Raw genomic sequence first — 109,454 nt, 5'->3', positions numbered from 1 at the left:
TTATTAGTGTTGGACAGCAGGCTAGTTTTCAAAGGGGTACTCTAGAATTGGGTTTACTGCAAACTTGCTTCAGTTTTGCACTTTGAAATCCATGCAAAGGTGAGCATTTGCTTCCTGGAACTCCCTGTTTGACAGGCCAGAATCCTCATTCTATGGGTGGCAATGTTTGCACAATGAGTATCCTTTGCTCCAGGTTGGGCAATTTAGTAGCTAAATGTCTCCCACAAGAGGCATTTATGGCGGTGGTGGCTCTTTTGTTTTCTTTTTTAAGGCTGCACTGACTGGACACCCTTTTTAAATCCAAATGTGTATTTCAACATTTTGAACCACTACTAACTCGATATGTCTCGAGCTAGGACTTGTTAACTTCTACTGTAGTTTTTTTCATGAAAGTCGAGAAGGCCTGGTTTCTGGCCTTTTGTTTCTTCATGAGAAGGTGTGACACTGCCTAAATGTTTCTTACTATGAAACACACAGAACGTGAGGCTGCAGTCAGGGTTGTTTCTGGTGTTTTGATAATGGCTTGCAAGCTGCTTTTGGGTTATTTGTTGATCCCAGTCTAAAAATACCCAAAGGAAACCCCAAGCCCTCTACTTGATTGATTGCACTAATCCTAAAATGGCTGCTGGCCCATTTCTATTTTGTGTTGAGTACACTTCAAGAGGGATGTGCTTGCATTAAGTTGGACAGCTCAACAGGTGGTAATAATTCTGTCACATGCTGATCCAGTCTGTTTGCCTACAACCACACAGGGTGCAGAGTGTTTGGGCTCAGCATGGGCCTGGCAGTGCCTATAGCAGCATGCAGCACAATGGTGGCGAAAGGATGGGCAAGCAAACTTTGCTAGCTTGTTGTGTTTCTGCTTGAGTGCAGAACTGATTACCCAATACTGTCTAAATGCAGTACAATATGAGGATATTGGTTTACCTACAGTATCTTTGTAATCTCAAAGTCCCCCGCCTTCACGATATCATACTCTGTTTTCAAAAAGTGGTGTTGAGTTCAAATGCTGAGCTCAAAGCGAGTAACAATAATCACAGTAGCATTAAAAAACATGAAACATTGCAATCTCTATTATATCAAATGCAGTAGCATACAGGTAAAGGAAACAACAAAATCAAACTAATTGAAACAATACTATTCAATAGTAATTCAAAATATCGGAAAAAGTGGCTGACCACCAGCCCTGTGCCAGATGGCATTCTTTGGGAAGGGGCTGCTGCTTCACTCAATGCAGGCAACACACTCCCGGGCATTTATTTTCAAGTGTTAGAATACCTGGGGGTCTAATGATGAAACCCAAAAGTTGCTGCTTTTTCCAGGTTGCTGCAGAAAATTGTTGCTGACGAAATGGTGGCAAACAGGTGGTTTGTCATGGTTGCAGGTTGGGTTTCAGCAGGAGGCTGAACTGCATTAGAACAGAATGGCACACACCATGTTGACTTGCGGTTATGTGGGCTGGTGTCCAGAGCATCAATTGTCCTCTCTCATCTTTTAAAAGCAAACAGCAGAAACGCAGATCAGCTCTGTGGCTTTAATCTGTGCACCAACACAAGCCTTACAGATACTTGCATTTAAATCTGGAAAACATCTTTTTTTAAAAAAAAAATTAAAAAAAATTGGCCAGCTTTTGTCAGAATGGGATTCCTTTATTGTTGCATTTATTTTATACTTCCTTCTCTTTTGTGGTGTAAAAGCAGCTGAGAGCAACGCCTCAAATATCCAGAAATGACCTTTTGTTTGTTGATACAAATTGTATCTTTCTTGATTGTATAAAAATATGTACAAAAGCCATCTCTAGATTAGCTTAAATATTGTATTTTCATCACTATGTTTGTGACACTGTGTGTCACAGGGGAGTAGCCCATCACAGATTATGAACCTTTTTATTTAAAATGGGCACTTAACAATTTATAGAAAAAACAAAGGTAACTTTTCAAATCCACTTTATTACTACGGTATAATGTGCACAGCTAGTGTGTGTGTTTAAGAGCACTACTCTGCATAAGTTATATTAAGTCTATTTATTAAATGAATGCATTCCTGCAATTGATATTTTTTGTAAAGCATCAGTGTTAATAATATTGATGTTAATATTTATACAGTTACAGTAAAATTGCTGTACATCCTGCTTTTGTTCTTAACAAAATAACTATTGTATGATTTAGGTTCAATAAGGAATTTTGTGTGCTCACAACTTCTTGCATGGAAATGAATTTCTGTATGTATAAAAATGGATATTCTCCATTTTATTCCTATGGTAAGGCAAACTCTTGTAGGGGATTTTGGAAGAGTCTTTTCAGCACACCTAATGTTGGGCTGAAATTACCTTGAGAGCTTTTATTGGGATCTAAAATATTTTACAGTTCCCGTCAGTAAATGTTTTTTGTTTGTTTGTGTGCGTGTGTCAGGGGGTTTATATATTGTTCTGTATTGAAAAAAATTCAAGCCTTTTTTTAATGCTTTCTTGGGAAGAAATATTGCTGTGAAGATTAAGTGGTTTACTGTAACACAGCTTTTGCTAAACAATGGTTCCCAATTTTTTCTGCTGTACGAGGAAGAGGTGAATGAAAATTTTGAAGCAGTATGCAAATCTTTTGCCTGTCAATTATCTTTCATCAGTGAAACTTATATATATATATATATGTTTCCTTTATGCCTTGATCCACTTCTCTTTTTCTCTTTCTCTCTTGGGAGACTTTTCCCATGCCAGTTCAAAACTGACATTTCACTGCCTTCATCTCTTATTGCAGAATTTCTTCTAAAAGTAGAAGGGATGGTATAAAAACAAGTCACAGTCGCCTACATTGTAAATATAAGACTTTACTTTAAAATGCTCTTTTTGAGAGTACAGTATTTAATTTTTTTAAATTGTGTACCAAATAACTACAGAATATGTATCTATATATAAATTTAAAATAACCCAGGTAACAGCAATCTTCCACTTGTAAAATATTTTAATTTGCTCTTAATTTATTATTGAAGAGTAGTTAATATTCAGTTAGGCAACTGAATTGTGTCTGAAAAACCCAAAAGGTAGGTTGGGAAGCAATCTTAAGTAATTTTGTAAATAGTAAATGTTGTTCTGTGTTTTTGCTTGTACACACATATTTGACTTCTATTAATCCTGTTGTACTATTGAGCTGCAGTATTTTGCTTTTCTTAATTTGTAGAACTAAACATAACTGTTTAATTGTTGTAAAAAAAATTATAAAATCTCTTTGGGTTTTTTTGTTGACCCAAATATAATGTAAGTCTCAATGACAAAGAGTGAAGATAGACTTTACAGCCCATTGCCCTGATCCAGCAAGAGCAATGCAAACAGGGAAGCTGGCTTCCACATGTGCAGCAGAGGCAGGTGATACATCATGATAGCAATCTAGACTCCATTGAATTAGCTGGATGTGCTGTTTTATGCCGAAGAGAATGCACATCCCCATGTCGGGGCAGTGCAGCTAGAGCTGGATTAGGGCCAGCATGTGGTGTCTGTAATCAGTGTAATATTTTGTGCAATGTTTTTATATACAGCTGCATGTTTCAGGCATCCACTGGCATGGGCATGTATGTAAGTTTTGTAAAAAGTTTTATATATATATATATATACATACTAAATGGCTGAGATAATCGCCAAAGCATCATCTTGCAGGGGACAGAAAACATATTTTCCCTTTAAAATGTGAAATTCAATGCTAACACGAAAGTGGCCCTGTTTGCATGTAATTGCAAGCCAAAACAAGAATGAGCAAGCGTGTGGGTACCCACAGTGAAAATCTGGTCTTTCTGCTGATGTGCTACCTGGAGCCAACCTTACCTGGAGCTAAGCCATAAGTCTGTTGGGTGTGGGTCTGAGCTTTGTGGCCTGTCTTCCCCCAACAAACCATGAGTGGTAAAGAAAGAACATACCTTATATGTTGGGAGCGAGACAAACCACATGTAACACTAAGCCAAACTGTGCCTTAGTTCTGGGTAATGCGGTAGCAGAAGAACAGGCAGAGCAAAACGGTTGCAATTTTCACTATGGGTATCTGCTGCTTTGCAGAGCCATAGTTTGGCTTAGTGTTAACTATGAACTGGGCCTCTTAATAATTATTTTTTTTGCAATTCAATTGTAGACATTTTTCTGCAATACTTAACCAATGAAGTACTGTAGTGACTCTCTACAGGGCCTGATGCCACTCAGTAGCTTCATAGTACCAATGAAAAAACAGCCTTTTTTCACCAGAGTGGATTCTTTAAGAGGTGTATGGTGTCAGTGCAAGACAAGACAGTGGCACAAATTTGAACCCATACTTGTAGGGTAGGATCACTACAGAGAAGTCATTAGTGCCAAGTTAGTCACTTGGATAAATAATCTGTGAAGTGTTGCTATGTTTTGATCTGCCAAATAATAGCTTACAAGCATCACACATGCAGGACTTCTGAATGTTTTAGTGTTCAGCGTTACAAAAAAATGTTAGAAGTCTTGCCAGAAAGTGTAGTCAACCAACCACTGCTGATGAGTCGCCATGTTAGCGTAATTTTGATTGGAGCTTTACACAGTCCACTGAAATAAGTGGATATTCAGCAACAGAACTGGTTGGGCATCACCAAGTTTGTGACTTTGAAGATCTTTTAATTTTCTATGACAAGGCTGCAATGTATATGCACATGTGCACACTAGTACAAATGTCACTGTCATTTCATGCTCAAAGAATGCAAGCACCCATTTATTTATGAAACAGCTTATAGTGGCTTCCAGCTTGCTTGGGTTTTGAACTTGAATTTTCTGGTGAGTGGTGTGGGCAGCAAATATTTCTGTTTAAATGCATCTCAAAGGTGGTTATGGCAGGGGTGGAAGGGATCCTTGTTTTCTCCACTCCACCCAGTTAGCAGGTTTTGTGTAGATGTTTTATATCTAGGCATTTATATTAATGTATTCAATAAACTGAGTCGCTTGGTCAGTACCTCTCAGGTCTCTTGTGCATTTCTTTTTGTGGCCAATACCTGCCAGTCTAAATATTTCAAATAGTTTTGTGTTGATTTTTTTAAAAAATATTCAATCTTACTAATTTTACAGCACAAACATGCAGATGAACATATACCTTCCAGATGCATACTTTTTGAAGTTGTATTGAAGCCTTAAACCAGTGGTTCAGGACCCACGTGGCAATCTCTCAGCTAGGCCTAGAGGATGCAACCTTTTATTCACTTTCCTTTTGTGAGCTCCCCCCACTTTTCTCCCAGCCTAGCCTTGCCTCCCCACCCACTGCTGGAAACATGCTGCCTGACCTTGGAAGATGATTTTCATCTGCCTCAGCTGCCTCACTGAACTTCACAAGACAGAGGGTTGTGGCAGGAGGCCTATAAACCATAGGAACGAAGAGCTTGAATCACTGCTGGTGGGGTAACCAATGAGTGAATCCAGTAGCATCCAATTCTAGAGAGCAAGCCTTATTCACTAGTAAAGGCTGCTACTCCACTGTAATAGAGTAGAGTAGAGTAGAGTAGAGTAGAGGGCTTGGGCCAGGAAGAAAAGGTGGAGGGAATCCCAGTTGAATTTAATGGGTTCATTCATGCATTAAGTCTACTGAGGGTCCAGTCCCCTTGAATGTTTTATATCTCCCTGTCTCGAATCCTCCAAGTGTGGATCGGATTTCTATTGCTTCTGCTGTATGGGTTAAATTATCTGAATAATAATAATAATAATAATAATAATAATAATAATAATTTGGGAATAAGAATTCATGGGTTCAGCTAGGCTAGGGTAAGGCTTATCTTTTCCCTTCCTTCCCAGGTAAATGTATGCTGATAAGATTGTGGGAAATTTCACAGCCTGATCTTCTGGGATATACCCGGGTTTAAACTTCCTGTGCTTCCTCGAGAGGTCCGGAGGGTGGTAACATAACAGGCCTCCTCTGCAATGTCTTCCTGTCTGTGGAATGCTCTCCCTAGGGAAATTCACCTGGTGCCTTAATTATACACCTTTAGGCACCAGGCAAAAACATTCCTTTTAACCAGGCCTTTGGTTGATCTAAAATAAAAAAATTCATTCAGTAGCACCTTAAAGACCAACTAAGTTTTTTATTTTGGTATGAGCTTTCGTGTGCATGCACACTTGGTTGATCTGACTGACATCCTACGCCTTTTTATTTTGATTATATATATTGTGGTTTCTATGTTGAGCTTTTCTGTGTACTGCCCTGAGACCTCCGGGTATGGAGTGGTATATAAATTAAATAAATAATAATAATAATAACCATGGATGGGGCTTAGGATTCCTATGGATTTCTTCAATAACACCTGAGGGTTATTGCAGTTTTTCACCCAATCTGAAGTGGCAATCCTAATCCAATTTACTTGGGAGCAAACCCCACTGAATAAGGATTTTCTTCTGAGTAGGCATGGTTAAGGATGCAGTGGAGTGCTTGCTTACAGAATGTTTAGCCGTCTTGCTCACTGCCTGAATAAATGCTTATTCAGAAGCAAGCACAGTGGTGCCTCGCTAGACAAATGCCCTGCTAGACGAAAATTCCGCTTAACGAAAGGATTTTCTGATCGGAGGTTGCCTCGCTATACGAGATTTTCTATGGCCACCGCTTCGTCTTATGACTTTCACATGTACTAAACAAAATAGCATGCCAACACCTTTGCACATGATATGTAGCAAGATGCTAACGTTAAATGTGAAAGTGGGTCTCATGTTCCTGTTTGGGAATCAGAGGTGGGTCTGGGGTCTGGACTGATTGAGGACCATTGCTTTAAGTGAACTTAGTAAGTGCTGCAACCTAGCACTGTTCATATCTCTGAACTGCATATTAAACTTCATGCTCAAAAATAAACAACAGGCAAGAAAAAGGACTGAATAGTGTTTTTATTAGAATGCAGAACATGCTTATAAAGAGTAAGTGACTCTGCTATGCATAGTCAGAGCTATTTTTCTAGAAGTGGCGTACATGGGAGGTGTCGCAACAGTTCTGGCTGGAAAAAAGCCCTGCAAAGTGTACACATCATTTATACACCGCCTACTTGATCTCAATGGGTAGGGAGTTCCGAAGTGTAGGTGCCACCACACTAAATGATTGAGTTCTTACAAATGTGGAACGGGTATGTATGTGACACTTGCAGTAATAACAACAATAACAATAACAAATTTTTATTTATACCCCGCCCGCCCCCCAGCCAAGGCCGGGCTCAGAGCGGCTAACGCCAAATATAAAACAACTACCGTAGTTAAAATACAATTCGACGAGACTAAATACATTTAAATTTACATTAAAAAATTAAAAATGCAGCCGCATACAAAAGGGAAAACGGGGGAGGGAATCAGGTTGTCTCCAGGCTAAATGCCAGGCGGAACAACTCTTGTCTTACAGGCCCTGTGGAAAAAAATCAGGTCCCGCAGGGCCCTGGTCTCAGGAGACAGAGCGTTCCACCAGGTTGGGGCCAGTGTTGAGAAGACCCTGGTTCTAGTTGAGGCTAATTGATTTCCTTAGGGCCCAGGACCTCTAAGGTGTTACTATTTATGGACCTTAAGGTCCTCTGCGGGGCGTATCGGGAGAGACGGTCCCGTAAGTACAAGGGTCCTAGGCCGCAAAGTAGTGACAATTCCACACACTGTATATTCTTCTGCACCACCAGCACATCATCCACTTGTTAGAAAAGTTGAAGGCCATTTTTGATCTTATGGAGATCGCTTTGGGTCCATAATAATCCCTCAGCAACAGAGCCACCCCATTCTGAAGAGCTGTTGGAGAAGATGGGAAAACAGCTTTAAAAACAAATTTTATAAGCAAAAGGGACACAAACACATAGCACACTTTTCAGTCTATAAAACGAGATTTTTTTTTAAATTGTAAAATAAGGTTTAAAAACTGGGGACGTCTTATGCACGGGTAGTGGGTACAACTCCCATCATCCGTAGCTAGCAGGACCAGTGGTCAGGGATGAGCTGGGGACCTAAGCTTGAGAAACACTGGACTAGTCTATTGAACTCAACTAGTGAAGAGTGTTTCACAACTATAATCACCTTTGCCCTATCCCAGGATTAAATAATGGTTACTTCTGAATGTAAATTCCACATTGCACCCACAGAAAATTGTGCCCAACAGCTGTTTTGTTCTCTAGAGGAAAGAAGAAATTCCCCTGAAAAAATGCAAATACAACCAGCAAGAGACCTGCCAGTGACAGAGCAGAAACTGTCAGAAACTGTCAGGTATTCCACACCCAATATGCTTAGAGCTGGTAAACCTGCTTAAGGCTATAGCCTTAAGACGCATGCCTGCTTCAACTCTGCTGTGGCTTCTAATTTATAACTCCATCAGGCCACATGTGTTTTCAACAAGTAGGAACCAGAAAAGGTTGAAAAGCACCTACAAATTCCCCTAAAGCCAGATATAGTAAATAATTCCCCTAATGCAAGAGTCAAGAGCCAATCTCATGTTCAAACTTTTGCATAATCATAGATAAATGAGAGCCTTGGAGAAAAGATGGAATATAAAAAAAAAGTAGCGAAATAAAACAGGCTTTTCCATGTTTCAACATGGCTTGCCAAGTAACGCAAATGATTTAATTGAAGATCTGCAGTGGGGCTGGTCTACATATGCAGCAGAGCAAGTCACCAGAATGCTGAGGTGGTAGAGTGGACTGCACCACTTCAGACAACTGATAAGGGATGCTGGTTTTGATACCCAATCACTCACAATAAAAAACACACAACTGCAAAATGGCCTGCAGTTAAACAAAAACAAAAACCAAGCATGCTGGGAAGTTGCTCCCTATTGTGCTAGCATTAGGATAGCATTAAAAATTGTGAAGCCTGAAGTCTGCAGTCCATTCTCCCACACCTGAGAACTCTACCACCTCACTCTGTCTTATGCATAGATCATTAGGCTGTGGTGCAAAACTGAGGAGTGAACACTACAAGCAGAATCATAGTAGAAACAGAGGACAGGCCGCATCTCCACTATAAGATGAAACAAGGTACAGTTGGAAATAGCGTACTGAGGCACAGGATGGCAGAATAAAATGCTTGTCACAGCTGGAGTGTTTCCACCTCATCACTTTCAGGGATGGGGCTGGACATTTTAGTTGAGGGCTGTAGACGTGGCAGCACGTCTGCTTTGCATGCAAAGCATCCCAGGTTCAATTCCTGGTATCTCCAGATAAGGTACGAATGTACCTTGTCTGAAAGTCTGGAGAGCCATGACTAGTAGCCTGACTCGGTATAAATACAGTTTCCTATGTTGTAAAATGCAGAGAGCTAATAATGCTAGACAGCAGATAAAGATGGATAGGCTCTGCACAAAGCAAACTATCTCAACCCCACAGGAGACCTCCATCTATGACAGAAAGGGAATGCTGCTGCCTAAATGCTAGAATGAAGGCTGCTTCCTGCTGCAAGGCTCACTTCCACCTGGCCTAGGGGTGGGTGGGGCCCACACTCACTTGAACAGCTAAAAGACACTCCTGGGAGGCGGAGGGACATTGCTGGAACTACTCTTGGATTGGGGAAACTGGCTAAAATGTTTTAAACGGTTCCACTTTTGGTTCCTCTGTTTCATTTTTGTCGGGTTGGTGTTGGTTACATGTTTAGTTGGAGTTGGTGCTTACTTTGAGTATAACTGCAAACTGTTTATTATTATTGTTGTTGTTATTGGTTTGTTGCTTGTATAGGATATTGTTTTCAATGTTTGATTTTATATATATACTAGCTGGCCTGGCCACGCGTTGCTGTGGCTCATCCCTGTGTTCCCCCCCACCCTGTCCCGATCTATGACGTATCCCGTCTCCTTCCCCCTCACCCCCCAGTTCACCCCTGTGATTCCCCCCCACCCTGTCCCGACCCATGACCTATTCAGTCCCCTCCCCCCCAACACCCACCCAGGTGAGTCCTCATCTCCATTCAGCCTAGTCTGTAAAGGTGAGCCGAGCTGTTGTGGAGAGGGAAGGTTTTCTAGCTGCAGTACCAGTGTAACCGCCGATAGAGGGTGCTGTTTTGCAACCTCTTCTGGCTTCTTTTTCCCAGCATGCACTTTTGGGTGACTTGTGTGTTCTGAAACACGGGGTTTGGGGTTTTTACTTTGCGCAGGTGTGACATCTGTCTATGGAAACAGTATATGCTTCCTCTCACAGAAGCATGGGACGTTGTGTGCAAATTTGAACGCTACCAGTCAAGCGGTTTCGGTGTGTGTGTGTGTGTGTGTGTGTGTGTGTGTGTGTGTGTGTGTGTATATATATATATATATATATATATATATATATATATATATATATATATATATGTAGTAAGCTACACAGAGTGGCTGGGGAAACCCAGCCAGATGAGTGGGATATAAATTTTATTATTATTGGCCTCAGTGAGCATTGCCACTGAGGTAGTCACTTGCAGTCCAGAGTCATTGGGAGAGGCACAGCACTGACTACACTTGTCATAAACTGGACACCATGCTCTTTGAAATTAAAGCACAAAGATTTTTGCTCCTTTCTATGGCCTGTGTGCCCTTTAAATCTGTTCTAGGGTTTTCCCCAACCCTCTGGAGTAGATGTGTGGAGACGAGGGATGTCCCCTTGCAGAAATCCTTGCACAGACACGTTAGTTAGACAGCACCTGGGGCTTCTGCGACATCTCTTTGAGCAAGTTATAGCTCAGGTAAAGCAAGGAGCTTTGTGGAAGTGAGGTTTCTGCCCATCTTTCAAGTTGCAGGCATCAACAGCTTCCTTCCACAGTGATTTATTTTGGAAATCAGCTGCATCCTGTACATCATTTGAGCCCTTCCTTTTTTGCCCGCAAAAGCAGTTGAGGGGAAGACAGAGGGGGTAAACCCCTCCTCCCCACCACACAGGGAGGTACAAGGTCTGTGAGAAAAAGAAACAGAGGACCCAAGGTCCTTAAATTTCCCACTCAGCCCACAGTGGCTTGGTTCTTAAAAGAGACCTCATAACCAGAGTAACCTCTTTCCTTTCCCTTCCTCAAATAGACACATGCCACCACAAAATTCACACCTCATTGCTAAAGCAAGACCTCATGCTTCTCTTTTGCACTCTTGCAGCAGCAGCAGCAGCCTCAAACAGTGACGTAAATCAAACCTCAAGGTGGGGGAAAAGAAAGGCAGAGAGACCAGCCTCTAAGAGGGAATGGTGTTTTGAAATGGACTCACGATAAAAACAAAGAACTCTTGTTAGTCAGTCTATGTTTAGAAAATGAATGGTGGAGGGGATTTCTGCTACTTATGCAATTGAGGGATGACTGGAAGACAGCAGAGAAGAATCTGTAGCTATGAAGAAAAAGGTCAGTGCTATTAACAAATGCATTTATGGTGGTTATGTCCAAACTGAAGCAGACTCACTACTGCTCTTATAATATCCCTGCAAAGCAGGTCACTCTCATTATCTTTATGTTGCTGATTGGGATGAAGGGACAGTGTGCTTTCATGGCAAAGGTGAAGTTCAAACCAGATGTTCTGCCACTCTTAGCTCCATTTCTTGGCAACTGTACTTAAGCCAACTCTGTGGTTATTATATCAATTGTGGCAACTACCACAGAAGTGAATGCTTGGGTGTTGAATATGCGGTCTGGTTGGAGATGTTCTGAGGCAGGGCCTTTTCAGGAGCGATTCCCTGTTTGTGGAATCGCCTTCCTGGTGAGGTGCACCTGTCTACCTTTTATTAATGGTCAGGAGGGATTTAAAAACATTTGCTTGTAACAAACCTCCCTTACCCGGCATTGGATGGCTGAAAGAGTTGTTCCCAGTAATCTTGAAATGATTAGCCATCATTTAAATATGTAACTGTTTTGATATGGTCTTAACCTTTTAAAATGTTCTAAGTGAGTTTTGGTTTAATTTTTAATTCTATTGTTTTGCTACTTCAATACTTGCAGCACTGGATGCCTTCTGGTAGAAGGATGGCATGAAAATTTAATTAAGAACCAAAGGCCCATCTAGTCCAGCAATCTGTTCTCAACTATAGCTACTCAATATGCCTCAACAGGAAGCAGAAAAGCAGGACTGGACCACAAGAACACCCGTTATCAATCATTAATGATAATAATTTGCCTGCTTCCCGATCATACATCCCCAGAGGTAAAGGTAAATAACCCCTGGACGGGCAAGTCCAGTCAAAGGCGACTATGGGGTGCGGCGGTCATCTTGCTTTCAGGCTGAGGGAGCCGGTGTTTATCCACAGACAGCTTTCTGGGTCATGTGGCCAGCATGACTAAACCACTTCTGGCACAACAGAACACCGTGATGAGTGCCAGAGCGCACAGAAACACCGTTTACCTTCCTGCCACAGTGGTACCTATTTATCTTTCAAACTGCTAGGTTGGCAGAATCTGGGACAGAGCAACAGGAGCTTACCCTGTTGTGTGGATTCAAACTGCCAACTTTCTGATTGGCAAACCCAAGAGGCTCAGTGGTTTAGGCCATAGCACTATCCACATCCCCAGAACAGCAAGGGGGAGTTTCAAGAGCAAGGCAGCATAAATAAAATAAAATAAATGCACACACTGAAGTGCCCCAGGGCTATCTGCTCCTCCATCCTTGCTCCTGGCAAAAAAATCTATTTGTTCCTGCTCACCATTCTTGACAAACAGGCAGCATCTTCATGCTCCTTCAGATGGATCTAGTAATGCATGAATATTGAACTAAAAATGAGGGCACGCAACCATTTCTGATCATCTAGAAAAGCTCAATTTGGATATCAACTATTTTCTCCACATCTCTGCCTTCAGTTGTGTGTAAAACAATTCTGCCCTCGCCACACACCGACAGGAAGAAATCAACACCACAGCAGGATCTGAGTTAGAACAGTTAATCAAGTGGGGCAGGAGTGGCTATAAATGGCTACAATTGGAGCAGCTGCTGTGGCAACTGACATTATTGCCCTGGTGACAAAATGATGGAAGTTTACAGCACTGGCTCAAATGGACGATTAGGAGCCACCCTGCTGGAAGCAACCAACTTTGGTGTAAAAACAAACAAACCATAAATTGAAGGCCTGCTGCAGAGACCTAAAATAGATGCTGGCCAATCTAGTGTTAAGAATGATTATGAGGTGTACAACCTCTGGAACAATTTTGTAGCAAAGACACTGTTTATTGTAACATACGCTATGGCCCAATCCTATCTGAGGTATTTAGGGCAAGAAAAATAGTTGTAACTTGGGCTGTTACTAGATTGCAGAAGTCTGAACCACACAAGTTTTTTTTTTAATCAATTTGCTTAATAAATAGGAGTGAACATGGATAGAAACAAATATTCAAATGTTGTTTATTTATGGTCTACCAACCACAGATAAAATAAAAAGTTACAGAATGTGAAGCATTTAAGATTGCTAAAAGCAGAAAAAGCTATCATAGATTGCTACATTTATGAATTTTTCAACTTGCTCCATCATTCAAAAAATTCAAGCCCTCCATGAAAGTGGTCAAGAGAAACTCTGAAGGGCATTCAATGAAGGACTGTGTAACGGGGCATATCAGTTTCTATGTACTTTTTTAAAAAATGCTTTTAAAAAAGAACAGGTAAAACAAAATATATGTCTGTTGTTGAAAGTGCACAATCTATTACTTATAGGAGCTTTGTAATATACACCCCCTTTAAAGAAAAGCAGAAAACCTGTAGGCCCCAATTCAAATAACACAGCATGCTAGCTAAGCCCAGTACAAGGGCTACTGCTTGCATAATGATGCTTTCTCTCCATTCCTCGCTTATAGTTGCTCTGGAGGGTTGGAGAAACCCCCTCAACAGTGCATAGGGAAAAAGCAGGGGGTCATTCTGTTTGGCAGAACTGCTAGCATGGACAGAATGATCAGATGAGTGTGGCACTGAATTGCTCTCATACTGTTTTTGTCTGTGAGGGAGGAAGGAGGAAAAAATGCTATTGGATGACAGGGAGAAGGTGGAACTGCTTTGCCTCTGTCTTCACCCAAAAGGAAAGCAATGCTCAACCTGATGATAACAGAATAAATGATGCACGGAGGGAGCTGAAGCCCAAGATAGGAAACAGGTCGTAAAGGAACATCTAGCTATGTTAAATGAATTCAAATCTCCAGGGCCTGGTCAGCTGCACCCAAGGGTACTAACGGAGCTCATGGATGTAATCTCAGAGCTTCTGCCTATAATATTTGAGAATTCTTGGAGAATAGGTCAGGTCCTTGTAGACTGGAGGTGGGCAGATGTTGTCCCTCTGGGACAGATGTGGAAGCATGCCTTCAGCGAGTGAATACCTCGGCGAGTGAACACCTCCGCGGAATGGATTGCGTTCACAAACTGAGGTACTACTATAATGCTTTTTGACAAAGTCTCCCACAGTACTCTTGCAAAGAAGCTGATAAAATGTGGGCTAGATGAGGTAACTGTTAGGTTGATTTGTAATTGGTTGGCTGACTGAACCAGACTGCTGTCCTGGGCCCACTGTTGTAATAGTACCAGTCTATTCTGCCTTGGTCAGACCCCACTGGGAGTACTGGGTCTAGTTCTGGGTGCCACAATTTAAGAAGGATATTGTCAAGCTGGAATGTGCCAAGCTGGAATGTGCAGAGGAGGGCATCCAAGATGAACAAGGGTCTGGAAACCAAGCCGTATGAAGAATGGTTGAGGGAGTTGGGTATGTTTAGCCAGGAAAAAAGGAGACTAAGAGCAGCCATGATAGCCATCTTCAAATATCTCAAGGGCTTTTGGGTGGTAAGAGCTGTTTGACAGTGGAATAGAATCGTCTCTCTTGGCAAGTGGTGGACTCTCCTTCATTGGAGGTTTTTAAGCAGAAGTTGGATAGCCAGTGGCTTTAAGTTACAAGAAAGGAGATTCTGACTAAACATCAGGAAGAACTTTTTAAGGTTGGATGGCCATCTGTCCTGGATGCTTTATTCCTGATTGCAGGAGATTGGATTAGATGATCCTCAGGGTCTCTTCCAACTCTACAATTCTAAGATTCTACAACATCTGCTAAAATGTCACTTGCAGTTTTTAGCAAATACTAGACTGCAGACAGGCTTTGATCTTCAGCTTCAGTTTAACTGCTGTAAAACACCCAAAGTCCAAGGTGCTGCATAAACAATGCTACACTCAGCATTGCATCCACAATTAGCCCTTGCCTTCCTCCTGCTACCTTTGGAGCTAGAGAGGTGGCCAGAGATCTTCCCTGTAGTCACAGTGTGATTCCTGTCTCTTCCCCAGCTCCAATGTTGGGAGAAAGGCTGGTAGAGGCTTTTTTAGTCACTGTGTTGCTAAAGTGCTTAGCAAAAGGATAGGCAGAAGCTAGATTTGAATCTACAGTAGATCTCTGGGTGGTTTATCAAATTTCTGTCCCACCCTTTGCACCAGTCTCCAGTTGGTGGATCTCAAAACTCTTGCAAAAACAAAAGTTGACCTCATAAGTCAACCCTAATCTAGAAAGCCTCAATCACACAGAGCCAAACAGGCAACCTCCCAACAAACATTTTCAGCACCAAACTTAACATAAAGAGTCCTGCCCATATTATAAAACATCCTGTATTCACAATGGCCAACCAGATGCCAAGCAGGACCTGAGTACCACTCTCCCCTCCTGCAGTTTTCAGCTGCTGTTAGGGTAGTTTATTTTAACGATTTTGGGGGGGACTGGAGGAAGGTTGGGGTATTAAAACATCTGTTAAAATGAACAAATATGCATAACATCCCTGAGTCTATCTTCACAGGCCAAGGACAAATAACATATGGTGCTGTTATACTCCTGGAAAGTTAAGCAAGTCAAGATGGGGAAGCTGTCTGGGTGACAGACATTTAAGGACATACACGTAAGCTACTCTAAGCTACTTGGAGTAAAGAGCAGTTCCTAAGGAATAAACCAAGTGAAAGGGAAAAGTAATAAAACCCAGTTTAGAGAGACGTAAAGAACAAAACATGACACATTATTACATTTCCTCTGATCCTCCCCAATATAGCATCCACAGTCCACAACCTCCACACCCTGTGATGTCTTAACAACCACCCTGTGAGGTATGTTTAGCTAAGAGAAAGACTGGCCTGTGCATTTCATGGTGGAGACAAGATCGAGCCTTTCATCTCTTTTATTTAGCATTGCAAGGGCCCATCTAGCCCTCCACATGTTACTCACGTGGCATTGGGGGTGCTATTCCTGCCTCCATCAATCAGCTGGTCGTGTGTCAGCATCACAGAGTAGTTCTCCACCAGCAGGTTGTCAGGGTCATCTGATTGGTCAGGCAATTTCCCCAAAGGATAATTTCCCCACTTCACCCTATCTGTGAGAGAAGACACAGATAATTCAGCAAGATCAAATGCCTTTCACCTGGGGTTAGTCTGTTTATACGGACTATGAACAAAATGTGGTACAATATTATTGCATCCTACGCGGGGGTTCAGTTTCAAGGGTTCTGAATATACATGAAAAGCATGTATACCCAAACCCCTGGAACAGCTCAGGACCACAATACCTCAAGGACTGCCTCTTCCCATATGAACTTACCTGGTCCCTGAGATCATCTTCTGAGGCCCTCCTTTGTGTGCCTCCTCGAGGTCCAGAGGGTGGCAACATGAGAACGGGCCTTCTCTGCAGTGCCTCCCCGTCTACGGAATGCTCTCCCCAGGGAAGTTCATTATATACCTTTGGGTTCATTATATACCTTTGGGCGCCAGGCAAAAACTTTCCTTTTTAACCAGGCCTTTAGTTGATCTTATTGACACCCAACACCCTTTTAGAATGTGGCTTGGGGGGGGGGGAGTAATTGCTTTTGGTTTGATTTTATATGTTGTGGTCTGGTTGTGAACCGCCCTGAGACCTCGGGTATAGGGCGGTGTAGAAGTTGAATAAATAAACAAACAAACCACCCAGCAGCTAGTGGGTGAGGGGAGGGGGCCTTGCCCAGCAAGCAAGGCAGAGAGGTTAAAAGCTCTTTATGTGTGGGGTAACTCAAGTGGAGCTTTTAAACTCTCTGCCCTGCTTGGATTTAACTTGCACAATTTCAACCAGCTTGCCTTCAACTGCATATGGCTGAAACTGGGCAAATTAAATGTGTAAGATGTGATCATGCTGTATTCCCAGCTTTTCCTCTTCCCAGAGATCAATGTGGGTTAGAATTGAGTTAAAATGTAAGTATGCTTTACAATGGATGGGAAACCTATTTCAGTCCGAAGGCCACAATCCCTCACAGGCATCCTTCTGGTGTCACATGCCAGTGATAGGTGGGTCTGGAGGCAAAATTGTGTGAAGGTACCCTGTTTCGGTACTTTTTGCATGGCTGGAATGTCTCCTACTCCACGAATTCAGAGGTTGCACACCCATTCCTCTCTATCCTCCATCCAGGCAAGCAATGAACATTGCAGCCAGGCAAAAGCAGAGCTGGTGTGGCCTGGGGAAGGTGCATGGCCTGCAGATACAGTGGTACCCCGGTTTAAGTACACGATTGGTTCCAGAAGTCTGTACTTAACCTGAAGCGAACTTTCCCATTGAAAGTAATGTAAAGTGGATTAATCCGTTCCAGATGGTCCGCAGAGTAACTTAACCTGAAGCGAACTTTCCCATTGAAAGTAATGTAAAGTGGATTAATCCGTTCCAGATGGGTCCGCGGAGTACTTAAACTGAAAGTACTCAAACCGAAGCGTACTTAAACAGAGGTCTTTCAAATAAGGCTGGGGGCCATATTTGCCCTTTGGGCTTGAAGTTCCTGATCTCTGTTTCAGGACATCAATAATCTTCAACCATTTCAAACAAGCATTGAGAGACCAACTTCTTAACATATACTGCCTATGCATGGAGATGATAATAGTAATAATAATAATAATAATAATAATAATAATAATAATAATAATAATAATACCCCACCCATCTGGCTGCATTGCAACCCACCTTATGGCAGGCTCCAACTCTGCACTGGGTCAGCTTCAGAGTGAGACTTGCATCACTCTAGCCTTGATCTAGCTTGTTTCATAGCCTGGAGCTCCCCAGAAGACGAAGAGACCAATTGGGCTCCACAACGTTGGAGAAGATGCTCAGGAACAATCGTGTCAACTGTTCATTTCATCTCGGCATTCCATTCTATGACAGGATTGTCAGCTTTCTTAGCTGGAAATCCCCCAGATCATTCAAGAAACACACATGGTTCCATTTGTTTCTAAAGATAGGTTACCCCATCTTTAGGTGGGAACTATCAGTGTCAGTCCAAAACGTACCCAATGATGGTCTGACCATGACAAGGGAGTTCATTGTACACACACACACACACACACCCTTGGGTCCTTCCCTCATATCATTTCAAGCAAAGACCATATCAAGGGTCCATGGTGTTGGACCAATGGTCTAGATGACAACTTTGACAATCTGTTTCTTCAGCAGAGCAGGGCAGTGAATGCAGAGCAGTGTGATTCTACTTGCCCCCCTCCACTTTGTCAGTTGAATACAAGCTTTTATGTTGAGTTGCCCACAAACACCTTATTGATGCAGTGAATGAGGTGCAGATCAGCTCTGAGCTGCAAACACACTTCAGAATGAGCCATGATTATTTCAGGATAAACCAGCTCAAAATATCCTCACCATCCCCCCCACAAAAGAAAACAAGTGTGTGTGTGTGTGTGTGTGTGTGTGTGTGTGTGTGTGTGAGAGAGAGAGAGAGAGAGAGAGAGAGAGAGAGAAAGAGAGATGGAGGAAGAATTTGGGTAATTTCTAAATGAGTGGAGCATTGAAAGCAGATTTTTAATATCACTTTGGGGCATGTCTAACACAACATTTACGGAAACTTATTGGGCAACACACTCGGGAATGGCTGCCATTCAACTGCCTGGGAAACTTAATGTGTACTACTTGAGCAATAAGGAAATTTAAAAAATTATTAGAGAGAGATGGAATTAATACTAAATCTAGTAACAGGTGCTAGAATGAGGTTGACTCAGCCTAGGGAAAAAACAAGCAACATTCATAGCTCAGAATGATTCTCACAAGCCTGGGCATTTTGCATTGAAGACTAGACTGACACAGAGAATACTATCTTTCTTTTTTATAACATTAGAACTCAGCATCATCCAATAAAATTGAATGGGCCACTTATTCATCACTCAACACACAAATTAACTTATAGGATTGCACCTGGGATCCTTCAGGCAAAGCAGATATTCTACCACTTATAACTTACAAGAGAGGGTCCTCTTTCTCTCTCTCCACCAACTCATCCCCCCCGATGTGATTTTATCACCTCAGAACATACTTAGGGAGGTGCCTTGTGCCAAATCAGACCATTAGTCCACTGGCTAAGGCAATAGCTCTCAATGGTTTCAGATGGGTATTTTCCAGGCCTACCTAGAGATGTCTGGGAATGAAAATGGGACATTTTGCATGCCCGGCTTCTGGGTCATGTGGCCAGCATGACTAAGCCGCTTCTGGTGAAACCAGAGCAGCGCACGGAAACGCCGTTTACCTTCCCGCCGGAGCGGTACCTATTTATCTACTTGCACTTTGATGCGCTTTCTAACTGCTAAGGTGGGCAGGAGCAGGGATCAAGCAGCGGGAGCTCACCCTGTTGCGGGGATTTGAACCGCTGACCTTCTGATCAGCAAGTCCTAGGCTCTGTGGTTTAACCCACGCCACCCGCAAATCCAATAATAATATTAACCAGGCATCCCCAAACTTCAGCACTCCAGATGTTTTGAACTACAATTCCCATCTTCCCCGACCACTGGTCCTTTTAGCTAGGGATCATGGGAGTTGCAGACCAAAACATCTGGAGGGCCGCAGTTTGGGGATGCCTGAATTAACAGTCTACCGCTGCCACTACCACCATTCCACATACTTGCAACTACTAATAATGATGTGTTCAGATAATCAAGACAATGCCAGATGTAAGGCTGGGGACACTCCAGGCTGTTTCTTGTTTCTCCCCTTCCCCAGCAAACCAAAAGGTAATTTTTACCTGGGCTGACCTGCCAGACCGACCCGAGCAGAACCATCTTTCTCTCATCAAGATATCCAGGGTAGAGATGTGCTGCCTGAACTTCTGCCTCTTCGTCCTCCATCTCTTCTTCTTCTTCAATATCTCCCAGTGGCCACTCATGCCTTGTAGCTCTTTTGGCAAGCCCTCTGGCCATATTGCTCTGTTTCACTTGCCACTGTAAGCTCTCCACAGTATAAATGGGCTGCTTGCGGAGTTCTGGGATTGAGCCTGGGCTGGGAACGGAGCAGTCCTCTTGGGTGTAAATAGAGGTGAGGTACAGAAGCAATTCCTTGGAATCTGGAGGCAAAGGCTGATCCAATTTTTCCAGAATCCTGAGCCCGGAGTGACATGTGGAGAGAATGTGAAGCAAGGTCAAAACAACTGCTTTCAGATGAGTTGGCCAAAGCAAGTTTGTGTTTAAGAAGCTAGCTGGGCATAATAGGTGCCAATAAATTCCATACCTATGAGTTTTATTTCCCCATCTCAGTGTGGAGCACACCAAACCACCTTGCAAGGAACTCTCTTGTGAACCCAAGCACAGCACTAAGCAAGATCAACTTTGGAAAGTGCAAGGGGCAGAGAAAGGGAGGCTTGGAAGGCTTCATTTGATACCCAAGCCTGAGGAACCCCATCTCTGCCCTAGGGTTTGTTAAGTGCCAAGGTATTTAGAGTAATTCAAGTAAAAAGTCCCATCTCTCACCTGTGTCCACAGGGCAATGAGGAGCCAGTTCAGAGGCTGAAGTATTGGCTGCAAATCATGTTGGTTTCCTGAACTGACTCTTCTGCACTAATACCCTGAAGCCCAGGTCTCCACCACCATGCATATTCCAGCGAATAGCTTACATACTTACATGTGCATGAGATGAAGACTCGCCCAGCAAGTAGCTTCTAGGCAACAATCAAGGAGTTTTTGCCACTGCAGTGAAACATGTTGAAGAAATGGCTCCGGGGAGCTTTCACTATTTGTGTGGGAATGCATTGACTTTTTCTCTTCATGCAGAACCATGGAAGAAAAAGAAAAGAGACACTTAGCTGGCAAAGAAAGAGTGTTTAATCAAATGAGTTGGATTTGAAAAAGGAAGGCCTGGGTCAAAATTCCATATTTGCCATAATGTGGCTTTGGGCAAGTGTCACTTTGTCTCTTATCTGTAAAATGGAACCAAGAGTAGCTGATTTAACAATATGTGTTTTAAAATAGAAAAACAAGTAGATGGAGAGCCAGTTTCAAGAAAACCTCAAGGAGCATGTGTGTCAAATTTTGCTAACAGAACAAGGCATTGGTGAGAGCCAGTCTGATCAGAACAACAGCAGTTCAATTGCCATCTAACAGATGGCTTTAAATGGAGATTAGACAAAATTCATGGGGGCCAGTTCTATCAAAGGCTATTTGTCAAGTGGAACCTCCATATTCAGAAGCAGCCACTTTGAATACCAGTTGTTGTGAAGGACAGCCATTACTTTCATGCTCTGCTCATGGACTCCTTAAGAAGTTAGTCCCTGCTAGAATAAGAATGTTAGACTAGATGCATCTTTGGTTCAGTGCAGGACTATCCTTGCGTTCCAATTCTTGAGGCTTAAGCAAAAGTTATCATTAAAAAGAAGAAAACGAGGGCGTAGAAAAGAGCCCTACAAGGAGAGCAACTCCTTCCAGATTTATAGTAAATGTGACATTACTAAGGTTTTCCCGTTTGCTAGTTCCCACGAAACTGCTAATGTGTTTCCCCAATCTTCAAGGCTGTGTACACAGAAAGTCATGGTCACCTGCATTCTACTTATTCTATTTGTATTTTTTGTATGTGGTATATAAACACATGAAATAAAGACCAAAAAATATTTTTTCATATTGGTTTGCATGTTTTAGATCAGCCTTCCTCAACCTGGTACCCTTCAGAAGTTCTGGCCTCCCACTCCCATGGCTGATGGAAACTATCATCAAAACCTCTGGTGGGCACCAGGCTGGGGATAGTTACCTTAAATGCTTATTATTTGTTTTATTACATTTATATCCCACCTTTACTCCAAGGAGGTCAAGGTGGCATACTTAAGTTCTCTCCTCCCCCCTCCCCCCATTTTATCCTATGTGGTAGGGTAGGCTGAGAGCAAGTGACTGGCCCAAGTGAGCTTCACTGCTGAGTGGGGACTAGAACTCTGGACTCTCAGGTCCTAGCTCAACTCTGTAGCCACTACACCACCCTGGCTCTCAAAAAATGTTTCTGTTGATGAAGAGGATTAAACAGCGCTTTCTGTTGCTTTTTATTCCTGCAAAGGGTACAATACTCACTCGATGGTGTGCTGGTCTCTATAATTTTTGTAAGCCACCTGACGAGATAGTCCGACCGGAGTTCGGTAATCGAGAAGAATTTCTTCAGCTCACGGAAGAGCATCTCAGCCAGAGTCTGTGTGAAGTCTCTAGAGTGCAGGCCCTTCAGGAGGGGGTACCAGAGGCAACTAAAAGACTGAGGGATTCTAAAATCCCAATCCACGGTTTCTACACCACCAACATGGGGGGGGGGGAGAGAAAAAGTTATTCAAACCACCACCACCACCACCACCACCAACAACAACAGGTAATACGGTATATTGAACACCACCACATTCCCTTAATTTTCCTCAAGTTTTGAAGTTATATTTCTGCATGATTATTGTTACTACTGTTATCAGCAGGAGGGTGTAGAACCACAATCATAAGGCTTTCTCCAATGCTAGCTCTACTTAAAGCAGAGTCACTGAAATTAATAGACATGATTAACTCAATTTCATTAATTTGAAAAGGCAAGGTGCAGGGCAGTTTACTACTTTCTCATTCTGCCTTTGCCCCCTCCCCACATTTTTTGGCTATGATGGCAACTGAAAGCTATTCATTTATATTACTTAAAAATGATAATACGGTTTCCAGTTTGCTAGGATATAGCACAGATTTGTTTTATTTATTTTGAGTGGTCAGCTGCTGAAACCATGTGCATACATTTGTCAGCCAAAAGAAAAGAGAAATCTAGAGCACTAACCTAGATGTTCAATATTCAAGATGTTCAGCTCTTCCGTGGTCGGGATGAGAAAGCCATCATCAAGCAACACTTCGATCACAGCCTCCCTAGAGTCATTTCAAATCCCAGTGAGTTTCCTTCCTTCCGCTCTACCACTCCATGAGCACCAGTCACCATTGATATAACCCAACCTTCTTCAATTGTGCTTATTTAATGCCAAACCATTAGAAAGAACAAGGCTTGAGTAGACTGCACACTTCCTCCTTCCTTTCTGATCTTGGTGGTAGCTATTAACCTTAGTTCATTGGTACATTCCAATGGCCAAATGACTGTTTGCACACGCCTACAAACTAGGATCCAATCTTGACTTGCAGGAAAATGCAGATCCTACTTTGTCTGCTTTGGACAATTATTTTAAAAATATTATTTATCATTCCATTTATATATATGCCACAAACCAGAATTTCTTCTAATCTCCATATGCTAGGGGAAATGGCTTGTTTTCCTTATGCCATTCCTGTGGGAGATTAACCTATCAAATGCATATACTTCCTACATAGCATGAGAAGGGGCTAAGTCAAAAGAGCTGTATTGCTGATAGGCAGATACTAAGACCATAGAAATACAAGTGGTAGAAATGGCCCTGTGTGATATCATTTCCCTTCCTCTCTTGGAGACAAAGCAGCATATGGTACTTCCTGTTCCTCTCTCTCATCCTTTGACCAGCCATGAGGGCAGACGGTCCCGCTGCTTGCTCCAGCTTCAGGCACATGCTATACCGCCTACAGGATATTTTTTTAATGCTGCCATTGCAGTGAACTAATGCATGATTACAAAGCAAGTAAATCTTATTTTTAAATATACTTTATAAGTTGTTGCCTGATTGCTTGTTAAGTGGGATAAGAAGTAAGAAAGTAGCTTATTTCATTAGCTGGACTTGCTCAAAATAAACATTTACAGCCTAATTTCTATGCTTTTACCATAGGAATTTTTGCTGCCAAGGGTGGAATTTAAAAACTGTTCAACCCACACATGTGGCCCAGAGGGATAAATTGCAATTAATATATCTTCTTCTTTCTATTAAAACCCATCCCACAATTTCATAGTTTGGTATTACATCTGAAGAATGTTTTTGCTTTTCTGTTCTGGTTTGGAGTGAAGCTACCGGTTGTGGAAACCAAAATTGAGGAAAGAAACACACACCTTACACTTTACTTCCAATTCTCCAAATTTGTATTGCTGAGAGGATCAGAACCAGCCCACTGATAAATCAACAATAATACAGTTTGAGTCCCTATATAAAAGTTCAATAAAGTTGTGGGGGTTTAAAAAAATAAATAAAGAGGGAGGAATCTGTTTCTAAAACAGGAATATACTACAGCTAATAAAAGAGGATGGGGAGACAAATCTCATTTCTGGAAGTGCCATATAATAGTGTTAGTTTCTAAAAGGAAACTTCTAGCTGGAAAGGGAACATGTCATTGTAGTCAGTGCATCAGTTCCAGTTGCTGTAAATAGACACAGCCTCTCCCCCAGGCTGTAAAAATAGCTGCTTGTACTATAATTCAAAAGGCATGTTTCTGCAAAAACTGGGAAATGAACACCAGATCAAAATGAACAGGGGGGAAGTAGACCTCTGGTCAATTGCTCAGGGACTGCTATGCTGCTGCTATGCTGGAGCAAATTCTAAAACAGCATTAATTCTATGTTCTCTGTTCCCTCCCACCTACCACCCCATCTCCTTACTATTACCATTCTGGCACCAAAACCTGGAAGCAGGTTGGAAAGGTGAATGCAAAAGATCCCAGGTTTTAGTCCCCAGCCGCAGCTCTCCAGATTTTCCCAGCACTGTCTGGGGATGCCACAGATTTAACCCGGGACCTTCAGCATGTAAAGCATATGCTCTACCACTTGAACCACAGCCCTTCTCAAAAGGTATCAATGAAGCTGGCTTTCACTTCTTCTATCAGAAGTATCCCTGAACAGTCCCAGCCCTGCCTCCATTGCCGCTGCCAGTTGTTTTTCTCCACTTGACCTGCAAACCTGTTGGCGGATAAGCAGCTCTGAAGTGGAAGACTTACAAAAGAGAAACAGCCGGCGGGCGGGGGGGGGGGGGGAGATAAGCACATGGACATAAACACAAACACTGCTTTTTGCAACTGTCTCTCATATATTTCATTTTTATCCTACCTCAAGCTCATGCTCAAGGACTTTCCATCCATCCCCACAAGGCCTGCTCTGGGGATGTGGTGGCACCTCATCAAAATGCCCTCAGGTGGGTCCCCCTCCCATTGCTGGGCCCCTGTGGCAATGGTAACAACACCATTTAAAGTCTCCACAAATGTTGTGGTGCAATGCCTTTGTCAGGGGGCATTGTGATGCACTGGCAGAAGCTGGTGCTTATTCAGAACTTCCATCTATGAAATAATAAGGGGGACTGCTAGAGCTGACATCCACAGCAGCCCAGTGGTGTGTGGTGATGCCAGCCAATGACCAGCCCCACGCCTCCTTACTTTCAGGGAAGTCACTGTACCATGTGTTCATGGACCATGCCCTGGGGTGTACAAACCCCATATTTAACAAACAGGCATTTATACCCTGATCTGGCAACAATGGAAGGCTTAGACTACTTCTTTAAAAGGGAGGGAAAGAAAGAAAGAAAGAAAGAAAGAAAGAAAGAAAGAAAGAAAGAAAGAAAGAAAGAGGGAGAAGTGCACTTGATTGTATTCCTGCACCCTTCATAAACATATTTTTCTTTACCCTGGTAATTTTAAGAAAGCAAAATCCAACCCCTCTTCACGAAGCCTGTTCAGAGCCTGGAGAAGCCCTGCAACAGAGAGAAAGTGCTCAACTTCTCGCCTCTTAAAAGCTGCAGGCTGTTTAAAACAGATGTTTTCAAGCTTGTGAAAGGTAATGGGCCCAGCCCTTAACAGATCTCTGAAACCAAGGAAATGGGGAACCAAAACTTGAGTTTCTTGCTCAGTCACAAACCTCAACCCTCAGTGGAACTAGCTCCGGTGATCCATGGAGAAACCCCCCTCCTGGTTTCCATGCCCATCCATGTCCAGAACAGGTGCACCTTCTCTCCAGATATATATATATATATATATATATATATATATATATATATATATACACACACACACACACACACACACACACACACACACACACACAAATACATACATATTTTTTAAAAAACACCTCCCACTAGCCCAGTTTCTGCTAGAAGACCAATGTGACTAAGAACCTTGACCATTAAACTATCAACATCTTGACCAATATGACCTCAGTGATTCTACGGTAGTAGCCTTGTACCCAATATTGCTAAGAAATTTTAAGAAAGTGGGGATGGTGTGAGTTTTGCAAGGTTCTGCCCACCATCTTGATTCAAATGGCATCCACTCATATCTAAATATAATTGAAAACCTGCTACTAGATCTCAGGAATGATCATGCAAAATTGGGTTATGATATCTTAAGACAGCATTTGCCAACCAGGTGTTCTCCAGGTGTTTTGGACTACAACTCCTTTCAGCCCCTGGAAAGCAACCAGGTTGGCAAAGGCTGTCTTAAGAGGTGTCCAAATGTACAGCAAACAGACAAACAACATTCCAAAATATATAGGAAATATATAGTAAAAGCTGGCTATCAATATGTGATGTCAATCTTACTATACCTAATTTAATTAAATTTTATACATGAATCACTTCCATTTGGAGGGCTGCATCCAGAAGTGGCCCTCTGTGGGCCACTCACCTACCAATTACCTAATGTAATAAGAAATCTGGTTATCAAAACTCCCAAGTCACAGCTGCAAAGGAAAATTCTACAAGTATGGGAAAGGTGGTCAGAGTTTGCCCAAAACTGATTAGTATGCTTGAGGGCAAGTAATTAGGCCCAACGGCCAGATGTTCTCCAACACCACTTAAAAGTTCTTGTGATATTACAGTATTCTATTCATTATATAAATTTATATATTGCTTCTCATATTTAAGTACCAAAGCAGCATACAACATACAAACACAATAGACCAGGCATCCCCAAACTTTGCCCCTCCAGATGTTTTAGACTACAATTCTCATCATCCTTGACCACTGGTCCTGTTAGCTAGGGATCATGGGAGTTGTAGGCCAAAACATCTGGAGGGCCGCAGTTTGGGGATGCCTGCAATAGACCATCAATTGGTGTTGGATAACAACTACCAGTAGCTCTTTTTTAATTTTTACACTGAGTACAAATGAATGCTGCGGACTAGAGATGCACTCTTGACCCCCATACATTTAAAAGGAACACCTGAATGAAGCCTACACATAAACTTCAACATGTGTAATCTGGTACCTGGGAAGTAGGAGGGTCCCAGATTGAGCATTCTGTTGCTTAGTGCTACCAAAAGACATTGTGCACTGGTGATTGCTTATTACATTATTTGTGATACTGAGAAGGAAATAGTACAAGAAAGTTCCAATTTGTTATTTTTTCGCTATCGTACTCTCACAAATAGCAAAAATGTCTCCGGAAGTTGCAAGTAGTTAGGATTACAATAAGATGCTGCTGCCTCTGTAATAGACATTGGCTTGAAACATTTCCAGACCTTTGACTAAATAAACAATCTATGGCCTTTTAAACAGTTGCGGGGTGGGTGGGGGAGTTGTTGTTTTGTTTGTTATATTGTTTGCTTTTACACTGTAAACTGTCCTGCAATCATCAGATGAAGGACAGCATATAAATTTGATAAACAAATAATAAACATCTCAAGGGAAAGACATTGGCTCCCCATGGTGCAGATAATACTTTAAATGCATGGAGGTCAAGGAACAGGTCACAGTGAAACCTCCCATCGCTCTCCCCACCCCTCTTCCCTTCATTTGTAACCAAATGTACGCATGAAAAAGGGTAAAAACCTAAAGGACTGAAGGGAAAGATAACTCTGACGTGGGCCTCTTTCCCCAAAGGTCACCTGAGGAACAGTCATTATGTCTCATCAAGAGGACGCAGATGCTTTAAGCGAGGGGATTGCACCAAGAAGTTGTTGCTTTCTGAATGCTATCCACTTCTTCAAAGCACTTCCCCACACCCTGGATGTTGGGAAATTTCCAGTTGCTATACAGCTGAAGTCACAATCAGGTGCCAATTTCTACTTAATAAAAGTATAATAAAAGAAACTGGGGGTGGGGACCACTCATATTCACATCCCTGAAGAGCTTGAGATCATCTGGTTTCAATTTCTCACCCTGAAGAACATCTACAACAGCTTTGGCTAACCTGGTGCCCTCTAGTCATTTCAGATCACAATTCCCATCAGCCCTAGCCAGCCCCTACAACCTAACTATTACCTAGTACGCTTCAAGCTAAGATGACTTGCACTAGCATTGATAATTAAAAAGAAGACTGTGCCTTAAGAACCATAACCCCCAAAAGCAGAAAAAAAAGACATTACTGAGCCTAGTCTTGACTTCTATACACCTCCAAATTTGTTGGCCACTTGGTACATATCAGAATAGCCAGTATTGAGGTATATGTGTTTCAGTGTTTATATATATGGATATAGATACTTTATGACTGCACAACAATTATTCTTAATAATCCTATTCATTAACTTTGCACCCTTCAATGCTTCATTCTAATTAATACCACCTCTGGTGTTGTTGTTTTTCTGGGGAGATACTATTGAGGCAGCACTGCCAGCATTTTGTTAGCATTTTTCTGAAAGAAAAAAAAATTCAGAACCCTTTTCACAGGTCATCATCGTCATAATTTATTATTTATATGCCGTCCATCTGACTGGGTTGGCCCAGCCATATAGACATTCCTGCTTGTACAGAGAGAACCAAATAGGAAAAGCAGCCTCTGAAATTAGCTCCATATACACCTGTCCATATACAGTGGTACCTCGCAAGACGAATGCCTTGCGCAACGAAAAACTCGCAAGATGAAAGCGCTTTGCGATCTTTTTGTTGACTCACAAGACAATTTTTTCTATGGCCGTGCTTCGCAAGACGAATATTTTTGCTTTTTTTTTTGCTTTGCTTTGTTTACATTGGAAAACTGCAAGACAAAATTTTCGCAATACAAAACGACTCGCGGAACGAATTAATTTTGTCTTGCGAGGCATCACTGTACACCAAATGCCTGGTCTACACATTCTCCAGAAATGAGGTGGTAGAATGCACTGCATCACCTTAGATTGCAGGTGATGCGTGCCATTTTCAAATGCCCACCCTATATAAAATATAAAATAAAAATTATGCAAATACGAATCTAGCATGAAATGAGTGTGGACTATTCAGAATTAAGACAAAATGACAGGAAGAATTCGAAACGGCGGGATCAGAGGTTCCTAGAAGATTGGAGTAAATACGCGAACTATTTGAAAATCAATTGTAAACAATTGAATATGCTAGTAGGACTGCAAGAAGTTTTGTAAGGAGGACTATATGAAATATTGCAGATAAAACTTATGAAAAGGACTAGTAGTTATGAAAAATGAAATGCAGGACTAAGTGAAAAGATCGAAAATCACTAGACGTAGTTAATGGAAGTCCAAAAAAATGTTGTATAAGATAAGATGTTAGGTGGAGTTTGGAAAATATATGTGTAAAAAAATCTCTCTCTCTCTCTCTCTATATATATATGAATGAAATGAGTGTGCTAGATTTTTACATGCAGAGATGCATTTGTTTTACATGGAACTGAGTCTAACCTGGGATTCCCCGTAAACTACATTCTGAAGCAAGACAGTCCAACTTTCAACTTACGTCTCTACCACGTCATACTCCTGCTGGGCAACACATCCCCTTTTGTGGCCTTTCAATGGGTCAAACCTACAAACAACCCCGCAGAAAGAGTAAATTCTAAACTCCATTCACTTGGGCCACCTGGGTGCTGGAGGTTGTTGGCAGACTCACAAGTTTGTGTCAGTAAATTCATATGAAGTTATCTATCAAACCACAGTATCATTCTCAAACGTTCAAGGTTTCAAGCAAAATAATTTACGACCTATTTCAAGATTCCTGACATACAGAACACAAAGTAACAGTTACTCCCATGTTTTAAATTTGTTGGCCTTGGAAGGATTTTTTATCAGCAGTTAAAGATATTTTTTCAAAGCAGAGGATATTGGGCTGCTTGAAGGTTCTCCAAGGCCCTCAATGGAGTGACCCACTGGGTGGGCTCCAGCTTGGAATCAGGGTTCGATCAACTGAGCACACATGGGGGTGGGAGAGGAAGGAAATGTGCCATTGGCAGCACTGTTTAGCTGTATTCCTCTGTTGCTCCGGTGGGAGAGGAGCTGACAGCAACATATGGCCTGGGCCGCTGCCAGGAATCTTCTGGAGCAATTGACCACAGCCCCACACCTCCTCCCCATCTCTCTGGCACTAACAGGATGCAACACAGTCTCATTAGGACTGCCTTTCCCCATCCTCACACATGGAAGAGGCGAACCCTGCGATGCAACACCACTCCCATCACACATTTCAGCTACCTAGACATTATCATGGGACAGAAGGAGACAAAGTGAAGGAAACTAATATCTAGTCCCAGTCACATTCAACAGACTACCTGTTATTGGGTCGCAGTAAGAAAGTGCCAACTACTGACACTCTTGGCAACACAGTAAACTATACTTTTTCTGCAGGAATCTCCAGACAGAAGTCAAAGCTCAGAAAAAATAAATAAAACAAACAAATACAATTAGTCACAGCAGTCTGATGCATGGGACGAGGACACAGCTCAGCAGCAGAGCACCTGCTTTCCATATACCGTGTTTCCCCCTTTTTAATACGTAGTCAGAAAGTAAGCCATAGCAGGCTTTTTAAGCATTTGTGCAGATTAAACACCCCCTGAAAATAAGCCATACCTCCGCACAGCAGCGCCGCTCGCCTCGAGGCAGCGGGACCCAGCAGCAGCGTCGTCCTTGTCCTCCCGCTGTTGCTGCTGCTGCTGCCGGGCCAGGCAGAGGTGAGGCCGCTGCTCGCCCCTGTGGGCTGCACCACTGGAGTGATGGACGGCGGCGGGAGCGCTGCTGGCTCCTTCCGCGACGCTGGAGTGTCATGGGCTGCATGGCCCAAGGCAGAGTGGTGACGGGAGGCCCGCAGGCCCTTCCGCACCACCGGGGCGACACACGGCGGGAGCGCTGCTGGCCCCTTCTGCGCCGCCAGAGCGCCCGGCGAGGAGGCCTGCCGCCCCGGCGCCCAGAACCAGCAGCGGCAGAGCGGAGCGCTCCGCAGCGCCGATCGGGCGGAGCGCCGATCGGGCGGAGCGCTCCACAGCGGCGATCGGGCGGAGCACTCCGCAGCCCCAATCGGGCGGAGTGCTCCACAGCGCCGATCGGGCGGAGCACCGAGCCAGCGACCTGGCCTCTTCCTGCCTGCCGCCCCGGCGCCCAGAACCAGCAGCGGCAGAGCGGAGCGCTCCGCAGCCCCGATCGGGCGGAGCGCTCCGCAGCCCCGATCGGGCGGAGCGCTCCGCAGCCCCGATCGGACGGAGCGCTCCGCAGCCCCGATCGGACGGAGCGCTCCGCAGCCCCGATCGGGCGGAGCGCTCCACAGTGCCGATCGGGCGGAGCACTCCACAGCGCCGATCGGGCGGAGCACCGAGCCAGCGACCTGGCCTCTTCCTGCCTGCCGCCCGCCGCCCAGAACCAGCAGCGGCAGAGCGGAGCGCTCCGCAGCGCCGATCGGACGGAGCGCTCCGCAGCCCCGATCGGACGGAGCGCTCCGCAGCCCCGATCGGGCGGAGCGCTCCGCAGCCCCGATCGGGCGGAGCACTCCACAGCGCCGATCGGGTGGAGCACCGAGCCAGCGACCTGGCCTCTTCCTGCCTGCCGCCCGCCGCCCAGAACCAGCAGCGGCAGAGCGGAGCGCTCCGCAGCCCCGATCGGACGGAGCGCTCCGCAGCCCCGATCGGGCGGAGCACTCCACAGCGCCGATCGGGTGGAGCACCGAGCCAGCGACCTGGCCTCTTCCTGCCTGCCGCCCGCCGCCCAGAACCAGCAGCGGCAGAGCGGAGCGCTCCGCAGCCCCGATCGGACGGAGCGCTCCACAGCCCCGATCGGACGGAGCGCTCCACAGCGCCGATCGGGCGGAGCACCGAGCCAGCGGCCTGGCCTCTTCATGGCCCGGCTGAGGAGGCCTGCCGCCCCACCGCCCGGAACCATAGATACCATAAAAACATAATAACAATAAGACATCCCCTGAAAATAAGACACCGTGTGTTTTTTTGAGGAAAAAAAGTTATAAGACGGTGTCTTAAAAAAGGGGAAACACGGTACGTAGAAGGTATCAGGCTCAATCCTTCTCATTATGGATGAGATTGAGGTTGAATCCTGACAAGACTGAAGTACTGTTTTGGGGGGACAGGGGGCAGGTGGGTGTGGGGGACTCCCTGGTCCTGAATGGGATAACTGTGCCCCTGAGGGACCAGGTGCGCAGCCTGGGAGTCATTTTGGACTCACAGCTGTCCATGGAGGCGCAGGTTAATTCTGTGTCCAGGGCGGCTGTCTACCAGCTCCATCTGGTACGCAGGCTGAGACCCTACCTGCCCACAGACTGTCTCACCAGAGTAGTGCATGCTCTGGTTATCTCCTGCTTGGACTACTGCAATGCGCTCTACGTGGAGCTACCTTTGAAGGTGACCCGGAAACTGCAATTAATCCAGAATGCGGCAGCCAGACTGGTGACTGGGAGCGGCCGCCAGGACCACATAACACCGGTCCTGAGAGATCTACATTGGCTCCCAATAAGTTTCCAAGCACAATTCAAAGTGTTGGTGCTGACCTTTAAAGCCCTAAACGGCCTCCACCCCCATCATTCTGCCCGGACACTGAGATCCAGCGCCGAGGCCCTTCTGGTGGTTCCCTCACTGTGAGAAGCAAAGCTACAGGGAACCAGGCAGAGGGCCTTCTCGGTTGTGGCCCCTGCCCTGTGGAACGCCCTCCCTCCCATCCGAGGTCAGAGAGATAAACCACTACCTGACATTTAGAAAATACCTAAAGGCAGTCCTGTTTAGGGAAGTTTTTAGTCTGTGATATTTTAATGTATTTTGATGTGTGTTGGAAGCCGCCCAGAGTGGCGGGGGAGACCTGGGCAGATGGGCGGGGTACGAATAATAATAATAATTATTTAATAGATGAGAAAGATCTTTTACCGAAGACCCTTGGGCCTGCAGACTCTCAGTCTCGGTCCAAAGCTGCTTCCTAGGTTCATACAGTCATACCTCGGTTGCGAATGTGATCTGTGTGGGAGGCACGTTTGCAACCCACAGCGCCGTGTCTGTGCATGCGCATGACGCGATTTGGCGCTTCTGCGCATGATGTCATTTTGCGTTTCTACACTAGCGCCGAAACCCAGAAGTAACCCGTTCTGGTACTTCCAGGTTCGGCGTGGAGCACAACCCGAAAACACGTAACCCGCAGTGTTCGCAACCCGAGGTATGACACTATACTTATTGGGAGGACAGGCTCTGTTTGAGCTGTTGTCCGAATAAAATCAGGCCTAGCATCATCTAGAAACAGACAAGGAGAGCACCTTTTTTGGCCTACAAATGCTCAGATTCAATCCTCAGCAACTGCAGACAATCAGGTAGTAAATGACGGAAAACCTCCACTTAACACTTTGAAGAAGCTCTTCCTGCCAGATTTGACCATACTGGGCTAGAAAAATAAGAATTTCTTCTTATACAAATTTGTGGAATAAAAAGCTACCGGTGGTTACTAGCAGTAATTATACTGAAATAAGGCAGCTTACTGCACTCCTTGGACAGTTTTTGTAGTCGGCACAGTTCTCTCTGTTATTGTTTACTGTTCAGACTAATTAATGCTTTAAAACAACTGGCCCAAATTCGACAGACTGTAATTTTTGCTAGTCAAATGCTAAACTAACACCTACTCTCTCTGCCCATAGCATGTAGTGCCCTGGACTGTGACAGCTGATCTCGGAAAGGGAGCTGGTGGGTGAATTGCCTTGTATTTGGGCAGGAGATAGACCCAGATGAACACCACAAATCACATGATATAGCAATTTAAAATGCTACTGCAGCCTTGTGGCTACTGATCCCTTTCCCTTCACTCTGAGCTGGACAAGTTTTTGCATGTGAAGAAAGCAGTCTCAACAGAAACACATTTCCCTTCACTTTTTTGTGAAATGCGTTAGAAGCATGCACTGTGGTGTATTCTCTCATCCAAGACTCCTAAGCAAGATAGAGGTGGGGTGGTTGTCTTGTGTTGCAGAGCCACCTCCTACCCTTCCTGTTGCCCATCACTAGAAAACAGGAGGCCCTGCTGAAATGCTAAGTGCCAAAATCAAATTCTGCTTTATCAAGAAACAGCAAGACATGCTTAAAAGGACACAGAAATGTAAATAACTGAGCTGAACACTGAAGCACATCTTCTGCGCTGTCAGGGAATAATGCAAACAGAACAGTTGCTATGAGAACTCCACAATCTGCAGAGACAAGAGGGCAAAAGTTCATTGTCTGCAGATGTTTAGGAGGTTGACACAACCTTCTCTCCTTCACAGCATGGTGGTCCTGATAATACTCTTCCCCCTACACATGGGAGCAAGACTGCACCTTTCACGCCCTCTCTGTGTTCACAAATGGGCAGTATCTAACTGGGAAATATCATACATCAAATGCTATGTACTTGCAGGCACGGTAGACACCTGCCACTCAGTCTCAACTAGGTTAAAGTCCTTCCTTACCTGTTCTCTAGGAACAACTCTTTCACCTGGGCCACAATCCACTGTATCTCTGAGGAAGAGTTGTACCACAATTTGCAGACCTGATTGATGTCCTGAAGTTGCTGGAGAACCTAACACAAAGAGGAAGACTCAATTAACAGGCTGGATTACTGTAATGCACTCTATGTGGGACTGCCTTTGGGTCTGGTTCAGAAGTTCCAGAATGTGGCAGCCAGATTGCTGATGAGGGCATCTGGCCAAGAATTACGTGACACCACTGTTAAAACAGCTGCCCCGGGTGTCCATCTGATACCAAGCAGATTCAACGTCCTTGCATTAATTTGCAAAGCCCTGAATAACTTAGGTTCAGGACACCTTGGGAATTGCCCAAACACTTATACCCCAGCTTGATATTTGAGATAATCTGCAGAAGCATCTTGGGTTGTTCCCTAAGTTGGTGAGGCTCATTTGCCAACAAGAAACTGAGCCTTTAGTTTCACTGGCCCAGTCCTGGGGAACACTCTGCCAACAGAGATTGAGCAGGTTCCTTCTGTGTCAACTTTTAAACAGGTAGGTAGCCGTGTTGGTCTGAGTCGAAGCAAAATAAAAAAATTCCTTCAGTAGCACCTTAAAGACCAACTAAGTTTATATTTTGGTATGAGCTTTCGTGTGCATGCACACTTCTTCAGATAAGTGTGCATGCACACGAAAGCTCATACCAAAATAAAAACTTAGTTGGTCTTTAAGGTGCTACTGAAGGAATTTTTTTATTTAACTTTTAAACAGCCACTGCTGAAACTTTTTATATTCTGTCAGGCCTATGTAGGCAATTAAAACATTAAATGTTCCACAACAGTTAATTGATATCCGTTTTTAACTTTTTAATATGATTTCTATTGTACTGTAACGTTTTGTTTTATTGCTGTAAACCACTTGGATACATTTTTATGATACAGCAGTATATATATTTACGGATATATAAATAAACAGGAGGAATTGTGCTGTACAACACCAACGGTAAAAAAGAACAACTCAGGAGTAAGAAGTCCAGTGAAAAATAGCCTCACTGGATCCATTCATCAGTGTTCAGGGATGGGTCATCCATTGCTACTCATCTATTGCCAGTGCAGAAGTGATCTGTACCAGTAAAAAAGGGTGGGGAATCAATCAATCTACCTCTTTATTATGTTCAATGATGAGAACTGGGGTGGGGCAACTTTCTGGCTCCACGGGCCAGATCCTTATTGGGATCAGCCTCACAGGCAAAACTGGACAGGCAGGTGGGCTGTCAAAATCCTTTGCATGGGGTTGCTGCCTAGGGACCACACCACAAGGGATACTGCATCAGCCATATGTTCCAGCACTTTTGGGAGCACTGAACGAGGCTGGCAAACTGCATGCTTCCCCACTCCATGCCACTGACAAGGACATGAGAAGCAAGGCTGGAGTTTACAAGTGACAGCAGCAAGTGGGAACTCTCCGCTTTGCTGCTTTAATTGGCAAAACATAGTTGTGTTTCTCCCCCCACTCCCAAAATCACTTTACAGGGATGGGAGAAACAGGGCTACTTAGTGCTGTGTTTGAGCATAAGAGAGTCCTCCATGAAGGCAGCACTTTTGTGAGCCTGAACCCAACACTATGCAGCCTTATTCCTTTTGACCCTCTCAAGTGGCATCAGCTGATAGGAGGGTAGGCATGGTTTGGGGAAAATGGCCTCTCGGGCTGAATTGGACCCCTACTGGGGAGGTTCCCCACCCCTCTAACATGACATTTAAATGATACATGGTATGTACATTTGGAGCACAATTCCCTATTTGAAATTTAGTCCTCAGTATGATTCTCTATATGCATTGTCAAAAGATCCAGGGAAAATATAATGTGGTATCTAGAGCAAAACTTCTTGAACTTTATATTATACTACTTCAAAAATGAATCAGGAAGAGGCGGCAAGAGTATTGCTACTCTTCCAAGAACTGGAAGACCCATGAATTACCAACAGTGGACGATTGGCAAATGAAATTGATGGAGTATATGGAACTGGCCGAGATGACCGGGAGAATCCGCGACCGGGGAGAACAAGCGACAGAAGAAGATTGGAAAGATTTTAAAATTTATTTTAAAAAAGATGGTAAAATTGTATATTGAGATAAGATTTAGAAGTTTATAGAAACTGCGGGTTTGGGAATTATGTGAAGTAAATTGAAGTATGAGAGATTTGAAATCATAAGGAGTTTTAAATAATGAATTGGAAATTGCTAAAGATAAAGGAGTATTGAACCACAGACGGAGGGAACTCGAGGAAGTCCCCCTCCCCATACAATGTTAAAAGAATAAGGATTTTGCATTTGGATTTCTGTATTTGTCTTTTTAATGTTGTTTTATTGTGCTTATTGTTATTTTTATATTGTGCTGTTTCTTTTTGTTGTAAAATCAATAAAAATTATTATTTAAAAAATGAATCAGGAAGACCTCTTTAGAGTACAAATCTGTGAAACTTACCTCAAATTGTAGATTTTTATAGGAAACCAGAATTTCCATGACTTTCTCTGGGAAGGCAAGTGAAGAAGAAAGACAGTAAATGTTTTGAAATCTATGAAACGCAAAACACCCTGAGCACCATTTCTTCAAACAGCAGGATGCTAATTTAACAAATAACTACATATTATTTCCATCAAAAGAACTCTTTCCATCATAAGACCCCTGAGGGTCATCTAGTCCAACCCCCTGTAAAATTACCCTTGAGGTCCCTTCCAACTCTACAATTCTATGGTTTTATGAGAGCTGATAAACTGAAGCTCAATTCAGTCCTTGCCTATGGCCTTGCTAACTGGGACTGATGGGAGTTGTAGCTCAAAACAAGTAGAGAGCACTCAAGCACCAGATTGGTGAAGGCTGATCTGGGTAATACACTGCATTGCATTTTTGTTGAGACATGCTTCTGAAGCTGAAGCCTTTTTCAGGCAGGGATGCCAAAAATCCCTGCAGTTAGTAGCCATGAGGACATGTACAATGAGGGTGAGAATGGTGAACTAACATCTAATATGCTCTCCACACCCTCATCTCCAGCAAGCCCCAACCCCAGGTTATCAGTGCTTCGGCATGACTCAATGCAGGGGTGGAGAACTGAAGGTGGACTAGTGGGCGATATCCTTACCCCCACCAACTCCTGCGGACCAAACCTGTCAAGCAAGTGGGGCTAGCAACAAGACAATAATCTGATGTCACAACAGCTTAAGGTGAACACTTTCCTTTCCCTATGTGCTTTGACTTGAGCGATGCAGGCAAACAGTGCTTTTAAGGTGCTGAAAATCAGCTGATTGCCAACTATGGCAAAGCCCCGTAGAGATTATCAGACCAGGTTAAGGTACAACTGGTGCCTGCAAACCCTGCTTTCAGCAGCAAGCAGGATCTTTTACCTGTGGACTTTTACCTGCCCACTGTGTGGCAATTGGGTGTGGCTTGGCCAAAACAGCTTGGAGAGCCAAATGGGGATGCCCAGTGGGCCTGATTAGGCTCTGTGGGTTGGAGGCTTCCCCACAGCAGCTCCAAAAGATGATGGAATATTTGGTGAAACCTCTGCCATCATGCAGAGAAAACTGCACACACATTAGAAACATTTTGTGGGATTTTTTTTGAAGGGTTACTTATTGGCTTTAGTTAACACAAAAGGGGATCCGTATATCAAAATGAGGGTTCCTGTTCAGGGATGACCAGCCACGTAGCACTGTTTGGGGCTCACATTTTCTTTCCCAGTGTGCCAGAGTGCTTAAGGCATTGGTACTACTTTCCAGCACTGAGCATGAAGGCTTAATTGCCATATAGATGGAGATTGGGTGGGGTGGCGGAGGAGAGGGTAAAACATTGGAGAAGTTTCTTTAAATCTAATGGCAACACCTTCCCAACCCTTCAGAGTATTATAAGCTTCTTAGGGGCCCAAAGTGTCTAGTTTCATCTCCCCAATTTCCATCTGAATTGACAATTCCATGCCTCAACTTCTCCCACAGATGCAGACTTGTTACTAGGTTCATACCATTGACCTCTAGCTCATTTCCTCTCCTCTCTGCCCCCAGCTTCCCACTTCAAGAGAACAATGCAGAAATCCAGGATTTTAGCATAGCTGTAACTGGGCGGCAGTGTGTACCCACATGGCGACTATACTTACCTTGAAACACCACATTTCTCTGACAGTCGAGGGACTCCAATTTTTCAGGCTCCATTATACTGCTGATGAACCCGGTACCTGCTAGTGGAGATTCCTCATCCTCATCACATCCTCTTACTAGGTTATTGGCCAACTGGCGGCTCCAATATGTTTGCCGGAGCCATTCCAGGACAACATCACAGCCTGGAGGTGACAACACATTATACAGTATAGAGAAGATAGTAAAACAAAGGTAGGCTGTAGTCAAGTGAAATATTTACAAGTAATTTCTCATAACTGCTCCATACAGGGAAACATGTGCAGAGGGCAGTAACACTGTCTTTTCAGTGGCTGCCCCTCTGTTATGGAATGCTCTCCCAAAGGAGGTTCACCTGGTGTCAACACTGTCAACTTTTAGGCACCAGGAAAATACATTGTTGTTCTTCCTGGAATATGGATCTTCACATGGTTTATTTGCTTAATACATCCATATACCGCCTTCCTACCAGTGCACTTATGGTGCTCTACAATGTAAAATAATGACTGTAACTAGCTTGGTGGATCACAACCTGGATGAGCCTGTTCTTAGACTATCTGGAATTAGAATCATACAGTTGGACAGGACCAAAATTTTGCCCAGCATGGGGCTCTGCTGGAGCAAAAAGACAGGCTAGCACTTCCTCTCTTCCATCTACAGTGATGCTCTACTGCCTTCTGTTCCCCTACAAATGAACACTATCTGCCCTATCTGCCCTATCTTCAGATCATCCAGTTTCTCTATTGGTGAAAGCATTTGCCAAGCCCTAAATGCGCAGCACCACCTGCTGGAAATAACAAAGTACTGCACATAGTGGTTAGGCGTTTGGTGAGACAGAGCAGCCCACTGGAGCAGAAGAGCAGCAGGTGAAGGTGGAATAAGAGTTAAATGTCTCTTTTGCCCCAATGTTATCTGATCAAAAAGGTCCTCAAAAGCACGAGACTTGCAATGGTTCCACATAAATCTCCAGTACTCTCGGAGCTACATGCTGAGTGGGTCATGCCCAGAAAGCAAGGCTAGAAGTAAACGAAAAATTACAAGAACTCGGGCCAGAAAGGATAATTTCAAAAGATCTTCACAAAGTTTTATTCAGGATAACTTCCAGTAAATATCAACATCAGGACAAGGCCCTGTTTCGATGATTCTTCATCAGCGAGGTTTCTCAGGTCTAAGTGTACCAAGTATGTTTGCTTTGGTAAGCAAGGCTGACGGGCTCTTTTCATGCCAGGTAATCCAATCTCATCAATTTTAAACTCTGTGGTTTGCATGGGGGGGGGGGATGCCCAACCAGTGGGCCAGCACTGGAAAGCTAGTAAAGGCTTGTAAGATCTCACAAGGGTATCCCAGAGCCAGCATGCTGAGCAGGCCTTGGCCCCCAAGCAAGGCAGAGAGCTTAAAAGCTCTTTCTATGCCAGGTAACTCTATGTCTTGCTTTGCTTTGCCCTGTACAATTTCAACCTGTCTGCCTTCAACTGTGTCAGTTAGTGAAAGTTAATCGCATGTAATGCGCAATCATACTGCACACAGATTGTCAACGAGACTGATATTCCATATTTATCACCTGCAGATCTACTCCTCCCTCAAAGGACACCGACCTTTGTCTCTTACTACCCCTTCTGCCTGGAAATACCTTTCCAGAATACCTCGCTTCCAACCCTTCCTCAAAACACACCTCTTCCATGAAGCCTTTAGCAAACCCGCTCCCCACTTACCCTCATACTTTATTCCAACTAAGCCTAAGTACAGATAACTATACCCCCTTTTATACCCAGTAGATGGCTGTAATCTATGGAAGAGTCTTTCTTGAAAGTTCCAAAGATCTCAGAAGCCCACTCTGTAGTAATTCAGCAGGGCTTTTAGTATGGCTGCTCCTGTTCTGTGGAACAGCATTCCTGTTGAGATATGACACCTGCACTTTCTGGAAGCAACTGAAGATATTTTTGTTCCCATAGGCTTCCCCAGCTGGATAAATGGGTCTTTACCATGAGTCTTTACTTGTTACAGGTTTTCAATTTTAAACTGATTTCAATTATTTGTAAATTGACTTGTCACCTATTCTTCCCATTCACCCCTGCTTCCATTTCTCTAGGTGGGAGCCTCTAGAGTCTGACCCATTCTCCCACACAATGGGCACAGATAGCACTATATAAAACTGCACTTACCTTTTTGGCAAGCATCCAGGTGAGGTAGGTTGCCATGGGTCAAATCATGACGAAGGTTCACAATCCAGACTGGGAGGTTTAGCTATGAAAGAGAACCAAATGGTCATTAACATCACAGGGGCAAGGAAGGGGTAAGACCTCTCTCACATTTGCTGGAGACGAATACTATCTGTGTCATCATTCTCCAACTGCCTGTGTGTGTGTGATGTCTGTAGCCTGCAGAGACTTAATTCTCTGTAACCTTCCTACCTCTTTTGCTAGACGTCTCAGTGGAATGACGACCGTTTTCTGCTTCCGCTCTGTGATGAGGTTCACAAACCTGCACATGAAAGAAAAAATTACCCAATACACAACTGATACACAACTGATTCTAGTTTTTCATGATACATTTGTCTGAAAAAATTGTTTCCAGGAATGCAGTCAAAATATAAAACTGGAATAAATCTTTATTTTGTTTTCCTGAACTAAACCTGAACTATTGTTTGAAAGTGTCCACTGAACGTGAATCCACAAAAAATGAATAAATAGAAGTTCAGTCAATAATATCTGATGTGGTATTGTCAAGGTGCTGTTGCGGCTACTCTTGAGTAACAACATCTGAGTCTGCTCTGTCTTTAAAAGTTTTACCGTGCATAGTATTTACAGTGCAAAGTTGGCAAAGAACATGACCTCTCAGTCACTCGCAGAATCCGGGAGCGGATGCCTCCTGTTACGTGTCCAGCATAAGAGCTTGGGAACCCCAAAACGCCGCCCCGACCTTATGTTTCAGCGCACGCCTTAAATCAGGCAACGGAAGCGGCTGCCTGCTCCCCTCCACCTGCTGCTCAGGGCGGTGCAAGGGCTCTCCTACATCGCTGAGCCTTAACTGCTCCATCCCACTAACTTCCTCATCTCCCCCACCTGACCCGCTAGTGCTGCTCTCACTGGTCGAGGTGCTGGTGTGGAGGATGGGCGGAGGTCCCCTGACAAGTATCATCAGATTTAATCAGCATGAGCACAATGTACATGTCTCTGACTGTAAGATTAAAATTAACATTTCAAATTTATTACATACTTAGAATTCTTTTAGACCTATCAGCTCGCTCTGCCCCACAACACTAATCAAAATATTACTTAAATACTTAAGTTTGATTTCAAACTACACCCACAGAATATCTGACTGGTAATTTCTTAATAGACTAATAAAGGACCATCTTCATATATGAGGATCAGACTGAATCAAAGGCATTGTGCATTGCCCTTTATACAATCACCTAGGAACATATTGCTCTATTTATTTCAGAATTTTCTAGAAGACCAGTCATATAATTCCAAAATTTGATGGTTGCTAGATGATGCAAACAGGTTTGTTGCCTATAGAGCAGCTTCATATGTGCTAGCACGAGAGAAAGTTGTGGGTGACTCCCCCCCCCAACAGTGTCAGCTGCCAAAAGAATTATTTAATCTAAATTAATTGGGAACCTTATATTTTACTTTTTTTCTAATCTGCAGTTCTAAAAATGTGAAATGCCTTAAATCAGGGGTGGCCAACTCCCAAGAGACTGCGATCTACTCACCCAGTTAAAAACTGGCAGTGATCTACCCCCTTTTGGGGGGGTTCAGGGCAAAGTTGTTGAGCTTTCCTTAGGAAGGAAAGCCCTGGTTTTTTTTTGGGGGGGGTGCAGGGCTTTTTTTTAGGGGAGCCAAAGTTGTTTAGCTTCTTTGGGGGGAGCCAGTGATCTACCACAGATGTCCAGTGATCTACTGGTAGATCACGATCTACCTGTTGGACGTGTCTGCCTTAAATCAATCATCTTGGATTGTCTGGTTTTGCTTTTATTATTTAAATCGAATTGAATGGCTGTATTCAAGTTCTCACATGCAAGCTAGAACTAAACCTGTTGGTTCCTATGTGTCAGCTCAGTTATTAAACCTTTATTCACCTTAACTGAAATCAAAACAGAATTTCAGTTGTGGGTAAACCTGAGCTGGAGTCAACACCCAAGAACTTAATGGTTGGAATTTTAGTGTATACTGCAACTATGAATTATATATAGACTGAAAAAGCTATAAAAGTATGACAGCTTTCTCCAAAAAGAGCCTAATCTCTTCCTGCTTGGCACTAGGGGTGTGGAATTATTGACTAGCACAAACACCCTTCCCAGCCTTCCAATCTTCCTTCCTCTGTCTACCCATTCTTACCTCACAAGAGCTAGACCATACGTAAGGACCAGTTCATGGGATTTCAGAACACCAGAGGCATCTAGAAGTTTACAACGAATCAGATCCGCAGTGCACTCCACAGCTAATGGCATCCTATGCCCATACCTTGGTTTAAAGAGTGAAACACAGTTGTTAGGATTGTCTCCATTCTGAAGACAAAAAGCATATACTTACCTCCTAGAGCAGTAGTTTTCAAACTTTGAGTTTAAGAGAACCCCTTCCTCAAGTAGACCTGTGAACTCCTTGAACCGTGGAAAAGTGGCATACAAATAAAATTATGTATGTTAAGTACAGTGGTACCTCGACTTACGAATTTAATCCATTCCGAATGCACATTTGTATGTAGAAAAATTTGTAAGTCGAATCGCGGTTTCTCATAGGAGTGCATTGGAAATGAATTAATTCGTTCCGGAGCCTAGAAAAAAGCCCCAAAGCAGCGGGAAAAACGGCCGCAGCGGTCTCGCACCACAGAGCAGGGAGCGCAGCGGTGGCGAGGGCAATGATCCGGCAGGAGGCCGGCAGGGCAGTGGCGGTGAAGAGGGCCGGATGAAAGGCTCCCTCGAAGAAACAGGAAGCGCGGTGGCGCGGCAGGCGAAAACCGGAGGGCTGAGATGCGACCGCTGATCAGCTGTTCTGCGGCTTTAAAGCGGTCTCCCTCAGCAAAGCCGGCAGAGCAGCGGCGGCAAGGGCAACGATCCTCTCGCCGCCCGGTTTCTTTTTGTTTTCCAATGCATTTCTTATCAATAAAAAATTTAGTGAGGTGCAACAATTTTTTATTCTGAAAGTGTGGCCCAGAGAAAATGTTTGAGAACCACTGATCTAAATTCAAGAGAAAAACCAAGAGCTTGGGACTGAGAAAAGAATAGGTTCTGCTAAGCAGAGAAGGAAAGGACAGAGGAGAGGACAGAGGTCTTCACCCCTAGCAATCATAGGATAGAGCAGAGCTTTCCAAACTGTGTGTCACGACACATTAGTGTGTCAGTTGCCGTTTGTAGATGTACCATGTGAATGCTCCCCGCACTTCTCCCGGGTCTGAAAGGGGATAGTTTAACCTTCAGTTTGCTGAATTACTGTGTGGCGAAATGATGCATGTCTAAAAAGTGTGTCACCAACATGTAAAGTTTGGAAAGCTCTGGGATAGAGTATCTATAACAGGCATCCCCAGACTTCGGCCCTCCAGATGCTTTGGACTACAATTCCCATCATCCCTGACCACTGGTCCTGTTAGCTAGGGATCATGGGAGTTGTAGGTCAAAACATCTGGAGGGCCGCAGTTTGGGGATGCCTGCTCTATAACCTTTTCACATTCCCTCTTACCTGCTTTTCCAAGCAGATATTCGGTCCAACGCATCCTGTTGTATCTCACGGTCCCCACAATATAGGCCCACCATCACTTGGTCCCATTCAGCTTTGCTCTCCCAAGCCACGACACTCTGCGGTCTCTTCCGCCAAGACACCTGCTTCCATCCTGGGGTTGTGCTACTGGGACCACTAGCCATGCTGCGGCTTCACTCTTCAACAACCTCCACAGATCCAACACTATAAAATCTAAGGATAAAACAAAACTTTTGTGAGCTGAAACACACCAAAGTCCATGTCTCATATGTGTTCTCAAACTGCCAAGTGCTGTCCCTACGTCCCACACAAGTTCAAAACTCAGCATGGACAAAACTGGCATTTACTCAACTTCCCAGTAGGCAGCTGTGCTGCTCTGTAGCAGCATAAACAAAAGAACATCTTGAAGCACCTTTAACACAATCAAATTCTTTAGCCTATACTTGATGCTGTTTTCCTGCATTTCTGTGGCGGTCCTATATCCATTTATCTATCTGTCTAACCATACACACATAAAGAAACATACAGTACCTTTTTGTGTGATGCATAAATATAAAAAGAGACATTTTAAAATATTCATACAGCTCTGGATCCTGGTAAGATCCTGTTAATAACTAAAATCATACACTGATGACAATTACTAACAGTTTTGCATGCGCTCTCTATAAATATATCACACGCACACTTACACTCAAGTCTCTGCTGCTTTTGCTGCTTTTACTCAGTAGCAATTCATACCTTCACATTATACATACATTACACAAAATATGTAATATTTCAGATGTATATACTTAAACATATACACTAACACACATAAAGTTTATAAATTAGGATCACTATATTTAGTAGCATTGTGATCCTAATTTATAAACATTATGTGTTAGTGTATATGTTTAAGTAGATAGTACCGTAGTACCGGTATTTATGTGATTCTATGTTGTTTTAAACTGTATTGAGTTGAACTACTGTAAGGCCGCCGCCAGCACATGGAACAATAATTCCTACGAATATATTCATATATTATATTTTCAGACGTACATACAACACACGCGCGCGCACGCACACTGTGTGACGAGCACGTGTAGGGAGGTATTCCATATACACATAGGATGCAAAACCACCACTTAAGTCCCCACCGACGTTCTCTGCGCCCTGTTTGAGAAGGGTGTGTGTGAGGCACCTGTAACCACTCCACCCGCCCCCCACGTCCACCTTATGCTGAGCAGACCCGCCGCACACTTATATCCTGCGCCGAGGGGACCTGCTGAAGAGAAGCGAGGCTCCCCAGCTCGTCCAAAGTCAAGAAGAGGATAGTAGGCCGACTGACGGGAAAAGAAAACGAGCGGGAGACAAAGCGAGACCAATTACAGCGGCAGGGGCGGGGCGAAGGAAGCGAGGGAGCAATCTGACTGGGTGCGCGTCGCCCCCTGCGACACGGAAGCGGATATGTGGGAGAAGGCATAGGCGGCAAGACTGTCCCCGGCGGCTGAGCTTCCGGGGCTTTCCAGGCTTGGTGTTTGTGGTTGCCGGTCTTCACCTGGGCGGAAGTGACGGTTGCCAATAGCAACGGCAAGGGATTCCAGGGTTTTAAGGGCAGCTGCGGTTGGGCGGAAGCCTCTATGCTTTCCTCAGGCGGGGGCGCAAGCGCACAAGCGTACCATGCTCGCGTGAAAGGCGTCAGTGAGGTGACTCAGGTTGGGAAGAGATATAAGCATCTTACGATTTTATTTAGGCTTCATCCATTTTTTCAGCCAGGCTGGTGTACCTGGCTCTCCCCGTTCCCGATTTATATCCCCACGACAACCCTGTAAGGTAAGTCAGGCCGAGAGGCAGTAGCTGAGTGTGGCAATATGAAACCCTGGTCTCCTCCAGGCCCAACCACTAGGCCAAACTGCCTCCCACAGCCCTGTTAAACATTCAGCAAAAGTTTTTGAGGAAAGAACAACCCCTCACGCTCTCCACACACAACTTTTCACACAAAATGAGATCCAGGTTCCAATGCCTCCCTTTCAGCTTTTATTTGTGGGGAAGTCGTGCCAGGGGATCTACTGCAGCTGCTGTTGCTACACCAGATCCTTGAACCCCTCCATTGTTTTCAACAGTCCCCTCTCAGCCCTGCCCACACTCTGTGGGCAATAATTTCCCTGATCCATAAGAATGAAACCTGCTTTATACAAATGAATACCCCAAATGCCTATTGAGACCAAGAACTCAGATTGTTTAGTGTGGCAGCACCTACACTTTGGAACACTCTGCCTGTTGGGACCAAGTAGGCACCTTATTGTACCCATCCTTGAAGGGCCCTGGGTGACAGCAGGTCTGGGTAAATGTCCCCTCAAAATTTGACAGTGAATAAAAAAATCTGCTGACTTCCTGTTCAGTTGTTGTTTACTCTGGCTCAGCTTCTGGGTTGAAGATGCATCTTTAAACATGCCCATGCTTACAGACTCCAGTACTCTCTGGGATTTTACAACAGCTAGGACTGGCAATCCTGCCAAGGCTCTTGTCTCACTATGAAACAGCGAGATTCAGAGGGACATGGAAATGATCTCTCCTGAGTAGTTTCTCTGCTACTGTGGAGCACATTCAGTTCCCTGATATACATGATATGAAGCAGGCAGGCGGGATGACAGAGTATAGGTGGTGGAAGTCCCACTGCAAACATATCCAAACACATTCAATCATGCCTACTCTGTGGCTGTGAAAACACAAAGAGGGCCTACTCCATTGCTTCCAAGTCACCATCAAGAAATCAGCTGGTGGAGTTTTTCAGGGTGGTCAGCAGGCTGTTGGCACCTATATCAGTGGAGTGGGCCCAGGACACTTCAGAGACCTGTGAGTTGCTTGCTAGGCACTTTGAGGGCAAGGTTTATTCATCTCCATAGTGAGCTAGATGCTGTGATGGATGTATTCCCAATATAGGTTTCAAGCACTCCATCAAGCCATGTTTTGTGGGATCAGTTTCAGCTTTTGCAGCCAGACGATGTTGGCAGGATGATTGTGAATACGTACCCAACAACGTGTCATTTAGACCCTTGCCCTTCATGAGGGGGTGATGTTGCTCACGTAGAAGGAGGTGATAGTTCAACCACTCCTGGGGGGGGGGGGAAACCCGCCCTAGACCAGATGGCATTTAACAACTACTGCTCTGTCGTAGATACCACTTTTGGGGACAAGGAATTTAGGGAGCCATTATGATGCAACTGCAGGCGTTCCTGGAGGAAACAATATGTAGACACATTTCAATCTGGATTCAGACCCGGATTTGGGATTGAATCTGCTTTGGCCAACCTGGTGAATGACAACTATTGGGAGAGGGAGAATATGACCCTGTAGCTCTAACGAGATCTCTCATTGGCTTTTGATACCTTTAACATTGTATCCTCCTGAACCATCTATGAGACATGGGTGTAGAGAAGGGATGTTACTCAGGAGAGTCTCTCCCATGCCATTCCTGGCCCCACTGCTGCACAACAGCCCTGCAGTGCCTTCCTGTTGTTGTTGTTTTTTTTAAAAAAAAAGCAGTTCAGCTGCTTTAAAATAAATTGAAAAGAATAATTGCAAACTGAACACCCCACCTGCTCCACCTTTCCCCAACCTAAAGGCATAGTTAATATGTCATATAAGCACTGAAGTGGAGAGAGGCTGAATGTTACTAATATCAGTAAGAAGGAAAATATTAATGCAACCATATATTATGGAATACAACAAGCGCAGTGCCCTTCTACCACATTTTAGGTCACAGCCTCAGAAAAGGGAGGAAATGACCAATTAACATTTAAACCTAGGCATCCTGGACCAATCCTCACACCTCCAACCAAACCCTTGAAATTTCCTTAGAGTTTAAAGTCAGTTCCCCAGTTCCTTGCTTCTCCCTGAGAATAGAGTAAATTACTGTGTTTGACCTCCAATAGCATGGTTCCCAGTAGCAGCAGCAGCAGCACTTTTTAAAGACTTTTACAGCATTTAATGTTTAAAATATTTTCATTTTTTTTTCTTTCATAACACTTCTCTGATTGCCACAACAACACGTATACTTTCAGGCCCTTTTTGTTGCTCTATATTTTCTTCCAGTGCTTTGAGGCCTAGTGAAGAGGAACAGAACCAATGCATACCACACGTATGCAAAAACAAAACTGAAACCTTTTTCTTTTCTGGTGACAACAGCACCTTCTAAAGGAAGAAATGTATCTTGTTCTTGCATTGGAGAGTTCAGTTTGTAACCTAGGACTTGCTTGTCCTCACAGAAATTAGAATAATCTGGTACCATACATATTTTTTTAAAATGATTTATAAAATATTTGAACCCATTATCTTAAAATGTGTTATTCATCATGTTAAAATAAAACATTTCCATAATCTATCCCCCGCATTTTTCCAGTGTTTCGGAAAAAACAAAAAAGGCTTCAGGAAAAAAATGGAAAAAACCCCGTTCCCCCCCGCCCCAATTTTTTTCGCTTTTTTTCCTGGCCTTTACATCTCTAGGCCCAGGCCACAAATGCCAAGTTCTGGAAGGCTTTTGATCTCAATAATCTTGATTTTTGCTATTCCAAGGCTTGGCCCTTCCTGAAAAGATCTTGCATAAGCAAAAGTGCCCAGGGGCAAAAGTGATCAAGATCCCTTCTTTGCCATTTGGTCTCATTTTATTTTATTTTATATACAAACACAGCGACTCAGGAATGTCAGGTACCACAGATCTATGCCATAGCTGCCAAGTTATCCCTTTTTTACAGGGATTTTCCCTTATGCTGAATAGGCTTCCTCGCGAGAAAAGGGAAAACTTGGCAGCTATGATCTATGCAAGTGTCCTAATTTATTACATCCCAATGTTGTTTATTTCTTTGAAATGGACTGGGACCATGGAACCCTTTGGTAATTACAGACAATACATCCTTTCCCCCTCAGTATGCTTTATTATTGAGGGACCCAGGTGGCGCTGTGGTTAAACCACTGAGCCTAGGGCTTGCTGATCAGAAGGTCGGCGGTTCGAATCCCTGTGGCGGGGTGAGCTCCCGTTGCTTGGTCCCAGCTCCTGCCAACCTAGCAGTTCGAAAGCACATCAAAATGCAAGTAGATAAATAGGAACCGCTACAGCGGGAAGGTAAACGGCGTTTCCATGTGCTGCTCTGGTTCGCCAGAAGCGGCTTTGTCATGCTGGCCACATGACCTGGAAGCTGTACGCTGGCTCCCTCGGCCAATAATGCGAGATGAGTGCGCAACCCCAGAGTCGGTCACGACTAGACCTAATGGTCAGGGGTCCCTTTACCTTTATGCTTTATTATTAGCTTAGTAAATCACAGCTGCATTCTATATTTCTTTATTGACAAGTGTGACATCTAATCTTTGTTTTTAAAAAACCAATCTTTTATTTCTTTTTTCTGTATTTGTCTCTTGCTAATGAAAATTCTTTGAACAAAGATTGAATTTTGAATTGTTGTAACCCACCCTGGATAGGCTGGTAAAAGTGTGGTAACAAATTTTATCACCACCCTTGAATTTTTCTTTTCAAAGGTAAAAGTCATGTCTATTTCTCCTTCCCACTTTTGCTTCAGGCCCCAACCACTGCTGCCATGCATGTAGGTGGTTGTGCCATGCAGCCTGCAGACTGAAAAAGGTTTCCCACATGTGTTCTAACTGGAGAGGCAAGGAATTGGACCTAGAACTTTTCACATGCAAAACATGTGCATTAACCCTGCCCCCTCCCTGACCTTTTCACCAGAAAACCATGTAATTTCTTTCACAGTACCAGCAATCCAGGGGATGCAGAACTCTGAGAGACTTTCATAACTGCATGCCACTCTGCTGCAGAGGGATATTTGCTCTGATGGCAGCAATTGTTTATGATCCTTTTGGTCAGAGAGGGCTGCTTGACTTGAACCTGTTATTGTGCACGTTTCGAAAACAGGAACACCTGATCAGCTGTGTCAGAGAGTGTCCCAAAAGGTGGGTTCAGAAGATAGTTAAGTACAATTAAATTCAATTTGTCTCTAAATCTTATTTAGGCAGGCACGGCTCTGTGAGAGAGATTACAGCTAATGTTTATTTGCCAGCCAGGGAAAGTTTTTTTGTTTTTTGTTTACAAGCCCAAGAGGCTGCAAAATCGAGAAATGCCTCCTAACAAATTAATTAGCCAGTAAGTATCCTTCAGCTTTTTGTAGGTAACACATTAGACGTGGGGAGGACAAAGGAGGTGGCTTCTCTATAGCAGAATCCCTTTTTCCTTCTGATTCTTTGGAGACAATGACAGCAGCACACAGGTTCCTTGGGCGTGAATGTCGTTTGCTGCCAGCATTGGCCAAGGCCAATTAAGGATGATCAAAAGCTCCTTCCTAAAAATTCTAGCCTCCAGCTTGTTCATAATCAAATTAAACCATAAAAACTGCATTTAGCAGTCGATTTTCTGGCCCTTTGAGGTGCTGTTGCTGGAGTTGGGCAGATGTAATGTTCCCAGTCCCTTTACCCTGGGTCAGAGATTGAGACTGCAATTTCTACAAGGTGGCAAACCATGAGCTCCTTGGAGAAAAGGTGGTGTGTAAATGCAAGTAATTATTATTATTATTTGCTTGCATAAAGCTTATGCAGAGTATGCCTGGTTTTATTGATCACATGTTCTGATTTGTTTGTCAGGAGGTTATATGACAGTGAGCATTCAGCCTGATTTGTTTGTGCTTTGTTTATACATCTTCCTGTTATTCATTCATACAATGATGCCAAGGTTGCAGGTTCGATCCCTGTATGGGACAGCTGCATATTCCTGCATTGGAGGGGTTTGGACTAGATAATCTTCTGGGTCCCTTCCAACTCTACAATTCTCTGATTCTATCATCCACACTTTCAGAGCATTTCCCTGTCTCTTTCCTAACTACAATTAGTCATGGTTTTTAAAAAGTGAATTTGTTGTGTTAGGATGAGAGAGACCTTTAATACATTTTAATTACACAAATCAAAATCTTCAGTATTCCTTTGAATCCCCCCTGCAAAATATTGACAGCTGACCTTAAATACAGAGAGCAAATAGAGCAAGTCCTATTAGTGGGACTTAATTCTCAGGAAACATGCAGGGGTTTGTGCTGGGCAAATATGTTGGCCATGTGTCTCTCTTTGCATTGGAAAAATCTCTCTTTGAAGGCATCCTACTTTTCATAATGAAAAGAAATCCCAACATTCCTGACCACTGGCCACACTCGCTAGGGCTGATGGGAATTGTAGCCCAACAGTGTCTCAAGGTCATCAGCATGGTACAGACAATACTGACAAGATGGATAAGTGGCTTGACTCAGAAGTTTCCTATGTCCCTGTGCACATTGGACAATCTGCCCAATGAGGCGTTTTCAAGCATTATACCACCGCATGGAGCCTCCACCACATAACAAAATCAAGAACTTTGTGACATCTTAACATATCTTAACATAAACATTACATCTTAACATATACATTATGGCATAAGCCTCATATGACAAAGTGAAGTAGCCCTGTAGAAGCTTGTGTCATAACAAAATTTCTATGCCGTTGTTCTCTGTTGTTTATTCTGCAACCCACTCACATAGCCTGCCTCTTTGGAATTCGTTATGCAGACACATTTCCAGTATGGCTGTCATTGTGTTTGAATTGTAGCATTGTAGTCCATTCTGTTGTTCTTGAATTACACAAAATGCAGCCATCCCCCCCATCTGATTGAAATGCCAGGCCCCTCGCTGAATGATGATTTAATAAGTTCCATGAGCAATCCTGGCTGTCACAGCAAATTTCAGCAATGGAGTGGTGTGAATCAGCAATGGAGAAGCAAAACACACCAAAGAGCTTTAATTTCCAGGCCAGGTTCTCAGCCTTAGTTGCTGGAAGGATATTTCTTTTTCCTCCCACGATTTCTCCTTTCTGAAGAAGCTCAACATATATTGGCTATGTGGATGCAAAGTGAACACAACTAATAGGTTAACACCCTTCAGTTAAAAAGAAATGCTCATCAATAGTGCTTGTTTTTGTTTTTTAAGAAAGACAAATAAAAATTCCAGATTTTATTTTTTAATTTAAAAACAAGCACTTACAAAAACCGAGTAGCTTATGATTTAGCATTAAATAGGTTTGCGATATTTTGAAGAGCAAAAAGAGGACACATTTGCTGTGACAAATTTGTAGGTGGGCGGGGAAAAAAAAGAAAAATATTAGTAATAAGATAAAAGGTGTATTGAAATATTTAATAATGGTAATAAGAGATGTCAGTTAAAGAGTAGAAAGAGAAGGGGAGATATAAAAAGAAGAAGAGGATTTCCCCCTCTCCCCCCCCCCCAAGAAATGGAAGAAAAGGGAGGGAATGACTAAAAATACAAAAACCAAAAAAATAAAAAAATATGGATGAGGATGGTTACTGCTGCATCGAGAGGTTGGATCCATTACTGAGGCAGCATCCTTGAGGGCTCATGGCTTCCCCATGGGCGCTGGCATATTCAGTCTCCTCTGCACTCGTCCACCAAAATAATAATAATAATAATAATAATAATAGACCAAACCAAGCAACTGAAGGCAAAACAAAACAAATTACTGATGGGGGGGGGAGTCCAATCCGTGGTAGCAGTCAGCTGCGGTCCTGGGGGAAGCAGCACCAGGAGCCACTGCGTTCCCTCCCCAAAACCTCACTGGTCTCATCTTGCGGCCTCAACTTTCTTGCAGTGGGTTGGCTCTCTCCAGTAGCACAACCACCGCATCCTCGCCCACCTTCACAGACTACTGGGCTTGGAGCATGTTGGGGTGCTCCACCGTGCCACGCAGGAGCACCCTAGGGATGTGGTGATGCACAGTGGTAGCAGCCATTTGGTGGAGGAGGAGAGGCCACGGGTGCAGGTCTAGAGGGAGACCTGTGGTGCCCGTATAGGGTGCTGAGCAAAGGCCCCAATGGCAAAGGAATGGCGGGGGTGCAGAGCGGGAACCCTGCTTCTGCAGCCCTGTGTGGGGCTTCCAGTGCGCACTGCACAGCTGCAAAGCACACCGCTTACCTGGGTGTGCCCTGCTGGCCATTGTGCTCCTCAATGGCAGTGTCCTTCTGGAGTGGGGCTGGCCTCCCCTGCTGGCAAAGGGAGAAGATGACAATGAGGGCCATAAGGCTGCTGCCTCCACTGCTGAGTTTGGCCTGCTACCAAACCAAAAAACCCTGGACATTTCACCAAGTTTTAAAAATCCTCCTGGACAAAAATTTTACTCCTGAAAAAGAGGGTATGTCCAGTGAAAACCCGACATATGGCAACTCTACATTACATGACTAGGTCACATGCTCCTCCTTTCCACGCTCCTTGGAAGGAGGACTCCAATGGGTTAGGGAGGTCTATGCTGTAGTTGAGGCAACCTGACAGTAAGGGTCCTGGGGATGATCCAAGCATGGGGTTTTCCCCTCAACCCATTCTCCAACTCGCCCATCTCTGCAACCACAGCCGTGACCTCTGCCACCCTCGCCTCCCTTACTACAGCTGTTGGAGCTTTCCTTGACACTTCCATGGTGACTCATGTACCAGCTTCCGCAGTGCACTCAGACACTAGGAGGAGCCCTATCCAGAGGGGGATGCCCTGTCCAGCACTCAGGGGGCAGAGGCCCTCTCCCATCTATATGCAAGAGGCTCCTAAAGGAGTGAGAAGAGATGAATCCATCTACCAAGCATAGTGAGGGATTGCAGAAATGCTTGCTGCACTAAGTTGAGTCCGCCCTGTTCCTTTATATAGGATAGCAAGGGTATGTGTCATTGTCGGATCAAAGTCTAAGCCTTGGGAGCTAATTCACTTGCCTTTATGTAGCTGAACCTTGGATTAATTATGTGCATTCCCTGTTGTGCCTCAACCAGCAATTTGCATATGTATTGTAGGAATCTGGACATTAAAGCCAGGGGTCACCAACTAAGGCCCAGGGGCCGGATGCGGCCCAATCACCTTCTAAATCCGGCCCACGGACGGTCTGGGAATCAGCATGTTTTTACATGAGTAGAATGTGTTCTTTTATTTAAAATGCATTTCTGGATTATTTGTGGGGCCTGCCTGGTGTTTTTACATGAGTAGAATGTGTCCTTTTATTTAAAATGCATCTCTGGGTTATTTGTGGGGCATATGAATTCATTCATATTTTTTTTCAAAATATAGTCCGGTCCCCCACAAGGTCTGAGGGACAGTGGACCGGCCCCCTGCTGAAAAAGTTTGCTGACCCCTGCATTAAAGCCCTTGAAAAGAATCCTCCTTCAAGCTCTTGTTCTTCAGCAACTGGGAGCTAGGTGTCAGAGGCAGTTGCCAGGGTCAGGTAAGTAATTACTCACAAGGTGCCGGTGAAGTTAACTCTTTATTCAAAGAAACAAAACAGCTCAAGCCTAATGAGCCCAGTAACTTTCCACAGTGAAACAGTTGCAAGGACTGAAGGTCCCCACCTTCCCACAGTTCCCTAAATCTCCTTCCTAGGTCCTTTGCAAGCAACCTGAGGCTCCTTCTTCTTGTCTCTCTTTCATCCATCCTCTTCATTCCTCTTCATTCTCTGGGAGACCAGGATGGTTGCAGCTGGAGGGGGAGACCCTCTGGCTTCTTCAACAGCCTACCTAATCTCTGCCTTGTGTCCCCTCCCTCTTCCCTAGCCTCCGCTTCTGCCTCTGCTTTTGGATTGCTCTCTGACCCAGTCTCTTCCTGTTCACTAAACCCTGTTGCCTCTTCAGCTTCTGACACGTCCTCCCAATCTTTTCCCTCTGACCACTCATTGTCATCCCACCACCAATCCCCTGGCTTCCTCCCTTGTGGGTTACCCAGCTGGTGCCTCCCACCATGCTTCTGCATCCAGCCAGTCCATGGCCTTAGGATAGTAGCCTTTCCCCCACTTCATGTTTTAATCCATCTCCAATTCCCAAAGTGACAAAAAGCTCTAGGTGCCACATTGCATTGCACTTTAGAGTTACAGTGTCATTTTATTTTGTTATGCATTTTATTTTGTTTATTTGTTTTTATGAACAAAATTTGTACACTGCTGAATTGTAACTAATATCCCTAAGCTATGTGTATGTGTACAAGACATATCGGGAGTAAAGGCAGTCCTAAAAAGCAGAACAAACTGCAAGCGTGGGCAAGGCACAAGAGTGCATGGTTTGCCTTGCTATTCCCCACGTCAAACACTAGCAGGGCTGTGATGAGTGTGTGGCAGGGGGGGGGAGTCTGACCCATGAGAGGGAGCAGCAGGGGCGTACCCAGGATCAAAACTAGGGGGCGGCAAGCCATGGTTGTTCAGGGGTGGGGCCAAGGCACGGGAGGGGAGGGGCCACGAAGTGGGAATGTGGGCGGGGCTACAGAGTCCAGGTGAAACTGACTCCGGGAAGAAGTTTCATCCTGGGCGCCACCCTGGGGGAGAATGCGTGTGTGCGGCGGTTTCTGTTCCCGAATGCCTCGGGCGTGCGGAGCCGCGGCGGGGCTGGGGAGGAGATAAGCTTGGCGAGGTGGAACATGGATGGATAGAGGAGGAAGCAGCGGCAGCAGTAGCAGCAGCGAGAGCGCCCGGGACTTTGAGGTCATCATGGCCAAAGAGCTGAGCCAAGCCAAGGTGCTGGACTTCCTCTGCCAGGCCAGGGGGAGCATGGCCAATTCCGCCTTGCTGAGCCACTTCAGGCTCTTCTTGGGGGTGTTGAATAAACTCAAGGGCTGTGTATGTGTGTGTGTTGAATCAAGTCAAGGGGTGTGTGTGTGTGTGTTTGATCTAGATGCTATACTCCTATTGATGCAGCCCAGAATTGCATTGGCTTTTTTAGCTGCTGCATCACACTGCTGACTCATGTCAAGTCTGTGGTCTACCAAGACTCCTAGGTCCTTTTCACATGTACTGCTCTCATGCCAGGTGTCACCCATCCTTTTAAATAATACCAACTGTGGCATCAAATAAAGGGGTGGGGGTGTTGAATAAACTCAAGGGCTGTGTATGTGTGTGTGTTGAATCATGTCAAGGTGTGTGTGTGTGTGTGTGTGTGTGTGTGTGTGTGTTTGATCTAGATCAGGCATCCCCAAACTTCGGCCCTCCAGATGTTTTGGACTACAATTCCCATCATCCCTGGCCATTGGTCCTGTTAGCTAGGGATCATGGGAGTTGTAGGCCAAAACATCTGGAGGGCCGCAGTTTGGGGATGCCTGATCTAGATGCTATACTCCTATTGATGCAGCCCAGAATTGCATTGGCTTTTTCAGCTGCTGCATCACACTGTTGACTCATGTCAAGTTTGTGGTCTACCAAGACTCCTAGATTCTTTTCACATGTACTGCTCTCATGCCAGGTGTCACCCATCCTTTTAAATAATACCAACTGTGGCATCAAATAAAGGGGTGGGGGTGTTGAATAAACTCAAGGGCTGTCTGTGTTTTTTTATTATTAAGGGTTTTCTTGGTTTACAAAGAAATGTGCAATGTCTCTCTTAGCATTTTTACAAATCACTTTCATTTGTTGAGACATTGGTGAGGAGAGGGGAAGGAAAGTAGATGGGGGGAGGGTGGGGTGGGGTGATAATGTTTCTATTTTGCTTAATAAGTAAAAACATCACTGTGTTGATGTGAAGTATGGGAAACTTTCCCACTGCCCTAATCAGCCCACCATCTTTTGAGCGCTCTCTCTCTCTCTATCTCAGACACACACACGAAGCTGAGGTGCAGAGCTCTGCTGGCAAGATCTTTTGAGAGAGAGATCTCTCTCACGTTAAAGCAGCTGAGCTGCAGAGCTCTGCCAGGACGCTTCCCCAATGCCCCAATCAGTGTGATCTTTTGAGAGATACAGTATTTGCAAACACTCCTCCCCCACCCCATGCTCCTCTTCTGCCGCCGCCTGCCCTTTTTTCAACCCAAGGAGGGGGGGGGAAGAGGGAGAGAGAGAGAAAGGCTGCCTCTGGGCGATGTGCGCGCGCGGGGCTCCAAGCAGAGGGAGACGGCTGACTGAGGGACGTTTCTCCCTCCGTGCTTTCCTGGTTGCTGCTGCTGCTGCTTTTTTTTTTTTGCTTTACAGCCAGTGGAGCAAAAGCCTTGGGGACTGGGGGGGGGGGACCGGGGGAGAGAAACTTTATGGATGCGATGCATTTGGGAGATCTGCCCTCCCCCGCCCTAAATCTTTCCCAGTAAATGCCCACAATGATTCAAATAGGCGGCGGGGCAGTGGTTGGGACGGCTTCAAAACAGCGACCCCCAGCTTTCCAAGTGGGTGCGAGAGAGAAGTTGACTCCCGCAGGGCGATCCCCGATTTTACTCGTGAGTAAGCCCCCGCTTGGCTTCTCGAAAGGGACTTTGTTCAACGTGCATACGAGATTGCAGCCTCCTTAACTGAGACCTTCCCGACAAGCCACCCATCTCCATTACAGACTTGTAGGTTTTCCAGCTTCTCATATTAAACAAAGTGTTGTTTGTTCTTCTCGCCACACTCACCTTCCCGTAGCTGGTGTTTCCCTGCGGTGGGTTTTTTTTTGTTTTTTGTTTAAAGGCGACTTCTCCTTGCACCCCTCCAATCGCGGCTGCAGGCTTTGTGTTTGAAAACGGCGCGCAGCGCCACCGGAGCCTGCGGGGGAAACTCAGGCTCTCCAAGTCCCGGCAAGGCGAGCGTTGAAGGGGAGGAGCAGGAAGTGATTGCCGCGCGGTGCGACGAGGCCCCAGAACAGCCCCGGGTGCAAGGGGCAGCCAGGGTGCAATCCCATGCGTAATTACGCGTGTTTTGGCTCACTGTGCTCAATGGCAGTTCCTCGCTTGGATGTGCCGCCCCGGCCCTGCTTCTAGGGACGGGCAGCCCTGCTTCTAGGGACGGGCAGCCCTGCTTCTAGGGACGGGCACCTGCCCCCACCTGCCCCGCAGTGGGTACGTCCATGGGGGGCAGTGATTTATGGGCTTTTGTGTCACCCATGAGGCAGGAGCCAGGGCTGGAGGAGGAGGAAAAGTCTGATCAGTTGGAGGAAGGAGGGGGCACAGGCATGTTGGTAGTGGAGAGAGAGGCTGTTCAGGAGCGGGTTGGGCCAGTCGGACCCCCATTGCATCCTAGGACCAGGAGGGGGTAAAAGAGGCAAGTGTAATGGCAACTTCCATGTAGGAGAAGTCTCAGGTGGTGTGCACCCATTCCGTCGAAGGTACATAAGCGTAGGGGTCACAGTCCTACTGTTGCTTCAACTGCTCTGTGAGGACACAAACCAGGGAGAGTTAATGCCCGCTACGTAGTTGCTAGAAGCGTGTGGCAGTGTGTATCCAGTGCTTAGGAGCTGCTGTGTGTGCTTTTGTCAACAAGAATATCTGTCGTTTGTCCTCCTTGACTGAGTATGAGCAGGACACTCCACTGCCCCTTGCGGAAACATAAACACCACTACCAAAAACATTTCAATAAACCATTATACTATCCTGGGAGATATATGTTTATCACTCCTTCTAATAGCGAACTCAGCTGCTGAGTGCTGACATGACTATAGCCATAACGCTGCTCTGCCACCTCTGCATTTAATCTCTCTACAGCAAGTTGGCAATGCCAGTGGTAGTGTGAAAAGCCTGACAGCAGAGGGCCTGCGTGGGCCACGTAAATATCACATAAGGGATTGGGGAAATGATTTTTCTGGAATGGAATGTCATTAAATTTGCCATCATTACTGACTGGGTCAGTATATAGCACAGTGGCAGGAACAGCTGGGGGTGTTTCTCCATAGAGCAGCTCCCTTTCAATCAAAGCCTGGCGTGCAGTCGTGGCTCGAACCTTTTGGTGTGCTTAAATTGATTTTCAAAAAGAATATCATGCATCTTGTTACAACAGCACAGTGTTACTTCAATATAGACTTAACAAAAGTCACTTCCACTGACACAGTATTAATCATAGCAGTTCTTTCTACTCATAACTGCAAAGATATTGATCTAAATATGCCTGTTTATCTCAAGAACCAAGAACAAGCATGCAACGGCACTCTTACTACACAAACACCTGTGATACATATTCAGTAACGGTGGTGGGACAAAGGGCCTCCCAAGTATTTCACAGCAGGGACAGTGATCTCATCTCCTGGCAGGCTATCTGCAACCCTCTGTGTGCTAAATAGATTTCAGGGTGGTTAACAACATAAAAGTACAAGATAAAAACACAAAAAGCACAATAAAACCAGAAAAAAATCCTACAAACCAATAGCCCCCTCCCCACACTCATCAGAAGGGGCACTGCTATGGCCACTGCTATGAAGAGTCCCTGTGCTTTCGAATTTACCACTGTGTTGCAAAGTAACAGATTAAAATGATGTGTGTTGGTTTTACTGACCATTAATTTTTATTTCTTTTTGGTTAATTCTATATTCTGCTATTTTTGATTTTGTTAAATGTTATTGGGCATGTGCTTTTATAATTATTTACTGTAGATTCATTGTTGCTTTATTGTTTGGCTTTAAGCTTTGCATATTTTATATTTGTTATATATTTTCAGTTCTGTAAATCACCCTGGATGATGATAATGATGATTATTTTTTTAAAAAATAATATCACCACCTCCACCACCAAGACCCCTTTCTTGGACAACCTGCTTGAGTGTGTAGCAACTGCACAACTTCAGCTACTCTTTGATGAGGCTGATTTTCTGGATCTCTTTCATTTAGCCTTTAGACCTTTTTTGGTACACTCTTTGTGCATCCTGATGGGTGATGTATCCTGCAATACCAACAGGGGCACTATGACTCTGCGATTTCTCTAAGATCTCTCAGTAGCTTTCAGTGCTACCAATCCTTCTGGATTGTATTTTTAAAGTACTGTGCATGGAGGTCCTGTTTCTGTCCAAATGATCAATTTGAGAAACTATTGTTGAGAGACCACTGCTCAACAACTCGGCAGTTATGATTTTTGGGGGGAGGGGGTCCTATAGGGTTCAATGGTGTCCCTTCTGCTTTGGAACACCTGCATAAAACCATGGTGTAAAGTCATCTAGAGATTGGGAGTGAGGTATCATCAATATTTGAGTTTTCGAAGTACGGAGTAAGTTCTGGGGAAATAAAACAGGCACCCCTATAAAAGTACAATATAAAAAACATGGGCATAAAGAGTGTTCAATTTACATTGTTGTACACCACTTTGATACATTTTGTGAAAAGCAATATATAAATCTTTAAATAAACAAATTCTATAAATTGGATTGAAATACTTCTATCCATTAAATACTGGTAATCAGACAGTCCCCAATATGTGCTTGAAGTCTGTCTTAATAGTGTACTTGCGTCTCCAACATTGCTCACAATTTAAATGATATATTTTACTCATTCTAAAACGGTGTTAGAGCATGTTGGATTTCACAACTGTTTCCGTTAGTTTTTGCATAAATCTCAGTTACAGAAGAATATTTCCATATCCTTTCTCAGGTCTTATCAGTAATGCTACTTGATATGCAGATCAGGGTCACCAACTATTTAGAAGCATGCAGTTTTGGATTTTGGAGTGTGTGTTGTGAGGATGGCCACCCCTTCTGGTCTCATTTATTCCCCCCAGCCCTACCGGAGAAAGAAAAAAAGTGTGTGTGCATGGCTTTTTCATGAAGGCTAGGTAAAAATTATACCCAGTAGAATTGGTATCAGACTTAAAAGCACATAGAGTTGAAAGAGGAAATGGGAAATATCACCTCTGTAATTTCCTCTTTCAGCCCTATACTTCACGAGAGAGGAGAAATTTACCACCCTCACTACCTCATGACCAAGGGAACATGGAGGTGGTGGGGACTTAGTGGATTCATGGACACCAGGGGAAGACGTTAGGGCAACATTACACCAACAATTTTCATGCTGGTGACTCCTGATGTAGATTCTTCTCCCTTCCCTTTTTTAAAAAAGTAAAAATTCATTCAGTTGAGTAGCAACTGTTTGTACAATTTACTCACTAGAGCTTTCTAGATCTTGATATTACTCCCCCATGCAGGAGTCCTACATGCAAGCATGCTGAAGTGGAAGGGGAAGAGAGGTAAGATGGGTTGTGAGTCTTGTAAACTGTAGAGACTACAAAGGCATGAAGAAAGACCAGGTTTTGTTGTCATTTATGTCATTTTAAAAAAGAGAACAAGGCCACACTCCATACCTAAACAAAACTCCACAGGGATAAAGGACTGCAGATGTGCTCTGTCATCATGGTGAATGTTGGCAGCAGAAAGTATCACACAGGTGCACATCCATATCCTTGGGAAGTTGGCAGCAAGATTGAAGAGATGCCAGCCCCCTTCTGCCTGCTTCCGTTCAGCCTTGAGTCCAAGGTTTTCATAATTTTGGATTATGCGGAATGCTTTATCAGAGTGGATGTAGCAACCGAGTAATTTCGTTGTTCCTGCAAGGGGACAATGACAATAAAGATATCTTATATCTTATATCTTATATGCACCCTTAGAAATGCCTACCTGTAACTCAATTCTTCTTCTATATGATTCTCTAAGCTGAAAGTCTGCCTTCTTCCTTATAGACCAGTGGTGGCAAACCTTTGACACACGTGCCAGAGATGGCACTCAGAGCCCTCTCTGTGGGCACACACGCCGTCGCCAAAGCAGGGCCGTTGCTGGGGGTTGGCATGGGGGGACATGTGTGTGACTCGCTTGCCACACCTCCTGATCCGGGCTGGGAGGGAGGAGCGCCACCCTGGTCTAGGCGGATGGTGCTCTCCGCATCCTTGAGGCTCCTGCAATATGCGATCAGGAGATTCTCTGCAGCGATACTGTGGGTGATTGGTGGCTGTGTCAAGGGCTGTTTTCGATTGGCTGCCGTTGTGGCAATTGGGTGGTTTGCAGCTGCCAGTGGCGAGCGTGGAGACGTTTGGTGTCTTCGGCGACTTGTGCAATTGTAAGCACAAGGATTTTTGGCAACCCTCCCCAAAAGCTCAACAACTCTGGGCTACCCCCTCCCCAAAAGTTGAACAACCCCCCACCCAAAAGCTACACTAGTGACCAAAATTGTGGAACCTTCTGGAAAAAGTGTATTTCCAAGGTTTGATGGCTCATAACACTACTTTTTTGGAGTAATACCAGTGCTTTTTTTTTCTGTGGGGACGTAGAGGGACACATACCCTAAACATTTTGTGAATTTAATTGGAGAAGAAATTCACTGTATTTATTTTCCCCAATTAGAACTGTATTTATTTCCCCCGATGGTGATTTTCTTGAGTCAAAATGAGAGTATTCCTAAACATTTTTTAAAGAAAAAAAGCGCTGAGTTATACCATAAAATTATATATCAATGGAAAGGGTTACATTAACCCTAATGTATGAGTTGTTGTTTTTCTAAACAAAAACCTCAGTTTTCAGGTTAAATTGCCATGTTGGCACTTTGCGATAAATAAATGGGTTTTGGGTTGCAGTTTCGGTACTTGGTCTCTAAAAGTTTCACCACCACTGCTATAGACTTTCTCAGGTGCTGAGATAAGCAGAGGGGGCCCCCTTGTTAGTTCCTCTACTCTCAAAGGCAGGGAGGCAGGTAGCAACCCAGGAAAGCGTTTTCTCTGTGGCAACCTTTAAGTTATGGAACTCCCCACTTTCAGAGAATGCTGAAGATTCACCTCTTTACCCTGAGGTGTATATTTTTAGGACCCACCTTACTTTGATGTCAATAATTAGAAGTTGTTTTGAAGTTTTTTAAACTGTTTTTAATACTGTGTTTTAATGTTGTAACCCACCCTGGGACCAACCCTGCCTTATTGTAATTCCTGAGCTTCATAGGCAGAACAAATGTAGTCTACCTTGTATGTCAGTGATGTTATTGTCATTGTCCAATAGGTGCTTTTCACCACTGCAGGAAAAAGCACAGTGTTCAATAATAGTCATAGGCATAACCCTACCTCCAAATGAGGAGAGACTCCTCTGCTTTAGCCAGTGTTTGATTGGCTTTAGTGTTGGTGTTTGATTGATTGACGTTAGAATGAAGGTCAGTGGAAACTGTGATGTCTTTAGGATATTTGGGTTTATTTACACATTTCTACAACCTGAGCATAAGACGGAGGGGCTCAAAAGTACTAACACATCTTGGTTCTCCATTAGGGCCCCAGGGAAGCCCCTATGCACAGTTCTTGGGTCCAGCGCAGAACAACACATGTCTGCATCTTCCAGAATCAGCCCAAACTTGCACATGTAACACTCTGGCTATTGTTCTTCTGCGTCACAAGCTGCTGTTACTTCCAACTAGATGAGGGTGGGGTTACCCTTGTCTGTCTCTATGACAGCGGGGTGACCTCTTTCTAATATAAATAACAGTACTTGTCTGGTTGGCTAAGGTTACTCCCTTAACAAAATAACTGGTTTTCTCTTAGAGATTCTACCCTCCACAGGACCACAGGTTTGGATGGGACTCATGGACACCATCCAGACTGACACCCCCCAAAAAAAACATTATAACACTGGGACACTGCTCATGCACCTGTGTGGAAGTTTCAAATTTCGGCAAGTCCCTGCTGAGGCACCCAGAAAACCTGGCAGTGCCACTCAGGGCATGGGATGTGGATATCTGTGCGCAGCAAGAAAGTTCTTCAACAATGTACAGTGGTACCTCTACTTACATTTGTAAGTCGAAAAAAGTTGTAAGTCGAATCCCATAGGAATGCATTGGGAGAACAAATTCGTAAGTCAAAGCAACCCTATCTAAAAATTCGTAAGTAGAAAAAATCCTATCTAAACCGCATCCAAGATGGCGGACGGAGCTCCATTCTTAAGTAGAAACATTCGTAAGTAGAGTTATTCGTAAGTCGAGGTACCACTGTAGTAGATTTTGTTCTCACCCTAATCCTTCATGGTTTAGTCTACTCTGTGCTATAGAAGCAAAGGGGAAGGCAGAGGCATTTAAAAGGGCAACCATACAATGGCTTTCATTCAGATGCTGAGAGAGTTAACTCTGCCCCTTAAGCAGTTAATGCATAAACCATTTTAATACTATACTAATTGTTTCACATCAGAGGGTAAGACATAAATTATAACCCATTGGGCTTTAATTGCATGTTCTTACATTGTTGCTAATTATCCTTTATTCCTGAAAAAGAGAGCTTTAGAATGTTTAATTTTGGATTCCAAGAAATAAAAAGTACTTCCAAAGAGGTTATTCTTATCATATGTGTGCTGCATCTACATTTGAATATTTCCAGAAAATTTCAGTGCATTCTCAAACTAGGACTTTGGTTGCCTTGACCTCAGTGCTGAATTTTTCAAAATACATGGTGTTAGGAGTTTGCAATGCAACTATATTCAAGATGTGGAATCCCTTTCTTTTCCTTTGATCCTAGCTGTTTGTATGTGGGGATGGCTTCAGATAGTCAGTGCTACAGGGCATACTCCTAGAAATGCTCTTCACTTTTCCTACTCCAGGTACAAATGCAGGGCCGTCTCAAGCAGGTTGGGCGCCCTGGCGCTGAGGCGTGGAGATCACTCCAGCGCCCCCGCCCTTGCAGTGCGCAGCACGGCTTCCGTGTGGCTTTGCCGCGCAGCACCCTCCCTGCCGGCCCGGCGCCCTGGTGCCCCGCGCCACCGGGACTATACCTAGAGCCGGGCCTGTACAAATGTAACTACTTCATGGTCTGATCTGAAGGCAAAGCAGTCTCACATTTGGGAAGGTGGATGGTGTGGAGCTTTGCAGGGCATCCATATACAACACAATGTGTAATCTGGAATAGAGGAGATGGAAACTGTTAACCCTTCAAAGGTCCTGAGGAGTCTTATCTTGTCACTGCCAGCTCATCCTCTTCGAGGTAGTCTCTGGATCAGGGGTTGACAACCTAAGGCCCGTGGGCCAGATGCGGCCCAATCACCTTCTCAATCCGGCCCACAGATGGTCCAGGAATCAGCATGTTTTTACATGAGTAGAATGTGTCCTTTTATTTAAAATGCATCTCTGGGTTATTTGTGGGGCATAGGAATTTGTTCATATTTTTCCCCAAAATATAGTCTGGCCCATGACATGGTCTGACGGATGGTGGACCGGCCCACAGCTGAAAAAGGTTGCTGACCCCTGCTCTGGATCATTGTTTGCTGCTGGATCTTCTGAGTAGACCCTTCCTCCTATGTAGACCCTTGGTGATCTAGCATAGAGTGAGCTGAATTTTTTCATTGTTCAACTTTAAAAAATGAGGGGTGCTAAAAAGGTATGATGTGACTTGGGAATTCAAAGATATTTTGGTTAAATTAATATTATTTAGCTTTGCTTGGTAAGTAACATTTGTGTAAAATTGCATAGAAAGCATTAAAAATGATTGTCAGGTACTTGCTATTATTATTATTAGCATTAGCATCAACATCTGACATTTTCAGAAGCTAAGATTTAAATTATTTGGTTTTCTGAAAGCAATTTATGTGCTTATTAATCTAAATGTTGTCCAGTCACAAAAATAACAGCGAGGCCGATGGTCAGGGATAATGGGAGCTGTAGTCTAACAACTCCTGGAGGGGCCACAGGTTCCCTATAATTGATACAGACAACGTGCACAACTTGTGATACATTTGGGACAGAAGGAAAACAACAAATCAATTCTAATAGAAGGGGATAAAAGCTCACATATTAACACCCCCCTTCAAATAAGCATCCCCAGAAATATCCCAAACAACTCCTGCTAAAAACTGTCAAAAGGGAGTAAGTTGAGCTGCAAAGGTCTGACAGCAATGCTCTCCCCCCTCTTTTCTTTCTTTTTTCTTTTTTCTTATGGTGAAAGAGATTCTTTCGCCAATGAAAGGAACATAATCACTCTTCAAGGGTGAGGCATTTAATTTATTCCACAGGGATTCGTTTCAATCCTTTTCGAAAGCTAATCTCTGCTTTGAATTCCTGGTGTTTGCCATTGAGGAAGGGCACACGTAAGAGCCTGCTCAAACCTCCCTTCCCCTTTAAAGCTGTGTCTGAAAAAGATTATTTTCCTCCTGCAGCTCCATTTTCGATTTGGTCTGAGTCAAATAGCTGGATGACCCTGGGAATATCTGGCTTATGGTGACAGAGCTTTTCCTGAGTCTGCTGACATCCTTTCTGATGTGGTAAATAAGTCACAGGAACCATAAAAACCAAGGGTTTGGTTTTTTGTTTTGTTTTTCTGCTTTAACACATGGACCACATTTAGAGTTCATCTCAATCCAGGGGAAAATTTAAGCTTAGAACACGGACAAGACACCTTTTTTAAAAATCCACCCTGATCTGCCCCTGGAATATCCTCTTTGCCCTCCCCATCATTGAGGCAAGAACAGTGGAGGGGAAACAGTGGCTCCTACACTTGTTGGGAGGGGGCTTCAGATGGTGGACTACTCTCTCTGCCCACAGACTTCAACATCCTATGTCCTCTGGGGTGCCCTTCTAGGATTATTTTATTTTATTTTTCTATTGGAAGCTGCCCAGAGTGGCTGGGGAAACCCAGCCAAATGGGCGGAGTATTATTATTATTATTATTATTATTATTATTATTATTACTACTACTACTACTATTACTATCAGAGGCTTGATAGCCATATGTCAGGAATGTTTTGATGGTGTTTCCTGCTTGGCAGGGGGTTGGACTGGATGGCATTTGTGGTCTATTCCAACTATGATTCTATGATTGCACTCAATGCATGCCTGGAATACTTTATTATTTCAGGATGGCACTTGTTCTGTTGTTGTTTAGTCGTTTAGTCATGTCCGACTCTTCATGACCCCATGGACCATAGCACGCCAGGCACTCCTGTCTTCCACTGCCTCCTGCAGTTTGGTCAGACTCATGTTGGTAGCTTTGAGAACACTGTCCAACCATCTCGTCCTCTGTCGTCCCCTTCTCCTTATGCCCTCCATCCTTCCCAACATCAGAGTCTTTTCCAGGGAGTCTTCTCTTCTCATGAGGTGGCCAAAGTATTGGAGCCTCAGCTTCATGATCTGTCCTTCCAGTGAGCACTCAGAGCTGATTTCCTTCAGAATGGATAGGTTTGATCTTCTTGCAGTCCATGGGACTCTCAAGAGTTTCCTCCAGCACTATAATTCAAAAGCATTAATTCTTCGGCGATCAGCCTTCTTTATGGTCCAGCTCTCACTTCCATACATTACTACTGGGAAAACCATAGCTTTAACTATACGGACCTTTGTCAGCAAGGTGATAGACTCATCCTCCATGACTTTGCATAATCCTCTTTTAAAGCTATCCATGTTGGTGGCCATTCCCAACTATGAATTACTTAGTTTAAATATGCGTGTTATGTGGTAAAGTACTTTCGTTTTGTCCTGATTCTTCCAACATTCAGCATTGTGGGACGGCTCGAAGTTCTAGATTTATGGAAAGAAAACTATCCACTTTCTCTAAACCATGCATACATTCATTTCCCTTTATCATGCCCCACCCCTTATTTGCCTTTTTTCTCTCCACCACTATTTTCCAGTATAACAAAACCACAACAACAAGTTACAAGACTGAGTTACAAGTCTAAATACATGAGACATTTACCACTGGGTGCATTACATTAACCGTGCAATATTATTTCTGACACACTCTTAAAAAAAATTAATTACTCCAATTCATAGAATCATAGAGTTGGAAGAGACCACAAGGGCCATCCAGTCCAACCCCCTGCCAAGCAGGAAACACCATCAAAGCATTCTTGACATATGCCTGTCAAGCCTCAATTAATAAATCAAATCTTGCCACATCATAATACAAATAATAAAGCCAATTATACATTCTGAATTATATAATTTAAAAGGACTTCCCATGTTCTGGCTGGTCAGGAGAAAATCTTTTGTTTCTTGCTCCTGCTTTTTCTCTCTTGATTATTCCCAGTACCATAAATCCAATCTTATCCTTTACCTTATCATAAAAGTCACTGGTATACGACTTTCAATTGCATTTAACAAATCTATATGTATATTAGCATGCAAGAGGAATTTTATTTATTCTTCCTGTTGTTATCATCAAATGTTTTCGGCACACTCCCCCTCAGAGGTCCCTCCACGATCTTATTTTCCAGGACTCTGAGCTGTCTTCCAGCTTTCCTTTGTCTAATAAAATTTAAACACTTCGAATCTTTTAACGAACTGGTGTTTTCCAAATCTGAATAAGAGTCTTCTGGAGGGGGCAATGTCATAAGGTATATTTCACAGTTAGTAATTGTTTGGTTTCTCTAAAATCCAAGCTTTGCCCCCCCCCCCGGGCCCTAGGGAGAGCTTGCAAAGATCAAAGATTCACCTTCACTTTAATATTAATCCATATACGACAAGAATCCATGCAAGCAAATGTAGTTTCTTATGTGAAATATTCCCCAGTTGTAATCCATCGGTTGTCTTCAACCCCCTCCCCCTAGAGAGGCCCTTTCTTTTTCTAATGCGGCACCATTTACACCATTTTATCGTTCCAAGCCAAAAGTATATTTAATCATGTTTTTGTACAAAGTCCTTTCATATCTTGCAGTTCCAATTAGAGCCCTTCACAGAGGGCCGCACCATAAAGCATCAAATTCTCAAGTTTTTGTACAGTTTCTCTTGCATTCCGTTTGGTTAATTAAATCATTCTTAGTGAGGCTTGCCAAGTCATGAAGTAATAAGTATAGAAAAGAAACAGATGCTCACCTCACATAAACCGTAGCAAAACAAGGAAAGTCATTTCCAGATCAGAATCTTAAAACTCAGTGACTGACTGGATTATTTAGCAGGTCCTTTTTGCCCCCTTCTTTCCAAAACACGCTTGTTTCAGAGTCCGAATTCAAATTTTTAAGAAACAGGAATACTCTCGCTCATGGCGCCAGCAACAGAGAGTTTCCATTTCGTGCAGTGCTAAGCACCCAGCATCCCTGCCCCTGCATTCCATTGTAGCGAGCGGCAGATATCGGACAACCCGCAGGTGAGAAGTCCCCCCCTCCTTGCCCTGGGGAGTCGCCAGGGATAATTACCCCCATATTATTCCTGATAAATTGCATGACTGGAGTCCGGTGCCATGGCTGCCAAACACCATGGCGATCGCATCAGAAGCCATTTCAGACACACTCTTAAGCACATTACTGGTTAATATAGCTCCTGCACTGATGGGTTTGGGTTGTCAGTGGGAGAGAATTTTTATTTCCATCCCTTATATATGAGAAAAAGGAAAACCAGGTTTCATCGTGTCTCTCTTTGCAATACCTTTTATCATCCTTCTATGGCTGAACCATATTTCTAGTGGCTGTTCACCCTCGGATTTCCAAAAACATGCTAACAGGTGGCTGTCATCAGGGAAAAAATGACTCTATGCCAGATATTGAGATCTGGGTTTTTATTTAGTGAAAGCAAGGACTAGTGCTAGAAATAAGTTGCAGGCCCTCCAAGTGTCCCTATTTTCCAGGGACACCCCTGATTTAGAAAAGCCATCCGGGTTTCTGATTTGATCCCGGAATGTCCCACTTTTCCTTAGGATGCCCCTATTTTCATCGGAGAAAATAGTAAAATTATCATTATGGAATGGGACGTCTCTATTTTCATTGGATAAATGTTGGAGGGTATGCAGTTTTTAGTGATCTTGGAAATGGTGTCAGAAACAGTGGTCTAAAACATGCACAACTTTGTAAACAGATAAACAACTACACAACTTCCTGAAGACATCTAAAGGCAGCCCTGAATAGTTTTTAATAGTTTACGGTAATGGTTGATGTTTCATTGTGTTTTTATATTATGTTGAAAGCCACCCCTAGTGGCTGGGGCAACCCAGTCAGATGGATAGGGTATAAGCAGGGCTCCCCAGCCCCAGCCAAATGAAATACCGGAATTTACTCTAATCTAATGCTCATCTTTTTTGGCCAAATTATGTTATGATAATTAAGGTGTCCATTAGATTTGATGGCACATTTACATTCACCAGCAAATACATTTTTTGGTTTCAAGATTCTGAAAATTTAGGTGCGTATTAGATTCGATGGCACATTAGACTTGAGTAAATACAGTAGATAAAATCCATTTTCTGCTGCATCTGCATTCGAAAAGAGAATTCCGGATTTTGAGTAAATTGTGACTTGATGGAAAGCATTCAGCTGGTTGGCTAGAAAGAAGGAGCTTCTTTTGGTTCTGTAGCACCAGAAGTATCATCTGCAAAGGCATCAGATGATGCCTATAATAGAAGAATCTTCTCACAGTCAATTGCCTAGCACCTTTATCACCACTGCAAATAACAGCAGTGACAGGGAGCAGTCGTGACACATGCCTCTAAGAAGGTTGATTAGAGGGGCCTTAAAACCATTAACCACACTGCCTGTTCTGGTTTTAAAGCAGGACGGAATCCATCAAAGGCTGCTGTTGCTACTGTTTTTGCAGCCATTTTCTTAGTTTTGTTATTTCCTCCTTCCTTTTTTGCTGCCATCTGCCCTCTTCAGGATCAGTGTCTTCTGCTCCTCTGTGTATTTATCTCCTTTTGGCTGAAGCTGTAGCTGTTCCATTTCTATTTTTATTTTGCTTCAAGGTGGGTGACTGCAGCTTTAGTTATTCCTTCATGTGTTATCAGCAGTTTGAAGGGGTGACCCCACCTACCGGTATATTTGATTCCAGCTGCTGTGAGTGCTGCAGTGAATCCATGGAAGACACATCTGTATTGCAAAGTTACATGCTGTAGTGGGTCTTCAGGATCTCCAGAAGTCCCTCCCCAACAATGGGAGTCAGTGACTGAAGTATAGGTGGGTTCCCACTAAGCAAGACACAGTGATAACAGCAAGAACCTTTATTGAACTAACAGAGCTGGACATTAGGGGCAAAGCAACTGCTTATGTACATTTCTGAAGGCCTGTGGCCCTCCCACTCTCAACGAGATTGGCTGTCTAAACTCCCAAGCTGCAAATCATAACTTAAAGAACCAGTGGCAGTGGCCGAAATCCTGAAATGTTCTGTGATTGGATATCATGTATTGAATTAGAACACAGGGGCCCAGACTCCTTAATCCAGACTCAAGTTCAGGCAAACACAGACCACTGAATCGTCTTATTTGGCGATCACTTGTATCCGAGTAAGATTGTCTTCCATAATCACGGTTTTAACAATGTGACTGTAAGTGACTGTGGAGGCCAATTCTGGATCCACACATCCTTCCACAGTGGGGACATTGGTTTTCGGGTGGGAGTTGATCACAGTGTGGATTTGCCAAGCATGCCTTCCTCTTAGCACGTTTCTCCCTTGCGTCCTGAGATCGAGTGTATTCAAAGCCAATTACACCTTTGGTAAAGGCTGTTCTCCAACTGGAGCACTCGCAGGCCAGTGTTTCCCAGTTGTCAGTGTTCATACTACCGTACATTTTTTAGAGTTGCCTTGAGACAGTCTTTAAACCTCTTTTGTTGACCACCAGCATTACGCTTTCCATTTTTAAGTTCGGAATAGTTGCTTTGGAAGACGATCATCAGGCATCCGCACAACATGACCAGTCCAATGAATTTGATGCTGAAGAATTCCACTGGCTGGCTTCTAAAGGATGCAATGTGAGCTACAAAATGAGCTTTTTTCACTGCCCACACTGCCACATAGTAGGCACAACTATGTGTTCTTAGCAGTTTTCCGTCGGCTTCAGAATGAGACTTGCACCACCTGCACTCCAGTGCTCATCCAGCCTGCTTCATAGTCTGGAGTGCCTCAAAGTACCAAAGAGCTTCTCAGGCTCCAAAACACTGGCAAGGTTCCCCAGGGCAGGAACGATCATGTCTGTTTCATCTTGCTATTCCACGACAAGGGCTTCAACAGGGCTCACCAGTGCGACTGGAAAATTCCTCAGGACATTCAGGGACATATCAGATGCCATCTGTCTCCCAGGGCAGGCCATACCTCCCTTCAGAGCGGCACTGCCATTGTCAGTCAAAACTTAACCAGATAATGGTTTGGCCATTGTACTCCTTCTGTCTTCAGTAAATCCCACATATCACTTTGGGCAAAGATCACACTCAGAGTGTGCCCTGCCTGCTGTATTGGACAGATGGTAATGTGAGAGAGACCCTGTGGTTGTCATGGAGGTCACGAGCTGGCTCATCAGCAGCCTCCACATGGATATGGAAGTCACCCAGGATTATCATTTTATGGTCCTCCAACAATATCCCAGAGGCTACCTCGGCCAGCCTGGTTAGAGATGCAACAGGGTGATCAATAGACCAGTAGCATCACTGATCTGTCTCTCTGGCCCAACACCAGTGCAGACACTCTAAGCCTATCCAAAGGTCAAGAGGCTTCCTGATCAAGGAGATGGTGTCCCTGCAGATGATAGCAACTCCCTTGTTAAATCATTTTTTGAAACACTCAAAGTGTTTATTATCCTGTGGTGATCGGAGACAAATACTTATGCCTCCATTTAGCTCCTTAGCTATCTCATTTGCCTTTTCTTTCTCTTCTAAAAGCCCCAAGTGGTGTAACCTGGAGTTAGTTCCAGCCCTTTGTTTTTTATGTATCTGAGAAGGAAAGATTAAACAATTTAAAAAGGGATATGTTTTTGCATGTTGTGGACAAATTATGGTTACACATTATGTACTCTGTGCCCATTACTAACATGAAGGTTCTCAGAGCCTTGTAAGGTGGAGAGCTTTAAAAGCTCTTTCTGCAGTAGGTCTTCCCTACTCTTTATTTATTTATTTATTTATTTATTTATTTATTTACTTACTTACTTACTTACTTACTTTCCTGCACCCATGGTAAGCTGCAGTCACGTAAGTATAGTGAGTGTACCATAAGTTGTGGGCCCACTGGGCACGGTAATCCAGTCAGGGGAAAAGGGAGGCAGACTTTGTTTAGGTTACCTTTTCTAGCCCCTCTCCCTTTCTGGGGTGAGCAGAGTGGATCCTAAAAAGGGCTGCTCAGTTATGGATACAGCGGTCAAGCTGCTCAACTGCCTCATTTCTTGAGACATAACAACTGAATCTGTATTCACTGCCCATGTGCTGGTTCATGACTAGGGGCTTCCAGATTTCACGATCCTGCCCCCATTACCATTTGCTGATCACCATGGGACTTTGGGGGTTTGGGTTTGGGATGGGTTTTTGGAAGAAGCCTGTGTGTGAATTTGTTTTATGTGTGTAGATTAGTGCACGCTGACCAATGCACAGTCTTCACAGTAAGGTTCTGTTCTGATGGCATGAGTAGTCACAACGACTGGTAGATTCTTATCTGCTGCAGCCTTCATCCGCCTTCACAGCCGTTGTAACATATCACTTGTTATCATCCTCCTGTTCTGCCATTGAGGACTTCTTGGATCATTCTTTGTCTAGCTCCTTCCCTTTGACTTTACTGCCTTGGGTGACCCTGCTGGGAGTACGAGATTCGCAACGGCTTCGCTCACAAGTGTCATAGGAACGTGCAAGCCCACTCACCATGACAAGGTGATGATCCAGCGAGTGAGAATAACAAATACAGGAAATGTAAGGTAAAGGTAAAGGACCCCTGGATGGTTAAGTCTAGTCAAAGGTGACTATTGACTGGGGCGCTCCTCTCGCTTTCAGGCCAAGGGAGCCGGTGTTTGTCTACAGACAGCTTTCCGGGTCATGGGGGCAGCATGACTAAACCACTTCTGGTGCAACGGAACACCATGACAGAAACCAGAGTGAACGGAAACACTGTTTACCTTCCTGCCGCAATGGTACCTATTTATCTACTTTCACTGGTATGCTTTCGAACTGCTATTTTGGCAGGAGCTGCGACAGAGTAATGGGAGCTCACGCTGTCGTGCTGATTCTAACTGCTGACCTTCTGATCAGCAAGCTCAAGTGGCTCAGTGGTTTAGACCCCAGGCAGAGGGACCCACCTCCCTACACAGGAAATGTAAAGAGTTGGCTGAAGCTCCAGCGGATGCAGAATGCCGCGGCGAGACTCCTTACGGGGTCCTCGTCGCGGGATCACATTCATCCAGTGCTTTACCAGCTGCACTGGCTCCCGGTGGAGTACAGGGTCAGGTTTAAGGTGTTGGTTTTGACCTTTAAAGCCTTATGCAGCTTAGGACCCTCGTACCTATGGGACCGCCTCTCACGGTATGCCCCGCAGAGGACATTAAGGTCCACAAATAATAACATACTGGAGATCCCGAGTCACAAGGTGGTTAGACTGGCCTTGACCAGGACCAGGGCCTTCTCAGTACTAGCCCTGACCTGGTGGAATGCTCTCTCTCAGGAGACTAGGGCCCAGCGGGAGTTGCCATCTTTTCGTAGGGCCTGCAAGACAGAGCTGTTCCGCTTGGCCTTTGGACTGACTCAGTCTGACCCCGGTGTTACCCTCCCCTAAGGTTTTATCCTACAGATATTTAAATGAGGTTCCATTTGTAGATTCCTAATTTTAAAATTGAATTTTAACATTGTATTTAATCTGTATTTTAATTGAATTGTTTCTTTTATGTTTGCTTTGATATTCTTGTTGTTAGCCGCCCTGAGCCCGGTCTTGACTGGGAAGGGCGGGGTATAAATAAAATTACTATTATTATTATTATTACCAGCAAGTTCCCTGGGTCTTATGTTTTGTATGCATAAGGCTGCAAAAGCAGTAATTGTGATATATTTATTGTGAGGGTGAAGAACTTATGGTATGAAAGTGTTAAAAAGATGAGATACTGTGATACATTTTAAAATACAAGGCATTGCACAGATAGATAATGTTCATTCATGCAAGCATGATTCATAAGGGGATTCATCAAAGGCATGGCATATTTCAGGATGGCTGCCAGAGTTCTGAGATGGAGATTTGAAAATTAGGGAACCACATTATTTAACCTAAATTTAATCCCCTCCCCCAATTGCAGTAGCAAATTCTCTTAAACATGCAAAACAAGCATGCAGAGGAATGGAAGCTTTATTCAGAAGGTAGAACTTATTAGTAATTTAATGAGAAGTCAGACTCTAGCTGACACATTCCTTTGGGCTTTAAGATTGAGGTCAAGCATTCTGGTGATGCGCGGAGCTGAACTGCGAAGACTTTAGCTTATCTACAGTTGCTTGATGATGGTCAGAGAGACAGGCACAGAAGTGAGAAGGTGGTGGTAAAGCAGACTGATAAAAACGATCAACATGCTTTGAAGAGCAAAGGCAGAATTTGGGCCTATGAAGACCATTTGGGGGAGTAGGTGGGGAAAAAACACAATGTTGCCTTTGCAAGTCTTTTTTATTTAGTATATGCATAATAAGAGGTCTCAGTTGTGCATGGTTTGCCTTCCAGAAACCATCAGTGTTCAATAAAGTCTCACTGACTTTGCAAACAGTGAAAGGCAGTCATCTTTCTTCATTCAGCCCCCCCATCGCAAGTATTTGCAACAATAGAACTTTGTACTTTGGAGCTACTTCTGGATCCATCTTTGTTTCTGGGTTAATTTTAACAGGCTAAATCCAGGATCTGGCACCTATGAATTAGAAGGGGGAGTTTAGGAACTAGAAGGGGGATCCAGGCACCCCACAAACTCATAACACTATTATTATTATTATTATTATTATTATTATTATTATTATTATTATTATTCAGCACCCTTTCTGATCACTGACATTAGGAACACTGATAAAATGGAAGTGACCAGAATTTTTTTCATTAAAAAACTTATCGCAGTCCTGTACTGCATAGTGTTGTAGTGCTATAGCACCATCATCATCATCATCATCAACAACAACAACAACAACAACAAGTATTTGGTGCTATGGCACTATGCCTCTTTTTCATTAAAAGATATCCCCTTCTAAGTTCCTTCCAAAGTCCCCACTCCCACACAGAGTAAAAGACCATACCTTTGATAAGTTAAAAATGGTTTACTTATGAACTCCTCAAAGGTCAGATTCATGTGCTTTTCCAAACCGCAGTCGGAAAACACAGGTAGTAAGTCGGAAGACACAGGTAGTAAGTCCAAAGTGCTGAACGTTCCTAAATAATTTGATACAGAAGCACAAGAATAGACTTGACTTCCTTCCTCCAAGGGGGAGGGGGTGTGACCTAGCTAAGCCTGGCAGGATAGCTTACTCTATGGCATTGACCGTGTCTTGGGTTCATTAGCCTCAAGGGCGTACCCAGGATCAAAACTGGGGGGGGGGCGCAAGCCATGGTCGTTCAGGGGAGGGGCCACGAAGTGGGAATGTGGGCGGGGCTACAGGGCCAGCGGGCCCGACGACATCGTGGTGGTGGTGGCAGCGGCCACCTTGTGCTTCTGGGGCTGGCAGCGTCGGCGGCTACCCTGCTTGGCTGGAGAGGACGGGAGGGTCGGGCAGGCAAGAGGGGGTGGCAGGGCAGGCAAGGGCAAGGCATGGCCGCAGTTACGATGGCTCCGAGGCGTTGCTGCATATCAGCATAATATTTCAACCATGTTGTGGGTTCAAGCCCCACCTTGGGGAAAAATTCCTGCATTGCAGGGGGTTGGACTAGATTGCCCTTGTGGTCCCTTCCAACTACAATTATATGATTCTATTGATATAATACCATAGCATATGCATCATTCTGCTTTCTTGAATTGTCCTAGGCATAGCAGCCAACTCCTAGAGGCCTAGGTGCCTCCCCCCCAATTTGTTACAGCTGTGTTCCCGCCACCCACCACCAGCAAGCGGAGACCGAGCTGCCCTCGCTAAAGCAAAGCCCTTTCCACTTCAGTTTTTGGAGGGAAAAAGTGCTGGTTACGGTCTGTAAAATACATTAATTTTTTGCTGGGGGGGGCAGCTGCCCCCTGCTCCCGTGCCTACGCCCATGATTAGCCTTAAGCATTTTGATTATATGAGGCTGGTTATTTCACACCCTTAAGGTCACCTATTCCAACCTCCTGCAGTGCAGGAATCTCAACTAAAGAATCCAGGACAGATGGCCATCCAGCCTCTGCTGAAAAACCTCCAATGAAGGAGACTCCACACCTTCCAAGGGAGTCTATTCTACCATCAAACAGCTCTTACTACCAGAAGGCTCTTGCTGCTGTTTAATAACAGCCCAGACACTGTTCAGCCTGGACACTGAGGTCCAGCTCCGAGGGCCTTCTGGCAGTTCCCTCACTGCGAGGAGTGAGGTTGTGGGGAACCAGGCAGAGGGCCTTCTCAGTAGTGGCGCCCGCCCTGTGGAACGCCCTCCCATCAGAAGACATCTGAAGGCACTCCTTTATCGGGAAAATGTTAATGTCTAATGTTTTACTATTTTTATGTGCTATACTGCCGGATGGGCAGGGTATAAATAATAAAATTATTATTATTACTATTATTATTACTACAAGGTTACAGGTTCTCCAAACTCAGGCTGCCATCCTGTGCATACCCATTTTCCTAGGAGTATGTTTCTGAATGGTGGTATGCTTGTGGATGTCAGCATTTTATGGACATACAGTGGTATCTCTGGTTATGAACACTTCAGGTTACGAGCTCCGCTAACCTGGATGTAGCTGCTCCTGGTTGCAAACTTTGCCCCAGGATACGAACGGAAATCCATTAGCAAAAACGTGCCTCAGGATAAGAACGGTTTCAGCTTAAGAACGGACCTCCAGAACGAATTAAGTTTGTAACCAGAGGTACCACTGTATATCTGGCCATTCTGATAGATGGTCCTTTAGTCTGATCCTGCAGGCACCTCTCATGTTATGTTCTTACTGTACTCAGTGTGGATCATTTTTGACCAAACATGCATGCTTTTGCACTCTGTCGCTTTGTGATGCCTTTTCTGGTGAACTAAGTCTGGAAGAATAGCCTGACTGACAGAATCACTCATGCAAAGATTATTTGAGTTTGACATGTCCGCCTTACAAGAGACGCAGATAAGTTGTACTGAATTAACAGTGAATTTTCTGGTGGTTCCAGTGAATGTTTCCAATGTATATCCAGATTTCAACTCAATATAGCTAGAATGATCTTCAGCAAGTAGAATGAGCTGAGTCTGGAGGTGGAGTAAAGGAGGAATTTGTTCAGCCCGCTTTTCACAACTGACTGACTCAACTGAATGGTTGCAAACATATGATTGCAATTCAGTTGCTCATCACAACACTACTCCTGATTGTATTATGTACTTTTCTGGATTTTGCAATGTAGTTTTGGTCCATGAAATGTACACACAAAGTGGGGCACATGGCCATCCATCATGGATGCTTTAGTTAAGATACTTGCATTGCAGGGGGTTGGACTAGATGTTCATTGGGGTCCCTTCCGACTCTACGGTATAAGCAAACAGGTCTCTCAAGTAATCTGGTCCATGCTTCCCACTGGATAGGTTATCCTATATTCTTCCAGTCATGACTGGCAACCACCATCTTTTCTGCTCTTGGGTGCTTTAATATCATGTTGTACTTGTATGTCTAGGAATGGTTGCTCCTGTAGTACCTGTGTATTATGTTTACACGTTTGTATGTGTGTGTGTGTGTGTGTGTGTGTGTGTGTGTGAGAGAGAGAGAGAGAGAGAGAGAGAGAGAGAGAGAGAGAGAGAGAGAGAGAGAAAGAATGAATCCAGGCCCTGAGCTGTAGAGAGCATTATATAAGTACCAGCAGCTTGAACTTGGCCCAATAGTGGATTGGCAGCCAGTGCAATCCCACAAGTAGCATGTTATATGCTGATGGGTAGTTTGCTCTCACAAACAACCTAGCTGTTGCATTTTGCACCAGCTGCAGTCTCCACAACAACCCCAAGAGCAGCCCCACGTAGAACAAATTGCAGTAGTCCAACCATGAGGTTACCAATGCATGGACAATGTATGGAGCATATGGAGGCTGATTGGTTTATCCCTAGTTTGGCGTCTGGACATGTGTACCATCAAAATCTGCTGGGGGTACGAGGGACTTGTATTGACAAACATCACACACACACACACACACACACACACTTTGGAATTGACCCTAACGTAAATGAGACAAAGACTCTCAATTATACCATGTTTTTGTTTGATGTAATTATACGGTCAAGGATTCTTTGTGCCCTTCTTACATGAAAACACACACACACAAACACAGAAACAAAAGCAGGAAGAGCAGCAACAGAATGATGCCAGCAGCATCCTCATTCACTTCCCCCCAGTCCCTGTTCAACATTATGAATGCAAGCCTGCATAGCACATCATTTTCCTAATCATGTAGTACTATTGAAATGCTTTGCTAAAATTATAAGCATTAACCAGCATGCAAAATCATACAATAGTGTTGCTGTCACTGGCAATTTTACAACCCTTCAAAAGAAATCAGCTTGGGGTGTGCGGTTATTTATTTATTTATTCAATTTCCCTCCTTCCTATTGTGGCAATTGCCCCCTCTTTTATGAGGTCAGATGATTTAGTTGTAATGTCGAAGCTCATGAGGGGCAAAGTAGTGGAATCAGGCAATGAATGTGGAACACTGCCATGCAGCGGGCAGAAGTAAGGTCAGTGCCAGGATTAATGACAGTAAAGATGTCCTGATCTACAGATGCAGAGAATCTCGGAGGCAGTACCATTGACCCAGAGAGTGGCATGTCCCCTTTCACTGGCTGAGGCCACCCTCTCCCACTGCCTCCCTCACAGAATCCTAACTTACCTGGGTTTTTTGGCAGTGGTTTCTGGGTTCTCACAAGATCTTGGGAAAGGTCTATGATATCTTGCTGGAACCTGGAATATGCCACTTGTCCTCTTAGATTCTGCCCCCTGCAGCTGTTGCCTCAATGCAGCTCTGGACCCATATTATTATTATTATTATTATTATTATTATTATTATTATTATTATTAGGACATTTTAGTTGAGAGAAAATTCAAGTATATGATATAAGTGTACGTAACTATGATATAAGTGTACGTAACTGATGATATAAGTGTACGTAACTATGCATGGCATGGAGAAAGTGAATAGAGAAAAGTTTTTCTCCCTCTCTCATAACAGTAGAACTCATGGACATCCAATGAAGCTGAATGTTGAAAAATTCTGGGAACTGTAGTTTCCATTTGGGAATTATAGCTCAGTCAGAGGTAAAGTACGGTAAACTAAATGTACCCGTATATTCCAGCGTATAAGACGACGGGGCGTATAAGATGACCCCCAACTTTTTCAGTTAAAATATAGAGTTTGGGATATACTCGGCGTATTAATAAAATGACCCGGCGTATAAGACGACTCCCGACTTTTGAGAAAATTTTCCTGGGTTAAAAATTAGTCTTATATGCAGGAATATACTGTACTTTGAATGAGTGGTTATGGGCTACCAAAGGCAGTTAACAAATATTTGCGTGATATTCGGAAAATACACAGAGGGTATTAATTTGACTTCAAATTATTTAGAGGAGAATTTGGAGAAATAATTTCTTTCAGCTTTTCCCCTTCAGCTCACAACTGCCTCCTACTACATCCTACTGTGAGTAAGGGGCCATAGTCTTATCCTTAGTAGTTTTAAGGTAACCCAGGATGTGGGTGGCGCTGTGGCCTAAACCACTGAGCCTCTTGGGCTTGCCAATTGGAAAGTCAGCAGTTCGAATCCACGTGATGGTAGTGAGCTCCCATTGCTCTGTCCCAGGTCTTGCCATCCTAGCAGTTCAAAAGCATACTAGTGCAAGTAGATAAATAGATACCACTGCAGCAGGAAGGTAAATGGCATTTCTGTGCACTGTGGCTTCTGTCTTGGTGCCCCATTGTGCCAGAAGCAGAAGCATGCTGGCCACATGACCTGGAAAGCTGTCTGTGGACAAACGCCAGCTTCCTTGGCCTGAAAGCGAGAGGAGCAACTTTGCCTTTTAAACCTTTTTACCTTAGTAGGTTCCCACCTCAAACAGTATATGGAAAAAAATCTGCAAAAGAAAACCAGGAATATTTCAGTTCTGTAATTAGCGTAATAATAGTACACCCACCCCCTAAAAACCCCCTGCACATTAGGCTAATGTTGTTTTCCCCAAAGCGATCCAACTGTGTATGAGCAATGCTTTCTCTGACCGTAGTAGACCGGTATGTCTAATGCTGAAGCTACAGCTGGTAAGTCCTGGGTGCCTTTTTGCCTGCAACATTTGAATATGTAAGCCAGGGTAGTGACATGAGTGACACGTGAGTAGGAGGGAATATGACAGACAGGATCAAAAGTGATTGCTGGGTGTGATGCACTTACAGATTTTCCTCTTGTTAAGCCTGCTTCTCTCCCCAGTGCTTCCTCTCCATCTGTTACTTTATCAGCTCTTGGGGAGAGAATAGACACTAGTCCTTGAAATCTTATAGCAAAATGTCCTCCATGAGGAACTCCCCTATTAGGAAAGGTACTGTAGCAGCTTCTGGGACTTCTTAGTTTAAATAAAAGGCAAGAAAAGAGGCAACATGATACTGTAAATGTTTTTAAAATTATGCACAGCATGGAGAAAGCGGCGAGAGAAAAAGTTTCTCTCTCTCTCATAACACTAGAAGTCATGCACACCCAATGAAGTTGAATGTTGGAAGATTCAAGACAGATAAATAAAAGTGCTTGTTCACACAGTGAATTGGGAAAGGAGTACGACAAGGTTGTATATTGTCTCCCTGCTTATTTAACTTATATGCAGAATTCATGCGAAAGGCTGGACTAGATGAATCCCAAGCCGGAATTAAGATTGCCGGAAGAAATATCAACAACCTCAGATATGCAGATGACACAACCTTGATGGCAGAAAGCGAGGAGGAATTAAAGAACCTTTTAATGAGGGTGAAAGAGGAGAGCGCAAAATATGGTCTGAAGCTCAACATCAAAAAAACCAAGATCATGGCCACTGGTCCCATCACCTCCTGGCAAATAGAAGGGGAAGAAATGGAGGCAGTGAGAGATTTTACCTTCTTGGGCTCCTTGATCACTGCAGATGGTGACAGCAGTCACGAAATTAAAAGACGCCTGCTTCTTGGGAGAAAAGCAATGACAAACCTAGACAGCATCTTAAAAAGCAGAGACATCACCTTGCCGACAAAGGTCCGTATAGTTAAAGCTATGGTTTTCCCAGTAGTGATGTATGGAAGTGAGAGCTGGACCATAAAGAAGGCTGATCGCCGAAGAATTGATGCTTTTGAATTATGGTGCTGGAGGAGACTCTTGAGAGTCCCATGGACTGCAAGAAGATCAAACCTATCCATTCTTAAGGAAATCAGCCCTGAGTGCTCCCTGGAAGGACAGATCGTGAAGCTGAGGCTCCAATACTTTGGCCACCTCATGAGAAGAGAAGAATCCTTGGAAAAGACCCTGATGTTGGGAAAGATTGAGGGCACTAGGAGAAGGGGACGTCAGAGGACAAGATGGTTGGACAGTGTTCTCGAAGCTACGAACATGAGTTTGACCAAACTGCGGGAGGCAGTGCAAGACAGGAGTGCCTGGCATGCTATGGTCCATGGGGTCACGAAGAGTCAGACACGACTAAACGACTAAACAACAACATTGGTGAAATATCCTATATTACAACCTGCATTACTTAGCCATTTTGGCCTAGAAGGGGAAGAAAAACGTTTTCAGTTTATTTCCACATCATTTAGATTATTATTCTTAGAGGATTGGGATTAATACCTTTCTGGGGGAAAGGGTTTGTGACAATTCATGGTGTTTGGGTCTTCTTTACCGTAGTATAATTGTATATGCAAAAATAAGGAGAAAAATACTCCTTCAGTTATTAAACTTTGTCATGAAAGATGAAGGGTATTGTTTCAACCCTTAGTGCACCAATGGGATCTAAATTGAATATGTTAGACTTAAATGTGTCTACCTCTTTGCCATTTTGTAGAAATTATACCAATGAGTTTTATGAATTATTGGCAAAATCTGAATTATTTCAATGGAAACGAACCCGTTCAAGATTGTTGGATACAATCCTGGGAGGAATAGGTACAAGAACAGGAATAGCAAATGCCTATGATATTGAGATATATGCAAACAAGTGCCTTGGGACAATTACAGTTTCAGATATTGAGATTGCAAGGAGGTGACACAGTTGATTCATACAGGTTACATTTGTTGGAAGCAGGACTCTCAAAAAGAGCCATGCGGGCTATGAATAAAACAGTATTTAAATGCTTTATATAAGAAATGAAACAACAAAAGAAACTGCTGTGGCTATATGATACTTTACAATATAACAATTGGCGTGGAATTTGTAGAAACATGTCCTTATTTTTTTGCTAGAGGAAAATGTAGAAGGGGTTCTTCGTGCAATGGGTTTACAGAAAGAATTAACAACTATTGATGGTTGGTATCACCTAGATATTTATAAATGGGAAAAGGATATATTGTTTATGAGAATAATATCTTTGTAAAATACCACTCAAGGCAGCATTAGGAGAGGAGAAATATGTAAAGTGGCAGCAATTCCAGTACCGGTAGTTATGGACCAAAACTGTATTCTATGGATATATTATGTGTAAATCTAGTGTGGGCCTTATAAAGGATAATAGGACTTTTGAGCCAAATAGAATATGTCATTTACAAAGGTTAACAGATGAATAATAATGAAATATGATGTATAGTTGCCCAGGAATCTGCTCTTACTGAATATCATTGGTGGGATATCTTTTATGGCTACTCATCAAAAGCTTCGGTTCCCCCCCCTTTTTTGAAATCATTTATTCAGCTTACTGTAATTTTACTGTCATTACTTTTATGTGTAATCAGGCCCGTCCTAGCCATAGAGGCTAGTGGCGCGGAGAACCACGGCGCCGGGCGCTGGAGGGTGCTGGAAGGGCGCCAAGTGAGCACAGGGTTCCGGCGATCTGACCACGACTGCGCTCCACGAGCTGAGAGGCTGCGCCGCGCCTCTCTCCTTCTCCGAGGACTCCGCGCTGTGCCTCCTTCTCGTTTCCCCAGTGCTGGGTTCCGCTCAGTCGAGCTTCGCCACCAGCGCGCACACAGCGCCCAAGCAGCTCTTACTGGTCCCGCGGTGCGCGCGCTGGTGGCGAAGCTTGACTGAGCGGAACCCAGCGCTGGGGAAACGAGAAGGAGGCGCAGCGCGGAGTCCTCAGAGGTGGCCTCCCGCTGCTGCTGTGGTCCGCTTGGCACTCCCAGGCCCTTGGAGAGGCTCTGGAGGGGGGCGCTGGAGGGACCTTAGTGCCAGGGCGCTGGATGGGCTTAAGACAGCCCTGTGTGTAATCATATGGTCCTGCATCTTATTTCAATGCTTACAGCGTATTAATACTACTATTCAAGTATGTATTGCATTTCTTAAAGAATATATGTGATTTATTATTTATTAATAAATCAAGAAGGGGCGTCTGTGAGGCCTAAAAATGAATTACCTCCATAATAAACTACCTCTATAATCAATAAAACCGTTATTTCTAAGAAGATTTGTGTCATTTTGGTTCTTCTTGAAAACGCTCTGATCTAAAAGAATATCCTGTCATTAGACTCATGACACCAATTCTACTCAATCCTTTCTAGCTAAGCTGCAGCAATAGTCCTGTCAGGAGGGCAGGTCTGCTCCATCTCACTGGTCTGCTTCTGTATTAAACCATTTAAACAAACAAGGAAGTTTTCTATTAGGGACATGAAGGAGAAGTTCATTTTGGTTTACATTTTAATATACACCCACCTAATTGGCACTTCCCAGTTAGTCCGCAAGCCAAAATGCAGCATTCCTTGGAAATGTGCACTGCTCTGAATTTTACTGTGCAGCGTTCATCAACCAGTAGACATTTCCCAAATGTGTAACTTGAGGAAACCTGAGCATGCAGATCTGCATATTAAGGAAAGTAGCATGCTTGCAAAAATGCACATCAAAGGCACAATTGTGTACAAGAATGCACATAAAAAAAAATCACCCAAAGCAGAAATGGGCAAACTGAACTTAATACTAGCAAAACAAGAAACTGAGAGAAACTAAAATGGATAGATTTTTCCCATTAATACTTTTTATGTCTTTTGCCTTGGCAGATAAGTGGCCATGCCAATCAGCTGATGGTCAAAGCAAAGGGCTAGGGATTAAGTCCAACCCCCTCCCCCACACCCACCCAAGCAAATTATCACTGATATTGTCCATCATCTGCTTAGGCAGTATAAAAAAAGAAAATATGTGTGCTGTCTCAGCTCCTGGATCAAGCTTAAGAACAAGACACAGAGCCCCCTCCCCCTGCAGACCATATGAGCTATAGCAAGCTGAAGATAGGAGCAATTCCAATTGCATACAGCTCTCAGCCAGCTAGATCCAGGCAAGCGTCACTTATAATTCAGCAGCAGTTATGAAAACTTCAGGAGCAACATGCCAGCGGTAGTAACCCGTTAACCAGGATGATCTACATCTGTATGAGCCAATCCTAAGGCCATTCCCTACTTCCCATTGTAGAAGGTATGAAAACAAAATGGAATGCATTTGCAAAGCATGGGTGGGGGCAAGGGTTGGCATGTCAGGCACCTGCTGAAGGACCACAAGAGCCATTGCTCACCTGCATTCCACTCTGACTTAGAGGAAGTGAGGGAGCAAGCAAACAGTAGTGAAGGTGCACAGAAGCCTGCCGCTCACTGCCTCTCCGCCTTACAAATGAGCTGGTGGTAGTAATGATGAGGAAAAAGAACAGAGTTAGCTGGTCTTTAGGGCAAGGCAAGGCTAGGCAGCAACCCAAAGCCTCCTTTGTTGAAATGAGCTCCCCAGCAATGAGCTGTACCCTCAGCAGCATATTTCAGTCTCGAGAGCTTAAAAAAACTGATTGGCCTGATACCTCCTGTTAGTCCCACAAGCTTTAAGGCAGCGTTTCTCAACCGCTGTTCCGCTGGCTGGTGTGCCGCGACGTGCGGCGACGAGAAGGGCGATTTTGCAGCTGCAAACTCCACCTCCCTAGGCGTCCTATTTCTTCGCCCCTTCTAGTTTCCACAGACTAATCAGCTTTCATTATTTCCATTTCCCCCATGCCTCACGTGACAGGATCATCCCAGAATCCTTTAGCCAAGATGGCAGCCCCCAGCAGCTAATAGTGCCGCACGTGTGTCTCTTTTTTGGAAAATCGAGCGGACTTCAAGTAGCTACTTTTAAAATATTCAATCTCCATCATTCAAAAGGTAGTTTGTTGCTAATTGACGGAGGCATGAAGACCAAATCGTCCTCTCACAAGTCCGAGAACACGCACAGGGTAAGATACGGGACGGCGGGGTCGGGTGGGGTGGATCAGAAACCCGGATCTTTTAAGAACTCGGCAGCGCTGACCCGCCGGAAAGCAATATTTGGCAAGTGTTTCTTACAGTCATAATTATAATATAGGGTGGCACAGAGTTAATTTTTTTAATGGTGGTGTGCCTCGTGATTTTTTTCACGGAACAAGTGTGCCGTGGCCCAAAAAAGGTTGAGAAACACTGCTTTAAGGAGCTGTCCATTCCCTGAAGGGCTGTTGCCTTATTCTGCAGCTGCTGGTTATGAGGGTTGCCAAAATGGGTGTCTCCTGAGTTGGAAGAGTTGAACAAAGCTGCATCCTCTAAACTGGGTGATCCAGCAGTGGAGGTAGGGATGCTGAGACCTCTTCGTCAAGAGTCCACCTCTAAGCTGGATTGTAGACTGTTGCTCAATAACGTGACACCTTGAGGTTCTGCAAGAAGACATGAGAAAGACAAAAGGCAAAGTGGTGATCCTCCCCATTGCCCAAACTGAGATTCCAATCGGTTTGCTAAAGGTATCCTTTGAGAGACATGGTTGAGAAACCTGTACGCTTTACACAGCAGCAACTCCCCATGGAGGGTAAGTGTTGTCTTGGGTTTGAAATTGGTTCACATAGCTAAAGAAAAACCTTGAAATCTGGAGCTACCTAGCCAGCCAGCTCCCCTCCACCACCACCACCACCAAATTCTGTCTCATTCCCACACCAATTGCATTGCAAGAGTAAATACACAATACAGAGGTCCCATTGGTAAAGAAGAAGAAAACAATCTTTGTTAACAGTTTCTTGAAATTTCTAAGGATGGCTTCAGATCTAAGACAACATGGTGGGAGCTAGTTTCATAACTGCATTGGGCAGAACTGAGGGAAAGGGAAGAGAGAGAGAGATAGACAGCAAGAAAGAGGAAGAGTGGAGTTTGGCACTTCAGCAGAAAATCACAAAGTGTATTTCCTCATGACTATCTGTTAGTCTCAACCCTACCCTCTGCTGACTAGCCATGCAAGGTTACCTATGCCAATGGCTATTCATTTGATGAGGGAAATTAGAGGATTATGCCCTTAATCCGATCTGCATGAATCAGCTAGTGTGTATGCGCACAAACACTACCTTGGGTCACCCATCACCATTTGCATACAGCGCCTGAAGTGTTGGTCAAGGATTAATGCAGATCTTGAAAAAGGTTACCCCCCTCCTGTTCTAAAGGGGAATTATGCTTTAGCCAGATTTTTGAGCTCTTTTGTCCTGAATTCTGGCAAAAGCAACCAGCCCATTTCTTCTGTTAAAATAAATCTGATATAACAAGTTCGATCACCCAAGCTCTTTGGGCCTGCCACCCTAACAGGGGACTCAGCAAAGCAAGCACATTTCGCTCCAGGAAAACATTTTATTTAATAAATTTGACTCTGGGCTGAGTGATGTCTGCCATCTGGAGATTATATACTGAATGAAGACAGAGCATTCTCTCTCTCCACTCCCTGCTCTACTCTTGAAAGAGCTCAATAAAAATACATTCATAAGTTCAGGGAAGTTTTATGCCATTTCCGCAAGAGACATTTAAACTGGATTTTGAATAGGTGGTGACATCACACAGTCTGCATTAGGTTGCTCAAAATGTTAACATTTTTACACTTCCAGATAATTTAATAAAATAAAACACAAACTGGGAATTGGCAGTGCAGCTCCATACATACTCATTCGGAAGTAAGTTCTATGCTGTTCAGTGGCATTTGCCTCAAGGTAGGGAATCTGGAGAAACTCAATTCAGTTCACATTTAAAGGCAACTCTGTGAAATTTGCACTTTGTGTGTGTGTGTGTGTGTGTGTGTGTGTGTGTGTGTGTGTGTTATCTTTACACATAAATTCCATATTCCAAATTTGTTATACATTTTTTTAAACGTTGACTTTCCGCCTTTCTTTCCATGCTGTTCTTAATCCTATTTACATACTGCATTCTAATAAGCATTTCACCTAAGACTTATTCTTCTGTTTCAAATATTATCATTTTTCTTCTGCTGCTCATATTTCAAATCCTGCTCACAATTTCATCTTATTATGATATTTTTTCCGATACTCCAAAAAGGGCTTCCATTTTTCCATGAATGGTTTCGAACTTTTGCTGTTAGTTTTGCCAGTTCCACATAGTCCATTAGCTCTAAAATTCATTCTTCTTTCATTGGTGTTTTCTCTTTTCAGTTCTGTGTGTACAAGATTTTAGCTGTTAGACGACTTCCGGCAAGGCAAGATGGCAAGCACCATGGCCGCACCAAGCTCATGGGGACCACCAGCAGCAACAGGGTTCTCTGGCTGGTCCCCACACTGCCAACACGGCCACCACAAGCAGGGGCACCCAATGCAAAGGCTAAGAGGGCTGTGTGGAGCCCCCAAACCCCTCCCCAATGACCTTGGCTCCTCCAGGACTGGGATCGCCCCAACGACAATCCAGCAGAGCTCAGAGGTCTGGAGGCCTCCAAGCTAAGCAGACAACATAGTGGGGCCCCCACCCCAGCCAAACACCAGCCTTCACTGCCACAGCCCCCGTTGCATCCATCGAGAGAGAGAGAGAGGTAGGAGGGGACTGGGAGAAGCAGGGAGGCCACGTAGAAGTGCACAGCCCAGTCCAGACTCGGCCCCCACCCAACCTCTCTGGTGACTGGCGCGAGGGTAGTGGGCAGGAGCCTGTCAAGGAACCACGTAAAAGGTATTGCTGTGCGGGCGCTCCCCTGCCGGCAGAGGGGTGCCACTGTTGGTTGGAAATGGACACAGGATCCAAAAAATTTCTTATACTTCATGTTGGATATTTGGTATTTCTCATTCTCTTTTTGATGGAAAATAATTGTTGAACTTGAAATTGTAAAACCAATAAAAATTTATTTACAAAAAAAATCTTAATTTTTTAATAATATTTTTAAATACTTACCTATTTAACTCTCAAGAATTAAAATGGTGGCACCCATAAAGGAGCCCTGAAGCAACACAGGCCGCTTCCTGGGACTGCCACTTCAGCCCTGACTTCCTCTTCTTTTTTCTTCTTTTTATTTCTCATTTTTTAAAATTAAATGGGGGGGGGATCTCACAGATTTTTTTTCTCCCCCTGCCCTCCCATTATTATCATCACCTTAAAAAACCTTTTTATTCCACTTTATTGTTATTGTTATTGCTATTTTCCCTCCCCCCTTTCTCTTTAAAGAACACACACATATAATAAAACAAATAAGTAGATAATAATTTGTTTCCCTCTCAAAGGGGTTTTTATATACTTTTAATTACACACACACACACACACACTTTCAGATACCACCACCTCAACTTCTTTAGTTTTTCTTCTTCTTTCAGTTGATTTGGAGTGGGTGTTACGAGACACCTGTAACTCTGCCAGTTCCTCAGAATGAAGTGGTTGAGTGGGCATTTATTGGGTAGGCAATCTTGCACACCACTTACAGGTTTGTGGTATATAAATTTTCTCAGATAAATGCATACCTTCGGACCAGGCTGCCTGCTGTCTCTCTGAATGATTCCTTGAATGATCCCATACATTGGCCCCTTCCAACCACTCTGCCTTGCTCCTATAACAGTTCTGTGTCTCTGAAGCATCTATTTGCCTGCAGCAGAATGAACTGCCCACCCTCACTGCCTGTCGAATCGCTGGATGAGTCTGTGTTGCAGGTATATGGACACACGCAAAATAGTCCATGCAAAATAGTACTCATTTCAGGCTACGTCCTTAATTTTCCACATTTGATGGGTGTGGCGGGGAGGACTGTAGGAATGAAATACCTCCAGTGTTTTACGCTTGTTTTTTTCTGGTGGGGGTGTTTAGGAACCACTGGCTTGATATAGGGAGTAGAGCTAAATCTACCCCCTGAGTCATCCAAAGAAATTCAAAGACCCTTAAAGAAAGATTTCAAGATGGTGGAGTAAGGATGATGAGCGAGTTAGAACCACAGCAACCTAATAAAATCAGTTTTCTGGCCTACTATTTTTGATTTGATTTTTTTTTTTTTTGCATCCCTGCGGATGGCAGCTTTAGATGTTTCTTCCTTCCAAACACTTGTTAATTCCTCATTATTTCCCCCTCCAACTGTTGTCATCACTAGCACTGTAGAGCCCCCTCCCACCTCCAGTGTGTGTTGACTGACAGCTTGATTCTTTCATCCCCAGAAGTGGTGATTTATCTTTTATTCATCTCTGCACATTAAGTGCCTGTCAGGCTGCCAAAGCATTCTCTGTCTCTTCCGTACAGATTTATCATTGTTAAGGGAACTCTGAATTTAAAGGACATGACATAAGTACTACCATCACCAGTTGCTTGGAAAACAGTGCTGGTTTTCACAGAGGTGTGGGGCACAGGCAATGTGTTCTCCCAGGCAAGTCCTTTGGAAATAAGGGAAGACATACCTCTTTAATCTCTTTTGTTTTGGGGTCCTCAAAGTGACCTGGTTGTTGTGCGTTCACCCTGTGACCAGTATTTGCAGAGCATTTGTTTCTATTTGTTTTTGCGGGAGGCTAAATGACAACGAGCAAATTGGAAGTGGAACATCAGAGATCATTTTGTTTGCAAGGGTTATTCCCATAGCTGCCAAGTTATCCCCTTTTTTAAGGGATTTTCCCTTATGCTGAATAGGCTTCCTTGCGAGACAAGGGAAAACTTGGCAGCTATGGTTATTCCAGTTAGCCTTCAAGTCAGATAACAAAGGGTCTTGGTGTCAGGTGTTGCTTAGCAACCAGGCAGAGTAGTATGATGCTTGCTGAGGGAACACATACCCTGATTGGTTGTATCATTCTAGGAAGGTTTCCCCCGAGTAGTTGTCATATGTCTCTCTGCTATGGACTAGGCCTGAACTATAAAGAAAGACAAACCCACTCTGTTTATTTCTTCTCAAGTTATACACTGTTCTTGTTCAGTTTACTCAGTAAAGTATTATCCATTTATTTTTTTCTCTGGACTCAGTGTGCATTATTCAGAGTCACATTCAAATGGCAGTTTATTCTGTTTTCATGAAGCCTCCCTAACTGTTAATTTCTACATTACATTTCAGCATTCACACAATGTAAAAGCCACATCCAGAACTAAAGTGGAATATAGCAAAAGTTTAGCACTCATTTCCATGTTATTAGCAAATGGATTTTTTTCTGGAAGCAAATAACATGGAAATGGGCACTAAACATGCACTAAATTCCACTGTAAATCCAGAAGCTATTATGTTGTGTGAATGTTCAGGTATAATGCAGAACTTAACAGTTCGGGGAAAGTCATGAAAACAGAATAAACTTCCATGTGAATGCAGCCCAGGTCACTCCCAACTAAGTCAGGGCAGTCCAACTTTTCATACCAAGAGTACTTTGACACAGAACCTGCACACTGCATTGTCACAAGGGGGGGGGGAGAGCGAGGCCAAACTTTGACAACCCCCTACCGCTGCCCTTGTGCTACCTTCCTAAAGCTGGCTAAGTGAGGCATTGGGCTTTGGGAAGGAGGCACAAGGTCTCTGGCAGGGTACTAGAGCTCTCCCAAAGCTGAGAAAGCGCTACCTACCTAGGCTTTGGGAAGGAGGAAGGAGGGCCCTGTCAGAGCCCTCATGCCTCATTCCCAAAGCTTGCAGTGCAAGGGCTGGTGGGATGTCAAATGTTGTCAAGGGATGAAAAAAGGCCTCAAGGGCCACACAGTGAACCACTCTGAGCTAAGCAGTTCTGCTAGCGGGAGCCAGTGCCAGCACAATGGGGCTTTCTCCCCTCTCTTCTCCCTGGGCCCCAATTGCTCTCCACCCCCACCCCCCGGCTTGTGTGTGCATGTTTGTGTGTGTATCAGGAGTATTCAAATAACAGTATTGAGGCAGAGAGAAAATATGGTTCTGTTGGGCAAGCAGAAATACTTGTGCTTATGGAATGTGCTTATGGAATGTTTATTTTTGTGGCAACAGGCCACTTTAATCCACTTTAATTGTGCAAATTAAATTTCCAGCATGCCCCCCCCCTACAGATAGTGGCAGTTTGGAGGGACCCTTTCTTTGTTGCCATGTAGATATTTGTTCTTCGGTGCGTGAAAATATTATGGCCCATCTTGATTTGAACACATTTCCTTAATGGGAAGAAATGACCGGCTGTTGGGTGGCAGTTATCTGATGGTGGCAATTATCTGATGGTAGTGAGTGAAGTGTGCTGTTGAGTGTTGAAGTAAGACTGCAGAGATCCAGGTTCAGAACCCCACTTGATTAGGTGTCCAGCACAACTCAGGAGTAGCAAACTTTGCATACTTCAGATGTTTGTGGGCAGATTACAGCACCCATCATCCCTGACCGGCTGGAGCATGCTGGGGGGGGGTGGAGCTGGAGCCCACACCTTCACTCATCTTTACACATATTTACTCAGAAATAAATTCAGTAGGATTGAAAGGAAATGAGCATAGGACTGCTGTCTAGATCATCCTGGAACAGTTGCTTTCTAACCCAACATACCTAAAGGAATTGTTGTTGGAATAAGATGAGCAGAGGAAAGCCATGTTTCTTTGAGGAATAGGTAAAGGGACCCCTGACCGCTAGATCCAGTCGCAGACGACTCTAGGGTTGCGGTGCTCATCTCGCTTTACTGGCCGAGGGAGCTGACGTACAGCTTCCGGTCATGTGGCCAGCATGACTAAGCCACTTCTGGCGAACCAGCGCAGTGCACGGAAACGCCATTTACCTCCCCGCCGGAGTGGTACCTATTTATCTACTTGCACTTCGTGCTTTCGAAATGCTAGGTTGGCAGGAGCTGGGACAAAGCAACGGGAGCTCACCCTATCATGCAGATTTGAACTGCCGACCTTATGATCAGCAAGCCCTAGGCTCTGGAATAATGGGATATAAATGCAATTTTGCATTTGCATTGCTGATTTTTTTATGTAGATCATATTATGTAGGCACCTCTCCCTACCCCCCTTTTAAGCTTTCAGTAATATATATCACCATCCCAAAGCTTCTTTTTTGTCTGGAAGTAGATGGAAAAGGGCATAGTCTAAACAAAGGGTTGGCAAACTAAGGTTCGGGGGCCGGATTCAGCCCAATCGCCTTCTAAATCTGGCCTACAGACGGTCCAGGAATCAGCATGTTTTTACATGAGTAGAATGTGTCCTTTTATTTAAAACTAGCTGGCCCTGGCACATGTTGCTGTGCGTTAGTCTGTCAAATTGAGGGTAATAGCCCCCCTTCAGATGCCCCTGAGCCTCAGAGTCCCCATGTTTTACAGGCGCTATGTTTAAACAGGGGTATCCCTCTGAGTTCCTCCACCCTGTTCTGATCCATTAGTTATCCTGTCCCCTCCCCCCAGGTCATCCCTGTGATTGGGGTCATCCTATCCTGAACCATGAGGTATTCGGACCCCATTTCCCCCCCCAGTCCCCACCCAGGTAAGTCCCCAGCTCCATTCGGTTGGTGTGGGTGATCTACTGTATATCATTTCCCCCAGGGGTGTCCGATGGATGAGGTCTCCCGTCCCCTCCTCTCCCAGGTCCGTGGGTCCTCCTTGTGATTCTCCTCCCCCTGTGTTGAGGTATGAAGTATTCCGTTCCCCCTCCCCCTGAGTCATTCCCGGTTCCCCGCCCCCAATGTGCCTGGTGGTTTGACGTATCGTGTCATCTCCTCCCCCCATTCCCCGGTTCCCTTTGAGTGACCGTGTGTCGACAGTCGTATCATCGGACCGTGGGGGTTTCGGTGACAACGTCGGGGTGGTGTGTTTCCCGCGGTGGGTGTGGTGGGGAGGGGGGGGGAGCCCTCTGTTCTGAGGCCTGTGGTGGTGACTCCGATGGTTGGAAATGGCATCCTGGTGAGGTTTGCAGTGGAGGTTGGGTGGTGGCGTAGTCAGTTGTATCCGCCCCCGGAGATGCAGATTTTTTGGAATAATTCCCAGTTTCCCCGGGTATCTGAGTGGTGGGTTCCGAAATTTGCCGAAACGTTTTTCCCCCGACACAGGTATGGCATCTGACCACAGAAAGGGCATGGTGTCACTCTCATAGTGGCAAGTGAGGTTGTGGCCAAAGCTGAGGAGTATTGGTCCAGCGGTTTTTGTAACCATTCATGTGGAACAAACAGGGTCGGTCTACATTTTTATATACAGTGGAACCTCGGTTTATGAACACCTCGGTTTATGAATTTTCAGTTTACGAACGACGCAGACCCATCTGGAACGGATTGATTCACTTTCCATTACTTTCAATGGGAAAGTTCGCTTCAGTTTATGAACACTTCAGTTTATGAACAGACTTCCGGAACCAATTACACCCATGCTTCGGGTTAAGTACGCTTCAGGTTGAGTACTCCGCGGACCCGTCTGGAACGGATTAATCCACTTTCCATTACTCTCAATGGGAAAGTTTGCTTCAGTTTATGAACACTTCAGTTTAAGTACTCCGTGGACCGTCTGGAACGGATTAATCCACTTTCCATTACTTTCAATGGGAAAGTTCGCTTCAGTTTATGAACACTTCAGTTTATGAACAGACTTCCGGAACCAATTGTGTTCATAAACCGAGGTACCACTGTAAATAGATGCATCTCTGGGTTATTTGTGGGGCCTTCCCAGTGTTTTTACATGAGTAGAATGTGTGCTTTTATTTAAATGCATCTCTGGGCTATTTGTGGGGCATAAGATTTCATTCTTTTCTTCTTCTTTTCAAAATATAGTCCGGCCCCCCACAAGGTCTGAGGGACAGTGGACCGGCCCCTGCTGAAAAAGTTTGCTGTCCCCTGGTCTATACTGTTGTTTGATGTACCTTTTGCTCCTGCCTCCAGTGTTCTGGCTAATCAGTGGAATAAGTGACAGCCCGGTGTTGTTGTTTTGTGTGTGTGTGTGTGTGTGTGTGTGTGTGTGTGTGTGTGATAAAATGTTAAATTTTTATTTAATATTTAAGGCATTTTATTTTATTGCTACTTTTAAAATATTTTATTTACTGCCCTTCATCAATGCTTCTGGGGTGGTTTCACAAAAGCACAATTAAACTCAAACTAAAGCATAATAAATTACAGAACGTTAAAATGACTGTAAACATCTTAGGCTGCTGGTGTTTATGCTTGAGCTGCACTGCTATGATTCCCTCTCCACAAAAATTCTGGCTAGGAGCCTGAGAAAAAGTATACATGAAAGATTAATCTTACAACTTATGGGTGTCTCAGGCCAGGGATGGGAGAGGCTATGGCATCATCCCAGCATCAAGGATGGACAAGAGTGGTAGTGGTGTGGTTAAGGGAGGTCTGGGACAGCAGCAATGCATTGAGCTTGTGGGGTCACCACTGCCATCTTGGCATTTCCACAACTGTGATCCGGCCCATTCTCATTTCAATGAATGTAGAGCTTCTGGGAGGACATCACCACCTTCTTCCTCAGGAGGTGCCACTCATGAATAAAACAAAAAATAAGTATGCATAACAAGTACATTTGCATGAATCTGCTTACCTTGCACCACCTATTTGGCTTCTTCAGGTCATGGGGAAAGGTTGATTGCTTAGTTGGCAAAGCCTCAACCATCCTACTCCCTATACCCATAATTGCTGGATATCCTGCAAAGCTGCCAACTCAGCCACCCTCTCGCCTTCAGCTTCCTTAGATTTAATCAGCCCATGTACTTTTATGCATTTTTCGGGCTGAAGAAACTTTTTCTTTTAAGTGAAAGCTTCATTCCTTAGGAGAATCCATTATGTACCTCAAATAGGGTTGCCATTTTCAAACAGTGAAAATCAGGACAGAAAAGTTGTTGAGGTTTTTTTGCCCAAAGTTGTTTGACATGGGGGTTGACATGCATCCGGATTTTCCAGACATTTTGCTGATCTCCACCTGGAAACTGTTGCCAACTGCAGTATTCCAGATGTGTCCAGAAGACTCTGGACATATGGCAACACTACCTTAAAATATAATGGTGCAGATGGGGAGTCGTGAACCACAGCTTAATTGAAGAGCAACTGCCTGGCATGCTGATGGACACGGGTTCATTCCTTGGTGTCTCCAGACAGGGCTGGGGAAAATGTCTGCCTAGAACCCTGGGGAGATGCTGCCTGTGATGAACTAGATGGACCAGTGGCCTGACTCAGTACAAGGAAGCTTCCTGTGCTCCTATGACAGCTGTGGCTGGCTCAGGCAGTATTGCTACACAAATTTAGCATAGACTTGTATGACCCACCAAGCCAAAAGCAGTCCTATCACAATATAGGACAGCACACCAAGGATTCTGTAAACCTGTTCTGTTTTACCTCCTGCTTGAGACTACAAAAACAGGGCAGCTGCAGGAGAGGCTGGTCCATTAGGGAAATGGGGCACTGCCCCACCACCTTCCATCTGCCCTCAGCCAGCCCCTCCTGACTGCCTTCTTACTTACAACCAGTCCAGGAGATGGCTGGGGCTGCTAGCATCCTCCTCTTTAGTCTCCTTAGTGTTGTCATTGTAAAATCCAGCAGAGAGGAAGAGGAAGATGGGGATATTGTTCCCGTCATTGGCAATGGCTCCACTGGCTGTTAGACTCCCTGCCTCCAGCACCACTAGGTCTCTAATGTACACCAGTGGACAGCTCCCAAGCAGGCTGCATGGTTGGTGGCTCTGGTGTTCAGCTTCATTGTGCACAAACCTGGTTGGTTTTGTTTAGCTTTCCACTCACCCTTTTGATCCAGAAGGACTGTTAAAGAGACCTGTTTCAAATAGTGCAAAATGACAACATTGGGGCTGCTCTTACCTACCCTGAAATATGACATTCCTCTGTGGTAGCACAGCCTCTCCTTCCCCTAAACTGGAAGCCTGGGGAAGAGAAGCCAGGTGTAGCAGCTGGGCTTTGGATGAGCTGCTAAGCCAGGTGTGGGGAACCTAGCAGGAAAGTAAGAGGTAATATCAGTGCTCAAGGGCACATTTCAGCCAAGCAAAAACACTAGAGGATGGTACAAAGCAGGGCTGGTGAGGGATAAGTCCACAGGGTCAGATATAGAGGCTTGGAGGGCCACATTTGGGACCCAGGTCCAAGGTTTTCTATCCCTGTGTTAAGAGATGGCACTTGAACTGCTGTTTAACTTTATATGTATGCAAAAAGCAGGCAGCCAAAGCTGGATGGGGATTGATTTCTATTCTTCTGAACCCTCTGCACTCTCTTTTATGCTTCCCAGGAGTGTACGGCTCATTTTCAGGAAGGACTGACTTTGAATTGCAGAGCTCCTGATATTCTGTGGTTTGGGAGCTGACGTAAAGTAGGGTAAGGCCTCAGTTGCATTATCTCCTTAATTACTGCAGAGAGAGAGAGAGAGAGAGAGAAAGGAGAGGTAGGGCAATTGTCTGGCAATTCTTTCTAAACTGGTGCTAACAATCAGATCTTCAGCTCAAATTATTAAATTATTAAACAAAGTCACACAGTAAGAATTGTTGTATGGTAGTCTGTGGTTACAAATACCTTTGGGGCCATCTGTAGCCAGCAGATGTATTTTATTGGCATGTTAGTTCCAAACGTCTAATTTTACCTTCCGCACAATCAAACCAAGAGGGAAAGAGGGAAAGGGTTTGCATTTGAAGCCTGAGATCCTGTGGGGAGATCTGAACTTTTTTCAGTCTTCATTTCCCTATCTAAATTTTGATGGTTGTTGCTTCAGATTTTGGGGGTTTCCTTTTTGTGTGCCATTTGAATTGTAAGTAGGGCTGAGGAAATTTTTAGTAGATGGAGAGATGTGAGATTCAGCAAGGCACAAAGTCCTGCATATTGGATACATTCAAAATTCAAATGTAAGGGGAAAGGGAATTATTACTATTACTTAATTTCTTCCTCCCAAAGAAGCCTAAAGTACAGGTGGCAACCATTTTAGGCACATCCAAATGACGCATGATTGCTGATGCATGGGTCCTTTTAGACCCAGAGGAGGGAAGATTGGCGGCACAACAGGGCAGGGTGCATTTTTACATGCTACATCGACATGCAGGGGGCTGGGAGCAGAACCTGCACAAAATGGGTTGCTATCTCTAGAGTCACTCTAGAATAATAGTTCCCAAATTATTTTGGACCATTGCCCCATAAACTTACCCCCAGTGCCCTCTACCATAGCCTATAAAAGGCATTGTTCAGAATAGTGGTTTGCACAACACACTAAGGAAGATAATAACACAATAAAACTGAAAACAGTAACAATTAATTGCGCATTTTTTTTCAAAGTCAAATTAAAACCATTTTGCTTAAAGTCCAGCTAAAGCTAAAAATCACACAGCTTCTAGCACAGTGTATTTATTACAAGTTGCTACAACTGGCAGACCACCAGCAATTTCAAGTGGTCCCATGTTTGGGAAGCACTTATACAAAGCAAGGTTACTTACTTTGTAGGCCCAGAAGAAGAGGCTGTAACCCACAATAACTGTAGACAATATTTATCTCTCTAATTATCAATTGCTCCATTCTTCCACCCTTATTTCATAGCCTGGAATAAATATTAATATCAATTATTTATTACATTTATATCCCACTCGTTTCTCTGAGGTGTTCATTGTGGCAGATGTGGTTCTCCCCCTCGTTTAATCTCCACAACAACCCTGTGAGGTAGGTTAGGCTGAGAGAGAGAGTGACTGGCCCAATGCCACCCAGTGAGCTGCATGGCTGAGTGGGGATTTGAACCCTGGTCTCCCAGGTTCTAGTCAAACACTCTAACCACTACACCACACAGGCTCTCACATAATCTATCCATCCATCCATCCATCCCTGGGGCATTATTTTAACATTTTATGTCTGAAAAATATGAAGAGGAAACCTTCAGATTAAACGGATACCCCCTCTTTTAAAGATATTTGTAATGTGTTGTAGTTTTAGCCTACCTGTAGTTCTGAGGGATATATCCCTTTGACTGACTATATTAATTGATTTTTGCTGTGAAATTCTACTCCCTAGGGCAGGCATCCCCAGACTTCGGCCCTCCAGATGTTTTGGACTACAATTCCCATCTTCCCCGACCACTGGTCCTGTTAGCTAGGGATCATGGAAGTTATAGGCCAAAACATCTGGAGGGCCGCAGTTTGGGGATGCCTGCCCTAGGGTTCTGCTGTTGATTATATATATATATATATATATATATATATATATATATATATATATGGTTTTAGTTGCCCTGCTATTGATTCTTGTTTTACTGAAATTGTAATTTTTAATCTGTTTTATTTTGTGCATTACCCTGAGAACTATTGCTGCTGGGCGACTTATAAATGGAATGAATGAATGAATGAATGAGCTCTCTTCTAGTGCAGTGAGTGCAACAGGCTTTTAAACCCCCTTTAAAGGAGAGCTAGACAATACACAGACCAGAGGTTGTCAACCTGGTCCCTACCTCCCACTAGTGGGCGTTTCAGGATTCTAGGTGGGCAGTAGGGGGTTCTACAGCACAAGTTGAATCCTCTTTCCATCGCACTGGTGGGCGGTAAGGAAATTTTACCATCAAGAAAGATGCATTAGTGGGCAGTAGGTATAAAAAGCTTGATTACCCCTGACATAGACAAACAGACAGGTCTATTGATGGCTATTAGCAAGGATAGCTAAACTGAATCTCCATATCCAGGAATAGTTTGCCCCAGTTATTGAAAGACAGATTGGGAGACAGCCCTGGCTGGCCGGCCACTGTGTGGAACAGAATGATGAACTAGACAGACCTTTGGTCTGATGGTATTGCTGTTTGCAGTCAAGAATAAAGATTGGCAGGGAGGTATTGCCATTGCCTGCGGTCCAGCAAGTGCAAAAGAAACGCGTTAGCTCCTCTGTGTTAATGAAGAGAGAGAAAGAGATTGATTGATTGCAGTCTGCTACAGAATGCTCAAGTTATATTATAGCTATCGATCCCCATAAATAAACATGTAAGGCCAAGCAACAAATCATATAGGTTTTCATGCAATATTGTGCAGTGTTCATGAAGAGACTCTCAATTTCACTGTTTATTGATTATTTGGATGTGCTCATCTTTCTTTCTTTTTGATTATTAGAATAATTTCTATGCCTCTTTTCATTTGCCTGCTTTTGATTGGGCTACAGTTCCTCCGAAGGAGTAGGAGCATAGCTTGGGGGTCCTTCTGGATCCTTTGCTGTCACTTGAGGCTTAAATGGTCCTGTGGTGCAGAGGGCCTCCCACATTCAGTCACTGTATGCTGCTCATACAAGAATGGAAAACTGAAGGCATGCTCCTGATTTCCACAAGAAAGCCACTTCCGCGCTTGCGTCGGAGGTGGGGTTGTGGGCTGCCCGACTGTACCATCGCGTAGGGGCTGAGAGTTCAGCCCCTGCGCGATGGTGCGCTCCCGCCTGCGTCACACCCCGACCGGCCAATGAGGCTGGGCGGGGCGGGGCCACACCGTTTAAAGGCCTCCGCAGGCGGGAAAGCCTCCTCTCTTCTCCACTGTTCGCCGAGCGAACAATTCATTCCGCTGTGGATCTCTGGTGTCGTGATTTTGCCTGCTTGTTTCCTTCGGCTCACTCCTTTTTCCCCTTTCTCTTTACTCTGGTTCTTCGCTCCAATTGCAGGTGCATCGCGGGGAGGCTAGGTTCCGCGAGCGGCAGCGCTACCGCTCATCAGCTGTTCCTGATCGTCAGCTGTTCCCCGCGTTGCGGCTCCGTTCTTTTTCTGCAGGTTCAGGGGACTTCAGCCAAGGAACTGACTGAAGCTCGTCAAAGCACTGCCAGGTGCCGGGGCTCCGGCAGCTCCCTGAAGTGCAGCAGCCGCATCGGGCTTTCTTGAGCGACGCAGTGGAGCGGGGTCGAGAGAGAGCCTTTTGGATCGCTGCAGGGTCGAGGCGGCTGCCTCCCCGCGACGAAAAAATCTGCCGAAGCCTTCTGGCCTTTCCACAGCGCCTAACGTGGTGTATCTCTGCCTTTAATTCTCGGCGCCCGAGTCTGAGGCGGCTGCACCCCCCCCCCGCATCGCCCCGCATCGCATCGACGCGGACATCGCCGTGTGGAGCCTCCTGCAACGTGTGGTGAGCTACCCGCTGTCGCGGGGAGGTCTCTTCTTGGTTTCTTATCCCCTTTCGGCTATATTATTTTGAGTGGCTGCTGAGGATCTCCTGGGGCTCGCGGGTTTGCTTACCTAGCGTCATTAGGCAGTTGGCCATCTTGTGTGTGGCCACGTGCGTCCCCCTTGCAGCCGCCATTTTGAGGAGGTCTTTTCCAGTTAGGCAGGCGGCCATCTTGCGTGTGGCCACGTGCGTCTGCTTGCAGCCGCCATTTTGGGGAGGTCTTTTCCAGTCTGTTGTTTGCCAGCCATTGTGAGTGTGGCCACGGGCCTTTTGCGGGGGGCAGCCATCTTGAGGAGGTTTTTTCCTGTCTGTTGTTTGCCAGCTAGTAACACATTGTTAACGTGCTGTTTGCCAGCGACTTTAACGCATACTTAGAGGGATTATAAATATAAAGTTATATACAGATTCCTTGATAAGCCTGTGGAGTTCTCTTTTACCTGGCAGTCTTTTGGAATAAGGCTTGTTTTCCCCCAATAGGATGTGCTTGGCTGAGAATTAATTATTTAATTTACCCTGGCATAATTTCCTCTTTCGATCAATAGATTTATTGCACGGTCTGTATTAATTGCACGGTCTGGATTTCATTGCTTGCTCAGGTATTTTATTAGCTATAGGAATCCATTGAATTAATTTGGGGTGTGATATCCCGTCCCTAGAGTCAATTTGAAGGGGAATTAATTACCCTGTCATAATTTTCGTTTGGGGGCTGCTTAAGTGGGCGGAAATTCATTTGAATAATTAATTAGCAGGTTAGACTACATAATTATCAACTTTGAATTTATTTGAGGGAATTCATTAATGTGCCTTTTAATTAATTGGCTGAGGATCTAGAATTTGTTTGGAGTTAATCCTCTGTGTCCCCGGGGCTGGTGTGCCCTCACATTATAATTACACTGTTTTTAATTTATTAATTAAAATAGTTGATTGAATCAGCAGCATTTGGAAGTTAGGAACCTAATAGTATAATATTAAATAAATAACAGTATATATATATATAAAAATAAATAACAGTATATTATATATATATATATATATATATATATATATATATATATATATACACACGCACACGCACACACACACGCACATACACACACACACACACACATACACGCATATATATAAATACACACACATATATATAAATACACACACATATACACATACATACACACACGGACACACGGACACACGTGCACATATAAGTAATAACAGTAAATTAGGTGAATTCTTTGTGAGCCTACATTCGGTGTAGCACCTTTCCGAGAATGGCTCCTAAGCGTGTGCAGGGTAAGGCCCCTTCCAAGAGCCCTGCAGCACAGGACAGGACTGAGGCCCTGGTCCGGGTAGTCTCCACACTTCAAAAAACCCAGCTGGATGTTTGCAAGCAGCTGGCGGCCATTGCAAAAACGCTAGCTCCCACGGCTGCCGCCACACAGGAGGATCCGTGCGAGTTCCAAGAGGAGCTGGCCGAGTCACAGGATTTCTTCCTTGACACTGGTGTAATAGAAAGCGATTCGCCCTGTACCTCTGCTTCTCTGTTTTCCAGCTCAAGTTCCGACCGGGGAAGCAACGCGTGCCAAGCCCCGCGGACACGCGGGCAGAAGGCGCGTGCTAATGCCGCCAGTTCCCAAGGGCAGGGGGTGGGGTCTCAATCGGCAGGTCCTTCCAATCAGTCTTCTGCAGGTCACCGGGCGGCCCAGCCTGGGCAAGCTCTCGTCCAACAGGGAGCCGGGGAATCCGACACGTCGGGGGATGACGGCACCTCCAGACCTGGTGGAGGTACCGAGAAGGAGCCAAGGATTGAGGAAGAGCGTCAAGGGGGGAAAGCCAAGAAGAAGACCGACAAGCGCAAGAGGAGCAAGGACGACTCTGACGATTCAGGTACGACCTCCGAATCGGATGGGGACATCCCGATGGAGGATTATTGGGGGATTGCGGAAGACCAGACGGGCCTTCCTCTTTGGATACATAGGCGGCGATCGAGCGCCCATCGTAAGGGTTTTAAAGGGACTTTAGAATGGAAGGATGGCGCCTTAGTGCCAGACTCAAAATATTCCACCAACTCTGACACCGACATTTTCCTGGGTTCGCATTTGTCCAATAAAAAGAGGGAAAAGATTTTGAACGGGGATTTTATTGACATTTTCACCCTTTTGCCTTTGTCGCATACGCTGGGAAAGGGCGAAAAGAGGAAGGACTACGGTAGGCGCAGATATAAGACCCCCCGCGCCGACCGTACTTTCGAAAACTGGCTAGATGGTATCCACATCTGGGCGGCGGTCATCTCAGCCGCATACCCCAAGAGGGCCTTGCACTTGTGGGCCTATGTAGCTGACGTTAGGTTGGCAAATAAGATGGCCGGGGAGGCGGCGGCTCTAAACTACGATGAAGACTTTCGTAGGAACGCGTCTCAGAATCCAAAGACCAGGTGGGATCAGCGCAATCAGCACTTTTGGAGTTACCATGTGGTCCCATACGTTGAAAGGAAGCAGACGGATCCCCCTAAGTCAGGCAGGTTTGAACCAAGGAGGGACCCGCGCCGCAGGGTCTGCTGGGAATATAATAAGGGCATCTGCCAGCGGCCCAATTGCAGATACACGCATGAATGCGAGAAATGTCTAGGGCAGCATCCTGGAGTGTCATGTTTCAAAGGGAGGCAGTCCTTTCGCGGCGGCCGGGGCAATTCACACCAGGGCCCCAGGCACACAGGTGGCGCCCCCCAGGGAACAGGTAGCAATCGGTTCTAATACATCACTCACTCTGGCTTTCTCCCCTATAAAGCTCGGTCCCCTGAAACTCCTTTTAGATCTCTATCCCAATAAAAAGGCGGCTAACTACCTCTGGGAGGGGTTCTCCTCCGGTTTTCGAATCCCAGTAAAAAGCCCACCCCTTTCGTGCAACCCCCCCAATCAGAAATCTGTTAGGGAAAGACCCGACATAGCGATTAAGAAAATCAACAAGGAGATTACCGCTGGTCGGGTGGCGGGTCCTGTTGCGGTGCCACCCATATCCGAACTCCACATTTCCCCTTTGGGAATAGTCCCTAAAAAAGCGCCAGGCGAATTCAGGCTCATTCATAATCTCTCTCATCCGAGGGGCAGATCCGTAAACGATGGCATACCTCAGGAGCTTTGCACGGTGAAATATGCCTCCTTCGACCAGGCAGTAAAGCTTGTAAGGCAATTTGGTAAGGGCGCCTTGTTGGCAAAGTGTGACATCGAATCAGCATTTCGCCTCCTGCCTGTCCACCCGCAGGACTTCAGATGGCTGGGCTTTCGGTTCGATGGGGCATATTTCATCGACAAAGCCATGCCTATGGGTTGTTCCGTGGCATGCTCTGCATTTGAGGCCTTTAGCACGTTCCTGGATTGGGCCCTGCGCTTTAAAACTGGCCTCTCTGGAGTCTCGCATTATTTGGATGATTTTCTCTTCGTGGCTAGGGCAAATAGTCCGGAGTGTGCAGGCCTTATGCAAGCATTTTCGGCCCTTGCTCACGAGCTGGGGGTGCCATTAGCAGCAGACAAAACTGAAGGGCCCGTCTCACGTTTAACTTATTTAGGCATAGAATTAGACACAGTAGAGCAAACGTCCCGTTTGCCCGCGGACAAAATTAAAGGCCTTAAGGAGACCATTAGACAGCTCATCCCCTGCAAAAAACTTACCCTTAGACAAATCCAATCTCTCCTGGGTCACCTGAATTTCGCGTGCAAGGTAATATCTCCAGGCCGCCCCTTCTGCCTGCGATTAGCCAGACTTACGGCAGGTTTAACAAAACCCTTTCATAGGAGGCGTCTCCCCCGAGGCGTCAAGGCTGACCTCGAGTCCTGGCTTACATTTCTGGGAGATTATAATGGGGTATCCCTATGGCAGGACAGCTTGGCTCTGCATTCCGATTTTCAGGTACAGTCAGACGCGGCCGGCTCTTTGGGTTTTGGAGTCTATTTCAAGGGTAAATGGTGTGCGCAGCGTTGGCCGGCCAGCTGGCAGGGTACAGACATTACACGCGACTTAACATTCTTAGAGTTCTTCCCTATAGTGGTAGCAGTGCACCTATGGTCCGAGGAATTCAGGGATCGGCGAGTCTGCTTCAGAACCGACAACCAAGCGGTGGTCAGCGTCCTCGCTCGCCAATCATCAAGATCTCCGAGGGTGTCATCTCTCTTACGCCATTTCGTCCTACTAAGCTTGAAATTTAACATGCATTTCTCAGCCAAATTTGTGCCTGGGCTTAATAATAATATCGCAGATGCTTTGTCTCGCTTCCAGATGGACCGCTTCCGCTCGTTGGCTCCAGAGGCACGCCTGTGGCCAGAGCCGTTCCCGGAACACCTATGGAACCTTGGGAGCGCGAAATTCTGAAGGGAGTATTTGCATCGGTTGCCCCCTCTACCCTTAACTCTTATAAACGGGCGTGGTCAGATTTCACTAAGTTTAGGCAGAAAGGAACCACGGGTCCTACTCCGGGTCCGCCTTCCCAGGAAGAGGTTATGCAATACATAGTGCATTTGAGGAATCTGGGGCGAGCCGCTAAGACCCTTCAAATTCACACAGCGGCCATAACATTCTTCTCAAAATCACTTTATTTCATAGACCCGTGCGATAACTTCCACTTACGCAGGGCTATGGAGGGCTGGCGTCGGCTCCAGCCTCCAGCCAGTGACAACAGGCGGCCTATCACGTTTGACATGTTGGTTCAGATACACAAGCAGTTGAGAACCCTTTGCTGGTCGAAATTTGAGGCGCGCTTATTTTCAGCCGCGTTTTCGATGGCCTACTTTGGGGCGCTCAGAGTAGGCGAGGTGGTCTGCGAGGATCAACCAGACGGTGTCACACGGGGTATTTTAATAGGGGATGTGTCACTGTCCGACACCCAGGTTCTGGTACACATCCGACGTTCTAAGACCGACCAAAAGGGGAAGGGCGCCGTAGTACGCCTCCCTGCGACAGGGGCCGCGGGTCCGTGTCCAGTGAAAGATACCAGGAGGTTCCTTCACCTGCGCCCGGCGGGCCCAGGTCCCTTCCTTATTCACCCGGACAAGGCCAGGCTTACCCGCCAGCAATTCACCAGGGTCCTGCGCAAGGCCATCGCCTCTTGCGGGTATAACCCCACCGAATTTTCGCCCCACTCCTTCAGGATTGGTGCAGCCACTTCAGCCATGCACCTGGGCCTCTCTTCCGAAAGGATTCAGGACTTGGGAAGGTGGAAATCAAACGCATACAAAAGGTACATTCGTACGTAGCATACAGCTGATCCCGGGTTGTCACTCTTTGTTTTCCAGGTGGCCGGATAATGCGCGTTTGGATAGCCGGGCACAGCGTAGTTCACTGGGCCCGCGAAAGGGCGATCGAGGTGGGCCTGGGGCACGGGCTGGGCCTTCCAGCATCCGTGAGAGTGTCCTGGATTGCAAAGAGAGGCATGAAGTGGAATGAGCTATTGCCGACCCTTGAAAGCCGGGCTGCTTCACTCGGCTACCCTGACCTGCTTGTGCTGCAGCTAGGGGAGAACGACCTGGCCTACCGTAACGCAGTGGACTTGAAGTTGCAAATTTTCCGTGATCTTGATACCCTATTGGATTCCTGCCCGGGGATGCTGCTGCTTTGGTCATCCCTGCTGGAGAGGCGCATTTGGCGCGATGGACGTTGCCCGATCGCTATGAACAGAACTAGGCGGCGCTTGAATTCTTTCGTGATCCGCAGAGTGTTAGCCTTGAATGGCCGAGTAGTCTCGCACCCAAGCCTAAAACAGAGTGAAGCAGCCCTGTATCGTCATGACGGTGTGCATCTATCGCCTACGGGGAATGATATCTGGCTCGAAAACATAATTACAGGAATCCACGATTGGCTACATGTTAGTGTACATAACTAGGCGAATAAGAGATTAGGACCACAGCCCCCCCCTTAATAACGGTATAATTTTAAATAATTAAATAATGTTTATGTTAGGCCACGAATTGGCAAGAGGTGACTACATGTGAGCGGATTGGCGGCGAGCCAGGGTGGGCTCGAGTGGCGGTTAGGCGTTGGAAATTTGCATAACAATCAGTGGAGGAGGGGCAAGTACGTCATCAGCTGCCCTATCTTGGAGAGGTAATTCCGTTAAAGGATTCCGGGGGCGAGGCTTGGTCCTGAGCCTGGAGTTGCCTGGGCCGTAAGGCACGCCCCATCGGTGGCCACAGGAGGAGCTCTAGTAGATCTACGTCGCGGGGCTCCTTTCTGGTGGTTAACTTCTCACAGACTTCAACACACGGGTTGGAGTCGGATATAGTCTGTTAGGTTCCAACGCCTAAGCCAATTCCGCTCTACATGCTTATTTAATAAAGTTGTGGCCTTAACCACCCAATTAATTAAATCTTAAACCTGGTGTCACGAGTCTTTATTCCGGGGAAGGAGGGCATATAGCCACACAAAGCCACTTCCGCGCTTGCGTCGGAGGTGGGGTTGTGGGCTGCCCGACTGTACCATCGCGTAGGGGCTGAGAGTTCAGCCCCTGCGCGATGGTGCGCTCCCGCCTGCGTCACACCCCGACCGGCCAATGAGGCTGGGCGGGGCGGGGCCACACCGTTTAAAGGCCTCCGCAGGCGGGAAAGCCTCCTCTCTTCTCCACTGTTCGCCGAGCGAACAATTCACCCGCCCGCCCACCCCTTAATAAGAGGCAAGGGGACGCTGCTATGGACGTCAGTTGGTTGCCCTGGCTGGCCAGGGGGCTGGGTAGGATTTTTCCCATACTGGGTTAGCCATGATGGGTTTTTCGCCTACCTCGTAGCATGTCGTCACAACTTAGGTTAGGCGGTTAGGCGTTGGAAATTTGCATAACAATCAGTGGAGGAGGGGCAAGTACGTCATCAGCTGCCCTATCTTGGAGAGGTAATTCCGTTAAAGGATTCCGGGGGCGAGGCTTGGTCCTGAGCCTGGAGTTGCCTGGGCCGTAAGGCACGCCCCATCGGTGGCCACAGGAGGAGCTCTAGTAGATCTACGTCGCGGGGCTCCTTTCTGGTGGTTAACTTCTCACAGACTTCAACACACGGGTTGGAGTCGGATATAGTCTGTTAGGTTCCAACGCCTAAGCCAATTCCGCTCTACATGCTTATTTAATAAAGTTGTGGCCTTAACCACCCAATTAATTAAATCTTAAACCTGGTGTCACGAGTCTTTATTCCGGGGAAGGAGGGCATATAGCCACACAAAAACTTCTGCATGCTCCTGATTTCCGCGAGAACTATATATACTTCTACACTGCCTTATCTTGATTTGTAATCAAGCATTCTCTAATAAAAAAAGATTTATCTGTTCAAACTGTTTCACTGACAGAATTTGCATGTCTCTTTTCTTCTCTCTCCTACTGACACCTGGTTGGAAACAATAGCGCAGGTTGCAAATTTCAAACTGGAAACCAGCTAAGCATCTTTTACAGAAATGTGATGGTTTTTGATAGATGTCCAATGTAATTGTAGTAACGTTATTGTTTAGCTCCAAGCTGAAAAGAACCTAACTTCCCGGTTGCAGGCACTAATAAGGAAACATGCAAAGTAATATAGTTTTCATATTAAACAACAACAACAACAGAAGAGGGAGAGGGAGAGGGAGAGGGAGAAGGAGAAGGAGAAGGAGAAGGAGAAGGAGAAGGAGAAGGAGAAGGAGAAGAAGAAGAAGAAGAAGAAGAAGAAGAAGAAGAAGAAGAAGAAATCAGAATAAAGTATACATTGAAAAACATAATAAACAATATTCTCTTTAAACATTTTACAAAACACACAAAAACACTGTTCTGGGGGTAAAATGGCTGTGGGCATTACCTTAAATCAGGCATCCCCAAACTGCGGCCCTCCAGATGTTTTGGCCTATAACTCCCATGATCCCTAGCTAACAGGACCAATGGTTGGGGAAGATGGGAATTGTAGTCCAAAACATCTGGAGGGCCGAAGTTTGGGGATGCCTATCTTAATTCTGTAATGGCATTCCTATGTGAAGATAAGGCAATGAGTTCTCATCACGTCGCTTGATGCAGCCTGGAAAATCTTGGAGTACACATAATTAGCATATGAGTCAAAGTCTGTACAATCCATGACAATGCCTGGATAAAATATGGAGAAATGGATACAGAGTTGAGGGGCTATGTATACACCTCTTAACATTTAGTGTACAAAGGTAAGAGTAATCTCTGTTGCCTCTAGTGCTGCCCACCATTGGCATGCAACCCC

General features: G+C 44.7%; 1 protein-coding gene and 2 long non-coding RNA genes across 5 annotated transcripts; 2 read left to right on the top strand and 1 right to left on the bottom strand.

Annotated features, from left to right (window-relative positions):
- Positions 1 to 6,835: 6,835 nt before the first annotated feature.
- LAS1L (LAS1 like ribosome biogenesis factor) lies at positions 6,836 to 45,990 on the bottom strand. Of its 3 annotated transcripts, none has more exons than XM_088664652.1 (14): positions 45,477 to 45,990; positions 44,421 to 44,651; positions 43,083 to 43,208; positions 41,151 to 41,220; positions 40,902 to 40,983; positions 38,724 to 38,906; positions 37,061 to 37,107; positions 34,583 to 34,692; positions 22,903 to 22,988; positions 22,179 to 22,385; positions 20,749 to 20,887; positions 19,877 to 20,229; positions 16,075 to 16,219; positions 6,836 to 7,723 (listed from the first exon to the last, which is right to left on the bottom strand). In XM_088664652.1, the coding sequence occupies exons 2-14, from the start codon at positions 44,600 to 44,602 to the stop codon at positions 7,633 to 7,635; spliced, it is 1,821 nt and encodes a 606-aa protein (XP_088520778.1). In that variant the 5' UTR covers positions 44,603 to 44,651; positions 45,477 to 45,990; the 3' UTR covers positions 6,836 to 7,632. The 3 variants fall into 3 exon arrangements, with proteins under 3 accessions (XP_088520778.1, XP_034969466.1, XP_034969467.1); XM_035113575.3 differs by having other exon boundaries at positions 45,651 to 45,977; XM_035113576.3 differs by having other exon boundaries at positions 45,676 to 45,812.
- LOC132591513 (uncharacterized) lies at positions 45,985 to 89,169 on the top strand. The gene is made up of 4 exons (XR_009557012.2): positions 45,985 to 46,250; positions 50,182 to 50,381; positions 54,558 to 54,711; positions 88,480 to 89,169. It is a non-coding gene; the product is annotated as an uncharacterized LOC132591513 (long non-coding RNA).
- A 5,243-nt stretch (positions 89,170 to 94,412) lies between these two features.
- LOC148686594 (uncharacterized) lies at positions 94,413 to 100,418 on the top strand. The gene is made up of 3 exons (XR_015948672.1): positions 94,413 to 94,549; positions 97,398 to 97,483; positions 100,280 to 100,418. It is a non-coding gene; the product is annotated as an uncharacterized LOC148686594 (long non-coding RNA).
- Positions 100,419 to 109,454: the final 9,036 nt, after the last annotated feature.

The sequence above is a fragment of the Zootoca vivipara genome, chromosome Z2 (genome assembly GCF_965207765.1).
Source record: "Zootoca vivipara chromosome Z2, rZooViv2.hap1.1, whole genome shotgun sequence".
In the NCBI taxonomy this organism is placed as follows: domain Eukaryota; kingdom Metazoa; phylum Chordata; class Lepidosauria; order Squamata; family Lacertidae; genus Zootoca; species Zootoca vivipara.
Note: the sequence above shows the minus strand (reverse complement) of the source record. Positions and strands in the feature narration are given on the sequence as shown.

Bases quoted from the DNA above. Each gene is read 5' to 3' on its own strand.
- LAS1L (XM_088664652.1), bottom strand. From the start codon at position 44,602: ATGGCTAGTGGTCCCAGTAGCACAACCCCAGGATGGAAGCAGGTGTCT. The intron at 20,888-22,178 runs GTGAGTATTGTA...TTCTGCATGAAG, and splicing joins AGAGACCAGCACACCATCGA to AGAAAAAGTCAATGCATTCC. The intron at 20,230-20,748 runs GTAAGTATGTAA...CTCCGGGCTCAG, and splicing joins AGTCTTCATCTCATGCACAT to GATTCTGGAAAAATTGGATC.